The 121,896-nt window shown below is 34.7% G+C and overlaps 3 protein-coding genes across 7 annotated transcripts; 1 reads left to right on the top strand and 2 right to left on the bottom strand.

The window, feature by feature from the left end:
* Window positions 1–2,714: 2,714 nt before the first annotated feature.
* On the bottom strand, window positions 2,715–72,586 carry LOC123548644 (probable RNA-binding protein 18). Of its 4 annotated transcripts, none has more exons than XR_008367393.1 (8): window positions 72,526–72,586; window positions 61,960–62,103; window positions 16,702–16,805; window positions 13,439–13,565; window positions 11,271–11,354; window positions 10,628–10,692; window positions 7,448–7,777; window positions 2,715–3,735 (listed from the first exon to the last, which is right to left on the bottom strand). XR_008367393.1 is itself a non-coding variant. In XM_053524794.1 (7 exons), exons 2-7 carry the CDS (start codon window positions 62,008–62,010, stop codon window positions 7,522–7,524), a joined length of 687 nt encoding a protein of 228 aa, XP_053380769.1. In that variant the 5' UTR covers window positions 62,011–62,103; window positions 72,526–72,586; the 3' UTR covers window positions 5,761–7,521. The 4 variants fall into 4 exon arrangements, 1 of the variants encoding a protein (XP_053380769.1); XR_008367392.1 differs by having other exon boundaries at window positions 7,458–7,777; XR_008367394.1 differs by having other exon boundaries at window positions 2,715–3,504; window positions 7,458–7,777.
* Window positions 50,745–53,949, bottom strand: LOC123548661 (protein lethal(2)essential for life-like). Its single transcript, XM_045336136.2, has one exon. The coding sequence runs from the start codon at window positions 53,499–53,501 to the stop codon at window positions 52,848–52,850; it is 654 nt and encodes a 217-aa protein (XP_045192071.1). The 5' UTR covers window positions 53,502–53,949; the 3' UTR covers window positions 50,745–52,847.
* A 41-nt stretch (window positions 72,587–72,627) lies between the features above and the next one.
* On the top strand, window positions 72,628–93,928 carry LOC123548630 (ribosome-recycling factor, mitochondrial-like). 2 transcript variants are annotated; one of them, XM_045336076.2, is made up of 7 exons: window positions 72,628–72,677; window positions 81,910–82,180; window positions 83,218–83,373; window positions 87,392–87,510; window positions 88,274–88,368; window positions 89,869–90,019; window positions 92,291–93,928. In XM_045336076.2, exons 2-7 carry the CDS (start codon window positions 81,925–81,927, stop codon window positions 92,369–92,371), a joined length of 858 nt encoding a protein of 285 aa, XP_045192011.2. In that variant the 5' UTR covers window positions 72,628–72,677; window positions 81,910–81,924; the 3' UTR covers window positions 92,372–93,928. The 2 variants fall into 2 exon arrangements, with proteins under 2 accessions (XP_045192011.2, XP_045192020.2); XM_045336085.2 differs by lacking the exon at window positions 72,628–72,677 and adding an exon at window positions 72,684–72,831.
* Window positions 93,929–121,896: the final 27,968 nt, after the last annotated feature.

The following is a 121,896-nucleotide window of genomic DNA, read 5'->3' as shown; positions in this document are numbered from 1 at the left end:
TATGAGCTACATGCATCAAATGTCAAACTGATGCTAAAATGTTAAGAAAGTAGGTCAGTAGGTCACATTCATGATCACTGAAAGTCAGTTTTTAAGATCAGTATGCAAAACTGTACATATCACCAAAATTTCAAGGCTGTATCTTGAAAAACAAGAAAATAGGTCAGAATGGGGCCTCTTTTCACCCCAGGGGCATACTTCGAACAATCTTGTTAGAAATTCACTAAGCAACGATACATATCAAATATCAAAGGCCTAGGCCAAAGCAGATAAATTTTGCAATGATCTACAAAGAATGCATGTACCTGGGTAAAAAATAAGAACAAGAAGAACTGGACAAGAAGGCGATACGGAGAAGTGGTTGCCCAATGACATCGGATTGTTGGGTAAACAATTATATTAACAACGTTTTCTTACAACCGGTGACACAAAAATGAGAACTGGTTCATCCGAAAAATTCCATTTATTTATAGACAAGAAGAATACTGGGATGATTAAATGATTTGTTGGAACAACAAGGCTAATGAATTCCTATCATCAGGGCAGTGCAGAATGACTCATTGAACAAAAAAACAACTTGATAAGACAAAGTCGTTTTCGCACAAAACAATTCAAGAATTTTTTGGTGCATTGTATATTCTAGTATGAACAAAAGAAAACAAGAGGGTCATAATGACCCTGGAACGCTCACCTGAGTAATATGAGCTACATGTATCAAATGTCAAACTGATGCTAAAATGTTAAGAAAGTAGGTCAGTAGGTCACATTCATGATCATCGAAAGTCAGTTTTTAAGATCAGTATGCAAAACTGTACATGTCACCAAAATTTCAAGGCTGTATCTTGAAAAACAAGAAAATAGGTCAGAGTGGGGCCTCTTTTCACCCCAGGGGCATAATTCGAACAACCTTGTTAGAAATTCACTAAGCAACGATACATATCAAATATCAAAGGCCTAGGCCAAAGCAGATAAATTTTGCAATGATCTAAAAAGAATGCCTTTTACCGGGTAAAAAGAAAGAACAAAAAGAACTGGGCAAGAAGGTGATACGGAGTAGTGGTCCTCTAATGATATTTGATTGTTGGGTAACAATTATATTAACAACGTTTTCTTACAACCAGTTACACAAAAACGAGAACTGGTTCTTCCGAAAATTCCGTTTATTTACAGACAAGAAGAATACTCGGATGATTAAAGGATTTGTTGGAACAACAAGGCAAATGAATTCCTATCATCATGACAGTGGTGGATGACACACTGAACCAAAAACAAGATCTTGATCAAAGTTTTTTTTTCACAAAACAGTGCAGGATTTTTTTGGTGTATTGTATATTCTAGTGTCAACAAAAGAAAACAAGAGTGCCAGAATGTCATAATATACGCCCGTCACAGCAAATTTCTTTACTCTAGCACCTGTATTTGCAGATGTAATTTTAATTTTATGGTTGTTTAGTAATCATTGTAATTCTTTTGTTTTTCTAAGTCCACAAAAAAACTCCTTACCAGGTAGAGATACCTTAAAATACACCTAAAATTAGAAAGTAACAACTATGTTGTACCACAGAAAAGTGGTCTTGGTTTTTCCCTACGGTCAATTATAAAAAAGTTACAATATAAGTTATTTATAGTAACAGCTAAGGGAAGTTAATCTTTAAAAAAAAAAAAAAAAAATAAAATAAAAAAAAATTGTAAGTCCACACAAAAATCCTTACCAGGTAGAGATTGGTCAAAATACACCTCGAAATTGGATGTAACATGCATGTTGTACTACAGAAAAGTGGTCTCGATTTTTCCCTACGTCTAGTAATGAAAAAGTTAAAATATAAGCTATTTATAGTAACAACAAAGGGAAGTAATTCTAAAGAAAGGAACTGCGCATTACACTTCGTCTCATGATGGTGAACAACTGTGCCAAGTTTCATCAAAATCCCTCCATGCATGTAGAAGATATGCTCCGGACAAGGTCTGTGGACGCCGCCCGCCCGCCCTCCAGGGGGGTTCCCATAATACGTCCCGTTTTTCAAACGGGCGTATAAAAAAAGGTGATAAAATGTTCTAAAGAAATGCACTGTGTCTACATAACAGGATACTTCTCTAGAATTTGTCCTTGTAAATAATATATCTCTCATCTTACGTTTACTATAAGATCGCATAGTAATATAAGTAGTCAGCCAATTGTTATTTTTTTGTCACAAGTAACTGGTGGGCGGTGTAAAGCACTTGTGAATAATTATGAAAGTGTCTTACGGGAGAATAATTATAAAGTTAATTCATATTTCAAATTCTTGTTACATTGAGATTCCTTGCTAAAGATAGTTTCTATTCAGAAACAGCAACAGCAGGCCTTCACGGTGTTAGCAGGAGCTGTGTCTGCAATGCAGTCGAGACTGTTATCATGGCTATAAATGACAAATTAGACAATATCAGGTATTAACCCTTCTCATGGTAAATTTCTAAAATGGACTAATCCGTCTTTCAATTTGGACAATATCATTTATAGTTTATTCAGGATTTTTTTTGAGTGATTAAAGACTAAACAGCAAACAGTGCAGATCATGTTCAGACTGCACGGATGATTTTGTTGATCTACACTGGTTGCAAAGGCAGACACATTTGCCACAATTTCCGTTGTTGGTAACCACTTATAGACCCTGGGAAACAGAAAATTGTTAAATAACATCCGGGCTGCCATTATTTCTGGAGCAACAACTCGGTTACGTATAAATATAGTCTATTACTCTGACAGAACTACAACAATCTACTGTCCAGTTTATACATGCTTACATACATGTAGGCTATAAACAAATTTTCTGGAAATTTTTACAATACTTAATACGGAAAGGGACATGGATTTTGGTACTAAAGACAAAAACTGCAAGAGTTCTCAACTTGATACAGTGACTTCTTTTGCACATGTAAGACGACGACATTAAATCCGGTAAATTTCAAGCTTATCTTTAAATGTGCAACATTAGCGAAAAGAGAGGAGACAACTCTGACATCGTGCAGTGTATAACCCAGTTGTCTCTGTTCTGACGTCATAGTTTACAACATTTACAGCGCCCTTATGAATTTTTACTTGGATGAACAGGTTAGGAAAATTTTTGCTCTCAAAAACATTTACAATTTAAAGACTTTTACCCACCTCGTTAACTTTAAGTATGTATAATCACAACATAAACTTACTTCACATTGTCACTTAACAACAGATGATAAGATATTGGTGTTTTTAATTGTTATTTTATCAAAATTTCTAAAAGTCAGTGTAAAATTTTTAGAGTAAATGGCAAGCACGTGCTTTTGACAAAATTCTGTGCTTTGAATCTGCATTGTTATGTAGAACCTATCTGACGTTGAACATGTTTATTCTTTTTATTTCATAACCGTGATCATTATGCCGAGACGCCAAGCTCCAGGCGGTGGTGGCCGTCGGAACCCGCCAGAGTCCCATAAAGCTCAAAGAGACCGTGGTGCCGGTGGCCGTCAAACCCTCCACCAGATTCCCTGCAAGTTAAACGAGATGGTGGTTGTAGAAACCCTGCAGATTCTATTCAAAAACAGGTTCAGTCAAAACGGGCTTGGACAGCCACACAAACTGACACTAGCCTAAACAGGGTCATGGTGCGAACCCACATTCGACTTCTACATCTGTGCTGCTCTAGCTTTTGTTTTGAGTTTAACGCCGTTTTTCAACAGTATTTCAGTCATGTAACGGCGGGGCTGTTCTAGCGATGCCTGTGGAAGAGAGACAGGTAAAAATACCAAAATCACGGAAAGGACACCATATTTCAAACTGTGTGAAACCTGTGGACAGTCATTCACCACATCAAGTACCTTCTACAAACATAACAAGAAACATCCAAGGGCCACTACAGTCAGGTATACATGCTCATGATGCAATAAGCCCTACAATCAATTTAAAAAAACATGCGAAGAAAAATATACTTATTATGTAGCATTGTGACTGCTATAGATAACTTTTTATGATATTAAATACATCACTGCAACTGTGAAAGTACTTTATAACATTGTGTCTACTTTATATATGAATTATTATCTAGCACTGTGGCTGAAATGAATCTTTATCTACTATATACATGTACCACTGTAGATGCAACTATCCGTTCTGTTCCTAACACTATGGCCATTACATTTATGTATATAGGAACTTTTTAAACTAGTATTTGCTTCGGCCAAATGGCTGTCATGCCTACTTCTTTGTTATCACACATCTGGCACAATTCTGGCATTCCAATTCCAAAATTATTTGGAACAACAGATATATATGGCTTTGATTCATAGAAATACTATTTAGAATTAATTTATTCTTATACAGCTATGAAATATTTACAGTACAATTTCCCCCAGTATTTATGCCTGTTTGGGTTCAATGCATGCTTGGTTATTCTTCAGATGAAACGCAAAAGACCAGGCACAGATGTACATGCTACAGAAATAGGCACAGCCGTAAATGCTGCAGCAGCAGCAACAAAAAAAAAATGAAGGCAATCAAAAAGAGAAAAAACTGACACAAAATGTCATTCAGGAAGTAGAATAAGCAAGCCTGTTAAAGCCAAAAACAATAAAAATGGGCAAAGTTCAAGCATCACACTTGCTAATGTCATTCCCTCCAAAACAAAAATGAGCACAGTTACTGTTGATCGAGAAATGAACAATGTTCTCAGGGTACAAAAACATAGGAGACGAACCCACAAAAGGAGGAAAGATACACCAAGCCCAGCCTTTTCTAGGACATCCAATCAATCAAAGAGTGTCAATTCCCTGACAGACTCTGATGCACAGGAAGAAAAATCTTCCTCCAAGGATGACATGTCCGACCTTCGAAATCAACATAGTAGTTTCATTACAAGCAATACTTTAAGGGGTGCATACGGCGAACCAATGCTAGAAGTCCCCATGTCAACACCCATTTCGTCACAAATATCCCTTAAGAAAAAGATTTGGCAGAATGCCTATATCGATATGGCTGAGCCAGCAACTCCACACACAGGTCACATAAACAGTCAGTTTTCCTTGAAGCTTGACCATAACTCGTAGCTTAGTAAAACAACTTCTGCCAAGGCCAAAAAGATTACTTCCATAGAGGTTTGGTCTACAGCTTTCATTCATTTAGTGGCCATCTATGCAAAAAAATTCCCAACCCATACCCTGACTTGATGAAGTATTTTGAAATAGTTTCCAGAAAGGGTGGGCTTGCCTAACAAAAATTACAAATTGATAGAGCAGGGACATAAATTACAAATTCATAGAATGGAGACATAAATTACAAATTCATAGAGTAGAGACATAAATTACAAATTCATAGAGCGGAGACATAAATTACAAACTTGTAGAGTGGAGACATAAATTACAATTTTGTAGAGCAGAGACATAAATTACAATTTTGTAGAGCGGAGTATAAATTACAAATTCGTAGAGCGGAGACATAAATTACAAATTTGTAGAGCGGCGACATAAATTAATTATAACATATAAATTCACAGAGCAGAGACATTAATTTATTTTAATTAAGTATTGAGCCAAGACAAACACATTTTTTTTTTTTTTTTGTCATTTCTGGCACCATCTGGTCCCTGGAAGCCCGGGATTTTATGTCTCATGACTCTTCCTCTTCCTTAGGACAATTATTCACTATAATTGATGATCAAAGGAAGAAACTTTCATTTTCCTCATTGCGACCAAATTATGCCACACTTATTCATAGTATACTGTTACACTGTATCATAAAATATGTAGTGATTCAGTATTGAACGATGTATTTTGCGCAAACTTCACTGACTTACTTATTGCTTATTACATGTTGTTCAAGTTTTGTAGGAATGGCATTGACAGTTTTTGGCTTCAGTCTTGAAATAATTTAATATTGCTATACCTTAATCATTAGTAACTTTTAACAGAAATTATTTGTAAAAAACAAGTTTATGACTGACTGAACACTTAATCTCATCCAATCACATTTGTGGCAATGAAATGCCATATACATGACTGCTTACACAAGAAAAGGAAACATGCAGTTTCCCCAATTGCATCCTACCTATACAGTTTACACAGCTCAAGACACCTGGCAACCCAATATTCCAAATAAATAAAGAATAACAAAGAACCTAATACCTTATTTTGTGACAACCCACCCAGGTATTATTGTCTGCTAAACCCACAAGCCACATCTTTAGAGAAACCGAAAATGACATTGCAAAACAAATGGTTTTAAAATATTTTTTTAGAGCATCTGCTAAGTAACTCCACATAGAGTTCAATGCAGTTATCTAAAGAAAGGACTTGTTTGTTCATGATAAAAACACTGCAAATACAATCACATTTACCAACACATTTCACCGAGTATATGCCAGACAGTGTACTAACACAGAAAGGTTGGAGAAAGTATTATCAATATCGAGTGTATGCCAGACAGTGTACTAACACAGAATGGTTGGAGAAAGTATTATCAATATCGAGTGTATGCCTGACAGTGTACTAACACAGAATGGTTGGAGAAAGTATTATCAATATCGAGTGTATGCCAGACAGCGTACTAACACAGAATGGTTGGAGAAAGTATTATCAATATCGAGTGTATGCCAGACAGCGTACTAACACAGAATGGTTGGAGAAAGTATTATCAATATCGAGTGTAGACCAGACAGCGTACTAACACAGAATGGTTGGAGAAAGTATTATCATTATCGAGTGTATGCCAGACAGCGTACTAACACAGAATGGTTGGAGAAAGTATTATCAGTATCGAGTGTATGCCAGACAGTGTACTAACACAGAATGGTTGGAGAAAGTATTATCAGTATCGAGTGTATGCCAGACAGTGTACTAACACAGAATGGTTGGAGAAAGTATTATCAGTATCGAGTGTATGCCAGACAGTGTACTAACACAGAATGGTTGGAGAAAGTATTATCAGTATCGAGTGTATGCCAGACAGCGTACTAACACAGAATGATTGGAGAAAGTATTATCAATATCGAGTGTATGCCAGACAGCGTACTAACACAGAATGATTGGAGAAAGTATTATCAATATCGAGTGTATGCCAGACAGCGTACTAACACAGAATGATTGGAGAAAGTATTATCAATATCGAGTGTATGCCAGACAGCGTACTAACACAGAATGATTGGAGAAAGTATTATCAATATCGAGTGTATGCCAGACAGTGTACTAACACAGAATGGTTGGAGAAAGTATTATCAATATCATTCACAACTCAGACTCAGTAGTGTTACCCTTTCCATTCATACAAGTTTTCATACACACTGTTAAAACAAACTGCCTTACCTGTCACCTATTTGAAAATGAGGATCAGTTTTTAAAACTCCATACAAAAATGGAGGTGGTAATTTTCACAAAACTTTCAAAGTAACTGAACTTATCAGACAATAAGCTAGAACTATTTTAGTTTCTCCTCTGATCAAACCTCCTCATACCTGTATCTGTGTAATATTGCACAATAAAACATGGCTGCAAACTTTAGTGTCTTTAATCTGTGTGTCATCTTCTGCCATCCTTCCTGAAGTAAGGTTTACTATTGTCTCTATGACTGGAACCAGATACTTGTTTACTGTTCACTCTATGACTGGAACTGGAACCAGACATTTTCTGACTGGTCCCCTGCTGATTTTTATGTGCACTGCTGTATTTACTGGTACCTGGCAATGCAGCTGGTTTTGAACTAAAGTTGAAATCTGGCTCACATCGCTCCATGTTCTTCAGTTTCATCTCAATGGCTCGAATTTTAGATTCTGAACTGTAAATATAGAAAACTGAGAGTTTATTTCTTTACTTGCCTGCATTTCTGCATCCTAAACGAGAGCTCTGTCTAATATAGGCATAATACACCCATTTGCAAGCAAAATTAGACAGGGCAGTCACAATGGGCAGTAAAACCAATTGTCAGCAATTGCTCTTGGGGATCTGGGTATAGTAGGGTGGGATATTGAGGAAAACAAAAAACTTACATTTTTTTATTTTTCATTTTACCTTTTGAAGGTTTCAGGGAGGCAGAGCAGAAGGAGATATATGATACATAAGAAGCATGTCTGCTGGTTAAAAATAAAAATAAAAACAAGAAACTGTAACATAGTTACTATCATTCCCAACATACTGCGGGACAATGCAGAGTGCTCTATAGACAAAGGGAGCAACATATCACTAATCTTTTACCACTTAGTGTCACCGTGACTTCAAGTTAAGGGTATTGCATAAGATAAACTATTTTATCATTGTGACCATTTGTGCAAATTAACTTGAATAACTTGAAAAAGCAAACACATGGAACACTGTTCCTGTAATAACTACAAGCAGCTGTAGGTGTGGGTTATTGTCATAATAGAGGTAAAAGTGCTTAAATCTGTTGTGAATGTTCATAATAAGAAACATGATGGCCTTATATCGCTCACCTGAGTTACATTGCTCAAAATGATATGATCAAGTTTTGACATAGAGCACATAGGCATACACATTAAATATCATCAGGATAAATATTTTCTTGTAACAGTCCCTTTTGACCTAGTTAGGGCCAATTTTCATACCAAGTTTGAGGATTCTAGGCTCAAATGCTGCATTTTTGTACTAGCACGACTATTCCTTATCCTGGAAGACTTAAATAACATTTAAAACCAATCTCATTAGATGCTGCTGAGATATATTCATTTACATAAAATGAAGGGAGGTAATATGTCATAAATTCAGTCAAAAGTTATCTACCCTGATTGTCCTAGTCCATCTGATGGCATAACTGACATTTCAAATCAGTATCTTCATTGATTACTGAGATACACCCATTTTGATTTGAAACAAAGGGAGGTAATTTGACATAAAATCAGTCTATAGCCATCTACCCTGATTGCCTCAGTCTAGTCATCCCGCTAAGTGTCAACATTCTTGGCCTAGTGGTTCTCAAGTTACTGTTTAGGCTCCTTTGACCTTGACCTTTGATCAAGTGACCAAAAAATAAATTGGGGTCATCTACCCTGCATGTCCAATCATCCAATTAAGTTTCAATATTCTAGGTCAAGTGGTTTTCAAATTACTTTCTGGAAATGATTTTACATGACCAGGCCCCTGTGACCTTGACCTTTAATAGACTGACCCAAAAAATCAATAGGGGTCATCTACTTTGCATGTTCAATCATCCTATGAAGTTTCAACATTTCGGGTCAAGTGGTTCTCAAGTTATTGATCGGAAATGGTTTTCCATGTTCAGGCCCCTGTGACCTTGACCTTAAACAGAGTGACCCCAAAATCGATAGGGGTCATTTACTCTGCATGACCAATCATCCTATGAAGTTTCAACATTCTGGGTCAAGTGGTTCTCAAGTTATTGATCTGAAATGGTTTTCAGTGTTTAGGCCCTGTGACCTTGACCTTTAACAGAGTGACCCCAAAATCAATAAGGGTCATTTACTCTGCATGATCAATCACCCTATGAAGTTTCAACATTCTGGGTCAAGTGGTTCTCAAGTTACTGACCGGAAACGGTTTTCAATATTCAGGCCCCTGTGACCTTGTCCTTTAACAGAGTGACCCCAAAGTCAATAGGGGCCATCTACATTACATGTATAATCATCCTATGAAGTTTCAACATTCTGGGTCAAGTGGTTCTGAAGTTATTGATCGGAAATGGTTTTCAATGTTCAGGCCCCTGTGACCTTGACCTTTGATGCAGTGAACCAAAAAACAATAGGGGTTGTCTACTCCAGCAGCCCTACCACCCTAGGAAGTCTGAAGGTTCTAGGTCAAATGGTTCTCCAGTTATTGATGGGAAATGAAGTGTGACATACGGACAGGGCAAAAACAAAATGTCTTCCCCAGAGTGGGGTGGAGACATAATAACTGAGATATAGTGAAAGTGCAACAGAACTTTAACCTGAAGTTCTAAGTAAAAGTGGGTGGGGGGGTAATTCATTAAATATTGGTACCAGGGTTATGGGCCTTGCGTCATTTGATGTGGGAGATGATGTGGAACAACTACTTTCAGTCTGAATAAAATCCATTGAGGAATAACTGAGATATAGTGAAAGTGCAACAAAACTTTAACCTGAAGTTCTAAGTAAAAGGGGGGATAATTAATTAAATATTGGTACCAGAGTTATGGGCCTTGTGTCATTTGATGTGGGAGATTATGTTGAACTACTTTCAGTTTGAATCAAATCCATTGAGGAATAACTGAAATAGAGTGAAAGTGCATCAAAACTTTAACCTGAAATTCTAAGTAAAAAGGGGGATAATTCATGAAATATTGACATGAGAATTATGGCCCTTATGCAATATTATGTGGGTGATGATGAGGAATACCTATTTTAAGTTTAAAGCAAATCCATCAAGTAATTACAGAGATAAGGAGAAAAAAGAGAAAGTGTAAAAAAAACTTTAACCAAGGTGGGAACGCGGAAAGACGCCGACGCCAGGGTGAGTAGGACAGCTCTCATTATACTTCGTACAGTCGAGCTAAAAACTGTGACCTCCGGAGTGTTAAAAGAAAGTGCTGATGACCAATGACAACAGACACAGGATGATCACAACAGCATTATGTGCTCAAGAGATCTGTAAAAGACAATTCACTTCATCTTATTTAACCTCAGAGCTAAATCAGTACCTCAGATTGTTTGTAGATAATTCTGACTGTCTCCCTTTCTCACCAGGCCTCTCTTGATCTCTGTCCTAAAACAATTTCAAAATAAATTGCAATTAGTACAGGGTGGACATTCTAGTAATCATTTTCATATTCTTTTAACTTATTCTTTACAAAAAAAACCTGCCTTCAGGATGTTGTCTGAATGTTTGCTGGTGTCTATGTTTAATAAATTTTAGTCTTTATACAAATACTGTCTGATATACTCCCACACAGGAGATATTTTCCCTACCTCAAACAAACACTAACGCCCTTTGGAAAAGTTATGTACTAAAACTTGGATACAATTAATATCTCTTGTAAAGCCATGAGCAAAGCATATATCTGTCTACATGAAAAATATGACTTACAAAGGAAGTTGAGTAAAAATCTTACTTCATCAAAACCAGACGCACTGACAAACTTAGTCTGGCTACCGACTAGATAATCTTTTTTTTTAGAAAGAATAATTCTGTTATATATTCTGACTTCATCAATCTTAGCTCTGATTAGGCAAGGGACATAAATATACAAAATTTGAATAGCCTCAAGAGTTACCTCCTGTGAACATAACACAGGGTCTGAACACAGACACTGACAAACTAAAACCTATTTTGTACAGTCATACCTCTTCTTTTTGTGCCCATCTGACAACCATCCGTTTTGACAGGGCGAGTTTCTTGTCCAAACATTTCATTGCTTTTTCAGCTTCCTGTAATGCATTGTAGAAGTTTACATTAAACTAGAGCTGCTTTTGAGAAAAGCGCATGTCTCCCACAACTGCCTAATCATCTAAATAGTAAGTCAGTCTTTAAATACTGTTTACTTACTACAAATATACCTTTGAAGAGTAAAAAGGCTGATTTTGGGTAATTAAAGGGCCATAATTCCAAAGTGCCTGAGCAGATTTGGCTAGTTATCGAATTGGCTGAGGTCTTATGGTCAAACACATTTTGTTTAAGTTTGGTGAAGATCGGATGAGAAATGTTAGACTTAGAGTGCAGACAAGAGTAAAAAGGCCGATTTTCGGTAATTCAAGGGCCATAATTCCAAAGTGCCTAGGCCGATTTGGCTATTTATCGAACTTGGCCGAGGTCTTATGGTCAAACACATTTTGTTCAAGTTTGGTGAAGATCGGATGAGAAATGTTCGACTTAAAAGTGCGGACAAGATTTGTGACAGACAGACACACAGACAGGAGTAAATCGATATGTCTCCCACACCACTGTGTTGTGGGAGACATACTTATGCAGGTTGTCTGTTATTACTTTATATTATATGCCCCGCTGCTGAAACAAGCTCATCTGATTGGTTGACAGCACTGCATGCTGGTCCTCAACAACCAATAATGACTCTTTGTATTACTTTTAGAAATATCACTTTTTCATATAGCATTGTAGGTATATAATATATAACAAATATAATGTTCTAGTCAATATGTAGATTTGCTTACCTTCCTAGAAATAATATCTTAACATAAATTTGTAGTTGTACAGTAAACATGAATGACACCTCTGTTTAAAATACAGTGAAACACCGCTCGCTCGAGCATCGATGACTCGAGTACCCGGGCTCGCTCGAGCAATTCATGTGGTCCCGGCCGATTTCCTTCTATTTTCTATGCGAAATTACCACGGCTGGGTCCAGCATCGATAACTCGATCGCTCGAGCATGACATCTGGTCCCTGTGTATTAATTTACTCTTTGTTGCTTCTGGCAAACTCGAGCAGAGGTGTCAAAATTTTTCACACCTTCGGTGGTCAGAATTTATCGGTTGATTAAGATTTTCTACACACCGTGAGAATTGCGTGGTCTATTCCGCGACTATCCTAAATGTTTGTTTGTCGGTATATTTGATTTGATAATGAGATTAATTATTGATAAAAGGTTGAACAAAAGTTTTATTGATCAGATATAGATGAATAACTGATTACTTAAATCTTCTTTTCTGCGGGATCGAGAAGACTTTCATGAGATCTTAGTATTTTAATCAGCAGTTGTTTGCATGCAAGTGAAGGAAATATTATAGCCTTTTCATAAAATTGAGACGATAATTTTGATATGCACTTGTTGATAAATAAAAATAAAAAGTCCTAGTTGTTTCTTCACGTGTGCCATTTACAAATTACGTATTGAAACGTCTATCAAAGATAACGTTTGTAATACGTTTTTTTTTAAATGTCACCAGCATGTTATTATTACGCATCACCGTTTAATCTGCAAATGGTCGCGATGACAATTGATATTGGTAAAACAAACAATTTTCTTCTTATGTTGGTCAATGTTTGGGTCGCTCGAAGCCATGGATAACTCGAGCATTTTGCTCATCCCCTTGCGACCTCGAGCGAGCGGTGTTTCACTGTACGTGAAATTACAATACTGATGCACAAAATCAAAAGAACTACTGACAGAGTAAAGTTGAACTAATCATTTCAGTTTATGTCACTCATTTGCACAATCAAGCTTATCACATCTTCTCAGAGACATACGAACAGTTAAGAAATCAAAAAAGGAATATCTGAAAGCAGAAGTGTTGTTTTCTTTCTTCAAATGTAGTTTTCACGGAAGTTTCCAAAGATGAAATTTAATAAGTCTAGCTGACTACTTTCCCGAATTTCTGACCATTCACCATACTGAGGTATATTTTTTTTAGGTCAATCTCTACTGGATTTGTACCTGCAACTTCTGTGTTGGCAACCAGGCACTTAACCCCTAAATCACTGTGCCGCTCTAAATATTTCAGCTAAGGACTGTGTCCGGCCTAGAAGGATGGGGCGTCAAAATCTTTAGTCTTACCTCTCTGCAGGAGTATGAAACAAAACAGTAGCCTCGAGGTTTCCCTTGGTCTGGCCCTGTCTTGTGGTAGAGAAAATCAAATCTCTGTAAGCTGCCAAATTTTTGTAGAATCTTCAACAAGGCAAACCTGGAAAACACTTTAACATTAATTTTATACAACCAGCCACCATTTTAAAATAAACATGTCAATCAGCTTTGCATTAGATAAAAAGCAACATTTGTCTTTAGGCACCTGTGCAATATATTTTCAATCTACTTATTACTGGTTCAACTACAGAACAGTGTGCCTATGTCGGACGTCTATTCTACAGTATTTTCAATGGTCAGCTTATGTGTGATCATGTATTCCCATTAGGCTTCACGGCATTCTTTCAAGTTTACAACTCGTAAGTTAAAACAATAAAAGAACGTCAATTTCTCTATCCAATTCCTATTGTTTTAATCAACTGACACTTATTAGAGCCATTCACAATATTAATTGAAACTAGTCAAAACAGATCACTTATTTACACATATATATTGAGGATTCATCTAATAAGCACATATATTGGTAATAAAATTTCAATACCTATTGTGTATTTACAATTATGCCAAAATATCTCAAAATAGCTCATCTGTGATGTATCCTTAAGGTTCAGGCACTAAAGGAATCATTATTTCTAGACTGAAGTGCATTTCAAGTGATTCTTTAAGTACTTTGTACACTTCACTCAGAAACAAAGTTTTCTTTCTCAACTTTCATTGATCTAACAAAGGTATTATTGTATGTAATCTTTGGATTTTGGTATTTAACGCTGAACTGGTTCAGTTAATGTTAACAGGTCTTGGATTTCTATTCTGTAAATAAAAGGGCAATTTTTAAGTCTGTAAATTTACAGATTTGGTGTATGATATCTGTCGAAACTGCAGCAACATGAAATGCTTCACCTATTGTTTGTTTGTTTGTTATGGGTTTAACACCGTTTTAACCTAACCAGTGTTCCTGGATTCTGTACTAGTACAAACCTGTTCTCCGCAAGCAACTGCCAACTTCCCCACATGAATTATTGTATGCACAGATAAAACTGTTACAGGAGAATTTCAGACAGTTTCAATTACTTTAATTTTTTCACATTTGCAAACAATTCAAAGTCATCCATATTGGTTGAAAATCACAAATCACCTTTATTTGTGCATGCAATCTGTACATCATATGATTTTAGACTGCAGCTTTGAGTTAAATTGTAATTTCAACAGATTTCATATCATGTGAAACCATTAATATTCTTGGGGGTCTAACTTTCGTGCATTTTGTGGTTGAGTCAATCCATGAAATTTAATCCCAACAAACAAGTAAAATTCCCATTTATTTTTATGTTCAAAATTTGAAATCAATGAATTCATATCCCCATGAAATTGCAATTTGACCAAAATCAAGAAATTTCATGTCCACGAAATTAAATAATTTTACAGTATACAGTCTGTAAATCTATAGAATGAACTAGATGCCCACGGGCAACATGTCGAGTCTGCCAGCTGTCAAAAGGACTTGGAGTTGCACATGACACTCTGTCTCATTGAGGCAAACATTTATGCCAAATAAAAACTAAAAGCATCGCCTTGCGGGTGCTGACGCTCATCTGATTTTTGGTATAATAGAAATATTGTCCTACCCATGATTTTCTAAGGCTAAAAAGGGCCATCATTCTTGCAAAAAGCAAGATAGAGTTATGTTTCTTGATGTACAGCATCCGCTTATGATGGTGGAAAACTGTTCCAAGTTTTAAAGCAATAGCTTTGATAGTTTATGAGAAAAGCTGTCTTAAACATAATACTCAACCAAGAAAACTGATTTTCTAAGTCCAAAAGGGGCAATAATTATTGCAAAAAAAAGGATGGAGTTATGTTTCTTGCTGTACAGGGTCAGCTTATGATGGTGAGCAAGTGTTGCAAGTTTCAAAGCAATAGCTCTGATAGTTTAAGAGAAAAAGTTGACCTAAACAGAAAACTTAACCAAGAAATCTGATATTTTCTAAGTCCAAAAGGGGCCATAAATCTTGCAAAAAGCAGGATGGTGTTATGTTTCTTGCTGTACAGGGTCAGCTTATGATGGTTAACAAGTGTTCCAAGTTTCAAAGCAATAGCTTTGACAGTTTAGGAGAAAAGCTGACTTAAACATAAAACTTAACCAGGCAAAGCCGACTCCGACACTGACACCGATCAAATAATGACAATAACTCATCTTATTTTTTTTTTTCAAAAATCAGATGAGCTAAAAAGACTGCTAAAAGTAACAATATAAGCTATTTATAGTAACAACAAAGGGAAGTAAATCTTAAAACAAAAAAAGTCAACAAAAAAAATCATTACCAGTAAAGATAGGTCAAAATACACCTCAAAATTGGATGAAACATGCATGTTGTACTACAGAAAAGTGGTCTTGATTTTTCCCTACGACCAGTAACAAAAAAGTTACAATATAAGCTATTTATAGTAACAACAAAGGGAAGTAATTCTAGGTTCTTGTGCATGAAACTCGGTCTCATGTGCCATGTTAAATCAAAATCCCTCTATGCATGAAAAAGAAATGCTCCGGACAAAGTCATTCTTGTATCTGACCTTTGACCTCTATGTGTGACCTTGACCTTAGACCTAGGGACCTGGTTCTTGCCCATGACTCTCCGTCTCATAGTGGTGAACATTTGTGCCAAGTTAAATCAAAACTCCTCCATGCAGAAGAAGAAATGCTCCAGTCAAAGTTGTCATTCTTGTATCCTTTGACCTCTAAGCATGACCTTGACCTTAGACCTAGGGACCTGCTTCTTGCGCATGAAACTCTGTCTCATGATGGTGAACAACTGTGCCAAGTTACATCAAAATCCCTCTATGCATGAAGAAAAAATGCTCCAGCCAGTCATTATTGAATTTGACCTTTGACCTCTGTGACCTTGACCTTCGAGATAGGAACTAGGGTTTGCGCAGGATACTCTGTCTAACTGAGGTAAACATTCATGCCAAATATAAACAAGATTGCTCCATGCATGTCAAAGTAATGGTCTGAACAAACAAATCCGGATGGACGCACACACGCAGAGAGATGCATGCACATACACCCAACTGGACGACTTATGTCTTTGCTTCCACAAGCGGGCTTGACAAAAAAAAATCTTTATTTATAGACTGTCCATATATTTACAGAATGTCTGTAAAAACAACAAAATCCTAGACCTGGTTAAACTGTACATGGAGCATGCCTCTAATGCTAAATTATAAATACTGCTTACTCTGTGACCCGAGTGTCCAGGTTTCCAATCCAAAGACGTCTGTCATTCTCTTCTGAACAATCAACAGGGTCATCTGGTATGGGAATCACATCACTGGCACTACTCTGAAAGTATAGAAAATATCAAAGTATTGTATTAAGTATTGCAGGAGGATATTAATCCAGTTCTGCAGAATTCCACTGTTCAGATCCACTGAATGTTATTTATTTACTTATTTATTTGGGTTTTATGGCGCACCAACACAGTATAGGTTATATGGCGCCAAAGATCCACTGAATGATTCTAAAAGGACCAGAAAATATAACAACACTTAGTCCAAGCATTGGAATACCTTTTATGGCCACCACAGAGCACTAAAAAACTGTTATTTATAAGAAACAGGATTGTGATGAGTTGTAAGGGTGGGGGTCGGGATTTTTCCTAAATCCATTATGTCTGCTAGAGTGTCAGCCAGGTTTAGGGTGTGATGTTTCAGTAGGAACTGTTTGAAGTGAAACTGAACTAACCCTTATCCTGCTAAATTTTTATAATGAACTAATCCATCTTTCAATTTGGACAGTACCATTAACTGTTAAAAGGCGTGTTTACCAAAAAGATACTAACTGAATGGCGAACAGTACAGATCTTGATCAGACTGCATGGATGTGCAGGCTGATCATGATCTACACTGGTCGCAAAGGCAGAATCAGATAAGGGCTAATTATCAGGTAAAAGCCACAATATCAATTATTCTGGATATTTCCAAATTTCAACCAGATGCAGCTACAACTACTAAAAACACAAATAATACACGTGAAAAGGTAGGTAGATTTGTAAAAACAATAAAATTTCTCATTTTACGTTGCTGGTACTCTTTGAATTAATACAAATATAGAAAGTACAACTTCAAGTGACTGGTCATCTAAAAATGTTTTAAAAACAACATTCATGCACAAACAAAATATGACATCATTAAGGGCGTGTATTTATATATAAAACAACAACTCATCACCTAGAGTGTATGTCATCACAGACACCCTACCATCTTTCATGTACATAATAAATGACTGCCCTATGGTCAACAGAACATAACAAAAACACGGATAGGTGTAGAGAAGTATGTGGACAACTCACACAAACAAGAACACTAATTAGCATCATCTGTCAGTCTCCATGATATTCAAGCAACTAAGCAAGTTTTTGTATATACTAAAAACTTCTCAAAACAGTTTCAAGGGAATCTATTTTCTTTGTTGAATCTCCCTCCAGACAGGCTGCATTGTTTTCATTATTTCAAATTTGAAAAATGATACTGAGACACCAGTAAGTTAGAAATATAGACCCAATTTATCGTTGCTCTTAAATGTAAAAAAAAATATTTAATTCAGTCATATCTTTGCTATGTTCTTATTAAAGAACATCATTAAATAAATTTAATTTTACTTTTTTCTTATGCGTGTACACCATTTAATAATTATTAGACACAAATATGTTCATTAAAATGTTTAAAGGGAGGTAATTTGACAATATCTTATGTTTGAATATGAGTAATACATTATATATGAGCCATGCCATGAGAAAACCAACATAGTGGCTTTGCGACCAGCATGGATCCAGACCAGCCTGCGCACCCGCGCAGTCTGGTCAGGATCCATGCTGTTCGCTAACAGTTTTTCTAATTGCAATAGGTTTTGAAAGCGAACAGCATGGATCCGAAGCGAACAGCATGGATCCTGACCAGACTGCGCGGATGCGCAGGCTGGTCTGGATCCATGCTGGTCGCAAAGCCACTATGTTGGTTTTCTCATGGCGCGGCTCATATAATGCTGGGCAACTTTGTAAAAACAAATTGTTGATTTTTACTTCTTAGACTTAGACTTATTCATTTTACAAACTTTACATAGTAATGTTTACAAATTCCACTTTTACAGCTCTAAATAAAAGCATTCTTTTATCAAGTTGATTTAAATATTTAACTGGTATGTGTAAAAATCTAACAGTTTTCATATTCGACCGTGAGTCTTGAAAATTTAATAATATTTTAAAACAAAATGTTATAGATTTCAATTACCTATGTTCATGGAATTTTTTATTTAAATCAAATCTTAAAGGATTTTGTTTGTTTTTTTTTAAAAGAAAAATTAATGATCTCTATTTTGTCCAACAGTGACTTTTTATTTCAATTAATGCCCACTAATAACTTAAAAAGCAATTCATAGTCAATTCAAGACAACAAAATTGTGCAAAAGAATATTACTGCAAAATTATGGAATCCTAAATACACCTCACAGAATTTAAGAATTTCTGAATTCTTTTACTAACAAGAGCTGTCTGCCGACAGCGTGCTCGACTATTCGAAGCATTGTTAGAAGTATAGGGTCAAAATATTACCTGAGATTTTCAGATAAAAGAAAAGGAACAGATAAGACTAACAATGTATCTGCAGTTGTGGATTTGGATAAGTTTTGCACTATAATGCAATGTGTGACCATGTTGGTATGCAAGTCAATTTAGTGTTCAATTAGTGTGAAAGCCATATATCAAACAGTTGATAGACAAAATATCGAACGGTATGCGAAACCTAACTAATTTCTATGTCCAGAAAAGGGCCATAACTGAGCTCAAGTCCTTGTCCTAGCTAAGTAGATTATGAAGGTAAACAAGTGGTCAAAGTTTCAAAGCCATATGACAAACAGGTTAGGCATAATATAGACTGGTACGTAAAACTTCACCGATTTCCAAGTCCAAAAAGGGCCATAATTTAGCCAAATTAGTTGACAGAGATATGTACTCTTGCCTACAGATGGAAATCATGATGATAAACAAGTGTTAAAAGTTTCAAAGCCACCTGTCAAATAGTTTTGACAAAACCTGGACTTGTACGAAAACTGAACCAATTTCCAAGTCAAAAAAGGGCCATAATTCAGCCAAAATAGTTGACAGAGTTATGTACTCTTGCTTACAGATATAAATCATGATGATGAACAATTGTGCAAACTTTCAAAGCCACATGTCGAATAGGGCCATAATTCAGTCGAAATAGTTGACAGAGTTATGTACTCTTGCCTACAGATAGAGACTGTTATAATAAACAAGTGATAAAAGTTTCAAAGCCATATGTCAAACATTTTACATAAAATGTGAACTGGTACGAAAAACTTAACCAAGATTTCTAAGTTAAAAGGGGCCATAATTCAGCCAAAATCCTTGATAGAGTTATGTACTCCTGCCTACAACTGGACATGGGGATGGTAAACAAGTGTTGGAAGTTTCAAAGCTTTATCTCAAAAGACTTTGTCAAAAAGTGGACTGGTACGAAAAACTTAAGGATAGCTCTACTTATTCTTTGAATAGTCAAGCTAAAAATTACCAGGCATCTTCTATCATAACTGAGTTTTCTCTCTCTCCCAGATGCCAGCTGCATGATTCATTAATCTCAAATTTACCTGGTGTTAAAACTTTAAATTCTGTCTTAATACAGCACAATCACTGGCCAATGATGTAGCTAATGAAACTTCATGCTCAGTCTTCAAATAGAACCTCCAGTTCAACCTAATTCTAGGAAAACTGCAATGTGCCTTTTGTTCAGGTTGTTCTGTGACACAAGAGATTTATTTACCAAGAGTTTCATTTGATTAGGAAAACAAAATAATTATCTGTCTTTGTATGGCAGGTTGATGTTAAGAGATTTGTAAAATGATCTCTGTACAACATTTAGATGTGTGAAAATATCAAGATTCAATCCCCACCCCCTCCCATCAAAAGAAAATGAAAGTGATGTGAAACAAAAGCCCTGGATCCTTTTTTAGCTCAACTGAGCCAAAGGCTCATGGTGGGCTTTTGTGACCGCTCAATGCCCGTTGTGTGACGTGTGTCGTCCGTCAACAATTTCTAAAAAAATCTTCTTCTTGAAAATCACTGGGCAGAATTACACCAAACTTCACAGAAATGGTATTTGGGTGGTCCCCTTTCAAAATTGTTCAAAGAATTGAATTCCATGCAGAACTCTGGTTGCCATGGCAACCGAAAGGAAAATCTTTAGAAATATTCTTGTCTATTTTAAATCGCAAGGCGTAGAGCCTTGATATTTGGCATGTGACATCATCTTATGGTCCTCTATCAAGATTGTTCAAATTGTGCCCCTGGGGTGAAAAGAGGCCATGGCCCGGGGGTCACAAGTTTTACATAGACTTATATGGTAGGACTTTGACCTACTGACCTACTTTCTTGTTTTTTAAGATACAGCCTTGAAATTTGGATGACATGTACAGCTAGCTAGTTTTTCACACCGATATTAAAACTGACTTTCAGTTACCATGAATGTGACCTCCTGAGTACCTTCTTAATATTTTAGCATCAGTTTGCCATTTGAAACATGTGGCTTATATTTCTCAGGTGAGCGCTTTAGGGTCATCATGACCCTCTTGTTTATATGTAGAATCCATATGCTACTGGAAGAGATAACCTCATTTTACATGAAAAAGAATTTCATTTTGAGTAATCCTTTGATCTTAATGCTTCAAATCTAAATTTTCTCTACCACAAAGAGAAAACTGAGGTGTTATATAACCTAATTTTTCTTCTTTGAAGTACAAAAAATATTCAATAGGAAAGCTGTTAGAAATACCACATATATTTAGGAAGAAAAAAAATAGGAACAAAAAGATTTTGAAATAAAACAAGAGCTATCAGCTATGCTCGACTATTCAAAAGCCTTGTCACCAAAAAAAAGAGTCAAAATAATATAAACAGACAAACAAGTAGGTACATTGTATTTACAAACTCAGCAAAGACTCCTCCTTTCATAGTATTGGGAACGTATTGCGGCACGTTCTCAAAGTGCCAGACTCGAATGTATTGTAAACCTATGAAAAATTTAAACCCAAAGCAAGGTAGAATGTTTCTTCTGCTTTAATGAAATCAAAGGACTTATACGTGCTTAAAGTTCTACTTTTAAATTGTGATTTAACTAAGTGTACTTGTCAAGAGCCTGCATTAAAATGTAAAATATGAAAAGGGTTATTGACTTTGTATGGTTCACTGATGGATAATAACATGTCTGTCAAATCTAACTAGTGAAAAGCTTAATTCAGGATCCCAAAATGTTTATATACATGGATAAATATAGAATGATATGTTAATGTTTAAACAACAGTGATAAAAAACTTTAAATATTAAAACATAGGGCCTTTACCTCATAGAGCTTTATCACTGGTATCCTAAAAATCAGTTGTCTGCTTGAAATCAGAAGTATAACATGTGTACTCTTCCATGGCTCTGGTTCATATGATAAAGTATTTGAAGCCTTATTGATTTTGTCATTTAATGGTGCAATTTCATTGGTTGACAGAATATAAACATGTCTGACTACTGAAAAGCGGAATCCCAAAATATTTATTAGTACAGTATAGTTGTACATCTGAGGCAAAATAAATAAATCAAATGTATGATGGGTTAAGGTTTAAATGATGAAAAGGAGAAAATAAGTATTCCATGGACTAGTTCAATACTTCAGAAATAAAGTAACTTATAAACTGCTTGTGGGTTATCGATCTACCTGAGCAGTAGTTGTAGACTAGCTCCTAGACTATGATATATCTATTTTTTACATTTTTATGATTAAATGTAGTGAACTGAGCCAGTCTATATCCTATGTCCAATATCATAATAATTTCAACATCATTCCTCAGTGAAAATCTCTAAAACAGACTGGCTTTTGTCTCTATGAAATTAAATTCATCAAAAAAGGAAAAATTGAGAAATATATTATTATCAGTTTAGTGGCTAGTCTACAGTAATTGTTACTAGTCTGTTACACTGATCTGTCTTAGAGAATACAGTTAATATGTAGTATGAACGTGTGGAAGAGTCTATTAGTTGTTACTATAAATAACATTGGATTTCAAAGATGTTACTATGAATAACACGGGATTTCCAAAATAAAAATAATATAGCTATTTTAAGTTTAACCGAATATATGTCAAATGTTTAAGATAAGGGTTGGAATGTTGCGTATTGTAAAAATGAGTAAATAACATTTTTTAATTAATATAAATGCAATCGATAATGTCACATTCTACTTATAAATATTAATTCTTGACATGTAAACATATCGATTAAGTCACACCCAAATGAGCTTCAAAATTCCCTCCTCCGAGACCAAGATGGCGGCTTTATATAGAACATATAGGGAAAATGATGACGTCACACTCCATGGTTCATACAGAATATCAGATACAAAATTCAAGTACTTTTCAAGGACTTTTTACAATTTTTCAAGCACTATTTTTTTTCAAAACCACGACCTAATCTGAACAACTTTTATTATGTAATGCAAAAATAAAACAACCATCACTTGTCACACCTTTGAAAATGATGTAATTCGATTATTAGATTGATGTGATTCACTATTTTGCTGAGGTTTAACGCTTTTCTTGTGATTTTTTTAGCGCACTCCTACTAATACCTCAAAATTTTGTCACACAACGTGCAAATACACTTCGTTCTGTCTGCTCTATAGGGCTTCAGCCACTGTTTATATTCGTCTTTTGTCTCCCGCTTACTTGAGTAAACATGTTTATTTTTCTTACTCATTTTAATTCACTGGAAACACTCGCAAATAGCTAAAAATTGCGAGTTATTATTCCCCGTATTTTATTTAAACGGAAACGGAAACATGCAAACGGTGATATAGTAGAAATAGCACTCTGTAAATATCGATAAAGTGTGGCCGTAGACCACTATAATAGCATACGAGTGACCCGATCCTGCAATTTCACGAATTTATTTTCATTTTCTCCGATTTATTTTAAGCATTAATTTCTTTTTGCAAAGCAAAGTTACGGAAAGAATATTTTCAAGGAGTGAAAGGTCAAATTCAAGGAGTTTTTATCAAAATTCAAGTACTTTTCCAGGTTTTTTAGGGTTTTTGTCATTTTCAAGGAGTTTTCAAGGACTACCATCGAATTCAAGGACTTTTCAAGGCCTGTGCGAACCCTGCACTCCCTGAAGATAGGCACATGACTACTAGTGTGACTTTTTTCAGTGAATCCTTTTAAACCACATTACCATAGATCCGTAGCCTCATCAGATATCCCTCTCTCCCCCTACATTAAGTTGGTCTGTTAATAAAAACCAATGAACAAAATTAAATTATCAAAAGAAAAACACTAAACCCTACGGAAATGAAATACGTTTTATGCCACCACACATCCTACCTAGACTGAGGTCCACCTCTCCCACATAAAATGATAACAACAATTTAGAATTTTAGTCATTGTTGTAGAAGAGAAGAAAGAAGCTTAATTGTGCCATTTAAAATTTAGATTTTTTTTGCAAATATTCCAGAAGTATCAACAAATCAGATATAAAATGACATAAGATATCTTTTCATATTTTATTCATTTATCTTCAAGAAAAATTCAAAATTATTAGTTATAAATAGCACTGTCCCCCAGAATAACAAGAGCTGTCTCCATAGGATGACACATGCCCCCGATGGCACTTTGAATGAATAGTTATGGCCGATGTTAGAGTTTAGGACCTTTGAGCTATGGACCCGGGTCTTGCGCGCGACACGTCGTCTTACTGTGGTACACATTCATGCCCAATAATTTTAAAATCCATGCATGAATGACAAAGATATGGACCGGACACGCCCATCAATGCACTATCATGAAATATGTTTAACATCTAAGTGTGACCTTGACCTTTGAACTACGGACCTGGGTCTTGTGCGCGACACGTCGTCTTACTGTGGTACACATTCATGCCAAGTTATTTGAAAATCGTATTGCGGCACGTTCTCAAAGTGCCAGACTTCATAGATGTTCGCGATTAGATAGCCTTTTTCAATGGCTTTCTTTAGTTCATCTGTCACCCACGTTCCCACAAAAGATCATCGTTCATCTGTATGAGTACATGTATTTTCATTCTTAACTTCCGCGCACGATTTACGCAGATGAAATAACGCAGCGTCTCTTGGCTGCAAAAGTGTTATAATTTGACAGTTTTTGATGAATTCCCTCATTACAGGATCTCCGATTAACTGCTGGTCGAATTCTGACTCCCATTCTGATACATACGTATAGCCATGTTCTTCTAAGTATTTCTTCTTATCAAGAGTCCTCTGATAGAGTTCACCCATGGTTAGCTTTCTCACCGGATTTACTGTAGAACTGGAGTACTTTGTCAGATTTCCGTGCCAAAAATCCCCATGAAATTCTAATACAACCTTTTCGCCCTCAATAGTCTCGCAGTGACCATCAACCATGTATGGTCCTATGCATTTTTCACCGCCATTCCTGGCATGTTGAATCTGGTGACCTTGGGTAAGCGACATGTATTTAATCCACTGCAACGCTTTTACTGATTGAATTTGTTCCGGTTTATATCCGTGATATTGTGGAATAATGCCGACAGAATCTTGTTCTAAAAAGTTAGTTCTGAAAACGCAGAGGCAGATCTACAGTACTGCAACAATTCCGACTGAAAATTATATGCAATGAAGCGTATCCACCACCATCACCACCACCATCATCGACGCCGCTAAAGGTGAATGGATTTCTAACTACATCGGCAGAAGCTACGAGGCATTATGTATTAAGCCTATGGTTTACCAGCACCCCTTTACCATGATTACAGGTCCCACAGGCGACTATCATTGATTTTACTTGCAAACCATGTATTTCAAACACAAACTGACACGACATAGTTTCATTTGATACTTTCTCTCATAACCCGTGTATATTTCAGCGTGTGGGAAAACAATGAATCATTCTGTGGTTGGAGTCCAAACTGTTCACATCGACGAAAGCACAGACAGAGACACAATGAATGAAAAAGGACAAGCCTGTGACGATTGTGGTCTACTATTTGATTCAACCCATGATGTGCAAAGACACTTTAAGCGCGGCTGTTGTCCAGAAAATAGCAAACCCCCAGTGAAAAAAGCAAAAGTAGAAAATAGCTATTACGAGAATGAAGAAGATACAAACGAAAACGATGGATTTCTGCATCTTTGGCATGTTGCTCAAACACAATCAAAGGACAGATTCAACAAGTTTTATGATCAATATATTGAAGACGGCGAAAACAAAGTCGAAGCAGCAGACTTGGCTTAAGAGTGTACTCAGCCTTTCAAGGAAAAGATCTTTTTTGATATATATCAGTCACTTCCCAGACGAAATGTTGACCATGGTTGACCATGTCACCACGGTTTTTGATGGTTGACCATGAACTAATGTGTTCAACCATCAAATACCATGGTGAATACATTGTCAGGACCACGGCCGGCCATGGTCAACTATGGTGATATAAGATTGGCTATGGTCGACCATGGCTGGCCATGGTCAGAAAAGACAATCAACAGTTTGACCATGGTCTACCGTGGTCATGTTAGTAATTTTCACAATTATCAAGTTTTACAATGCACCAAAAATGCCTGACTGCATTTTGGCTCCAAAAGTTTTCCTACATTATGATAGAATAGTTTTCCTGCATTTATAGACAGATTCAAAGGTAAACTTTCATAGTCTGACTATAATTTGTTGTCATCTTAGCAATTTTATGACAAATAAATGACTGACTTGCAAAAATAGATATAGACTGAAATTGTCATGTATTTTCACGACCCTTTCAAATTTATATTTATACATTTAATTACTTATCTGTGTTAGTGAAATATTATGATATATTTTAAACAAACCTTATAATTTGTAAAGTGCAAAACATTGTTTCAAATATATTGATTTTAAGATATATCAAAATAGTGTATTTTGATTTCTCGTTACAAAGTAATTTTTTCACATAATATACTCAAATTTTCAGTATATTTACATAAGTTACTACTACCGAAGAAACAGTCTCTCAGAATTTTGAAATTTTCTCCAATATGATTTTATGGAACAGTCAGTTTCTTTTATCAAAATTTAGCCACCGACATTATGTTCCATTATAAATTATAATATCATCGAACAAGATATCAACAATCTGAGAGATGCTTCCTTCCATATTGCATACTTCTTTAAAATGTAAAAATAATTGCAAGTCAATACATCAATAAATGAAAAAGGAACTAAATTTTAGTAGTCAGATATACACTTGATTTTATTTCTGTCCATTTTTAACCTCATGTGAGGACTGGTTCTCACCATGAGCATTTGAGCTTTTGTCATGACCATGTTGACCACGTTTTGACCATGGTCGACCATGTTTTGTTAAATGGCACCACAGTTTTTTATAGTCAATAATCACCACGTTCGACCATGGTCGACTGTGGTCCCCAACCATGGTCAACCATGGTCCCCAACCATTGTCTACCATGGTGATTATTGACTATCAAAAACTGTGGTGCCATTTAACAAAACGTGGTCGACCATGGTCAAATGACCATGAACTACCACGGTAGACCATGGTCATATGACCTTAATTTTGCCTGGGTGATAGAACTGTACTGGCTCCCATTAATTACCAATCTGATCCATCGATCCATACTAGAACAAATCAATAAACTGTGCAATAAAGGAATTATAGTTTATCAACTGCGGTGAAGAGAGTTTTAAAGAAAAACGAAACAAACTTTGAGGAACTGTTTGAACTGGAAAATTCAGAGGAAGAAAGCGAGGGAGACGAATCTGACACTGAATAAATACTGTGACTTAAAAAACATTTATTCAGCTACATTTTGGACTTTGGATGGTGCAGACATGGCTCCATGGGAAAACTATTTAAAAAGGATTTATTATAATCCTAAACATCGGGGAAGTTTTGCAGGCCCTCAGAAACTATACAAAGTGGTGAAAAATGAAAACAAATACAGCATTGGTATGCACAGAATAAGAAACTTCTTGCACAATCAAGAAGCTTATAGTCTACATTAACCTGTGAGAAGACGATTCAAAAGAAATCATGTAATCAGTGCAGGAACAGAGATTCAAAAGAAATCATGTAATCAGTGCAGGAACAGATGACCTGTGGATGGCAAACTTAATTGATATGGTCAAGTTTGAGAAATAGAACAAAGGATAAAAATACATACTGCTAGTAATCGATACATTCAGCAAGTACATTTGGCTATGCCCTCTCAAACAGAAAACTGAAAATGATGTGACAGAGGCATTTAAAGACATATTCACAAAATCAGGCTGTTACTGTGCCGAAGAGATTAATCACCGATAAAGGTATGTAGGTAACCTTCTGTTTTCGATTTAAAATATACAGAATCACTATACCATTCAGAATAGTTTTCTGCATTATCAAGTACTGATTTAAATATATATCAAATTGTTAAATGCATTATATATTTTAACCCAAACTTATCGCTATTTCAGGTCAGGAATTTAGAGCTACACCGGTACAGACCCTAATGAAAAAGCACGACATAATATATTCACTAACGCAAAATGAAACCAAAGCGAGTACATATGAAGCAGCCATTAAGAATATCAAAATGAAAATATGCATTATCTCACTTACAAGAATAATTTCACATTTCTACCCATTTTATCAGCTGTTGCAGTGTCATACAATAACACATACCATAGAACAATTGGAAGGACACTGATCAGTGTTAACTCAAGTAATGAAGAAGAGGTCCGGCTAAATGCAACTTACTTTACACAGAATAAATCGCTAGAAAAACTGGTGAAAAAACCACTCAAAAGATTCAAATATAAAACTGGTGACTATGTAAGGATTACGTATTTGAGAAATGCGTTTACTCGTGCAAATTATGATCAAACGTACAGTGGAGAATTGTTCCGAGTTTCAAAACGTTAGTTACAGAGGAACTTTGCCTGTATATAGGCTGAACGATTTGCAAGATGAAGAAATTAAAGAAACATTTTATGAAAGTGAATTGCAGAAAGTGGACTATGATCCAGACCAGGCATTTAAAATAGAAAAAAATCTCAAAACTAGAGGCAAAGGACAAAATAAACAATACTTTGTGAAATGGAAAAACTATCCAAGGAAATTCAATAGCTGGATCAAAGCCAATGATTTTGTGTGAATAAATGTATGATTCTGTGGTTAACTTTGTTTTTCTAACATCTGTTGTAAATATGTAAATAAGATGGATACTTTAAGGTGTACATTTGTATCTGTTTTGTTTTTTCAGATACATTTTAATTTGCAAGTTTGACCTTTTTTCGATGACAACCTAATCTAACTGCGTGTATGTCACAGTTATAAATCATTTCATGCCATTCATTTTACAAATGTATCAACACAATAAAAATACTACTACAATCAATTGTATTATAAACCCACGAAAAATTTAAACCCAAAGCAAGGTAGAACGTTTCTTCTGCTTTAATGAAATCAAAGGACTTATACCTGCTTGAAGTGTGATTTAACTAAGTCTACTTGTCAAGAGCCTGCATTTAAATGTAAAATATGAAAAGGGTTATTGACTTTGTATGGGTTATTGACTTTGTATGGTTCATTGATGGATAATAACATGTCTGTCAAATCTAACTAGTGAAAAGCTTAATTCGGGATCCCAAAATGTTTATACATTCAGTTGTACACCAATAAATAAAGAATGATATGTTAATGTTTAAACAACAGTGATGAAAAACTTTAAATATTAAAACATAGGTCCTTTACCTCATAGAGCTTTATCACTGGTATCCTAGTATAACCATGTGTACTCTTCCATGGCTCTGGTTCATATGATAAGGTATTTGAAGCCTTATTGATTTTGTCATTTAATGGTGCAATTTCATTGGTTGACAGAATATAAACATGTCTGACTACTGAAAAGCGGAATCCCAAAATATTTATTAGTACAGTATAGTTGTATATCAGAGGCAAAATAAATAAATCAAATGTATGATGGGTTAAGGTTTAAATGATGAAAAGGAGAAAATAAGTATTCCATGGACTAGTTCAATACTTCAGAAATAAAGTAACTTATAAACTGCTTGTGGGTTATCGATCTACCTGAGAAATAGTTGTAGACTAGCTCCTAGACTATGATATATCTTTTTTTTACATTTTTATGATTAAATGTAGTGAACTGAGCCAGTCTATATTCTATGTCCAATATCATAATAATTTCAACATCATTCCTCAGTGAAAATCTCTAAAATAGACTGGCTTTTGTCTCTATGAAATTCAATTCATCAAAAAAGGAAAAATGTAGAAATATATTATTATCAGTCTACAGTAGTTGTTACTAGTCTGTTACACTGATCTATCTTAGAGAATACAGTTAATATGTAGTATCAACTGTGGAAGAGTTTATAGTTGTTACTATAAATAACATTGGATTTCAAAGATGTTACTATGAATAACACGGGATTTCCAAAATAAAAATAATATAGCTATTTTAAGTTTAACCGAATATATGTCAAATGTTTAAGATAAGGGTTGGAATGTTGCGTATTGTAAAAATGTTTAAATAACATTCTTAAATTAATATACATGCAATTGATAATGTCACAGACTGATTCTACTTATAAGTATTAATTCTTGACACGTAAACATATCGATTAAATCACACCCAAATGAGTTTCAAAATTCCCTCCTCCGAAACCAAGATGGCGGCTTTATATAGAACATATAGGGAAAATGGTGACGTCACACTCCCTGAAGATAGGCACATGACTACTAGTGTGACTTTTTTCGGTGAATCCTTTTAAACCACATTACCATAGATCCGTAGCCTCATCAGATATCACTCTCTCCCCCTACATTAAGTTGGTCTGTTAAAAAAAAACAATTAACAAAATTAAATTATCAAAAAAACTAAACTCTACGGAAATGAAATACGTTTTATACCACCACACATCCTACCCAGACTGAGGTCCACCTCTCCCACATAAAATGATTATAACAACAATTTAGAATTTTAGTCATTGTTGTAGAAGAGAAGAAAGAAGCTTAACTGTGCCATTTAAAACTTAGATTTTTTTTTGCAAATTTTCCAAAGTATCAACAATTCATATTTCATTCATTTATCTTCAAGAAATATTCAAAATATTTAGTTATAAATAGAACTGTCCCCCAGAATAAAAAAACTAGAATGTGTCTGTAGGACACAGGGTGTGCCCCCCACAGGTATATTTGTCACAAATAAGGGGCAATAATTCAAATGTTTGTAGTCTCAGTTTGAGGGTATAGCCTTAACAAACATTTTCTGAAAAGGATTCATTATTCTAGGCCATATACTTTTTGAGCTATGTGCATCACAAACAAAGAATCCACTATTTTGGCTATTTCAAGGGCCATAACTCTGTAATAAGAGCTAAGATTCTTAAGAAGAATGCCAAGTGTGCAAGGTCACATCACGATAAAGACTCCAGCAAGGTTTTCTGAATTTACATCAAATACTTTTTGAGCTAGGCACATAATTAGGTGAAAAAGTGCATTTTTTTGCTATTTCAGGGGCCATAACTTTAAAAATAGGGGGTGGAGTCAGCCAAAAAATTAGAGGTGTGCAAGTTTATATCATGATTAAGACTTATGCAAGTTTTCAACCATTTATATTAAATACTTTTTGAGCTAGGTGTGTCACAAAGTGAAAATGTACATTTTTGACTATTTCAGGGGCCATTACTCTAACAAGAGGGCCAAGATGGCCCTAGGTCGCTCACCTAAGAAACACACCATAACAGTGTAAAACATGTTTGACCTAGTGATTTCATGGAAACAAATATTCTGACCAATTTTCATTAAGATTGGACCAAAAAAATTGGTCTCTTGCGATAAAACAAGCATTTTCTTAGATATGACCTAGTTTTTGACCCTAGATGACCCATGTTCAAACTCGACCTAGATTTTATCAAGGCAATCATTCTGACAAAAATTCATGAAGATCAATTGAAAAATACAGCCTCTATCACACACACAAGTTTTATCTTTGATTTGACGAAGTGACCTAGTTTTTGACCTCAGATGACCCATATTCAAATTCGACCTAGATTTCATTAAGACAATCATCCTGACCAAATTTCATAAAAATCAATTGAAAAAAACAGTCTCTATCGCATACACAAGATTTTTCTTTAATTTGACCTAGTGACCTAGTTTTTGACCTCAGATAACCCATATTCAAACTGGACCTAGATTTCATCAAGGCAATCACTCTGACCAAATTTCATGAAGATCAACTGAAAACTACATCCTCTATTGCATACACAATGTTTTTCTTCGATTTGACCTAGTGACCTAGTTTTTGACCCCAGATGACCCATTTTCGAACTCGGCCTAGATTTTATCAAGGTAATCATTCTGGCTAAATTTCATGAAGATCAGTTGAAAAATACAGCCTCTATCGCATACACAAGGTTTTTCCTTAATTTGACCTAGTGACCTAGTTTTTGACCCGAGATGACCCATTTTCTAAAATGGCCTAGATTTCATCAAGGTAATCATTCTGACCAAAATTCATGAAGATCAATTGAAAAATACCGCCTATATTGCATACACAAGGTTTTTCTTTGATTTGACCTAGTGACCTAGTTTTTGACCCGAGATGACCCATTTTCGAATTCGGCTTAGATTTTATCAAGGCAATCATTCTCACCAATATTCATGAAGATCAATTGAAAAATACAGCCTCTATCGCATACACAAGGTTTTTCTTTGATTTGACCTAGTGACCTAGTTTTTGACCTGAGATGACCCATTTTCGAACTCGGCCTAGATTTCATCAAGGTTATCATTCTGACCAATATTCATGAAGAATAACTGAAAAATACAGCCTCTATCGCATACACAAGGTTTTTCTTTGATTTGACCTAGTGACCTAGTTTTTGACCTGAGATGACCCATTTTCGAACTCGGCCTAGATTTGATCAAGGCAATCATTCTCACCAATATTCATGAAGATCAATTGAAAAATACAGCCTCTATCGCATACACAAGGTTTTTCTTTGATTTGACCTAGTGACCTAGTTTTTGACCCGAGATGACCCATTTTCGAAAGCGGCCTAGATTTCATCAAGGTTATCATTCTGACCAATATTCATGAAGATTAGTTTAAAAATACAGCCTCTATTGCATACACAAGGTTTTTCTTTGATTTGACCTAGTGACCTAGTTTTTGACCCCAGATGACCCATTTTCGAACTCGGCCTAGATTTCATCAAGGCAATCATTCTGACCAATATTCATGAAGATCAATTGAAAAATACAGCCTCTATCGCATACACAAGGTTTTTCTTTGATTTGACCTAGTGACCTAGTTTTTGACCCGAGATGACCCATTTTCGAACTCGGCCTAGATTTCATCAAGGTTATCATTCTGACCAATATTCATGAAGATTAATTGAAAAATACAGCCTCTATCGCATACACAAGGTTTTTCTTTGATTTGACCTAGTGACCTAGTTTTTGACCCGAGATGACCCATTTTCGAACTCGGCCTAGATTTCATCAAGGTTATCATTCTGACCAATATTCATGAAGATTTGTTGAAAAATACAGCCTCTATCGCATACACAAGCTAAATGTTGACAGACGACAGACGACGGACGCCGGACGCCGGACATCGAGCGATCAGAAAAACTCACCTGAGCATTGCTCAGGTGAGCTAAAAATAGGGGGCGGACCCAATGAAAAATAGGAGGTGCGCAAATTCATATCATGATTAAGACTTATGCAAGGTTTCATGAATTTATATCAAATACTTTTTGAGCTAGGCATGTCACAAGGTGAAAATGTGCATTTTTGACTATTTCAGGGGCCATAACTCTGAAAATAGGGGGCGGAGCCAGACGAAAAATAGGAGGTGCCCAAGTTCATATCATGATTTAGACTCATGCAAGATTTCATGAATCTGTATCAAATACTTTTCGAGCTAGGCATGTCACAAGGTGAAAATGTGCATTTTTGACTATTTCAGGGGCCATAACTCTGAAAATAGGGGGCGGAGCCAAATGAAAAATAGGAGGTGCGCAAGTTCATATCATGATTAAGACTCATGCAAGGTTTCATGAATCTATATCAAATACTTTTTGAGCTAGGCGTGTCACAAGGTAAAAATGTGCATTTTTGACTATTTCAGGGGCCATAACTCTGAAAATAGGGGGCGGAGCCAGACGAAAAATAGGAGGTGCGCAAGTTCACATCATGATAAAGACTCATGCAAGGTTTCATCAATTTATGTCAAATACTTTTCGAGCTAGGCCCGTCACGAACTTCGGACGGACGGACGGACAAGACCAAATCTATATGCCCCCACCACTCATGGGGGGAGGGGGGGCACAAAAATTGCCTACCTACCTACCCAACTTCACAGAGTAGGCTCAGGAGACAGCAAAGACTTTTAAATGTCGCCTAATGAGAGAAACAGTCTAACCAAATTTCATAAATATCTTTTTAGCCCTTACCCTGCTAAATTTATATAATGTTTTTGTCCATCTTTCAATTTGGACAGTACCATTAATTGTTAAAAGGGATGCATACCAAAAACAAGAGTGCCAGAATGTCACAATATACGCCCGTCACAGCAAATTTCTTTACTCTAGCACCTGTATTTGCAAATGGAATCTTAATTTTGTGGTTGTTTAGTAATCATTGTAAGTCATTTGTTTTTCTAAGTCCACAAAAAAACTCCTTACCAGGTAGAGATACCTTAAAATACACCTAAAATTTGAAAGTAACATCTATGTTGTACCACAGAAAAGTGGTCTTGTTTTTTTCCTACGGTCAATTATAAAAAAAGTTACAATATAAGTTATTTATAGTAACAACTAAGGGAAGATAATCTTAAAAAAAAAAAAAAAAAAAAAAAAAAAAAAAAATCCAAAACAAGAGGGCCAAGATGGCCCTAGGTCGCTCACCTAAGAAACACACCATAACAGTGTAAAACATGTTTGACCTAGTGATTTCATGGAAACAAATATTCTGACCAATTTTCATTAAGATTGGACCAAAAAATTGGTCTCTTGCGATAAAACAAGCATTTTCTTAGATATGACCTAGTTTTTGACCCTAGATGACCCATGTTCAAACTCAACCTAGATTTTATCAAGGCAATCATTCTGACCAAAATTCATGAAGATCAATTGAAAAATACAGCCTCTATCACATACACAAGTTTTTCTTTGATTTGACCAAGTGACCTAGTTTTTGACCTCAGATGACCCATATTCAAATTCGACCTAGATTTCATTAAGGCAATCATCCTGACCAAATTTCATGAAAATCAAGTGAAAAAGAACAGTCTCTTATGGCATACACAAGATTTTTCTTTAATTTGACCTAGTGACCTAGTTTTTGACCTCAGATAACCCATATTCAAATTCGACCTAGATTTCATCAAGGCAATCACTCTGACCAAATTTCATGAAGATCAATTGAAAACTACATCCTCTATTGCATACACAAGGTTTTTCTTCGATTTGACCTAGTGACCTAGTTTTTGACCCCAGATGACCCATTTTCGAAATCGGCCTAGATTTTATCAAGGTAATCAGTCTGGCTAAATTTCATGAAGATCAGTTGAAAAATACAGCCTCTATCGCATACACAAGGTTTTTCCTTGATTTGACCTAGTGACCTAGTTTTTGACCCCAGATGACCCATTTTCGAACTCGGCCTAGATTTCATCAAGGTAATCATTCTGACCAAAATTCATGAAGATCAATTGAAAAATACCGCCTCTATCGCATACACAAGGTTTTTCTTCGATTTGACCTAGTGACCTAGTTTTTGACCTGAGATGACCCATTTTCGAACTCGGCCTAGATTTCATCAAGGTAATCATTCTGACCAATATTCATGAAGATCAATTGAAAAATACAGCCTCTATCGCATACACAAGGTTTTTCTTTGATTTGACCTAGTGACCTAGTTTTTGACCCGAGATGACCCATTTTCGAACTCGGCCTAGATTTCATCAAGGTTATCATTCTGACCAATATTCATGAAGAATAATTGAAAAATACAGCCTCTATCGCATACACAAGGTTTTTCTTTGATTTGACCTAGTGACCTAGTTTTTGACCCGAGATGACCCATTTTCGAACTCGGCCTAGATTTCATCAGGGCAATCATTCTGACCAATATTCATGAAGATCAATTGAAAAATACAGCCCCTATCGCATACACAAAGTTTTTCTTTGATTTGACCTAGTGACCTAGTTTTTGACCCGAGATGACCTATTTTCGAACTCGACCTAGATTTCATCAAGGTTATCATTCTGACCAATATTCATGAAAATTAATTGAAAAATACAGCCTCTATCGCATACACAAGGTTTTTCTTTGATTTGACCTAGTGACCTAGTTTTTGACCCGAGATGACCCATTTTCGAACTCGGCCTAGATTTCATCAAGGTTATCATTCTGACCAATATTCATGAAGATTAATTGAAAAATACAGCCTCTATCGCATACACAAGCTAAATGTTGACAGACGACAGACGACAGACGACAGACGACAGACGACGGACGACAGACGCCGGACATCGAGCGATCAGAAAAACTCACCTGAGCATTGCTCAGGTGAGCTAAAAAATTGTAAGTCCACACCAAAATCTTTACAAGGTAGAGATTGGTCAAAATACACCTCATAATTGGATGTAGCATGCATGTTGTACTACAGATAAGTGGTCTCGATTTTTCCCTACGACTAGTAATGAAAAAGTTACAATATAAGCTATTTATAGTAACAACAAAGGGAAGTAATTCTAAAGAAGGGAACTGCGCATGACACTTCGTCTCATGATGGTGTATAATTGTGCCAAGTTACATCAAAATCCCTCCATGCATGAAGAAGAAATGCTTCGGACAAAGTCATTCTTGTATCTGACCTTTGGCCTCTAAGTGTGACCTTGACCTTTGACCTAGGGACCTGGTTCTTGTGCATGACACTCCGCCTCGTGGTGGTGAACATTTGTGCAAAGTTATATCAAAATCCCTCTATGCATGAAGGAGAAATGCTCCGGACAAGGTTTTCATTCTTGTATCCGTTGACCTCTAAGTGTGACCTTGACCTTAGACCTTGGGACCTGGTTCTTGCGCATGACACTCTGCCTTGTGGTGGTGAACATTTGTGCCAAGTTATATCAAAATCCCTCTATGCATGAAGAAGATATGCTCCGGACAAAGTTTTCTTTCTTGTATCCTTTGACCTCTAAGTGTGAACTTGACCTTAGACCTAGGGACCTGGTTCTTGCGCATGACACTCCGTCTCATGATGATGAACAATTGTGCCAACTTTCATCATAATCCCTTCATGCATGAAGAAGAAATGCTCCGGACAAAGTCATTCTTGAATTTGACCTTTGACCTCTAAGTGTGACCTTGATCTTAGACCTAGGGACCAGGTTTTTGCGCATGACACTCCGTCTCATGATGGTGAACAACTGTGCCCAGTTTCATCAAAATCCCCCCATGCATGTAGAAGATATGCTCCGGACAAAGTCTGTGGACGCCGCCCACCCACCCGCCCGCCAGGGGCGTTCCCATAATACGTTCCGTTTTTCAAACGGGCGTATAATATACTGACTGAATGACAATCAGTACAGGCAGACAATGATCAGCCTGCAAGGACGAGCAGGCTGATCTTGGTCTGCAATGGTTGCAAAGGCAAAATCACTTGTTGCTGTTTGATGAAGATATTGACCAGTACAAAATCTAAGGCTTAAACCTTGACATTCAGCTATGAAATTGGGCTTGAATTGGGGCCACTGGGGGAAAAAGGTTCTGTATGTCATCTGTAAAGCTAAGCTGTTAGAAGTCACTTCACTTTTAATTAAAGGGATCTTGTGAGTTATTAGCCATCCTAAAAAAACAATATGTACACCTTTCGTCCATTGCTAGCTTGCCTCCTATCAAATTCATTTAATAAACAAGTTTAGTAAGAAGAAACTTCAGTAATTTCTGACTGTTTCAGTATACATTCAGTACTTGAAACAGCAATTATTATGCCAGACTGGTTATTAAACCATAGTTTTTAACTTCGCCAGACTGGTCACTTAAACCATAGTTTTTAACCTCTCCTTTTTTGCTGCTTCATATGCATAAAAGCTTCTAGACTTTGGTAAATTGTCTGGTAACGAATTTATCAAGAAGATTTCAATTATCTCTGTGATGTAACTATGATATTCAGCAAGTACTTTATATTAAAGGAGTGTCAATGACAGTGATTATTACTCTTTATTACAAGATAACTGTCATTAACAGGAAAATATTTCTTTGGATAAGTGCCTCATCACCACTCTCCAGCTGTTGATTCTTTCCAATTCCAAGAGGTATGTTACAATGCAAGTCAGGCCTCAATGGAAGTAAGATACGACATATCAACTGGTAATAAGATATGACATATCAACGACAGCTTGTTACAGTGCTGCTCTATGTAGTATCCTTGATTTAATAATTTTTAATAGCATTGACTATAGAATATTTAACTGACAGCTTGTCTCCTATTTAAAGTGAAAGTAGAATAACTGACATGCATAAGGTTAGTTAGACATACAAAGTTGTATTATCTAAATTTAGAGCAAAAAATGTCTTGGGCGGTTCCAATACTCCTCCTTTCATAACTCTGGGTATTGTTTAATCACCCTTGGATATGGTGCTGCTTTTTGTTAGTTTTTTCTGTTTGATTTTGTTGGGTTTAATGTCGCATCAACACCATTATAGGTCATATGGTGACTTTCCAGCTTTGATGTTGGAGGAAGACCCCTGAGGTGCCTCTCTGTGCTTTATTTCATCAAGGGCGGGCATCTTGGTAGAACCATCGAACTTCCGCAAGCCAGCTGAATAGCTTCCTCATATGAAGAATTCAACACGCCAAGTGAGGCCTGAACCCACATTGGTGCGGGGAAGTGATTCAAAGTCAGCGACCACTTGGCCATGGAGGCCCCTGGTCCTGGCCAGGCAGCTTTTTAATTCTGTCTTTTAGCAGTTTCTGTCATATGCATGCTCTGTAACCTCAGAACCAACTTCTAAATTCCAATTTCTTTAGTTCTGCCAATTGTTTTCTCATATAGGGCAAGGCCATTATTTCAACTGGGGACCTATTATACCACTTTTCATGGAATTGTACACTAATGTATCAGTGAAGGTTCCATGTGCACCACCGTATGAACACGTCTGCAGATATCCCTAAATTGTTTTTGGTACTTGTTCCATGTGCAAATGTTGGAGTTCTGCTTAACCCTGGCTAGAGGGCATGAATGGTAGCAAGCATTTCCACTACCCTCCATGAACAGGCTCAATCAACCATGCCTGCAATGTTTTCATTTCTGAACTGCTGATTGACCATAAAAAAGTTTTACTGCACATTAACAGAATGCTCTTTGGGACACCAAAGCATTTTTCTAAAGCAATTATCATAATAATATGACTATTTCCCCAAGATAATGGTTAGAAATGTCTTTGACACTATCATTTTATGACAAATTTGGTAAATTTTGCACACATTTGGGTGAACTTTAAGCAAAGACAAAACCTGACCTATTTTTTTCTGAATAATATATCCACAATTAATTATCCATCCCTCACTGTACCATTCCTTCGTATATTCATAAAAAAAACCCACAGAAATTTAGTCTAAAACTGTTGCCATGTAACAGTCTATAAAAGTCTCAATATTTTCACAGAGTAATATGATAATAAACTATAGGACTCACTAGAATGTATGCATTCTTTCTACAATTTTTTTTTCATTAATTCATAAATATTCACATATTAGCAAAACTTGTGACAAAAGTTTTTAGTTTGTCTCAGATCTGATTGAGAGTGAAATTTATTCCACCAAAGTTGAGGAAATCCAGCAATATCTATCAGTCATAACTCATCAAATATAGCAATACCAGTCAGGTGGTTCTCTACAAAAACCTTCAAGCATTATATTGATGCTGACTGATATAGTTTATCTTTTGCCAAATCTAATTGTTTGGCACATTTTTTCCCCTTTTCTTTGTATATAGGACAATGTATCTTGCACCATTTCTATGATATTGTAACATGTTCTTTCAGTTATATTTTCTCTTCTGTTACTACATTTAGTAACACTGGATATTGAATTAGTTACTGCTTAACATTTGTATTTTTTTTACTAATTTATCCAACCTACCTTTATACTGGTTAAGTGTAAACCCTTATACTAATGAACTCAGTGGAAGCTAAAATTGGCATTTGTAATTCTTCTGTTCTAGAAATGTAAGTATCTAGAAATGTAAATTAACTTTTTTCTTCACCCATTTTCCTCTTCCAAATGAAATTCTATGTCAATAAGTAAAGGTTATAGATCATTTATTGACAATTTAATAAAATTAAATCTTGTGGTAACTGGGGGCAATGAAGTGAAAGCAATATTCATTAGAAGATCAATAAGTGATCAATAATCTTTTTATAGTTAAACCCTTATCATGCTGGACATGATTGATTCTGCCTTAGCGACCAGTGTAGATCATGATCTGCACTGTTCGCTATTCAGTCATTATCTTTTTTGGAAGCACCCCTTTTAACACTAAATGGTACTGTCTAAATTGAAAGATGGACAAGTTCATTATAGAAACTAGAGATGCTTTTGAGAAAAGCGCATGTCTCCCACAACTGCCCTTCTGAAAAATGTTCGTTTCTCTAGATGTTTTAGACGAGTGGATCCAATTAGATGGTCTGGATGAGTGGATCCAATCAGTAATTCAAGGGCCATAAATCAAAAGTGCCTGGGCGGATTTGGCTAGTTATCGAACTTGGGTAAGGTCTTATGGCCAAACACATTTTGTTCAAGTTTGGTGAAGATCGGATGAGAAATGTTCGACTTAGAGAGCGGACAAGAGTAAACAGACGGATTTTTTTCGGTAATTCAAGGGCCGTAACTCCAAAATGCCTGGACCGATTTGGCTAGTTATCGAACTTGGCCGAGGTCTCATGGTCAAACACATTTTGTTCAAGTTTGGTGAAGATCGGATGAGAAATGTTCGACTTAGAGTGCGGACAAGAGTAAGAAGGCCGATTTTCCGATAATTCAAGGGCCGTAACTCCAAAATGCCTGGACCGATTTGGCTAGTTATCGAACTTGGCCGAGGTCTCATGGTCAAACACATTTTGTTCAAGTTTGGTGAAGATCGGATGAGAAATGTCTGATTAAGAGTGCGGACATGAGTAAAAAGGCCAATTTTTCGATAATTCAAGGACCGCAACTCCAAAATGCCTGGACCGATTTGGCTAGTTATCGAACTTGGCCGAGGTCTCATGGTCACACACATTTTGTTCAAGTTTGGTGAAGATTGGATGAGAAATATTCGAATCAGAGTGCGGACAAGAGTAAAAAGACCGAGTTTTGGTAATTCAAGGGCCATAACTCCAAGACGCCTGGACCAATTTGGCTAGTTATCGAACTTGGCCGAGGTCTTATGGTCAAACACATTTTGTTCAAGTGTGGTGAAAATCGGATGAGAAATGTTCGACTTAGAGTGCGGACAAGCTTTGTGACACACACGCACACACAGACTGGAGTAAATCAATATGTCTCCCACACCACTGTGTGGTGGGAGACATAATTAACAGGGTAAGGGTTAACAAGCAAAACTACTGTAACATTACTGTAGGTAATCAGCAGCAAGGATCCTTCTACTCTTCATATTTGAAACAAACATGTTTGTAAACATGGACGGTTCCAAACTGAAGGGGAAGAAGCAATGTTACACCCTCGATCCATGCTAAAAGATAATGACAAAATACAATACATATCGCATATTTATAAGTACAACAACACTCTTGACCCATTTAAACGAGGAGTACCTGGAATAATGATTGTTGACAAAATCAGATCCCTGCTACCTTTATTTCAAAAGCAGTCAATGTCACAGTCACAAATACAATACAAAACTTAAAACATCATCTATGTCAGAATTCATACAGGTAATATAAATTATATGTATTTGAAACAATGAATACAAAATTAATTTAGTCTAACATTAATTAAAATCAGTATCTTATTAAAGCAGCAAAATAATATTAATTAAGCTTGGACATTTACATACAACTGTAAGAAATTGTTATTAAAACTGCGCCATTTTAAATATTATGCAAAGAACAGTAAAAATGTTAAATTACATATGTGATTCAGTTTCCAGATGGCAAACATATAAGAAAATTAATTTTCAAGAGAAACAAAATATATTAATTATAAATTTAATTAAAATAAACAGCTGAGACAGAAATTTGAATTTTCTGTCTAAATTTTCCTTATAATGAGAAAGCCTTGGTTTACAAGTTTGAGCAGTGCATTAGGTTCACTATATAAAATCTTTTTCACTAAGTCTTGTTTATTTTCCACCAATCATATCATTATTTAAAACATTTTATCACATGGTTGAAACGGACTTCTTTCTTTAATCGGTGATGTGACATTTTCCAGAAAAAAGCTGAATTCCTCTACCTAACATTGAAATAAGAAACCTGCATTTCCAAATATGTATGTTAGGCATTTTAAATGTAAAGTATTCTATCCTTATTTTTACACAAAACAAATCAAACTAGAGCTGTCACAGGAGTGACAAATTATACCCCCACAAAATGGCCTTGTCACAGAAGTAAGCCAACGTCAAAAGTCGAACCTCAAAATCAATAGGGGTCATCTGCTGGTCATGATCAACCTCCCTATTAAGTTTCGTGATCCTAGGACCAAGCATTCTCAAGTTATCATCCGGAAACAATTTAATTGTTCCGGGTCACTGTGACCTTGACCCTTGACCTACTGCCCTCATAGTCGAACTTGACCTGTATTTTATCATGTTACACCTGTGTACCAAAATTTATGATCCATGGCCCAAGCATTCTCAAGTTATCATCCGGAAACCGTTTCACTGTTCCGGTCATTGTGACCTTAACTTTGACCTACTGACCTCAAAGTCGAACTTGACCTGTATTTTATAATGTTACACATGTGTGATCGTTGACCCAAGCGACTTCTCAAGTTATCATCCGGAAACCGTTAAACTGTTCCAGTTCGTTGTGACCTTGACCTTTGACCTACTGACCTCAAAGTCGAACTTGACCTGTTTTTTATGATACACCTGTGTACCAAAAATCATTAAAATCTGTCAAGCCTTTCACTAGTTATTGTCCGGAAACCATGAAAACCAATAGACCGACAGACCGACCAACAATTAAGCTCACTCCTATATACCACCCCAAACTTCGTTTTGTGGGGGTATAATAAATGGGGAATCATCGTAACTGAAGGGCTATTTCTAAATTACAAAAACATCAACTGCATGAGATCACAAGGGGATGAGCAATATGCTCGAGTTATCCAGGGTTTAGAACAACCCAAACATGGAAGTATAAGAAAACTGAAAAGAGACCAGTGTCATATACTGGTCGAGTGACCCAGGGTGCTCTTGAGCTAGGGGCAATTCACTGTAAATAAATCAACGGAATAAAGTCAATTAAATACACTTACATATAATCAATCCATATACCAAGTGAAAAATACCAAATATCTATCATTATAACATAAACAAGAGCTGTCACAGGAGACAGCGTGCTGGACTATTTCGAAGCTGGATAGTGAAACTGGGCACATGTGGGGAAGCTGAAGCTGGAGCTGTCACTGGAGTGTTTATCTACTCCAAAGTGGATGAAGATATCAGACAATAGCTTAAGTCCGTGTCAAATGTATTTAGTAATAACAGAGATAGAGAAGTGCATCGAAACATTAAATAAGTATAAAAGGGACATAATTCATGGAAAAGTAATGCACCATGTCTCTTATCATGTGGCTAATAATGTTGAACAACTATTTGAAGTTTGAATCAAATAAGTGAGTAGAGCATAACTGCATCACATCTTGAACCTGAAATTCTAGTAAAAAGGGGGCATAACTCATAGCATTTTGGTGCTAGCATCATGAACATTGTGTCATAATGATTTGGGTGACCATGTGGAACAACTGTTTTAAGTTTGAATAAGATCCATTTAGTGACAACAGAGATATAGTGAAAAAGCATCAAAATTAAACCGAAATTCTAGATATTATCTATCCTCGTTTACAACAATTCAGAAATACTCAGCTTTGAATTATGGGTAGATTTACATTCTTTCTGAACATAACTAAAAACATACAAAGTTTCGAAGATTTCAGAGTGAATATCTGATGCAATCTTTAACTGAAAAGATTAATAGCGAAATAAAATATCAAAAACTGTTTCCAAATTACAGTTTTAATTGCATTTATAGAGTATTTCAAAGATGAGGTGAAAACAGAATATTCCAAAATACTAAGAAATAGTCCTTTTCAACTTGAAGAAACTAATTCTTTTAAGTTAGTAACATAATTATTACCAACGTAAAAATGCTTTTTTATAATAATTATCTGATTATTTTAAAGCAATAAACAAAAGCAACTTTGTACATTTTTGAGATCTTTTTATATACAATTATAATCTTGTATATGATAATCAATGTTTCATAAAGGTAAATTTCAATTATTGATATTAATATTTAAAGAATTTCTTGTATTTTTCAAAATTAATAGACTTTTACATCTTCTTATAACTTAGTTAATTCCACATGAAATGTTTTGTTATTTAGATTTCAAGTGAAAAGGATTTTCTTATTTGTAAATATGAACTTTTTATGGAAAGATTTCTAGCAAATTGTCAAAAATATGTTTGAAACCCATGCATTAAATGTATAATATGTGCTGCAAAAAAACACCCTAAATACCCAACAGGCTTTACTAGAAGCTTATAAAATGAAAGTTAGACTACCAAGAACATAACAAAACATTTTGTTCTTTGCTATTTACCTGGCAAATTAAAAAGAAAGTTGCCTTTGTTTAAAATATATGCTCATTTCATTCCTTTTAATATGCTCGCCCATATGGTCTTAACCGGTGGCGAGGGTAAACAAACTCAACAAACACACATTCCTTTTAACCTTTAGCCTGCTAGAGGTATTGGCAAGTGATTTTGCCATTTCGGCCAGTGCTCTAGTGAGACAAAGATAAGGCTGATCATGGTCTGCACTGTTAGTTGTTCAGTCAGTAAATTTTCAGTGAACATCCCTTTGAATAATAAATGGTACTGACCAAACTGACTGATAGACCAGTCCACTACAGAAATTTAGTAGGGTAAAGGTTAATGCCACAGAAATAAGTGCTCCCTGAATATATTTTAGTATGTCTAAAAGGGCTTGAAATCTGAAAATTTTATAAAAGCATTAACATCATTATTACCTAAACACAGAAAAAACATTTATTTCTTAGAAATTGTTAAAGTGTTGTATAAAAGAATAACTGAAAAATAAATAAAAATTAAACACTTTGTAGTCAGTTTTTTGTTATGTTTTAACTTTCTTATGAATCACTCTTCAGTTTTCTGAAAGTTTAGTTGTATCTTTCAATGATAGTTTCTCTTGGTTCTTCCAAAGCTGATAGCGGCGCTTCAATTGTCAATATACCGTTGCTGAACTTGGATGTAAGATTTTCCGGAAGGATCTCTTTTGGCAATACATATGATCTGTTGTATTCATGGATGACAAATTTGTTTGGTTCTTCCTCAACATGCTTTGCACTAACTGTCAGATAGTTTCCTGTCATGCGAACCTCAATCTCCTCTGGTTTGAACTGACGCAGGTCAAATTGCAACAGGAATTTTCTTGTTCTGTCCTCAGACGTTTGGACCGGATTCTCCATACTGAAATTTTCTGTCAATTGCCTATTGTCTTCATTTAACTGAACTGGATCCGTATCTAAAAAGTTTTCTGGATTAACCATGACAGGCAACCCTCTAATTTGAGTTGATGAAATCAGCAACAGATTTAGGTGCAACAAATACGATAAAATCCTCAAATTATTTGCTGCCATTTCTTGATGTATACAGTAAAAGTTAAGCGAAGATTGTCCAATGATCCAGCTGGCTTTCTTCAACTGTTGTTAAAATTATAAGTATCAATTTATTTCACTATGTGATCTATTCCACTTCAGCATCCGACAGACAGTCTGCCTAAGTGAAAAAATGTCTCAAACTAGAGTTGGCAGTATATATAATTTCAATATTATAATGATCTACAGCAGCTCATATTTTGATAGGCTGCAGCTTTGCCATCAATGTCACTTGCCAGATATAATATGGCATATTGAACATATTCTTTATGCTGTACATCATATTCTAACACCATCCGCAGCAATTGCTATATAAACATATAGCGAAATCGCCTATACATTAATCTACGATAAAATATGGTTGGCTGTTACATTTCACCCCACTATGATTGTAACATAAGAGATTCTACTTCAGTTCCATTACCTACGAATTATTTCAGGGCCAAACGGTTGAAAACAGCATTTCAAAAATATAAATATAATAAAAAGTCATACTGACTTATGTGTAGGTCCGTAAAACACGTTCTGATCTCTACGACAATTCAGTTAGCTTAATAATGATTCAGCGGTGACGTCATAAATGTATGACATAAAGTATGACATCATAATGATGTGACGTCATATAAAAGTTAAGCTCGTCACTCGTAACATAGGGTCAACTTGCCTAATTTGATGATTCTGTTCATAATTAATTTGCGAGCTGTTGGATTGCTAATTTATGAATAATTCTCAAAATTCTGATTAAAAAGAAACAAATATCTATACGTTCACTGGCTATGCAACTCTTTCTAACCATAGGGAGTAAATTGTAACAGCATGTGACCCGAATGACGTATTATGCTGAAAATGTAGTACTGTAAAATGCGAATTATTTGCGTTGTTAGAATCGAAATAATAAATATGTTCCAATAATTTTATCAATTTATAAAACATGGGCAGTCGTTTGGATGCGAATAATTAAATCACTCGTGCTACGCACTCGTGATTTAATTATTACACATCCAAACTCCTGCCCATATTTTATTAACTGATAAAATATAGGAACAGATTTATTATTTCTTAAGTAATGACTGTCCACTTATAGAAATGTACACATCAAAGAAATGTCAAAGATATTTTATTTTGTGGTATCTGGGTGGTATTTGGGTGAGATTACACTGATACTCAATTTTGCAGATTTGTACATGTGGTGTTTGTATAAGATTATATGGATATCTAATGCCTTCGGTGACTTACTTTAAATCTTTGCAACTCTTGAAATAGTATAGATAATTATTTTAAATTTTCAGATTTAAAAGGTAAAGGAATGTTCTTCATTATTCTAATATGCTTGCCTCTGTTAAATCACTCTTATGCTAGAATGACGTCACATTAACGTGCGGTGACGTCAAAGTTTTTGTTGCGACCAAGAAAAAGCGCTTCTATATTTTATCTACTGTTTTAGTTTAAGGGCATATAAGAATCGAAATAATTTATAGCACAAGCGTGTTTTAACACTATTTATACACTCGGGTGGTGATACGTTGTTCAAATAATTTCACTCGGGCTGCGCCCTCGTGCAATTATTATGCCCGATATATAAACCTACCATCGGTCATAAATAGTGTTAAAGCCATACATGCCATAATTTTTTGGAACGTTTCCGGGATTCTGAGTTAAAATTTCCGGGATTTTTACCGTTTGTCTGGGACATACACCGTGACATTGGTATTCGTCTGTTTCATGCAAAAATATCGTAATATACATGTTGTTTCCTGAGATAAACATTGTTCACTCGCTTGTATTAATTTGCAGCAAATGTCGTCTAGCTTTCTAAGGGAGGTAAATATGTGTACGGGTAATACATTTATAGTTCGGCACGTGAATTTATTGCGTTCCCGAATTGAACAGAATTAGGAGACTTACTATATACGAAGAATCAACCTGGTCATTGTGATTTAGATTCTAGCTAATTTGGTATCATTCTAAAGCTTAAACATTTATCTAATAATTAACTGAAATACTGTGAAAACGGTTAACCAACAACACAAACTAAATTAAATGTCTAAGGATAAAATAAATCTTGTAGATAAAATTGACAATATAAAATATTTGGAGTCAGGTCAATTTTCATGGGTCGGTCGGCAAAGGCATTCAGCATTTTAATTTAGAATATGTGTGACAATTGATCTAGATCTTAAATAATTACAACCTTTTAAAATAATTATCGTTTAATTGACCGTTTTCAATAATCTCTTCCATAAAGGCTACATGTAGCTTTACCGCCAACGTGCTAAAAACAAAGAGATTTACGACTATTGTTCCTAATTTAACTATCATAAAACAGCTATTGATTGCATAATCCTGTCAGTTCTTAATCCGGGTCATCATAATAACTGACTGTAACTTAATCAGTGTCATCAAAAGTTTTTGGGGTTATTATTTTTATTTGTTCCTGTATTTTTATTTTTCCGGGACATTTTAATACTGTCCGGGACACCGGGAGGAGTATGTAATTTCCGGGACAATCCCGGACAATCTGGGACGTATCACATGTATGGTTAAAGCACTCTTTTGCTATAAATTATTTCTTAAATATTGTGTTTATTTTTGTCACTAAAACAGGTTTTCTCATGGAATTGCCCATATATATATAAAACAAATGAACTATTACTTTCAGTACTGTGTTCTGAATAACTGCAGTTTCAGAGTTCATAACTATAGCTAGTGCAATATTTTCAAATGATAAACTTACAACAATTAAGCCATTATAAATTAAATGCCAGATTTTCATTTATTTTTTCTGTTTCTTCTATTCTCAACATTGTCTGACACCATTTGAAAAATGATAACTCATACTGGAAGTGGATAATACACACTGAATTATTTTACTGGGATGACAGAAATTTAATGCTTAATATAAATACATGTGCTTCTAATAAATACTCAAACTGAGCTGCAAATTAGGCTTTTTTTACTTTCCTGAACCTTCTCCAAAAACAAGGTCAGTAACTCTTGTATAACTGGACAGGTTCTTGACTGCAAGGCACTGCCAGGGAATGATCACTGAAACTATCATGAATGCTGGATTTTTGGTGTTTTGTTGACAACCGACAGAGTAAAATGACCTGCAAGTTTGATAATTATACACACACTTAATTTTGAAAAGACAATGTGACATCGGGTGCAGCTGCCCCGTGTATGTAGTCAAAAATGTAATCAAGTTTGAATAATGAATGTTGCTTTGTGTAACCTTATTATAAAACAAGCGTATATCATAATATGTTTATAAAATTAAATGTGTTTGAAATGTTCTTTATACTTATTTCGTTACCCTTCAATGAATTTTGTTTCTGTAAGTATTTATCAAGAACTGGAAGGCCAAGTGACAAAAGTAATTTCCAAGGTTCAAGTCAATGAATATGCTCTGAATAATGAGAAGGGGCATACACTGTAGTGAAGAAAGACAGGGTAACTTTATTCAACAAAACTGTAACCAGATTACCCTGGGTATATTAAGGTAAACATTTCTAAGGGTACATCTTGGTCGGTTAAATTGGTAAAATGCCTGCTCAAAAAGGAATATTTGGCAACTGCTGCATGTGAAATTGTACCGTTCAGAATTTTCATTTATTAAAAAAAATTTATCAAAAGGCTGCGAATTTTGAGTTTATCATCATGCACAGATTTCAAGCAAAATATTTCAACATAGGCAAAAATTTATTATTCAGTTATCAATTAAAACAATAGCTTCATTAGTGGATATGGTAAATAAGCGCTGATACAGCAAGATCTTGCCACTGCACGGGGGTTGAAAAATGATGGAAGATCTGTTTGTCTGTTAATGATTTTTAGGGTGGAAAAGCTACCGATCAATAAATCTGAATCTTCCCTGATGACAAGGTATATACTACATCCTTAATTTACATAAATAAATAGAAACTAGTTAATATAATTTACCAACATCTGAATAAACTGCCAAATCTTGCAGGTGATGTAATATTGTATATCAAAATGTCTGGAAAGTGCCTGCTATTTTACAGCGTATATTTCTTCTGGCATGAATCCTTGATTATACCTTCTCAAACCTGTTTTAAAGCGCCTCATTCACACATTTCTCAAAAGTACTAAAATCATGTAAATTTTATTTATCATATATGATCTTTATAGTACTTTTTTTGTTTCTTGGTGTAAGTCAAGTGTGTTTGCAACACTAATATTAGTCTGATAATCTTCTTTAATTTTTTTCATTCATTATTCTTCTATATTCTGACTAACCTTTCTTGGCTCTAATTATCTGAAGGTTTTGAGAAGAAAAGGGACATAATTATACAAAATTTGGATAGGCTCAAGAGTGATCTCCTGTGAACCAAACAAATGAGGTCTGAACACAGACTACAGTGATATATGAATTATGACCTTTATGCAATTTTCAAAATATCTGATAAGAGGTTAGTTAAAATTTAACCACTTTCTGTATTTCATTTTATATTGTGAATTAATCATTATTCATGGGGACAAATTTTTGTTGATTCCAGGATTGTGAACTTTGATGAAGACATTAGTCAAATAATTCAATCCTTATTAAAATACACAAAATTTATGTATCTTATCTTCAAATTTTGGAATCTTTTATTTTGTGTCCTCACCAACTAGCACCAATTGAATTAACATTGTGCAAATGTCAATCTGTGTGTATAGGAACTTTTCACTCTTTCTTTGAATTAATTGCTTTAACTGATTCAGCATACAGTAATTATTCTAGGAAGTAGTACAGACAAAGACCTAATTTAAAATAAGATCAAAACACAATCAATTTCTTCTTTCCTATGCCAAATAAACTAGTGGAAAAGCACTATAATCATCAGTAAATAGGTGAAAACTCACAGAAAAACATGGCTTCTATTTGGCAAAAACTGACATGTAGTGGAATAAGACTTTTTGTAAGTCATGGGTTCAACGAATCCAAAAATGGGGCCCAAATTTGGTCTTCTGTGATTTGTACACTGGCTGGTATATGCAGGACTCTGCAGAGGTGTTAACATTTAGAAAATTTTAAGATAATTTCTCTGTATACAATGTCCTTGTAAAGTTTGAAACATGTAGATTTCAGAGAAGTGAGCAACAAATCAAAATTTTCAGATACAAATGTATGAATTTAACTAAAACAAAATTAATAGCTACGAACCTTGAAAGCTAGAGTTATGTTCCCTGGAGGGCATAAGTAAGCTCTGAGCATTTGGCACCAAAATTAGTTATGTTTTAACAAGGAAACAAAACACAATATGTTTATAATTTTATTTACAATAATCTTTTCTTATCAAGCAATAACATAGGAATCAACAGATAAGGCTAAAATAAGTATATCTAGTTTCCCAGGGTTGTCTAGCAGGGTTGGAAATATTTTTTCCATGTTTTCTTTTTGCTAAATTTCTTTAAAATCCCTGGTAGTGTACCATCAACATTATCAAACAGTTTTTATGGATAAATCATCCCCCAAAAAGTCCAGAAAATCTGTGAAAGGTTTAATGTCTATCCATATCTTTTCTTTGCAAAGAAAATGTATTTAAATTCCTTTTACATTCTAGCACTCAAGACATTAAATCTCATATGTAACAGTTTCTGAGAAACTAAAATATTTTATCAATGATCATTTTAAACATTAAAACAATACCGCAGCATTCATACTGAAAAAAAAATGTAAAAGAAAACATACCAAGAGAAAAAGAATCTTTTTGAAAAGTGACGTAATATTACCACATTATAATGACACTCGGCTTCTTAAATTTTTGTTCATGTGAAATTCCTTCTTCCCCCTATGAAAATGTAATTTCTTATAAAACAATATAAAATGAAGTTAAAAGAATTCAAAACTATAACAGACCTAATATTTACATCAATCTCAAAAAGGTCCTTTTTACCATGACGTTGTTCATAATTACCATTTTTACAGCTTAAGGGACAATCTTCCCTGGATTCTGTACAAAAAATCTCATTTCGGTAAAAAATAACAAATGTATTATAATTAATTGTAGAATAAATTATAAGTGATATATAAATGACACAAGAAGATATAAACCCACAAATGACCAGCCGAAATACATAAATAATAATACATCCCCGAGGCAATGAAGCATTATGTAATATATAAAACTTTTTTGTAAAATACTTATTTTTAAGATGATAATTTTGTACTTATAACATCATTGTTATCACAACACCATCATTAAGTTATAATGTGTGTTTTCCCCTTTTCCCAATGTAAACCACTAAAATTGCAACATTTTCAAACTTTTTTTCTATTTTATAAAATACTGACCTGTCCGATGCAATAAATATAACCATTTGCAAACAAATGTCATCCACAGGTCATATAACACCACCTTAACAATTTATTGCATCAATTACATTATTTGTGACACTTCTTTGCTTACTTACAATGTAGTCATAAATTTGCTGCCACTTTTCTGTTACAGAAGGATAATGCAATGTCAGAATTAATTGCTATAGTAACAAACTGCTAGTTATAATACTTTTTGCCTGTATAGACTTAAATTCTTATTTTAAGGTAGTTTTGCATGTTTGATTAACCAGAAAGTACAGCATACTGTCATTTATCCGGAAAACATAGAATAATGCCTGGTACCAATTATACAGGTGGCATAAATCTTGCTTGGAATCTATTATAACCGGTGTATGAAGCGTCAGCCCTACTGTCTTTCTTAAGGTTAACTTTGACAATAGATATTTGATGCTGAGGGATTCAAAATAATAACATAATATAAGCAGAAATGTAAGGACTCCAACTGACATTTAGGGAATTGCGAAAAATTAAGCACACAGACTGGAGCTATACATTTCTTTTCGGCCATAATGACTGAAAACGCACTAATGAAAAAAGCAAGCATATGACCCTGTTATTTCTAATAGCTGAATTTCCTTCAGACATAATGATGCATTGGGAAAAAATGGTTCAATAAAATATTATATTGTAGAAAAACATTTATTTCATTTTTTCATTTTTTTACGAATCCTACATAAATGTGGTATATAATGATAATATATCAAACATGCAGAACTTCCTTAAGAACAACTTTTTAACAGCAAATAAACCTATACCATATTTATTTTTATGACAAAAAACAGGAATTTCAAAAACTTAATTACTATATATTTACAAAAATATAAAAAGAAATGTAAGCTTACTTAATTAATAATGTTTGGTATTATAATTTGTATAAGAAATAAAAAGCCTGCAATTAACTTACAATATCAAATGCATTTATTTTTACATAATCCAATTATGTTCCTTTATGAAAGACACCTTAAGAAGTCCACCAAACTTTATGAACGATCACCAGTTTTCCTGAAAATTCGTCCTGAAAGTTTAATTATGTTTTATGGGGATTAGTTTTTCTCTGGGCCCTTCCAAAGCAGGCAGAGGTGCTTCGATTGTCAATACGCCGCCAGTGCTTAACTTAGATGTTAGTCGTTCCGGATGGATGTCTTTTGGCAACACGTATGATCTGTTGTACTCCCGGAAGATTGATTTGTTCGGATCTTTCTCGTCATGTTTAGCACTAACTGTCAGCGAATTTCCAGACGTTTTAACCTGAATCTCCTCTGGTTTGAACTGACGCATGTCAAACTGCAAATGGAATTTTCTCGTTCCGTCACCGAATGTTTGGATCGGATTCTCCATGCGGAAGTTTTCGGTCAGTCTCCAGTCATCAACATTTTGTACAGGAGCAGGTGCAGACCTCGGCATGCTCTCCATCATTCTGCTCATTTCGTCATTCATACGTCTCATTTCACGCTCGAAATCCATCTGCTGCTTTTCCCGAGATGGATAATGAACCAAACTTGACGAGAATTCTGGGGGTGGTGGTGGCGGCAGAGTGGTTGGGAATGGTGGAATGTGAGAGAACGATGGAGTGTGAGAGAACGATGGAGTGAGTTCCCATCTCGGCGATGTACGCCAAAAGTCTGTCTCATACCTCGTTGGAATGATTCGCGAAGATGTCTCCCATGAAGAATGCATTTTTACAGTTTAAAAGTTATCTGAATAATTGGCAATATAATTTATGCAACACAATTCAATCAGACTGAACAAAAATGTTCCTTTTTTAAATCCTTCAAATTTTAATTTCTTATGTGAGCTTTTATTATTTTACACAGTCCAGTTAGTTAAGCAATAATTCTCTCTTTCTACAGAACTTTTTCCTTTCTGTTGTATTTTAGTCTCGCCAAATTTTCAACACCTGTTCTCCTAAACATTTAACTCCTAACTGCAGTTAAACTATAGTCCTTGGTCACTTTTATGTCTTGTTTTTAAGGTAAGTTACCACCCAGTGGGTTCAACAATTGTCCACCCTAATAATTACAACCACTCAACAATGACAGTCCAAAAAAACGTTTTTCTCTTTACTGATCCAGTCAAAGACGATTTACCAACTACACTAGTATAACCTAAAGCTACAGAATACTGTACCTGTAATTACGGCCAGGTATATATACAGATTCTTTAGACAGGCTCATTATTTTAAAAGCAAGGCCTCCTCCTTATCTCTTTGTTGAGTCATTCAATATGAATGGGAGGAGAAAAAAACAAAAATAGGATGTTCAAGAAATACTAGAAAATATTTCTGTAGTAAATACAGTACATCACTAAATTGTCTACATGCCAGGAAAAAAGTCAAGAAGTAGTAAAGTCTATACTACTATACAAGCAAAACACATTTTTCAAAAGCAACAAGACACTACAGGTTATGTAGATACTTACATGTCAGGGAAAAAATACAATCTTTATAATGTTGAAGGTCTTGATAAAAATACATGAAATTATCTTGAAGCCCTCTAGTAGATAAAAATGTTTTAAATACTATATAATATACTATACATAAATATCATTTTGAATACAAACTGTTCTTGATTATATTCATTTTTGCTTATTTTCGCAGACACAAAACTAAAACAAGAGCTGTCCATAAGACAGCCAAGCTCGACTATTCGAAATATTGTCACAGAAGCTGGAAATTATTACCCAAAATGTTAAATATCAAAAGAGTTTTAAGTTCAAAAGGGGACATATCAGAGTTATGGGACTTGATGCTATCAACTAGTTTTATAACCCCGAAGAAACATGTTAAGTTTCAATTCAATATCTGCATTAGTTTTGGGGATAGTAACTTGCATGTAAAACTTTAACCAGAATTTTCTAAGTCCAAAAGGGGCATAATTTGCTCAAAATACATGTTAAGAGTTATGGAACTTGACCCAGTGAGGTAGGTAATTGATCTAGAAAAAGAATAAATAAGTTCCAAATCTATATGCCTTTTAGTAATAGCTGTATGTACTTGCACGCAAAACTTTAACCAGAATTTTCTAAGTCCAAAAGGGGGCATAATTTGGCCAAAATACATGCCAGAGTTATGGGACTTGACCCAGTGAGGTAGGTAATTGATCTAGAAAAAGAAAAAATAAGTTTCAAATCTATATGCCTTTTAGTAATAGCTGTATGTACTTGCACGCAAAACTTTAACCAGAATTTTCTAAGTCCAAAAGGGGGCATAATTTGGCCAAAATACATGCCAGAGTTATGGGACTTGACCCAGTGAGGTAGGTAATTGATCTAGAAAAAGAAAAAATAAGTTTCAAATCTATATGCCTTTTAGTAATAGCTGTATGTACTTGCACGCAAAACTTTAACCAGAATTTTCTAAGTCCAAAAGGGGGCATAATTTGGCCAAAATGAAGGTCAGAGTTATGGGACTTGGTGCTATCAACTAGTTTTATAACCCCGAAGACACATGTGAAGTTTCAATTCAATATCTGCATTAGTTTTGGAGATAGTAACTTGCATGTAAAACTTTAACCAGAATTTTCTAAGTCCAAAAGGGGGCATAATTTGCTCAAAATACATGTTAGAGTTATGGAACTTGACCCAGTGAGGTTGGTAATTGACCTAGAAAAAGAATAAATAAGTTTCAAAGCTATATGCCTTTAAATGATAGCTGTATGTACTTGCATGCAAAAACTTAACCAAGGTGTGACGCCGACGCCGACGCCGACGCCAGGGTGAGTAGAATAGCTAGACTATTCTTCGAATAGTCGAGCTAAAAATGTTGATAATCAATGGTAGTATCTTTTTTTCATTAAATTATTGTTTAGAAAAACTGAAAACTGAAAAGGCCCGCCTCCAGCTTAAACATCAAAATATGAAATCTTTTAGATCAGAAAGCAACCTATGTTCATACATCAAAATGCTCTAAGTATCTAAATTCCTTCATTTCAATATATTAGGGCCTGACTTTACTGACTACTTGTGTGTTTTCATAAATAAATACTGTCCTAAAAGAACAATTTTTAAATTTTTAAACAAATTTATTATTTTCTACTCAGATAGCGTTACTTTCATTTTTTTTCCCCAAATAAATCTTTCTGTTACATTTTTAACTCAATGAAAACAACAGGTTCTTGTCAAATACTGCATTTTTCAAAAACAAATTTTTAAGTGACAGATCATAGGCCAGAATCTAATAGAATGACCACACTTAGAAAAGTTGAGGCTTCTATAAATTTCAGAGTGTAAGCTTAGGACGATGTATACCTCAGGCAAAACTTTGTGTGTGTTAAGGACACTGGTGCTCCCCTTCCTGTCACTGCAGGTGAAATATTTTCAAGCTAGTATATGCGATATTAACCTTTAAGCACTTTATGTGTATGTTTAATTAAATCAAGGACCATAACTCCATTCTGGCTTAGTGAAATGTCAAACCGATCTCCAGGTGCACAACTATACATGCTGAATAATATTCTTATAATGTTTTATATTATTATTTATTCATATTTGTCAAAAACATTGTGAGCTACGTGCAAAACAAAGTTTTAGGCCCTTTTAATGCATATTTTTCACTAAGTCAAGGGCCATTACTCTGGTCTGGCTGTGTGAAATACCAATTTAAACTAGCTCATTTAAAACATTAGGTGCGCAACTTCACATGATGAATGACAATCCTGTGAGGATTGATCACTCTGTGTCAAATACTTTTTGAGATACATATACACAAAACAAATTCAGACTGATGGATGGAGGGTCAGACAAGGCAACTCTAAGGTGCTGCCCCTACCCATACCGAAATTTTAAGAGGCACAAAAAAGAAGAATTTTAAACAAGAGTGCCAGAATGTCACAATATATGCCCGTCACAGCAAATTTCTTTACATTAGCACCTGTATTTGCAAATGGAATTTTAATTTTGTGGTTGTTTACTATGTTTAATTTAGTAATTATTGTAATTCTTTGTTTTTCTAAGTCCACCAAAAAAATCCTTACCAGGTAGAGATACCTTAAAATACACCTAAAATTTGAAAGTAACATCTATGTTGTTCATCTATGTTGTACCACAGAAAAGTGGTCTTGGTTTTTCCCTACGGTCAATTATAAAAAAATTACAATGTAAGTTATTTATAGTAACAATTAAAGGAAGTTAATGTAAAAAAAAAAAATCCAAAAAAAAATTGTAAGTCCACACAAAAATACTTACCAGGTAGTGATAGGTAAAAATACACCTCAGAACTGGATGTAACATGCATGTTGTTCTACAGAAAAGTGGTCTTGATTTTTCCCTACGACTAGTAATGAAAAAGTTACAATATAAGCTATTTATAGTAACAACAAAGGGAAGTAATTCTAAAGAAGGAACCTGCGCATGACACTTCGTCTCATGATGGTGTACAATTGTGCGAAGTTAATATCAAAATCCCAAAATGCATGAAGAAGAAATGCTCCGTACAAAGTCATTCTTGTATCTGACCTTTGGCCTCTAAGTGTGACCTTGACCTTAGACCTAGGGACCTGGTTCTTGCACATGACACTCCGTCTTGTGGTGGTGAACATTTGTGCCTAGATATATCAAAATCCCTCCATGCATGAAGAAGATATGCTCCAGACAAAGTTTTCATTCTTGTATCCTTTGACCTCTAAGTGTGACCTTGACCTTAGACCTAGGACCTGCTTCTTGCGCAAGACACTCCATCTCATGATGGTGAACAATTGTGCCAAGTTTCATCAAAATCCCTCCATGCATGAAGAAGATATGCTCCGGACAAAGTCATTCTTGAATTTGACCTTTGACCTCAAAGTGTGACCTTGACCTTAGACCTAGGGACCTGGTTCTTGTGCATGACACTCCGTCTCATGATGGTGAACAACTGTGCCAAGTTTAATCAAAATCCCTCCATGTATGAAGAAGATATGCTCCGGACAAAGTCTGTGGACGCCGCCTGCCCGCCAGGGGCGTTCCCATAATAACGTCCCGTTTTTCAAACGGGCGTATAAAAACCTTACAAAACTGGTGAATCAAACTTTGAGTATTGTGAGTGCAGAATAAACTGCAAAGAAAGCATGTAACAGGTGAACAATTATTAAACCACTTCAGCCTTACATCATGCTGTTGAATTAATAGGTAAGCTATTTTTGGGATAGAGTCAAAGAGATTATTACACCAGGAAATAGTTCAAATTCTTTCTGATTCTTTGAGACCAAAAATATTTGCTTTCATTCAAGTTTAATTGCTAGTAGGTATGTAGCTAGAAAAGAAACTTGGCAAAAGTTTGCTTAGTATTTTCATGTAAAGGAAACACTTTCCAGACTGACTCTTTCAGTGTCATATCTTTCTTAAAATAAATTTTATAGATTCTAAATTTTCATTTTGTCCTTTGTCTGGCAATGATTTTATAACAAACAAGAGCTGCCCAAAAGCCAGTGCAGTTGACTGTTCCACAATTTCTATGTTGAACTAGGTGCATAACTTTCAATACATTCAATCAAAAGCGATCTTTAGTTATTTTAGTAGGCTTAGGATGACAAGAAAGCCTTGTGTGAAGTTTCAAATCAATTAAAGGTTACTGAGATATGACCTTACAAAACCATCACAGCATGTATGCCAATTCTTAGGTGGAACAGCTGTCACCACTGTTCTTCCAATAGTTGAGCTTAATATGATTCCAAATCCAAAAACATTATTCTCCTCTCCCTTCCCAGCACCTCACCCCAATCCTCTCTTACTCTTCCTCCAACCACACCTCTCAATTTTCATACAAAAAGAAACTTCCCAATCAAGATCCATTGTTAATTTAGTCACAGAAACTAAATAGCAAGCACTTATTTAATTTTTTGGCAAAATCTGATTTTATAAGTTTATTATCACATTCAAATAACATAGAAATATTTCCCAATTTGAGCAAAATTTCATTAAAAATCGTAAACTCAAAGTATGGGTCATGTTTAAACAAAAATCTTGTTCTGGAGGTAGTGTACATTGGATATCATTTCTCACTTTTTATATTTTTTAAGTAACATTATGTCTAAACACAGATAGTTGACATTTAAATATCTATCATCTTTTTAAGTCTATCAATGCAAATAAGACTACTGACCATTAAACTTTAGTGATGTCCTGGACTATAATTTTCATAATGATATATCAGGTGAGTAATATACACGATATATTGATTCACAGCTCTGTGTGAAAAGTCTTCAACCACATATTTTACAGAATATCTTGACATTACTAATTTTGTACTATACAAATGACTTTTGTTTTAAACATGACAGTGAGCTATGAAATCACAGATTCTTGGAATGCGAAATAACTAATTTAAAAGATAGAACAATTTTTAATAGTAAACATCGGTTTCAATATCCCAGTGAAAACATTTTTTTCAACTGCAGGTGAAGTGAGTAAGTGAGTTGGGTTTTACAACGAATCGACACAAAATGGTCATATATCGCTGAAGCACCGTTTCCTCAAAATTTTTAATATGATTAGGTGTTTTATATTTCAAAAAGGCAACTGATGTTAGATAGGATAAAATATTTTGCTGACATACAAGAGTATGTGGGATCCAATGGTATCCATATTAGAATGCAAATTAAAACTGATGACAAAAATATCCAATCTACAACATTACTGGGTTTGGTTATATCCTGTTTTCATTGCTGATGTCAACCAGCCTAATTTTTACTTTAAATAGGTAAACAGAAAAACAGATGAAATAAAGTAATGAGGAAAACATGCTACAGGGGATTCAGTTTACTAGAAAGCTGCTGGCTTCAACAACATCCTTAAGAGCTCAATTTTTATTCAAGGAAAAACAAAAATCTTGACAATTCTCCTGATACACATTTTTAGGTCCTTGTAAAGTTCATCTGTAACAAAATACAGTCAAACCTGTATTAAGTTTAGTTTATACTTATTTTAGGTGGATTGTGAAGCAAGTTCTACAACTTATATCAATCACTCTCGACACCTCATTCCTGATGGAATCTATCGCCATGAGGGTATGAGAAAAGAGAAGCCAGTTTCCCTTTTAATGCTGGGCGTCAAGCAAGGGAGATACTGGTACCATTTTTCATGTCTTTGGTATGACGTGGCCTGGGATCAAACCCACGACCTCCCACACTCACAGCGGATGCTCTATCATAAGGCTATCAGGGCAGTTACCTGTATCAAGTAGCCAGCAAAGGGCAACACAATTTTTGAAATTCGAACAAAAAGTCATTTTGAAAAGATAGCTGACTGACTGCTTAAGACAAGTGGTTGTTCAATACAAGTGATGGTTTAATACAAGTGATGTATTTTTTTTTTGTCTATTTCTTCTAAAAAATGCCCAACTTTGAGCTTGATATATAGTCAAACTGTAGACCAGATACCACTTTGCTTCTCCTTATTTGCATTTCAAATATTTGCAGTTAATAAAGACAACCTGCAAATAAAATCTCTTTTCTAAACTATTTAAAGAGCTGTACAGAGACCACTCAGGTTTTCAGGTTTAAACTAAGGGAAATTACTCTTACTAAATTTATTCTTAAACTAAGCTGGCTTAGTTAACCTTCCTACAACAAGTTATGTGAAATTTTATGAAAGGCTTTGGTGATCCAAATATTCTCTTCAAATATCTCTGTCTCGATTTGTAGATACAAAATCAACAAAATAGCTCTTACCTGTGACATTCTACATGTACACCTGCTAATCAAAAGTCAGCTCACTCAGCATTATAATTATGGGCATATAAAAATTTAAGGTGTACAAGTATGTCCAATTTTACAGACATTTTATATATAACAAGAGCTGTCACTAATGGTGACAAATGCCCCCGCAGCGCCTTGACCTTTGACCTGGTGACCTAAACCTGGTGACCCTAAAGTCAGTAGGGGTCGTGTACTCAATTAGTACTATCAGCATGTGAAGTTTGAAGGTCCTGGGTGCAGTGGTTCGCGAGTAAAGTGCCTTCATGCAAAAAGTTAACATTGGCCCCTGTGACCTTGACCTTTGACCTGGTGACCCCAAAGTCACTAGGGGTCATGTACTCAATAAGTACTATCAGCATGTGAAGATTGAAGGTCCTGGATGCAGTGGTTCGCGAGTTAAGTGCCTTCACGCAAAAAGATAACATTGGCCCCTGTGACCTAGGCCTTTGACCTGGTGACCCAAAAGTGAGTAGGTGTCATGTACTCAATAAGTACTATCAGCATGTGAAGTTTGAAGGTCCTGGGTGCAGTGGTTCCCAAGCAAAGTGCCTTCATGCAAAAAGTTAACATTGGCCTCTGTGACCTTGATTTTGACCTGGTGACCCCAAAGTCAGTAGGGATCATGTACTCAATAAGTACTATCAGCAAGTGAAGTTTGAACGTCCTGGGTGCAGTGGTTCGCGAGTAACGTGCCTTCATGCAAAAAGATAACATTGGCACCTGTGATCTTGACCTTTGACCTGGTAGGAGTCGTGTACTCAATAAGTACTATCAGCATGTGAAGATTGAAGGTCCTGGATGCAGTGGTTCACGAGTAAAGTGCCTTCATGCAAAAAGTTAACGTTGTGACGGACTAACGAACAAACGGATGGACAGTTGAAAACTAATATGCTTCCCTTCGGGGGCATAAAAAGAGAACAGTTTAACTAATTGTTTTCTGTTGTTTTGATACCTTTATATTACTTATATATATCATATGCCAGGCATACAATCTCCAAGGGGCATGCAGGGAGGTTGTTTGTTATAGTTGGGTTTAACATCAGACTGACATATTTATAGGTCATATGATGACTTTCCAGGTTTCTATGGTAGAAGAACCCAGATGCATCTGTGAGCATCATTCAGATAAGTGTGGGCACCTAGATGAAACCACCGATCTTCTGCAATCAAACTGGTTGGCTTCCTCACATGAAAGAATTCTACACCCTAAGTGAGGTTTCAAGCCGGAAGCAGTAACAGGCAAGTGATTCAAAATGGACTGGACTGGGCAATACCATTTATTATTTGAAGGGGTGTTCACTGAAAATTTACTGACTGAATAGCAAACACTGCAAACCATGATCAGCTTACAGTCTTATCTTCTCAAAGACAGAATCATTTGTAGCCAGCAGGCTATAGGTTAACTACTCAGCCATGGCAGAGTTGAGAATGTCAGTTGCTTAAACTCATAACAAAATGTTTCTTACCTCATGCTGCAGTTTTGGTCTAACAAATTTGTTAGCATCACCCTCTGCCATTGTCAACCAATCGGCTCCTTGTAAATCATCAAAACTCAGTAATATGCTGATGTCACATTTACAACTGCTTCAGCTGGAATGGCACTGTCATGTCTGAAAAACACAAAATCTGATATTTTCATTTTCAATAAGGTCTAACTTGTTTAACTAGAATGTGTCTGTAGGACACAGGGTGTGCCCCCCACTGGTACATTTGTCACAAATAAGGGGAAATCATTCAAATGTTTGCAGTCTTAATGGGGTATAGCCTCAAAAAAAAAAAAAAAAAAAAAAAAATGAAATGGATTCATTATTCTATACCATATACTTTTTGAGCTTTGAGCATCACAAACAAAAAATCCACTATTTTGGCTATTTCAAGGGCCATAACTCTGTAATAAACACTAAAATTCTCAAGAAGAATGCCAAGTGTGCAAGGTCACATTATGATAAAGACTCAAGCAAGGTTTCATGAATTTACATTAAATACTTTTTGAGTGAGGCACATAATTAGGTGAAAATGGGGGGGGGGGGACAAAAAAAATAGTAATTCTATATCAATTTAAAGATGGACAAGTTCTTTATAGAAATTTAGCAGGGTAAGGGTTAAGATGGCTCATGTCGTTTGACAACCACTGCATAGCCTCTTCTCTATTTGTTACTGCCTCCAACCCCCTCCCCCTGAACCACCTAACTGCTTTATAAAGTGTAAAAGTAAACAACAAATTAACCTGGCTGATACATGCTACTATTTTAGGTGCAAAATTTAAGGGTGAAATTATCCACTACTTTTGAAGATTTCCTGTCATGTGGAATGTATATGTCCAGCTACTGCAGCACTTTTTTGACGATTCTTATTCTAAATAAAGTAGGTTATTTTTGCAGGTCAAAATTTTTAAGTCAAATAAAAGATTGAAAACTGCCCAATCTTTTCTAGAAGTCAAATATCTCAGTCAAGCAGAAACATTTACATAAAACTGAGAAATATTCTTCTGAGAATACTAAAGACGGAGATAAGCATTCATGAAAAGATGTTGTTTAAAGATTTTTTCTGTTTCAGCTTTTGTGGCCCATAACTAGTAGACCCATTAAATGCAAGGATACCATGGAACAAGTTACCCATCCAGAGGAGCATTAGGAGAAGCTGTTTGAAGCCTGTTTCTACTTCTAGTTCTAGTGGCCCCTAAAAGGAGGCAAGCAGTACCATCAAAACAGACTTGAAACAGGTCGATGCAAAGTTGTTACAGACCAAGTTTGATGAAGATCCATCAAGCAGTTCATGAGAAGAAGTTGTTTGAAGGTTTTTTATATTTTTAACTCTAGGGAATCCCTAAATGTGCAAAGTGGAATCATTTGAGCAAATATGAGAGAAGTTAATACAAGGACACTACTTAAAAAGTTTGGTTGAAGATCCACCAAATGATTCTGACTATCATATGTTTATTTTTTTTCCATACTTAGCTCTGATGACTGCTAAAAGGAACAAGCAGAACCATGTGACCAAACTTTAGATAAAACCATACAAGAATCGTTTGCTACAGACCAAGTCTGGTGAAGCTGTTCATAAGAAGGAATATTTCAAACAGTTTCTTGTCTACTTTAATCTCTGGTGGCCCATTAAAGGAGCTAAACAGAATTTAATATTTGAACAAACTTCAGAGGGGTTCATGTCAGAATGCTACAGACCATTGTTAGTGAAGATTATGTAACATCAAGAGGTTTGTAAGAAGCTGCTAGAAGATTTTCAATTTTTAGCTCTGTGACTCCTATTTTTTCTATTTTTAGCTCAGTGGCCCCTATGAGAGGCTAAGCTAAACCATTAGAACAAACTTGAGTGGAGACTTTACAAGGATGTTACATACCAAGTTCCGTGAAACAACAATGGAAAAGTCAAAATTAAGATAGTGAAAAGTCAAAACAACAATGGTAAAAAAATGAAACTATGGTAAGAAGTCAAAACAACGCTACTTCAATAGTGAGAAGTTAAAACTACAATCATTATGGTGAAAAGTTGAAATAATTTCGACTTTTCACCACAGTTGCTTCATGGTTTCAACTTCTTACCTTAGTTTTGACTTTTCCCCATCACAGATTCAATTTTTTACCATTGCCATCATCATTTCAACTTAACTGAATAAATGGTGTCAACAGCATTACATGACAGGGCTTTTCCCCCATTCTGTGAAAGGACCCTAAGCTTTTTGTTTCATGAAAAGCAAGGATAAGTCCTATAAAAATTGTGAAGTTTAAGCAATGTTTTCCCTAAAATTGTGAAATATAAACCAAAATATTGACAGTCAACTGTGAGATATATTGTCGAAATATGACCTTGTTTCAACGTTGAAATAAGGTAATAACTGATCTATCAATGTTGAAATATGGTCGAATTCAAACATTGTTTCAACATCGAAAAATTGTTGATATCTGACCGATGAAGTATCAACTATAGTCTGGCTGGTTCTTTTCAGTTTGAAACCAAAAATAAATCAAATGGCATCTACAAATATAAAATGATAATTATGAATCTCAGAAGTAAAATAAATTACTTCAAATAGATTTATTGCATTTGAGACTGGCAAAATTCAAAATGACTAAAGTTATTTCTATAGAATGAGTTTAAATTTTCGTGCGCTCTAATATATTTTGTTCATTTATGGAAGTTATCTTTCTCATGCTTCTAAAATTTCCGTTTTCTGGCTAACAATTTCTAAAATTGGTTGTTACCTGTATGGTTGTCTGTATGAACAGTACAGGTAGAAAAAATCTATGGCGCGCATCTTATAAAGACTTATACAGTCAAACTTTGTTTGCTCGAATTCAGATTATCCAATTACTACTTTTGGCTCGCTCGAACTCGGTGTCAGGTCTGTATAATGTATACTTCACTACTGATATCTCGAACACATGTTGCTTGTCCTGTCAAGCTCTAGCAAAAATAGTTTGACTGTACTAACTGTTGACAGATCTAAAGATTCCTTCAGAGGCATAGAACTCCAGGACGTTTAAAAAGCAAACTCGGTTTTGTAGCAAACTCGGTTTGATTAAGTCTGTTTGTGAGATAAAATGAAATGTGAAAATTCTCTCTAGCATTATCTAAAACTGTCCATGCTGTCAATCAAAACTCTATTCCATTGGTTTACGCATGTGCTATATATAGCAATTTCATGAATGTGTGGGTGTTTAGAAATACTACCTATATAAGTAGCGCAAATATGTTTTTGTGTGTATGTGTTGTTCTTTTTTTCATTCCATCAGCATGAAAAATGGTACTTTTCATATTTTTGAATCAGCTAAAAAATTATTTCTTTGCACATTGACATTAGGCTATTTATATAATAAGAACTTGTAACCGCTCTTCAAGTGTTTCAATATCTACAATTTTGTATATTTGTTTATGTTGGTTCTTTAGATGTCTTAACTTCAAGAAGGCTTGATAACTGTCAGTGAATTCAACAGTATATCAAATGTTATTAGCATGGCTATGGAAATTTTGATAACTCAATCGGTCCGAAACGAAAATCCTGACATCGGCGCTACCCCACCCACCGCATTCCTAATATTACATATTTTGTAAAACGTGATAGGGTAAAGAAATAAGCATGTCATGCATTAAAACTGAGTTACCAGTCCCCGCGCGTTACCATACAATGAAGACAGTTATTCAGTGTTATGTGTGATCGTTACTTTGTTTAAATTTCGATGTTTTTCCGAGATAATACGAGGCATTGACACCGTGTGCGTAACTGTCTAAAAGCCAACGCATGTGACTTCGATACCGTATACACGGCAGATACTTTGTGATGTTTCCTCATTCTTTGACGGAATTCTATAAAATACAATGCGTCAAAGTGAGTTACACGACACATATTCTCTGCTAAACAGCCTCAGTATTTAAAGAATACTCTGCCGCGGACCGAATGTGTACGTTATTTGAACGCTGAGATCGAATTTCCCGCATGTATAGGTACCAAAACGTCACGCGGGTTGGCCACGGATATTTCATTTCACTTACGTTGTACTTCAATAAGCAACTACATTTTATAAAGTTATATGTTCTCTTCTGATGTAAACAAAAATTTCATTTTGAAACGTTTTTTAAAAGACCGATTTGATAAACAGTGCCACTCCGGTTTTCTTTATCATTCGTGGTTGCCCGTCCATTTTTTTCTTTTTTGTACAGTCGGGTTGCAAATACGATTTTCTGCATTTGTTTCAACTGGAGCCCCAACAAATGAATCATGTAATTTTTCAAATCAAGTAATTATAAAAATTATTTTTATCGGTTTTCCGTGTGATGTCTCATTAAATCAAAGATCTATAATGTACAATTATAGCTCTTTGATTAAATGCAGCGACCATTTGTTTGTTACCGTGATCAAACATAGCCTTTTGAAATAAACCATCCGTCAGATTCTAAATAAAAGAAGTGGATCCCCGTCGAAATGATTTGGATCCAGTCAGAAACGTTAGGAAACCAGTCAAAAATGTTTAATACACCGCAGTCGGCTGTCTGCAAACATTAAAGGATGTGCCGCGCGAGCACTGATTGTGTCACGCGCTAATTACGGACTGATTGACAAGTTTATTGATTATCTGAAGGTGCGACCAACAATTTCCTACTTGGCAGGTGATCGTGTATTGAGATATCAGACCAAAATTTATACTTTTCTCCATTTTTACGGGAACGATTTTTTTCATTTTTTCACTTCACGAATCGGTCTGAAAAGTCAAAAATCGGTTCAAAACCGACAAACCGGCAAATTTCCGAAGCCCTGGTTATTAGTATGATCTTTATGACTGTGAATATAGGGGCAAAGCATGTTTGTTTTCCTGTTACAATACCTTTAGATTTCCGAGTGGTTGGTTGGTGATAGAACCGTGTGGAGCAAACTTACCAATGTATCACGAAGGAATCTACTGATGTTATAAAATTAACAATTGTGAGCTAATGCTACTGTAGCCTTAAACGTGTAAAAATAAATATACTGTCAATTTAATTCAGTGCGGAATTTTAGAACGAACTACCCTTATATAGAATTAACTTCTTACCCTTATATAAAAAAAATGAATAAACTCCATAACACTTCACTAGCTATAGACAGGTTAGCCTGACATAATTTATCAATCGGCATTATCTGTTTATTATAAATCCATCATTTTGAATTTCAAATCGCTTCTTGATTGACACGCTCCTCTCATCCTGCTTGAAGTTATTTTTACGCATTTTATATCTCTTGGTAACTACCCAACCACCATATTTCATCATTTTGATTAGCTGAACCATCATATGTCAGTAATCATGAAAATATCGTAAGGTGTAACTTCAAAGTATCACTGAACGAGCCTGAATGTTACTATTATAAAAAATTCTAAAGCAACTTTCTCTTTAATTTTACATTTTTATTTGCAAAACATCTGAATGACTAATGTTTCAGTGTCAAGACACAAGCTTTGATTTCACAATGTTATCATTGACAAGGACATCCTGTCTGAAACCATGTGTCAGATCTGTAAATTGTTACGATCTGATTCGTTTTTCAACTTTGTTTTGAATAGGAAGTGAGAGTGTAGAAGCAAAGCCAAAGATAAACAAGAGGACCATGATGGTCCTGAATCGCTCACCTCTTCCCACATGATCCAGTTTTGAGTATGACGTCGTTTTTTCTATTATTTGACATAGTGACCTAGTTTTTGAGCTCATGTGACCCAGTTTTGAACTTGACCTAGATATTATCAAGATAAAAATTCTGACCAATTTTCATGAAGATCCATTGAAAAATATGGTCTCTAGAGAGGTCACAAGGTTTTTCTATTATTTGACCTATTGACCTAGTTTTTAAGGCACATGACCCAGTTTCAAACTCGACCTAGATATCATCAAGGTGAACATTCTGACCAATTTTCATGAAGATCCATTCAAGGGTATGGCCTCTAGAGAGGTCACAAGGTTTTTCTATTTCAAGACCTACTGACCTAGTTTTTGATGGCAGTTGACCCAGATTCAAATTTGACCTAGATATCATCAAGATAAACATTCAGACCAATTTTCATACAGATCCCATGAAAAATATGGCCTCTAGAGAGGTCACAAAGTTTTTTCATTATTTGACCTACTGACCTACTTTTTGATGGCACGTGACCCATTTTCGAACTTGACCTAGATATCATCAAGATGAACATTCTGACCAATTTTTATGGAGATCCATTCACAAGTATGGCCTCTAGAGAGGTCACAAGGTTTTTCTATTTTTAGACCTTCTGACCTAGCTTTTGACCGCACATGACCCTGTTTCGAACTTGACCTAGATATCATCAAGATGAACATTCAGACCATTGAAAATTATGGCCTTTAGAGAGGTCACAAGGTTTTTCTATTATTTGACCTACTGACCTAGTTTTTGACGGCACGTGACCCACTTTCGAACTTGACCTAGATATCATCAAGATGAACATTCTGACCAATCTTCATGAAGATTTCATGAAATATATGGCCTCTAGAGAGGTCACAAGGTTTTTCAATTTTTAGACCTACTGACCTAGTTTTTGACTGCACGTGACCCAGTTTCGAAACTGACCTAGATATCATCAAGATGAACATTCAGACCAACTTTCATACAGATCCCATGAAAAATATGGCCTTTAGAGAGGTCACAAAGTTTTTCTATTATTTGACCTACTGACCTAGTTTTTGAAGGCACGTGACCCAGTTTCGAACTTGACCTAGATATCATCAAAGTGAACATTCTGACCAATTTTCATGAAGATCTTGTGAAATGTATGGCCTTTAGAAAGGTCACAAGGTTTTTCTATTTTTAGACCTACTGACCTAGTTTTTGACCGCACGTGACCCAGTTTCGAACTTGACTTAGATATCATCAAGATGAATATTCAGACCAACTTTCATACAGATCCCATGAAAAATATGGCCTTTAGAGAGGTCACAAGGTTTTTCTATTATTTGACCTACTGACCTAGTTTTTGACAGCACGTGACCCAGTTTCGAACTTGACCTAGATATCATCAAAATGAACGTTCTGACCAACTTTCATTAAGATCTTGTGAAATATATGGCCTCTAGAGAGGTCATAAGGTTTTTCTATTTTTAGACCTACTGACCTAGTTTTTGAAGGCACGTGACCCAGTTTCGAACTTGACCTAGATATCATCAAGGTAAACATTCTGACCAATTTTCATGAAGATCCATTGAAAATTATGGCCTTTAGAGAGGTCACAAGGTTTTTCTATTTTTAGACCTACTGACCTAGTTTTTGATGGCATGTGACCCAGTTTCGAACTTGACCTAGAATTTACCAAGATGAACATTCTGACCCATTTTCATAAAGATTCCATGAAAAATGTGACCTCTAGAGATGTCACAAGGAAAAGTTTACGGACGCACGGACGACGGACACCGCGCGATCACAAAAGCTCACCTTGTCACTTTGTGACAGGTGAGCTAAAAAGATGGAAACAGAAATAGACTGGTGAATTTTTAGAATAAAATGATGCAAATATCGTATTAAGAGCTTCGGTGATAGAATCTAGTTCTTGAAATGTGCTACTTAATTGGAAATACCTAAAATATGATGATAAATGCCTGACTTATAGTAAAAAAAGGACTACAATATTACAGTAAATCAAGGGAATAGTGTATAGATTAACTAGTTGAAATCCTACAGATCTGTTCTGATTAGTTTATTACCGTACATGTACTGTGTAAACCTATGCTGTGACCAATATTTCAGTTATTCTTCTAAAATGGTCCTATTTAACCATCGTCACGTGGACAAATTAACATAAATATATATCATATAATGAATCATCACCAGATTTGAAATCATTTCTTTAGGGTTGGAGAAGGATTCCATACAATATTATAAATGTTACTTTCAACATTATTTCAGTCATGTAACGGCGGTCAATTAACTTAATCAGTGTTTCTGGAGTCTCTACAAGTAGTAGCCTTTTCCCTGCAAGTAACTGCCAACATCTCCAAATGATTCAGAAAGTGGAGGACGAAATCACTCCTGACAATGTCTATTATCAAATCGTCATGGAGAACATTCACCTCTCCCGGGGATCGAACTCACGACCCCGCGATCCATAGATCTGCGCTCTACTGATTGAGCTAAAAGTACTTGTTTGTATACATGACAGTAAAGTGATTTTAACTATTTACGTGAGAATTTTATACATTTATATGTAATTCATTTTCCGCTGTAGTCTTCTTCCTCAAAACTTATCATATTTTCTCTTTCGCACACATTTCTCAAAAGGTGTACAATATGTAAATATTTTTTTATAGTCAGTTCAAAGCTAAAATTCAAATTGTATTGCTGCCTGAAATGCATCTGCAGTGTCATTTTATAATCATTTGCTCAACAATTTTTCTAACTCTACACCTGACTTTTGTTTTTATCTCTGCCAAATTTTGACAGATTTGAATGAAAATTGGACACATTGTTTAATGACCAGTTCAATTGAATAAACATAACATCGATATCAATTGTGCGTACATTTGTTGTGCCATGACAGTTTAAATAAGGTATCTCCCCCGCCCTCTCCCAAAAAAATGTCACTGAATGAATGCAACTTGGTGCTGGTCTGTATGAAGAAAGTACAGTCATCTGCGGGATTAAACAATTTTGTCATTAATTTGGTGTCATTAATGACGTCACAAACCTGATAAAAAATTAATATGTACATACTGAAAATATTAACAGATGTTTCATTACAACTAAACAGAGCTGAACATTCAGAATATAATAATTTTAATATCATTGAATTAATAGGATCAAAGTGTACTTACTGTGATTCGGAATTTACTAATGTGACTTTTAATTTAAGGGTTACCTTACAGTTACTCTTACGGTTAAATGAACATAATTCAGGCTATGATCGTTTTTTTTTTGTTTTATTATAATAAAATAATTATTAAACATTGTGTAAAACATTCATTCAAATCCGTCAAAATTTGGCGATAAAGGGAAACAAGAGGGCCAAGATGGCCCTAGGTCGCTCACCTGAGAAACACACCATAACAGTGTAAACATGTATGACCTAGTGATTTCATGGAAATAAATATTCTGACCAATAATCATTAAAATTGGAGCAAAAATCTTGAGTATAAAGAAGTATTTTCTTTGTTTTGACGTCATATTTCAAATTAGAAAAAAATCCTGACGTTGTTTCAACATTGAAATTTCAATGTCATTTCACCTTCAAATCCAACTATACATTGTATTTAAACGTTGTTGCAACGTTGAAGTCTGACGTTGTTTCAACGTTGTTGTGCCTGCTGGGTTCCTGCGCCTTTTTAAAGTGATAATTTTAAGTGATCATCACTTTCGCACCTCTATGTGCATATTTAATTAAATAATTACTACATTACTTCTCTGCCAATTTGTTTATTAGTCAATAGTTTTGATTGGTTCTAACTGTTTGTTTGAACATATGAGGTCTTTATTCCAAGGCAGCGTATACTAAATGTGAAAGATAATTACATATCAAAAGACCTAAATTTAAAGGATCGCCGACAATTGACATCATGTATCAAAAATATTTCTCAATATATATATAACAAAACAAAAATTCATTAAAAACTTTATTTTAAGAATTTATAAACATGCTAACGATAACGACACTCTGATCATTTGTTGATAACATAACAAAATGTTGGCTGATATGATACGAGTGCGTAATACTAGGAAATAAACAGGTAAATCACAAATATATAAGTAAATAAATCACAAGAAATTATTACTTAACTAATTACTTAATTAATATAATGATCCTGACAGGGGTGGCAAATTCAATTGTCCGTACTGCTCAGGTTGTCCCAAAGCTTGTACGGACAAGTGAAATTTGACCAGAATTTACTATATAATTATCATACAGACAAGTACAAAATAGCAATTGACAAAAACGGACAAGAAAATCAAAATCAGATTTTGCCGCCCCTGGATCATCCTTTATACCTTGACTTACATGTTCATATACAATATATAGTCTAAATAATGATACCTCCGGTAGACTGATTTTTACATTCTGATATTTCATGTTGTCTACCTTATAATTTAACATGTAAAAAAAAATATAAAGATATTCAACTCCTGAATTATTTGGACTAATTAATACAATATAGTCAGCTATAGTCAGACCTTTTGTCGTCTAGGTAGCCGGAACTGACTACACAGACCTTTGGTCTGCCTAGCCACTGCCTTTCATGTTTTTAAAAGCATGACAAACATGTTTTCATCACAATTAAATTCAATCAATGATGTTGTATGTTAGTGATACTAACAATTATGGTGATAATTCAATCACCTTTGTTGCATTTCAACGATAATAACGAGATGATAGTTCAATAATGGATCTTTTTGCTAAAATGTCTCACCTAACCAGCTAACATGACATAATGAGCTATGCATAAATAATGAGCTAACCTAAACTTAAAATTTCGAATAATTGATACAATGAAGCTGTCCCTTTTAACTATTTATTATATAAAATTCTTTAAAGGAAGTTGTTTCTTACTTTCTTATGTTCAAATGGCTAACAGTATCAATTTATGTGTTTTTCATCAGGCATCTTTCTACCGGGTGTTACGTCGTTATGTTATCAACATGCACTATATACCCCTACACCGGTCACGTCCATTGTGCTTACTCGTATTCTGCGATATTGGGGTACGTACGGATACTCAAGTATTGTCATAATGAAGTTACATGCTTGCAACTTTGAAGTAATAATAAGAAATCAAACGGAAAGTGTTTCAGTTTGAATAGTCTGTCTATTTGGTGTTGACTTTATTTTTATTGTTTGACAGACAGAGGTCAAATGGTAATCATTTTTAGATTTCGCACCCGCACAGTTTCGTAACACCTATCTATCTATCTATAAATACTGCATGACACCCTTGCGAGTATTTTATGCAGGTGAGCACTATTGAACATAATGTACTGATTCAAGGATTCTTGTTAACCAGAAGCACGGTTAGCTAAGTTTGAATGCATTACATGCAAGCAGGGGGTCTTACAGTCCTATATACACAGCATAGATGTTTTTCTCACAAAAATACATTGGTAAAGATTAGCGCAAATTAACAAATTTTTGTCCGTTGGTTATCTGCGTGACGATTTATGAATTTAGGATCATTGCAGTGCAAATAACAAATGTAACTGTTGAGCGCAAATAATCAATCTGCGCTATTTACCAAACGCGCAGCGCATATAACAAATTTTTGTACGTTGGTTATATGCGCAACGATTTACCAATCGTTGCGCAGGATAAATTTAATCTGCGCGATTTACCAAATGCGCAGCGCAAATAACAAATGTAACTTTAAATATCAGAAATTTGCATATCATGCAGTTGGTCAATTTATTAATAAATATAGATGTCAAATGCTGAATATCTTGGTACTTAAATTATGTGTCATAAATTTGTTTCTACATCAGTAAGTTCACGGCAGTCGGTCACCAGGTTTCAATACCTCCGATCTTATACAAGATGCAATAAAACCCAAACATGCGTGAAGGTGTGATTTCCTCCAGCTTGCACACGTCGTCCTCTGGTATGTTTTAGGCTATTTTTATAATTTTCTACTTCACCCGAGCACACACTTAGCAAAATATCGTTTTTATTATATTGAAATATCTTGAAATTTCACAATAATATTCTTTTTACCAACGGGAGCATATCTCTCAACATGTCTAAGATAAAAGATGAAATAAAAAAGTCACAGAATTAAAAGAAAATTCTTACAGATCTTATCTATATTATTATTATTATTTTATAGTATAAAATCGATTGAATAAAGAGTAGGCCTAATTTTCATAAAAACGTAAACGAAATTATATATTTTGTAGCTGCACAAGATATGTGTTCGGTGCCCTGCGCTAAATGAAAATCTGGAAATTACTCTGATAATTTAAATATCTTTTATAAATCATATTAACTTTTACTTAGATTTACGATTACAGACTAAAACTATAGTTTTTTTTACAAATCTAAGTGGATCTATAATGTTACACCTGTAACTTGCGTGGGAGGTCGGTCCTGCGCTAATAGCAAAGTTTGAAATTACACTGTATTTCAAATATATTTCATTCATAAAACATACTATTTATGTAACTTTTAAATGAATACTGTAAAAGAATGATTAGAAAAAGAATGATTTCTGTCATAACGAGAACGAAATATTACATTTTTTATCCGCACAAGATGTGTGTCTGCGCTAATAATAAATCTGGAAATTACTCTGATAACTTGAATATCTTTTATAAATCATATGAACTTTTACTTTGATTTACGATTACAGACTAAAACTATAGTTTTTTTACAATTCTTAATGGATCTATAATGTTACACCTGTAACTTGCGTGGGAGGTCGGTTCTGCGCTAATAGCAAAGTTTGAAATTACACTGTATTTCAAATATATTTCATTCATATTTGATAACACACTAAAGAAATGCAATTCCTTACTTTATCTTTTACAACGAATAAAATGCTACCTAGATATTCCCCAGAGAAAACTTTTCTTTAATGCTTATATTTTACCCCACTTGGATTATTGCTGCACGATTTGGGGTAATTGCAACAGGGATTCAATGGAAAAAATTACAAAATTTCAAAAAAGAGCAGCTCGAATCATCCTTGATAAATGTTTTGATTTTCCATCTGAAGATTTGTTTAAAGAGCTGAACTGGATGAAATTCAATGAACGACTGCATTATAAGAAAGCAATTTTAGTCTTTAAATCAATTAACAATCTTAGTCCATCCTATCTTCAAAGTAAATTTAAATTTGTACATAATCCTTACATTAATTTAAGATCAGAATCAAATAAATGTCTTGAAGTACCTAAACCAAACTTAGAACTGTACAGAAAATCCCTTGAATACTCGGGACCAAAAATCTGGAACACATTACCTCTTGAAGTAAAAAATTCTAACAGTCTTGAGCAGTTCAAAAGATCCTATTTAACAAACTGGAAAATGAACAACATAACATATGCTTAGAATGTTGTAATCATGCTATTGTCAAATTTGTATTTGAAATCTATTTGTAAATATTGTACATAATTTTGAGGCCCACTTGGAAGATTGGGCATGCCTAATAGTGTTGCCTCAATAAATAAAGTCATTATTATTATTATTATTATTATTATTATTATTCATAAAACATACTATTTATGTAACTTTCAAATGAATACTGTAAAAAAATGATTAGAAAAAGAGTGATTTCTGTCATAACGAGAACGAAATATTACATTTTTTATCTGCGCAAGATGCGTGTCTGCGCTAATAATAAATCTGGAAATTACTCTGATAACTTGAATATCTTTTATAAATCATATGAACTTTTACTTAGATTTACGATTACAGACTAAAACTATAGTTTTTTTTTACAAATCTAAATGGATCTATAATGTTACACCTGTAACTTGCGTGGGAGGTCGGTCCTGCGCTAATAGCAAAGTTTGAAATTACACTGTATTTCAAATATATTTCATTCATAAAACATACTATTTATGTAACTTTTAAATGAATACTGTAAAAGAATGATTAGAAAAAGAATGATTTCTGTCATAACGAGAACGAAATATTACATTTTTTATCCGCGCAAGATGTGTGTCTGCGCTAATAATAAATCTGGAAATTACTCTGATAACTTGAATATCTTTTATAAATCATATGAATATTTACTTTGATTTACGATTACAGACTAAAACTATAGTTTTTTTTACAATTCTTAATGGATCTATAATGTTACACCTGTAACTTGCGTGGGAGGTCGGTTCTGCGCTAATAGCAAAGTTTGAAATTACACTGTATTTCAAATATATTTCATTCATAAAACATACTATTTATGTAACTTTCAAATGCATACTGTAAAAAAAATGAATAGAAAAAGAGTGATTTCTGTCATAACCGCGCAGGTTACAGAATTAAAATTACATTTGTCTTTGCAAAAGCTACAACTTTAGTCTGTAACCATAAAACAAAATTAAATTTAGCATGGTTTATGAAAGATATCCAAGTTATCAGGATTATTTCCAGATTTTTTATTAGCGCAGGGCCGATATCCCGCGCAGGATACAGATGTAACAAAATATTTATTTGGCAAAAGCTACAATTTCAGCCTGTAATCACAAAACAATGATAAAGTTAGCATGGTTTATAAAAGATATCCAAGTTATCAGAATTATTTCCAGATTTTTTATTAGCGCCGGGCAAACACATCTTGTGCAGATAACAAATGTAATATTTCGTTCTCGTTATGACGGAAATCACGCTTCTTTCTATTTTTTTCTACTCCCAAAACATTTTATGAAGTTACATAAATAGTATCTTTTAGAATTGAAATATGTTTGAAATATCGGCGTCAGTTCATAATTTGCTATTAGCGCAGGAACAACATCACGCGCAGGCTACGGATGAAACATTATATTCAGATTTTCAAAAGCTACATTTTTAGATTGTAATCGAAAAACGAAATAAAAGTTAAAATGGTTTATAAAAGATATTCAAGTTATTGGAGTAATTTTCAGAGTTCTATTAACGCAGGACACACATCTTGCGCACCTACAAAATGTAAAATTTCGTTCACATTTTGACGAAACTTATAAGTTATTCTACCTGTCTCACTATAAAACATTAAAAAATGATATAAGTATAAAAGATCTGTAAGAATCGTCTTTTAATTCTACTTATTTTTGTTTTGTTTTTAATCTTGGCCATGTCAAGAGATACGCTCACGTTGGTAAAAAAGAATTGCGCTTTTTCAATATGATAAAAAAGCGATATGGTGAATTGTGGTAAGTGTGTGGCAATTCAGTCTTTTATGTAAGTCTCCTTTATGTTCTATATCCGGTATAAAATGACTGCGTGTGATCGAATGAAATAAAAATACTTTAGTTATAAAAAGAATAGAGAGGACGATGTGGCTATCCGAAGGAAATCACACCTTCACGCATGTTTGAGCTTTATAGCATATTGTATCATACTGCAGATATTGAAACCTGGTGACCGACTCCCGTGGATTTACTGATGTTGAAATAAATTTATGACACATTTTTAAAACCTAGATTTGCAATATCAGTCTGTAATTGTTAAACAATGTAAAAGTTAGCATGGTTTATGGCAGTTATTCATATTATCAGAGTAATTTCCAGATTTTCTATTAGCGCAGGACACATCTTGCGCAGCAACAAAATTTCGTTCACGTTCTGGCGAAAATTACTCTTTTGTACTACAAAACATTAAAAAATATCAATACGATCTGTAAGAAATTATCAATATATATTTGAAATATCGGTGTCATTTCAGGATTTGATATTAGCGCTGGATCGACATCCCGCACAGGCTGCGGCGTTTAAAAGTTAAGAAAAATAAATAAAAAAATAAATGAAAAAACTTGTGTTATTAAATGTACTTTGGATATTTTGTATCATTTTAAAGTTTTTTAACACCTATGACAAATGGCTCTTAATACCGTCGTCAACAGAAATTTTTAGTCCATAAACTACCAGGGACGTGAGTATCTCATTGAAATTACCGCATAAATACGCTCATTTACTTTAAAAAAAATGTTTTTCTTGTTTTTATCAATTAAGCACAGTCAATTCACACATTTACGCGTGCCTGATCACCGTCAGTTTTAAAATTAAACTGTTTTATGTAGGCCTACAAGTCTAACCCTCTAATGGTATTCAATTTTATCGGGAGATATCAACCATATGTTAAAAGCGCAGACTCATTTACCAAACGCGCAAGACAGTTACCATGCGCATATAAGAAATATATAAGGTTGCCCGATTTACAAATCGTTGCGCAGATAACAAATTGGTTATTTGCGCTGCGCGATTTACCAAATGCGCAGATTGGCTATATGCGCGTAACATAACTATAAATATCAGTAATTTGCTTTTCATGTTTCCTAAATCATGCAGTTGGTAAATTGATTAATTAATAAATTTGAAATGCTTAATGTCTTGGTATATATGTGTAATGAATTTGTTTCTACATCAGTTCATTCACAGCAGTCAGTCACCAAGTTACTATATCTTCAGTCTAATACAACATGAAATAAAACCTGAACATTTGTGAAGGTGTGATTTCCTCTGTCCTGTGGTATGTTTTAGGCTTAGTCCAACTAATTTGATGCGATCCTAGGAAATATTGAGATATTTTTTCATATGGGCAATATCCCCACACGTGTCAACACTCGAAAGACCAAAATAGTTGAAGCAATTTCCGATGAAATTTTCATCGCTGCCAACGCTTTACATGCTACAGGTTTAAATGCCGATTATTTCACGAATTAGTCATAAATTCAAATAAAAGTTACATGTATCCAAAGGGGATCCTGTTCCTCATTGATTTATGTAAAAATTATCAAAAAATACCCAAAATTATGAATTTTCTGCTGATTTAAACCTATGTATGTACTGTACACGATTAACATTTACCGTGTATACAGGCCAATACGTGCAAGCGGTAAAACCAATAACTTAACATGACTGTGTACGGTGATTCATCCTCCATTAGTTTGGTCCTTCAAAGTTTTGAGACGTTTAGATTGCCAGTCACAAATATAAAACAATCTGAACGTCGAATTATTTTGACTAGTTATGTCTCCCCGAGGAGACTCATTGTTTTTGCCTTGTCCGTCCGTACGTCACACTTCATTTCCGGGCAATAACTGGAGAACCATTTGACCTAGAACCTTCAAACTTCATAGGGTTGTAGGGCTGCTGGAGTAAACGACCCCTATTGTTTTATTGTTTTTGAGGTCACTCCGTCAAAGGTCAAGGTCACAGGGGCCTGAACATTGAAAACCATTTCCGATCAATAACTAGAGAACCACTTCACCCAGGAATGTGAAACTTCATAGGATGATTGTCATGAAGGTAGATGACCTTACTTATTTGGGTCACTCCGCGAAGGTCAAGGTCACAGGGCCGAACATGGAAAACCATTCCGATCAATAACAGAGAACCACTTGACAGAATGTTGAAACTCTAGGTGATTGGTCTGAGAGTAGATGACCCCTATTGATTTGGGTCACTCCGTCAAGGTCAAGGTCACAGGGGCCTGAACATGGAAAACATTTCCGTCAATCTAAAACCACTTGACCAGAATGTTGAAACTTCATGATGATTGACATGCAAAGTAGATGACCCTATCGAATTTGGGTCTTCCATTAAAGTCAGGTCAAGGCCTGAACTGAAACCATTTCCGGTCAGTAATTGAGAACCACTTGACCAGATTTGAACTTAATAGGATGATTGGTCATGCAGAGTAGAGACCCTTACGATTTTGGGTCACTCTGTGAAGGTCAAGGTACAGGGGCCTAACATTGAAAATATTTCCGTCATAACTTGAGAACCACTTGATCCAGAATGATGAAACTTCATAGAGATTGGTCATGCAATAGATGACCCTAACGATAAGGGTCACTCTGTTAAAGGTCAAGGCACAGGGGCTGAACATGGAAAACATTTCCAATCAATAACTTGAAACCTCTCGACCAGATGTTGACTTCATAGGTGATTGTTCATGCAGAGTAAATGACCCATATGTTTTTGGGGTCACTCGTTAAAGGTCAAGGTCACAGGGCTGAACTTGATACCATTCCATCAAATTGGTGACCACTTGACCCAGAATGTTAAAACTTCATAGGATGATTGAACATGCAGAGTAGATGACCCCTATTGATTTTGGGGTCAGTCTATTAAAGGTCAAGGTCACAGTGGCCTGTTCATGTAAAATCATTTTTTGGAAATAACTTGAGAACCACTTGACCTACAATGTTGAAACTTAATAGGATGATTGGACATGCAGAGTAGATGACCCCTATTTATTTTGACTTCTATTGACTTCTTGCCTATAGGACTTCGCATTGGGGGAGACATGCGCTTTTTTACAAAAGCATTTTCTAGTTTTAGACTATTTCTATATTAAATTGTATTATTTCTACAAAAACACAAAAACTTTAGCACATTTCACTAAGTTATATTGAAATATCACATTTGTTTTTACCAACGTGAGCATATCTCTTGACATGGCTAAGATAAAAAATAAAATAAAAACAGAATGAAAAGAACAGCTCGTTCAAAACAATTCTTGACATAACAGTGAAGAAAGTTTCAGATAATCAAATGATGTATAGGTCTGTTTTTTTCCCAATAGGTTTTAATTGCAAGTCTATAACACTAAAGCATTCATGGAAGTGTGATGTCCTGTAGATGAAATAAAGGAGAACTTCATTAATGATGTTGAAGAAACAAACCTTGAATTATAAATATTTCTATGTTTTCATGAAAAACTTGTTAAAAAATTGACATTGTTAGATCTACATGTATGCAAATATAATATTTAACAAACTAAAGCAGTATTTTTCAAACAAACACGAAAAAAAAATAGTTCATCCTCTTAACAAAAATTTTTCCTGGAGATGAGTGTCCTGCACTTATATCAAATCCAGGATTTACGTTGATAATTTAGTTTTTAAAAACATATTTTTCCCCAAAATGAAATACATACATTAATACATGTCATACTTTGATCAAAGGAACACAGGAAAGGATAAGAATGGATAATTCAGGTATTTTTTTACTTTAAATTAAATTCAGTTAAATTCTATTTAGCCATAAAACATATGTATACATTTACAAGTATTATTTATGACTTTCATTAAATTGCGAATAAATTATTACATTTGTTATTTGAGCGGGATTGCCTGCTCTGCACTCATAGCAAAGCCTAACTTTACGCCGATGTTTTAAGTATTTTCTGAAAAAGGTACTAGAATAATAGTTTAATATTTACAAACTATATTATCTTTATCATTGTAAGATGTCTTTATTGTTGCAAACAATGTCAATGAATATTACTTTAGAAATCTGCACCACCAAGTAACAACTTACATAAATGATAATCGTATGTTTATTTATTTATTTATTTATTTATTTATTTATTTAATTGCTTTTTTTCATAGATAGCCTGGCCTGCCCTTATAGCAAATCGCGAAATTTTAAAGCAAATATTTTAGGTAATTCTCTTCAATATTTTTTAATTTCAACTTGGTTATGCCACCATATCGTCCAGCAATTAACAACTAAACAAAGCAAAAAGTCAAACTTGTAATTTTCAGCTAACATATTTTTTTACATTTACCTTTTTCAAGCACCACCATAATTTAATATAATATTAACCAAATGAAGTACAAATAAAATATTTAATTTTTTTGCGTTGCATAGTTTTATACTACCTTAGAAAAAAGAAACTTTAAACTTTATTGATTAATTTGGGGCAGAGACACAAACAAATCTGCTTGTGCAGAAAACCTCCGAAAATGTTTTGATTGCCTATCCTGTACTAATAGCATATCCCACCATTACAGGGATAAGTGAAGTATTTTACATACAAACATAACCAATTTCAGTTTTGTTGTTCAAACACAAAACATGAATATAATATTACTTTTAGCCCGCCCGCTTAGCTCAGTAGGTAGAGCGTTGGTGTACGGATCGCAGGGTCGTGAGTTCGATCCTCGGGCGGGGCATATGTTCTCCGTGACTAATAATAAACGCATTGTGTCTGAAATATTGTCCTCCACCTCTGATTCATGGGTGAAGTTGGCAGTTAACTTGTGGAGAACAGGTTTGTACTGGTACAGAATCCAGGAACACCGGTTAGGTTAACTGCTTGCTGTTACATGAGTGAAATACTGTTAAAGAACGGCGTTAAACCCCCCAAAAAAAACAAAAGATTTAATAATAAAAATCTGTTTGTTACAAAAATGTTTTAAAGCAATATATACAATCTTTCAAGTATAATTTATGATAAATTATTAAGACCTTTAATCATGTTTAATTGAAAATTGATAGTTTGGTATATTTTTCATTGCAGTTTCTGAAATAAAACATGGCGTTGCGGAATTCGTACATTTTGACAAATAGTCTTCGAAACCTGAATTCATTAAGCAGTATAGTGTGCCGTTCTTCTGTAGCCACGAGTAGACAGCTGTCTTGTCTTGTACGCCCAGAAGTACAAAAATGTGTAGATAGAGATTTGGGCCCTTTGAGAAGCAGAGACAATGAGAATGTACAGTACAGAATTAGCATACCATGGATCATTCAGATTAGACATTATGCCAAGTCAAAGAACAAGCCTAAAAGAGGTGAGAATTTGCAGTGTTTAAATGCTTTGGAGTGTCTGTATAAAGGTTGTGTAAAGTGGTTACTTTAATTGTTTATTTATCCTCTCAAACTGATAGTAGATACAAAGTAATTTGACAGCAATGTTCCTTGGGTGACGCTGTATCAAATTGTTGATTAAAAATAATATGGCTGCCATAGGGGTTGGGCTAGTTTTCTCTATATATGACAATATTGAAAACTTTTGCCATCTGGTAACTCTTATAAGCGATCTTATAAAACTTAGATTGAATATGTGTTAATACTGCATATCGTACTCCACAGAAAAAGCAGAACAACCATATATTTCCTTGTAATTAATGTAGTGGACCCATAATAATCAGCAATAACTATTTGAATACACAGTTTCTGTTGGCAATTTCATTTGGTACAGAAAGTCTTGTGCTCATAAATGAGCCGCACCATGAGAAAACCAACATAGTGGCTTTGTGACCAGCATGGATCCAGACCAACCTGCGCATCCGCGCAGTCTGGTCAGGATCCATGCTGTTCACTAACGGTTTCTCTAATTGAAATAGGCTTTGAAAGCGAACAGCATGGATCCTGACCAGACTGTGTAGATGCGCAGGCTGGTCTGGATCCATGCTGATCGCAAAGCCACTTTGTTGGTTTTCTCATGGTGCGGCTCAATTATGTGTATTCGCTACATTGACAGGCGAAGTGAAATAGCACAGGAGCGTACGCAATTCACAGAAATGGTACTACAATTAAAATTTCTAATGAATATGTTAACCTTCAGCCTGCTGGCATCATGTGACTTTGCCTTTGCAGCCAGTGCAGACCAAGATCAGCATGCACATCCATGCAAGCTGATCATGGTCTGCACTGTTCACTATTCAGTCAGTAAATTTTCAGTGAACTCCCCTTTGATTAATAGGTGGTACTGCCCAAATTGAATGATGGATCAGTCCATTTTAGAAAAATAGCAGGGTAAAGGTTAAAATCGAGTTATTTATAATGTTAATCATACGATTAAATGGAGTTTGTAATGCATTTTCAGGAGGAAACAAGCATAAACCGGAGCATGAAATAGATCTAGATGAGAGCACTATCAATGAAATTGTGGACATCAACAAGTATCATGAAGACCTGCATAAAGTATTAGAGGACCTTAAACAACAGTATATTCATAGCCTGTCACTTAGAACTAATGTAGGTCAGTATTAACACAAATTTAAGAACTTAATTTTAAATGTACACTCAGGGACTTCAATAATGCCCCAGCTATGCATTTTGAAAATCTGATCCAAATAGATGTTTATAAATTATGCCTAAATTTATGAAATATGCATAGTAAATTTGGACTAGTCATATCTGGATATGCAGAGATTCAATTGTGTGAACAGGAAAAGAATAATGGAATATCCCTATAAGTCGTTAAACTGTTGAAGGTAAATATATTGAGCAGTATTCCATATGATATAAGGTTAAGTAAAGTTGACTTTTCCATAGCAAAATGCCAGCCTAAGTTACATGTACATGATATAAAATGTTCATGCGGTGATGGGAAACCAGTCTAAGAATGAAATCTTAAGTCTAAGAATGGAACCTTCAGGGTTGCCACTTAGTTGAGAACATGAAATTCCCCGACTTTTCCCTGACTACACCAAAATGTGTTTGAAAATACTTATAAATACTGCTTGAAGACTGCCATAGCCATTGAACATTTTAAACATCAACCCAGAATTTCCTTTTTCCCTGACTTTTCCCTGACTTTTCTAAAATTTCTCACTGATCATTATCAAGATTTCCCTTACAATTCACTGACCTTGAAAAAAAATCCCTTTTCCCAGAGTTTTCAAGGTAAGTGGCAACCCTGACCTTAAGTCTAAGAATGGAAAATTCAGTCTAAGATTGAAATCTTCAGTCTAAGAATGGAACCTTCAGTCTAAGAATGGAACCTTAAGTCTGAGAATCGAACCTTAAGTCTAAGAATGGATCCTTAAGTCTGAGAATGGAACATTCAGTCTAAGAATTGAACCTTTAGTCTAAGAATCGAAGCTTATTTTTAAGAATGGATCCTTAAGTCTGAGAATGGAACATTCAGTCTGAGAATGGAACATTCAGTCTAAGAATTGAATCTTTGGTCTAAGAATAGAACCTTAAGCCTAAGAATAGAACCTTAAGTCTAAGAATGGAACCTTAAGTTTGAGAATCGAACCTTAAGTCTAAGAATGGATCCTTAAGTTTGAGAATCGAACCTTAAGCCTAAGAATAGAACCTTAAGCCTGAGAATCGAACCTTAAGCCTAAGAATGGAACCTTAAGTTTGAGAATCGAACCTTAAGTCTAAGAATGGATCCTTAAGTTTGAGAATCGAACCTTAAGTCTAAGAATGGAACCTTAAGTCTGAGAATCGAACCTTAAGTCTAAGAATGGAACCTTAAGTCTGAGAATCGAACCTTAAGTCTAAGAATGGAACCTTAAGTCTGAGAATCGAACCTTTAGTCTAAGAATGGAACCTTGAGAATCGAACCTTAAGTCTAAGAATGGATCCTTAAGTCTGAGAATCGAACCTTAAGTCTAAGAATGGAACCTTAAGTCTGAGAATCGAACCTTAAGTCTAAGAATGGATCCTTAAGTCTGAGAATCGAACCTTAAGTCTAAGAATGGATCCTTAAGTCTGAGAATCGAACCTTAAGTCTAAGAATGGAACCTTAAGTCTGAGAATCGAACCATAAGTCTAAGAATGGATCCTTAAGTCTGAGAATGGAACATTCAGTCTAAGAATTGAACCTTTAGTCTAAGAATCGAAGCTTATTAGCTCATCTGATTTTTTGAAAAAAAATGATGAGTTATTGTCATCACTTGAGCGGTTGTCGGCGTCGGCGTCGGCGTCTGCGTCGGCGCTTGGTTAAGTTTTATGTTTAGGTCAGCTTTTCTCCTAAACTATCAAAGCTATTGCTTTGAAACTTGGAATACTTGTTCACCATCATAAGCTGACCCTGTATAGCAAGAAACATTACTCCATCTTGCTTTTTGCAAGATTTATGGCCCCTTTTGTACTTAGAAAATATCAGATTTCTTGGTTGAGTTTTATGTTTAGGTCATCTTTTCTCCTAAACAATCAAAGCTATTGCTTTGAAACTTGGAATACTTGTTTACCATCATAAGCAGACCCTGTACATCAAGAAACATAACTCCATCTTGCTTTTTGCAAGAATTATTGCCCCTTTTGGACTTAGAAAAATCAGTTTTCTTGGTTAAGTTTTATGTTTAGGTCAGCTTTTATCCTAAACTATCAAAGCTATTGCTTTAAAACTTGCAACACTTGTTCACCATCATAAGCTGACCCTGTACAGCAAGAAACATAACTCCATCCTGCTTTTTGCAAGATTATGGCCCCTTTTGGACTTAGAAAATATCAGATTTCTTGGTTAAGTTTTATGTTTAGGTCAACTTTTTCTCTTAAACTATCAAAGCTATTGCTTTGAAACTTGCAACACTTGTTCACCATCATAAGCTGACCCTGTACAGCAAGCAACATAACTCCATCCTGCTTTTTGCAATAATTATTGCCCCTTTTGGACTTAGAAAATCATTTTCTTGGTTTGAGTATTATGTTTAAGTATACTTTTCTCATAAACTATCAAAGCTATTGCTTTAAAACTTGCAACAGTTTTTCACCATCATAAGTGGACACTGTACATCAAGAAACATAACTCTGTCCTGCTTTTTGCAAGAATGATGGCTCTTTTTAGACTTAGAAAATCATGGGTAGGACAATATTTCTATTATACAAAAAAAATCAGATGAGCGTCAGCACCCGCAAGGCGGTGCTCTTGTTTTTAAGAATGGATCCTTAAGTCTGAGAATGGAACATTCAGTCTGAGAATGGAACATTCAGTCTAAGAATTGAACCTTTAGTCTAAGAATAGAACCTTAAGTCTAAGAATCGAACCTTAAGTCTAAGAATGGATCCTTAAGTCTGAGAATCGAACCTTAAGTCTAAGAATGGATCCTTAAGTTTGAGAATCAAACCTTAAGTCTAAGAATGGATCCTTAAGTCTAAGAATCGAACCTTAAGTCTAAGAATGGAACCTTAAGTCTGAGAATCGAACCTTAAGTCTAAGAATGGATCCTTAAGTCTAAGAATTGAACCTTAAGTCTAAGAATGGAACCTTAAGTCTGAGAATCGAACCTTAAGTCTAAGAATGGATCCTTAAGTCTGAGAATGGAACATTCAGTCTAAGAATTGAACCTTTAGTCTAAGAATCGAAGCTTATTTTTAAGAATGGATCCTTAAGTCTGAGAATGGAACATTCAGTCTGAGAATGGAACATTCAGTCTAAGAATTGAACCTTTAGTCTAAGAATCGAACCTTAAGTCTAGGAATGGATCCTTAAGTCTGAGAATGGAGAATTCAGTCTAAGAATTGAACCTTTAGTCTAAGAATGGATCCTTAAGTCTGAGAATGGAGAATTCAGTCTAAGAATTGAACCTTTAGTCTAAGAATGGATCCTTAAGTCTGAGAATGGAGAATTCAGTCTAAGAATTGAACCTTTAGTCTAAGAATGGATCCTTAAGTCTGAGAATAGAGAATTCAGTCTAAGAATTGAACCTTTAGTCTAGGAATGGATCCTTAAGTCTGAGAATGGAGAATTCAGTCTAAGAATTGAACCTTTAGTCTAGGAATGGATCCTTAAGTCTGAGAATGGAGAATTCAACCTAAGAATTGAACCTTTAGTCTAAGAATGGATCCTTAAGTCTGAGAATGGAGAATTCAACCTAAGAATTGAACCTTTAGTCTAAGAATGGATCCTTAAGTCTGAGAATGGAGAATTCAACCTAAGAATTGAACCTTTAGTCTAAGAATGGATCCTTAAGTCTGAGAATGAAGAATTCAGTCTAAGAATTGAACCTTTAGTCTAAGAATGGATCCTTAAGTTTAAGATTGGAGCATTCAGTCTAAGAATGGATTCTTAAGTCTAAGAATGGATCCTCAAGTCTTAAAACGAAACAATAAAAAAAAAAACAGGAGTTCTGATATGTTAAATGAATGAAAATGAGATATTGTTGGTTAATCTTTTGATATGTAGTACTGCATTCATTAAATATCGTCACTTTATTGTAATTTACAACAGTGACATGTTATTTATTTTATGTAATACTACCAAATGAATAATGTGTAAATGACATTTTCAGAAACATTCTGATGCTTGTTATTGATTTCAGGAACTTTTGATAGACTTCAGGTGAAGAGTGAGGATGGAACGTTTCCACTAAATCAGATAGCATCTATAACTCAGAAAAATCCTACACTGATTGTCTTAAACCTTAGCCAGTCTATTAAGGTATGCTTTTAGGTCAGAAAAATCCTACACTGATTGTCTTAAACCTTAGCCAGTCTATTAAGATATGCTTTTAGGTCAGAAAAATCCTACACTGATTGTCTTAAACCTTAGCCAGTCTATTAAGGTATGCTTTTAGGTCAGAAAAATCCTACACTGATTGTCTTAAACCTTAGCCAGTCTATTAAGATATGCTTTTAGGTCAGAAAAATCCTACACTGATTGTCTTAAACCTTAGCCAGTCTATTAAGGTATGCTTTTAGGTCAGAAAAATCCTACCTGATTGTCTTAAACCTTAGCCAGTCTATTAAGATATGCTTTTTAGGTCAGAAAATCCTACACTGATTGTCTTAAACTTTAGCCAGTCTATTAAGGTATGCTTTTAGGTCAGAAAAATCCTACACTGATTGTCTTAAACCTTAGCCAGTCTATTAAGGTATGTTTTTAGGTCTTTTAATACATCTTTCTCAATGACTTAAACATTTCCATTAATTACTTTTAATACTAACCCTTACCCTGCTAAATTTCTATAATGAACTTATCCATCTTTCAATTTGGGCAGTACCATTAACTGTTAGAAGGGGTGTTTACCAAAATGATACCGACTGAATGGCAAACAGTGCAGATCATGATCAGACTGCATGGATGTGCAGGCTGATGTCGCAAAGGCAGACTCAGTCGTGTTCAGCATGATTAGGGCTAAATACTAACACAAGAAAGTGTTTATTAATTGATAATTAATGTAATTATACTTGACTGTTTTCAGTATGTACCAGATGTCATGGTAGCAATAAATAACTCAGGAATGAATCTCAATCCACAGCAGGAAGGACCGTCAACAATTTACGTAACTTTACCAAAGTAAGTCAAACTCTTCCATGCTATCAATGGGGGCCAAAACATGCAAGGGGTCTTGTTTTCTTCAATGCTGAAAATTGGGTCACAACACTAAAAGGCCTGCTTTCTTCAGCGCTTCAAACGGGGTCAAAATACACAGTGGCCTGCATTCTTCAATGCTATAAATACAAGAAGAGTCAAAACATACTGGGGCCTGCATTCTTCAATGCTATATATTGGATCAAAATTAAGACTGAAAATAAAGGTTCTTGTATTCTTCATTGCTATAGATAGGGGCAAGAAATCTTAAGGCAATAAATGATATCAAAAGTAACAGGAACCTGAATAAATGGGATCAGAAGGCATTGATGCCTGTATTCTTATGTGCTATACATGGGATCGAATGTTACAGGAGCCTGAATAAATGGGATCAGAGGTCACAGGTGCCTGTATTCTTATACATGGGATCAAATGTTACAGGAGCCTGCAATTTTGAGTGATATTAGTGGGGACAAAGTCACAGGGGCCTAAATCCTTGAGTACTATGAATGGGTTTGAAGTCACAGGGGCCTGTATTAGTGAGTGCTATGAATTAGATCAGTGTCACAGGGGCCAGTACTCTATAGATATTGCTGGGATCAAAAGTCACCAGAGCCTGAGTTCTTGAGTGCTATAGATGGGATCAAAAGTAACAGAGGTCTGTATTCTTCAGAAGTGTTTGTTTGTTTGTTTTGTGTTTAATGTCATTTTTCTATGTAATGGCGGGCAGTTAACATAACCAGTGTTCTTGAATTTTGTATCAGTACAAACCTGTACTCCTCAAGTAACAGCCAACTTCCCCACATGAATCAGAGGTGGAGGACGAAGGATTTCAGACACAATGTCTAATATCAAATCATCGCAGAGAACATAAGCCTTGCCCTGGGATCAAACTCACAATCACGTGATCTGTAGATCTGTGCTCTCCCTGTTGAGCTGAGCGGGCAGGCTCTTTTCAGAACTGTTAATGGGCTGAGAAGTCAAAAGGGAATGCATTCTTCAGTGTTATAAATGGGTCAAAACTCAAAGGGGTCAAGTCACAGTTGCCTGCTTTCTTTATTGCTATAAATTGGGTCAAAAGTCAGGCTTAACAAATGTTAACTTCCTTGACAGAATCATGAAATAAGGTTGTGGAAATAGATTATCTTAATATATGAAGAAACATTAATTTTTGTAAGTTTTTATTTTTTGCTTTATTGCTCCAAGCCAGAGCTTAAAATGTTACATCTTTATACACATGTACTTAGTGGTACCAGCATATACATGCAACTGAGAGTTTTCACGTCCAGTGGTTTAAATTGATAAATTTTTGTTCAGTTTCTTCGAAGAAAATGATATAAATTCTTTGCTTTAAATTTATATCCGTGTGTTTGGGCATGTTATCATCAAAGACAAAAAAAGCTTGCCATACATTTATGATTTATTTCCAGACTGTCTTGAGAAGGTAAATGAACAACTTGCCATATTTCTTTTTATAATTTTTAGAGTATCTAGAGAACATAGAGAAGAGTTAGCTAAGAATGCGAAAACATTGTACAATCAGTCTAAAGATCACATGAACCGTCTTTTTACTGAAAGTATGCGGAAGGTGAATAAAGAAAAATCAGTGGATATTCGGAAAAGTATAGAAAATCAGGTTGGTGAATAAATTTGTTCAGATTAAATTTACTATTTGCATTTTGTACACTTGCTCTGCATATTAGTCACTTCCGATGGGCTTGACACAGTCATCAAAATGGCTGTTTGGTGTATGTGTGTTTGTTCATGCATCGGTCAGATTTTGCCTGGACAATAGCTTTGACATTCATGGAGCAATCTTGTTTATTATACCCAGCATTTGGGGGCTATACTGGATTTCAGTTCGTCCGTCCATCCATCTGTAGACAGAATTCGTCTGGGCTATTTCTCAGCATTTATTATCAGTACCAATCCAAGTTGTGCATGTGTGAAGCAGGTTCCATTTGGATGATTTTACTTAGTTATGGCCCTTTATTAACTTTTTCTATACAGTCAACATTGTATTAAGAGACCACCCAAGGGACTGCTAAGAAGTGGTCTCTTAATGGAATGGTCTCTTAATGAATTTCAGTGAGATAAAAGAAAAGTTATTTTTAACTGTTAATGTAACTGTATTTATTATGAATATACATGTATGGTTTAAAAATCTGTTTTAACATCGTGAACACTTTTCCAAGTCTACAAACCGTGAAAATTATGGCTAGATTGTTTGTCAGTTCGACTGATACAAAGGTTAATTGCATTCAGTCACGTGCAAAGCGTACTCGCTAATTACACAGATGACGAAATGTCCGGTAGAATTTTGGTACCCGGTCGCTTAATAGATACTTTTGTCGAATATTTTACCTGTCGGGACTACATTAATGTGGTCGCTAGTCGTTTAATAACAAAGTCGTTTAATGGAATAGATTTATGTACCGAAAACTTTCGGGAGGGATTTTGACCGGTCGTTTAATACAAATATCGCTTAATAGAGGTGGTCGCAAGTACGATGTCGACTGTATATGTATATGGAAAATTTGTCTGTGCTATTTCTCAGCAATTATTTGCCAGATTTCCATCAAACCTTGTAATTATTACCAGTACCAAGCCTAGTTCTGCATATATGAAGCGGGTTCCATTTGGATGATATTTTACTTAGTTATGGCCCTTTGTTAATTTTTCATGCCCCCCAAAGGTGGGCATGTTAAAATCACACTGTCCATGTGTGTGTGCATCTGTGTAAATTTTTGTTCGGGCTGTAACTCTGCCATCCATGAGTGGATTTTGAAACAACTTGGCATAAATGTTCACCATGAGGAGAGGATGTGTCATGCACAAGACCTACACCCCTAGCTCCAAGGTCAAGGTCACACTAAGAGGTCAAAGGTTAACAGGGTCTGTTTCGTGTCCGGTCCATAACTCTGCCGTCCATGAAGGGACTTTGAAATAACTTGGCATAAATGTTTACCATAATGGGCTAATGTGTCTTGCGTAAGACCCAGACCCCTAGCTCCAAGGTCAATGTCACACTTAGAAGACAAAGGTTAACTAGGCCTGTTTCATGTTTGGTGCATAACTCTGCCATTCATCAAGGGATTTTGTAATTACCTCGTGTAAATGTTCCCCATAATGAGATGACTTGTCATGCACAAGATCCAGACCCCTAGCTCTTAGGTCAAGGTAACGCTTAGATGTTAAATGTTAAAATGGTCTGTTTCTTGTCCGATCCATAACTCTGCCATCCATGAAGGGATATAAAAATTACTTGACATAAATGTTCCCTACAATGAGATGAAGCATCATGCTCAAGACCCAGACCCCTAGTTCCAAGGTCAAGGTCACACTTAGAAGTCAAAGGTCTGTTTCTTGTCTGGTCCATAACTCTGCCATTTATCAAGGGATTTGTAAATAATTTGACACAAATGTTAACAATATTGAGGTGTGTCACGCTTATGACCCTGGTCTCTCAGGTCAAGGTCAGGGTCACAAAATGATTCATACCTTAACTATTCTGACATATTTTGTGCAGACAACGCGCATTTGTTACTAATAGTGACACCTCTTATTTCATAATATATCCCTGTGATGACAAACAAACATACAATAAAATGTTGTAACTTACAGAGTAAATGAAAAATAAATAGGGAAAGCAGTATCTAAATAAATGAATTTATAAATATTGTATTAGTGGAAAGGTTGTTTTGTTATCCAAAGTGATTCAACACGAATGTAGATCAGTAATGTAATTAGTAATTTAATCAGTAAACATTATCAGTAATGCAGTCAGTAATGTAATCAGAAACACAATCATTTACATAATCAGTAATGCATTCAGTAATGCAATCAGAATACAAACAACTCTCAGGTAAACTTGATGAAAATTTATGATTTTATTTTTTAATTTCAGTTGCTGCAAGATAAGAGAAGGATGCAAGAAGAAGGGGAAACATTAATGAAAGCAAAACAGAAAGAATTACTTGGGTCATGACATGCCGTTTTGATTTAGATTTTTAGATACAAAGACATGTAAAACTAGACAATATTTCTTGGAACAACAATCAAATATATACAGATTCCTGTTTGAAAGTCTGATTATTTTAACCTTTACCTGCTAAATTTCTAAAATGGGCTGGTCTATCATTCAATTTGAACAGTACCATTTATTATTCAAAGGGAGGTTCACTGAAAATTTACTGGATGAATAGTGAACTTTGCAGACCATAATCAGCCTTATCTTGGTCTGCACTGGCCGCAAAGGCAGAATCACTTGCCACCAGCTGGCTAAAGGTTAAAGTAGTCTTGTGTTATTTTCAAAGAAATTGGAATAAATTTACAGTCATTGAAAATTATTTTAAATAAATACGATTAATGAAGATTAATGAAAGGAAATCAGGTTGTTAAAAAAAAAATTATTTTTAAAGAGCTAAGAACTGAAAACTGTTTTGACCTCATTGTATAGTGCTGTTTATAGGAATACAGTTTTATCAATTTTCCTAATAAAACATTTATTCAATTTATATTTTAACAAAATTGAGGTTCAGACCAGATTGTTTAAATCATGTATTATACTTGAATCAAACAGGTCTGTTTTTAGCTCGACTATAGTCCAAGCTATTCTACTCATCCTGGCATCAGCATCGGTGTTGGCATCTGCATCACACCTTGGTTAAAGTTTTGCATGCAAGTACATATAGCTATCATTTAAAGGCATATAGCTTTGAAACTTATTTTTTCTTTATCTAGGTCAATTACCAATCTCACTTGCTCAAGTCCCATAATTCTGACATATATTTTGGCCAAATTATGCCCCCTTTTGGACATAGAAAATCCTGATTAAAGTTTTGCATGCAAGTTACTATCTCAAAAACTAATGCAAATATTGAATTGAAACTTAACATGTTTCTTCGGGTTTATAAATCTAGGTCATAGCATCAAGTCCCATAATGCTGACTTGTATTTTGCATAAGGCCTAAAAAAAAAATTCTTTGTTTCCGGTAACATGCTAAAAAAAATTAGGGTAGGTAGGTCGGAAATTTTTTTTTTTTGGAATTTTTTTTTATTAAGGGAGACTTTTCGGAAATTTTTTTTTTTGTCAAAAAATGATTACAAATAAGGGGGTTATGCCTTTAGAGCATCAGTAAGTGGATTTCTAACATCACTGGCCATGTTTAAAGCATAAAAAGTGCAGTTTTGCATTTTTTTGTTAAAAAGTTGAAAAAAATGTTCTCCAAGGCCATAAAAACATTTAGGGTCGGGCCAAAAATTTAGGGTAGGTCGGGATACCGGAAACAAACAATTTTTTTTTTACGCCTAATTATGTCTCCTTTTGAACTTAAAAACCTCTGGTTAATGTTTTGCATGCAAGTTACTGTCTTCAAAACTAATGCAGACTCTGTAGATGTTTTAACATTAAGGGTTATACTCGTGCTTTTGGGACAACAATTCAAATAGTCGAGCATTGTCTGTCTTACAGACAGCTCTTGTTATAAAACAAAATCAGCTGTGCTAATTAGAATGGAATATATTAAAGGTCTTGTATTGCAAAGTTGTTCTTGTTTTTATTGAAATCTTTATCCGTCTCTTTCAGTAAATCATACTATAAAATCTTTTCATTTTTATACGCCTGTTTGAAAAACGGGACGTATTATGGGAATGCCCCTGGCGGTCGGTCGGGCGGGCGGGCGGCGTCCACAGACTTTGTCCGGAGCATATCTTCTTCATGCATGGAGGGATTTTGATGAAACTTGGCACAATTGTTCACCATCATGAGACGGAGTGTCATGCACAAAAATCAGGTCCCTAAGTCTAAGGTCAAGGTCACAGAGGTCAAAGGTCAAATTCAAGAATGACTTTGTCCAGAGCATATCTTCATGCATAGAAGGATTTTGATGTAGCTTGGCACAATTGTTCACCATCATGAGGCAGAGTGTCATGCTCATGAACCAGGTCCCTAGTTCTAAGGTCAAGGTCACACTTAGAGGTCAAAGGATACAAGAATGGAAACTGTCAGGAGCATTTCTTCTTCATGCATGGAAGGATTTTGATATAACTTGGCACAATTGTTCACCACCCGAGCTTGAGTGTCATGCGCAAGAACCAGGTCCCTAGCTCTAAGGTCAAGGTCACACTTAGAGGTCAAAGGATACAAGAATGAAAACTTTGTCCGGAGCATTTCTTCTTCATGCATGAAGGGATTTGGATGTAACTTGGCACAAATGTTCACCACCACAAGACGGAGTGTCCTGTGCAAGAACCAGGACCCTAGGTCTAAGGTCAAGGTCACACTTTGAGGCCAAAGGTCAGATGCAAGAATGACTTTGTCCGGAGCATTTCTTCTTCATGCAGGGATTTTGATTTAACTTGGCACAATTGTACACCATCATGAGACAGAGTGTCATGTGCAGGTCCCTTCTTTAGAATTACTTCACTTTGTTGTTATCTGTAGTACAACATGCATGTTACATCCAGTTCTGAGGTGTATTTTGACCTATCTCTACCTGGTAAAATTTTTGTGTGGACTTATAATTTTTTGGGGGGGGGGGGGGGTTTTTTTTAGTGATCATCCTCCGTCCGTCGTCAGTCCGTGCATGCGTCAACAATTTCTTGTCTGCACGATAGTGGTTTCATTTATGATTTTATTTTAACCAAACTTGCACACAACTTGTATCACCATAAGATCTCGGTTCCTTTCTTGAACTGGCCAGATCCCATTACAAGTTCCAGAGTTATGGCCCCAGAAAGGGCCAAAATTAGCTATTTTGACCTTGTCTGCACAATAGCAGCTTTATTTATAATTTGATTTTTACCAAACTGGCACACAACTTGTATCACCATAAGATCTCGGATCCTTTCTTAAACTGGTCAGATTCCATTATGGGTTCCAGAGTTATGGCCCCTGTAAGGGCCAGAATTAGCTATTTTGACCTTGTCTGCACAATAGCAGCTTCATTTATGATTTTATTTTAATCAAACTTGCACACAACTTGTATCACCATATGATCTTGGTTCCTTTCTTGAACTGGCCAGATTCCATTATGGGTTCCAGAGTGATGGCCCCTGAAAGGGCCAGAATTAGCTATTTTGTCCTTGTCTGCACAATAGCAGCTTCGTTTATAATTTGAATTTAATCAAACTTGCACAAAACTTGTGTCACCATAAGATCTCAGTTCCTTTCTTGAAACGGCCAGATCCCATAATGGATTCCAGAGTTATGGCCCCTGAAAGGGCCAAAATTAGCTATTTTGACCTTGTCTGCACAATAACAGCTTCATTTATGATTTGATTTTAACCAAACTTGCACAAAACTTGTATCACCACAAGATCTTGGTTCCTTTCTTGAACTGGCCAGATTCCTTCATGGGTTCCAGAGTTATGGCCCCTTAAAGGTCCAAAGTTGGCTATTTTGGCTTTTGCAGCCATATAGAGACTTCATTTATGGTTTTATTTGATACAAACTTCCAAAATATCTTCAACAACAATAAATCTTGGATTCCATGACAAATCAGATCCATTCGTAGGTTCCAGAGTTATTTTATATCTGATTAACTCCCCTGATTGTAATCAAAATGGTAATTACTTACAGGACTTATTTGAAATTTCATTATTGTCATTAGTTGGACGGAGCCAATGAGGGTAGATAACTATGGACTGATTTTATGTCAAATTACCTCCCTTTATTTCAAATTAAAATGGGTATATCTCCGTAACTAATGAAGATACTGATCTGAAATTTCATTTATGTCAACAGATTTATTTGGCAGATCCTTCTTTTGTTAACTTACAATCATTTTTTTTAATTACTTCCCTTTTACGTTACTATAAATAGCTTGATTTTAGTAACTTTTTTATTATTGGCCGTAGGGAAAAACCGAGACCACTTTTCTGTGGTACAACATGGATGGTACCTCCAATTTTTAGGTGTATTTTGACATATCTGTACCTTGTAAGAATTTTTTTTCCATCTTGGTTTAATTTCTTCCCTTTGTTGTTCCTGTCCTTTGGACTTAGATATTTTTTCTGAGGACCTTCTTGTCCTCAAGTGCAATGATAACAGGTGAGCGATATAGGGCCATCATGGCCCTCTTGTTTAAAGATTAACTTCCCTTAGTTGTTACTATAAATAACTTACATTGTAACTTTTTTATAATTGACCATAGGGAAAATCCAAGACCACTTTTCTGTGGTACAACATAGATGTTACTTTCAAATTTTAGGTGTATTTTAAGGTATCTCTACCTGGTAAGGAGTTTCTTTGTGGATTAAGAAAAACAAAAGAGTTACAGTAATTACTAAAAAAACATTGTAAACAACCACAAAATTAAAATTCCATTTGCAAATACAGGTACTAGTGTAAAGAAATTTGCTGTGAAGGGCGTATATTGTGACATTCTGGCACTCTTGTTGGGGTGTAAAATTTTGTGGCTGTGCCCGAAAGTGCTATTTCTTTAGGATATATGAATTTGCAGATTTCTACTAATCAAGATATAAGAATGGGAATTTTCTTGTTTTTTAGCGCACCTGAGCATGAAGTGCTTGGCTCGAGCTTTTGTGATTGCTCCCTGTCTGTTTTATGTCCATCCACGCTTTTCTTCTGATGACATCTCCTCTGAAACTACTGCTCAAAATTGCACAAAACTGGGTCAGTAGTGTTCTGGCATGGTCCACTATCTAGGTTATTCAAATGATTTAGGTTTGCCCCTTTTAGAGCTAAAAATAGATCTTAAATGACTTTTTCTGAACTGTTCTGCTGATTTTCATTAAATTTGGTTTGATGCATCATTATATGGTTCTCTCCCAAGTTTGTTCAAAGGCAGTGGCTACGATTACGGTACCGTAATCCTAGCCTCCGGTTCTAGGATTACGGAAGTTCCGTATTCCTAGAAAACCCTATGAGGATAGGCTAGGATTACGGAAGTATTTAAGAGACATCAAAAATATGTTAGGACATGCATAAATGATGTTGTAAACTTCTTATTTCACTTTATTAAAATAGCGATTTTTGATGCCTGCCTTATTATTCCGTGTTACCTATCCGCCATTTTGGGTTAGTATAATCTTAAACGCTATATTAATGACGGCCCGCGGAAATATAGAAATATGAGGGTAAAAGTTAGGTTTAAAAAAATATTCTATACTTTGATTTTTTTTTATTTATAACCATATTGTATGTTATTAAAGACCATTTGTGTTGATTTGATGACAAAAATTGCAGGTATATATAAAACATAGATAATTCTATAATATTTCCGCGTGCCACCATTAAGATTATACTAACCCAAAACAGCGGATCGATAGCACGAAATAATAGTGAAATAAGTAATTTTACAACGTCATTTATGCATGTCCTAACATATATTTGATGCCTCTTAAATACTTCCGTAATCCTAGCCTATCCTCATAGGGTTGTCTAGGAATACGGAACTTCCGTAATACTAGAACCAGAGGCTAGGATTACGGTACCGTAATCGTAGCCACTGCCTTGTTCAAATCTAGAGTCTTGACCACTTTTGGGGCCACTACAGCAAAAAATAGAAATACAATGTACCTTTCAACAACTTTAACGGCTGGATGGATTCATCACAATTTGTCTTAGCATTATTTAAGTTCCGCTCCCAAATTTATTTGAATTGGGGCACCTGACCCCTATTAGGGGGCACCAGAGCTAAAAGTAGAAACACCTTTAAAATGACCTCCTTCATGAGGGATCGTCGTTTAACTATGTAGTATCATTTTAAGGTCTTCAAAGGGGTGGAGAGGGGGGCGGCGTCTGTCGTCAGTTGTTCACAATTATACATAAATATTTCATCCGAACCTACTGGTCAGAATAACACCGAACATTATCTCTAGTATCTTGGAAAGTTAAAAAAAAAACTTTGATGGATCTTCGTCAGACCTGGTCTGTATCATTTATAAGGTCCACACCCAAGTTTGTTCATATTGGGACACTTTAGGGGATGCTAGAGCTAAGAATAGAATTACATTTGAATTACTTCTTCAAATAAACCCCTTGATGGATCTTCATTGAACTTTTTCTATAGCATCATATTTTTTTTTCCAAGTTTATAGTTTACAGAACTGTGTAGTGTCACCATCCCCATTCTGTAAACTACTGCTGTCTTTGACGCTTAGACCCGTGTCTTTTCATAACATGAAAATGGCTTGCTTTCTTGAATCTTGGCATGATGTCTGCAATGGCATGATGTCTGCAATATAATTGTAATAGGAGTGGAAATATGTGCAGCCCGATACAGGACTCGAACCTGCGACCTTCTGCTTGCAAGTCAGATGCTCAACCAACTGAGCTAATCGGACAATCGATATCATAGACTAATTATATATGTTACGCGCATATAGCCAATCTGCGCATTTGGTAAATCGCGCAGCGCAAATAACCAATTTGTTATCTGCGCAACGATTTGTAAATCGGGCAACCTTATATATTTCTTATATGCGCAGGGCAACTGTCTTGCGCGTTTGGTAAATGAGTCTGCGCTTTTAACATATGGATGATATCTCCCGATAAAATTGAATATCATTAGAGTGTTAGACTTGTAGGCCTACATAAAATTGTAAAACTGACGGTGATCAGGCACGCGTAAAGGTGTGAATTTGTAAAGAAAACGAAAAACATTTTTTAAAGTAAATGAATGTATTTATGCGGTAATTTCAATGAGATTCTCACGTCCCTGGTAGTTTATGGCCTATAAATTTCTCTTGACGACGGTATTAAGAGTCATTTGTCATAGGTGTTAAAAAACGTTAAAATGATACAAAATATCCCAAGTATATTTAATAACACAAGTATTTTTTTGTTTAGTTTTATACTTTTTTTAACTTTTAAACGCCGTAGCCTGTGCGGGATGTCGATCCTGCGCTAATAGAAAATCTGGAAATTACTCTGATAATATGCATATCTGCCATAAACCATGCTAACTTTTACATTGTTTAACAATTACAGACTGATATTGCAATCATTAAATTCATGGGAGTCGGTCACCTGGTTTCAATACCTGCAATATGATACAATATGCAACAAGAGCCATGTCAGACATGGCTAATCCCCCCACCGGGCAGCTGTATTTGCAAATGGAATGTTAATTTTGTGGTTGTTTAGTAATCATTGTAAGTCTTTTGTTTTTTAAAGTCCACAAAAAAACTCCTTACTAGGTAGAGATACCTTATATATAATAAAATTAATAAAATACACCTAAAACTGGAGAGTAACATCTATGCTGTACCACAGAAAAGTGGTCTTGTTTTTTCCCTAGGGTCAATTATAAAAATGTTACAATATAAGTTATTTATAGTAACAACTAAGGGAAGTTAATCTTTAAAAAAAAAAAAAAAAAAAAAATTGCAAGTCCACACAAAAATCTTTATCAGGAAGAGACTGGTCAAAATACACCTCAAAATTGGATTTAGCATGTTTGTTGTACTACAGAAAAGTGGTCTCGATTTTTCCCTACGACTAGTAATGAAAAAGTTACAATAAAAGCTATTTAAAGTAACAACAAAGGGAAGTAATTCTAAAGAAGGGAACTGCGCATGACACTTCATCTCATGATGGTGTATAATTGTGCCAAGTTACATCAAAATCCCTCTATGCATGAAGAAGAAATGCTTCGGACAAAGTCATTCTTGTATCTGACCTTTGGCCTCTAAGTGTGACCTTGACCTTAGGCCTAGTGACCTGGATCTTGCGCATGACACTCCGTCTCGTGGTGGTGAACATTTGTGCCAAGTTATATCAAAATCCCTCAATGCATGAAGAAGAAATGCTCCGGACAAGGTTTTTATTCTTGTATCCTTTGACCTCTAAGTGTGACCTTGACCTTAGACCTAGGGACCTGGTTCCTGCGTATGACACTCCGCCTCGTGGTGGTAAACATTTGTGCCAAGATATATCAAAATCCCTCCATGCATGAAGAAGATATGCTCCGGACAATTTTTTTTAAGAAAATATGATAAAGGGGAATAACTCAAAAAATAGGCAAGGTAGAGTTATTGTTCTTGCACACTGCACTTCCTCCCAATGTGTTCTATCAGTGTATGAAGTTTGAAGAAAATCCCTCCAGTACTTTTGGGGTTATGCTCCGGACAAAATGTTTTAAGAAAATATGATAAAGGGGAATAACTCAAAAAATAGGCAAGGTAGAGTTATTGTTCTTGCACACTGCACTTCCTCCCAATGTGTTCTATCAGTGTATGAAGTTTGAAGAAAATCCCTCCAGTACTTTTGGAGTTATGCTCCGGACAAAATTTTTTAAGAAAATAAGATAAAGGGGAATAACTCAAAAAATAGGCAAGGTAGAGTTATTGTTCTTGCACACTGCACTTCCTCCCAATGTGTTCTATCAGTGTATGAAGTTTGAAGAAAATCCCTCAAGTACTTTTGGAGTTATGGTCCGGACAAAGATCGTTGCGGACGCACGGACGGACGGACGGACGGACGCACGGACGGAGAGCATTTCTAATATCCCCTTCACCTTTGGTGGGGGGGATAAATAAAACTCAAACATGCGTGAAGGTGTGATTTCCTTCGGATAGCCACATCGTCCTCTCTATTCTTTTTACAACTAAAGTATTTTACTTCATTCGACCACACGCAGTCATTTTATACCGAATATAGAACATAAAGGAGACTTACATAACAGACTGAATTGCCACACACTTACCACATTTCACCATATCGCTTTTCTTTTCATCATATTGAAAAAGCGCAATTCTTTTTACCGACGTGAGCATATCTCTTGACATGGCCAAGATTAAAAATAAAACAAAAATAAGCAGAATTAAAAGACGAACTTACAGATCTTTTATACTTATATAATTGTTTAATGTTTTATAGTGAGATAAATAGAATGAATAATTAATAAAATTCCTCAAAATGTGAACGAAATTTTACATTTTGTAGGTGTGCAAGATGTGTGTCCTGCGCTAATAAAGTCTGAAAATTACTCCAATAACTTGAATATCTTTATATAAACCATTTTAACCTTTATTTCGTTTTTCGATTACAATAAAAAATGTAGCTTTTGAAAATCTGAATATAATGTTTCATCCGTAGCCTGCGCGGGATGTTGTTCCTGTGCTAATAGCAATTTCTGAACTGACGTTGATATTTCAAACATATTTCAATTCTAAAAGATACTATTTATGTAACTTCATAAAAATGTTTTTGGAGTAGAAAAAAAAAAGAAGCGTGATTTCCGTCATAACGAAAACGAAATATTACATTTGTTATCTGTGCAAGATGTGTTTGACCTGCGCTAATAAAAAAATCTGGAAATAATCCTGATAACTATGATATCTTTCATAAACCATGCTAATTTTATCATTGTTTTATGATTACAGGCTGAAATTGTAGCTTTTGCCAAATGAATATTTTGTTACATCTGTATCCTGCGCGGGATGTCGGTCCTGCGCTAATAGCAAATCCTGAATGACGTATTTCAAACATATTTCAATTCTAAAAGATACCATTTATGTAACTTCTTAAAAAATGTTTTCAGAGTAGAAAATAATTAGAAAGAAAAGGGATTTTCGTCATAACGAGAACGAAATATTACATTTGTTATCTGCGCAAGAGTTTAAGTTAACATGGTTTATGAGAAACATTCAACGGTTATCAGAGTAATTTCCAGATTTATTATTAGCGCAGACACACATCTTGCGCAGATAAAAAATGTAATATTTCGTTCTCGTTATGACAGAAATCACTCTTTTTCTATTCATTTTTCTACAGTATTCATTTGAAAGTTACATAAATAGTATGTTTTATGAATGAAATATGTCTGAAATACAGTGTAATTTCAAACTTTGCTATTAGCGCAGGACCGACCTGCAAGCAAGTTACAGGTGTAACATTATAGATCCATTTTGATTTGTAAAAAACCCTATAGTTTTAGTCTGTAATCGTAAATCAAAGTAAAAGTTAATATGATTTATAAAAGATATTCAAGTTATCAGAATAATTTCCAGATTTATTATTAGCGCAGACACACATCTTGCGCAGATAAAAAATGTAATATTTCGTTCTCGTTATGACAGAAATCACTCTTCTTCTATTCATTTTTCTACAGTATTCATTTGAAAGTTACATAAATAGTATGTTTTATGAATGAAATATATCTGAAATACAGTGTAATTTCAAACTTTGCTATTAGTGCAGGACCGACCTGCCACACAAGTTACAGGTGTAACATTATAGATCCATTTTGATTTGTAAAAAAAACCTATAGTTTTAGTCTGTAATCGTAAATCAAAGTAAAAGTTAATATGATTTATAAAAGATATTCAAGTTATCAGAGTAATTTCCAGATTTATTATTAGCGCAGACACACATCTTGCGCAGATGAAAAATGTAATATTTCGTTCTCGTTATGACAGAATTCACTCTTTTTCTGTTTATTTTTCTACAGTATTCATTTGAAAGTTACATAAATAGTATGTTTTATGAATGAAATATATCTGAAATACAGTGTAATTTCAAACTGCTATTAGCGCAGGACCGACCTGCCACGCAAGTTAAGGTGTAACATTATAGATCCATTTTGATTTGTAAAAAAAACCTATAGTTTTAGTCTGTAATCGTAAATCAAAGTAAAAGTTAATATGATTTATAAAAGATACTCAAGTTATCAGAGTAATTTCCAGATTTATTATTAGCGCAGACAAACATCTTGCGCGGATAAAAAATGTAATATTTCGTTCTCGTCATGACAGAAATCACTCTTTTTCTATTAATTTTTCTACAGTATTCATTTGAAAGTTACATAAATAGTATGTTTTATGAATGAAATATATCTGAAATACAGTGTAATTTCAAACTTTGCTATTCGCGCAGGACCGATCTGCAAGCAAGTTACAGGTGTAACATTATAGATCCATTTTGATTTGTAAAAAAACCCTATAGTTTTAGTCTGTAATCGTTAATTAAAGTAAAAGTTAATATGATTTATAAAAGATATTCAAGTTATCAGAGTAATTTCCAGATTTATTATTAGCGCAGACACACATCTTGCGCGGATTAAAACAATGTAATATTTCGTTCTCGTTATGACAGAAATCACTCTTTTTCTATTCATTTTTCTACAGTATTCATTTGAAAGTTACATAAATAGTATGTTTTATGAATGAAATATATCTGAAATACAGTGTAATTTCAAACTTTGCTATTAGCGCAGGACCGACCTCCCACGTAAGTTACAGGTGTAACATTATAGATCCATTTAGATTTGTAAAAAAACTTTATAGTTTTAGTCTGTAATCAAAGGCCTACTCTTTATTCAATCGATTTTGTAGTATAAAATAATAATAATAATAAAAATAATAATATAGATAAGATCTGTAAGAATTTTCTTTTAATTCTGTGACTTTTTTATTTCATCTTTTATCTTAGACATGTTGAGAGATATGCTCCCGTTGGTAGAAAGAATATTCTTGGGAAATTTCAAGATATTTCAATATAATAAAAACGATATTTTGCTAAGTGTGTGCTCGGGTGAAGTAGAAAATTATAAAAATAGCCTAAAACATACCAGGGGACGACGCGTGCAAGCTGGACGAAAACACACCTTCACGCATGTTTGGGTTTTATTGCATCTTGTATAAGATTGGAGGTATTGAAACCTGGTGACCGACTGCCGTGAACTTACTGATGTAGAAACAAATTTATGACACATAATTTAAGTACCGAGATATTCAGCATTTGACAACTATATTTATTAATAAATTGACCAAATGCATGATTTATCAAACACAAAATGCAAATTTCTGATACATAAAGTTACATTTGTTATTTGCGCTGCGCATTTGGTAAATCGGGCAGGTTAAATTTGTTATATGCGCTGCGCGTTTGGTAAATAGCGCAGATTGGTTATTTGCGCTCAACATATACATTATATACACACTGCTACAAAATATATCACACATACATGCCCTTTGGATTGTATTGTCCGTAAGTATTGACCTGGCACTCATTATTCTTCGCCAATATTTCGGGCGTTCTCGTTAATTTACGCAATATTTTGTATCCTGAAAGTATCTGTATTACTAAAGTAGCATATAAAGTAAACCGATGATACGGTGGCGTAGAGGTAAGGTGTCTGACTTCCACGCACGTTACCACGGGTTCGAAATCACTTAGGTCATTTTTTTTTAATTTACTATGTTGTAATGTTATCGATACCTGTTTTATATTTACATTATTTTATGTATAATATTTCATGATTTTTTTTTTCTGGTAGTATTTATTTTCTGGAGCGCTGGTGACAGGTAATTTGTCTTTTTATCTAAGATACTTTTAAAACAATTTTATTCCACTTTTTTACAACGGGTAAATATGATTACTGTTAATAAATGAACCATAAATATCACGATATTTTTGATCAAATAAGTAGTAAGTCTACATATAAAATTTGAGGACAAAAAGAGATATGGTCAGACGTAGGACTCGAAACCACAACCCTGACATTGGCAGCTAAACGCTTTGTCCGCACAGCTACCTGCACATGTGGCAGTATATCAATTAAGAATTATATATGTAATATTAGTTATATTGCTATTTGTGTTCGGACACCGAAAATTAATTTACGGAAATATACGGAATATTCATGAGTGCCAGGTCAATACTTACGGACAATATGTACCTTAAATGGATACAAAAGACAGGAATGTTTCAAAACATGTCCCAATTAGCTAATTTGAGGCGGGGTTAAAACGTTTTCTTATGATGCTCAAGTAAAGTTTAACTGGAAAAGGGTCAAGTCTGTATTTAGAGCAAAATTACAACATAAAAAGATTTAAAAGATGAAAATGTATATTATATGGGAGTCACAGTATGTTGTTGTCAAATGGTCTCTTTCAAAAGAGCTCACCAATACACAAAGTACCTGGAATTAGCTCTGCTAAATCCAAACTGGCTGCAGACAAATTGAAATCTGGACAGTAATTGCAGTGTGGTATTTTTCATATTTATCAATATTTTGAAGTTGTGCTATTTGGTCAACAGCAAAGCCTGCCTCTAATAAATATACCGGTATACATTATAAATCATTTTTATGAGATTTTCTTACTTTTGAATCAGCTTACACTTTTCAATGATACCCAAACTCATTCCCGCCAGACCTGAATCCAGGACTTTCCCGACAAGGTTTACCCACAACAAAAAATTGTCATAAAATCATCCCCACGACTACATAACATGCATAAAGTGAAACAAATCGGCGATAAATGTATTTATGAGCGTGAAAGTTGGGTGAATTTCTTAATTAGTAAGTGATTAATCATAGTTAACAACATAAAGACCTGAGTAGGGTTTAGATACGTTAAAATAGAGATAAAAAGGGAAGGTCATTCAAAATATTACCCCAATCAGCCAACTGGTGCCTTCAATAACATTTTTATTCTTAAATCTATTTAGCCAACGACTGATACCGATTAAAGCCAAAACATAGCTCTCTGGACTGGTCATATTGAAATTAAGAGAAAACTGCAAACAAAGTTTTCAGAAAATTCTCGACAAAAAAAAACAACAACGTCATTTTCAGCCATTTTGACTCCCACAACAACAATTCCTCACATAAAGACTCCCACAACAACTCTTTACGTTCGACCCCCTGTGTTATCCTCTTATTGCGCTGAGTTGACAATATTTGACACAAATGGGGAAAATATAAACTTCTGTTTACAACCTAACGCAAAATAAGTCAATTGGATCATCGAATCACACTTGTGCGTTTCTTCGTTACAATATGCCGCTGCGCAACCAATTGTTTTATAACAAATAAAGCCACATTGCCGGATTGTCGTACTTGTCGCCGAAGTGTGAACAGATGGTTCAATGCCAGTCCAGTTTTGGTTGTCTTCAAAGTCTGCAAAAGAATAGAACATAATATAAGCCCTAACAATCCAAACACAGACGAGGACTTGAAAAATTAAATTGATTTTAACCTGGCCCAGTTTGATGTTCAAGGCATTGCATTATCTGTGTGTCAACGTCATTTGTCAGCATTATTTTCAGGCAGGTCAACAAAATTACATAATAATCTCAACGTCAGTCTATAATTGAATAAAGAAATGGCTTGAAAAATATAATGAAAAATAAAAACCAACAACAACATTGTTTATTGAATAGATATTTTTAAACCTTTGACTTTCACTCGGCAGCTTTGATTGCAAAACTTGAACTTCACAAGGAGTCGAGCAAAGACGGAATTCGTGTTACCTGAGCCCGCAGCCCAATAACTGACTGCAAGTTTGAACGTATGCACAGATCTAATATTTCCTTTGCGATACCCGTAACGCAAGAAATATTGTTTCCCAATCGGCCAATCTATCGCTCAATGTCTCTCAACCTATCAACTGGAATTCGGAAATTAAATGATTATCTTTCTAAATCAAGAACACTTATTCCCAAAAATGTTAAATAATAAGTACATGATGAATCGAACTACCTACATTTTGAATAAATGAGTATTCTGTTTAGAAGGAGAAACAGATCGCATTAAGTCCATAAGTGAAACTTTAGCGCCAATATTTGTTTACAAATGCAACCATTGCCGGGTTTGAACATTTTTAAGGATTACAATCCAGATTCTGCCTAAAAGTAATCTTTCTTTAAAATTGAAATTTGGTCATATTATGAAAATTAGAACATGAATTTTTGTTTCTAATTAAATTATTTTTAAAATAAGCCAATCAAGATAAAATATATTTGAGTCGGGAATCGTGCAATAAAATAGTCTCTCTCAGTTCGACCTATTCACCAGGGAGGAATTTGTACATACCGATGGTATCTATAAAACTTTATCATTAAGCCACTTAACCATCGGTACTCCGTGGTAAACTCGGTTAGAGATCCTCAGGACACACTTACTCTCTCGTGAACAAAATATGCAGGACGTTTCTTAGTAGTAGCCTCTATGTTGAATATATAGATATGACCCAGTTTGATCAGATAGTAAATGATTGTTCTATGGATAAAAACAAACCAACCCCACCATTTAATAAAGTCATCGTTAATGAAAATTTGAAAACAAACTGCGTTACCTATTAGTATTTCAACGACATGAAAAAATTGACATACTTAAAATTCATAGTGCGAGCAGAAATAAAAAAACAACATTGAAACGATTTATAACCAGAAACATATATAAATGTTCTTTAGATGTTTTGAAATATTCATGACAGAGTTATCAATTTTGCTTGCTGTTCTGGAATGCATTTTATTATTCTAGAAAGTTGAAAGAAATCACAGCTTCGTGTTGTAACGGTACGCTGGTAAGTATTACAATCATTAAACTTAAATGAAATTGATTGAGCGCAAATGCGCAGTCTAAAGATCATAGACTTAATATGTTTTGTGTTGTTAGGCAAATAACATAAAAGAAATTGATATAAATTTCTAGTGATATAAATTTCTAGTATATATATTTAACGTTACCTTGTATGTATTAACAGCAAATATATTAAGAATTCCTAGCAAAGATTGCGCTTTTCGTCATTAAGAATGTAGCTGATCACTTGTTTTGTTACGTGTGTATTACTTATCTTTGCATGCTCCATACCTAGTACCTAGTGTTCCTTCTAACTGGAAATTTATAATTGGCATATGTGTGGTCTATATTAGAAACAAGTAAAAATGAACAACACACATAGTGCACAATGATACCAAAGGACCGAAAATATAACAACACTGCGTCCAAGCACGGGGGTATTTTATACAGCCAGCATGTGGCGCTTAAAGACTGCTGCTGTGATAGTTAATAGAGATCACAAACCCTTGATAAAGTAAAAAGACAAAACACAAATCTTAACACAAACAAAAGACAGAACATAGTGAGACACACCTAAGAGCAGTCAGTGTCAAGCACACCACTTGGAAGGTTATACTGATAAATTATCCAAACCAAAATCCATCTACGCCATCATATTGAAAGTTACACAATAGTGTTAACAAAAGTTGTCCCCGATATACATGTAGAAAAACATATTTCAAAATAGGATATAAATGTTGTTTAATAAGAGTGAGACTGCTTTAAACGGCGAATTAAGAAGTGAAACTATGCCACCTTTTACAGATAAGATAATTACTGCATCAAAACTTTATTATAGCTTAATAATCTTTTGATGCAGAACAAGATATTTTCATATTGACAAATCAACCGTAACGAAATCGGAAAATTATTACAACAGGTACTGTTATGTCTTAAAACATGTTTCTAGGACAATTAGAATAAAACGTGTTTCCGTCAAAGGAGCACTGATACAGCACAATGCATGTTCTCATTTAATGCTGAAATCCATTCAGCTGTCCATCCATGAACTTCAAGCCTACTTGCTGAGATTATTTTAGTACTGGCATCTTTACTTTTAAATGCTTTCCGTATTAAAGCGGTACTTTACTGGCAAGACAATTTCAACAACTAACTAAAAGAAGGGATGAAACAATTACTTTTGATTTATCCTCTCATATACCGTCTCTGGAGAAAAAAAACTGCCTCATTAATATTATTATCATTTTTTTTATCTTTGTCTCCTTATTTCGGTAAAGTTTCAAATTTGTCTCAACACATGTCAGCTTGGAGGAATGAGCATTGTTCCATATATATATAATACACCGTATGTAACTTCAAAAATTGCCTCGTCAAAAACAGCAGTACCTCTCCCTTACTTTGAAACTATTTGACAGAAATATTCTTTTAATAACCAGTTATTTAGATCGCTCAATTATTTTTCGTTAAAGTACACAGCCGCTGGTGACCAGAGTGCGTTGGCACTTTTTTCCGTCAGGAAAGTGTTAAGCTATTAGTAACTGTTAACCTAATTATAATATAACTTGACACAAATGTTCATTGGATGATCCTTTACCGGGATTGCGAAAAATTATTCTGATTCTCTTATAATGGTTGCCAGCGGGCTCTGTAACATTTTCATGTATGTATATATAGTGGAAACTTTTAAAAATCTTCTTATCAGAAAATTTTGTACTGGTATGATTGTAAGACAATTTTACACAATTGTTCCTGGGTGGTGATTGACAAAAACGTCATTTTGATTTTTTTTGCGTCCGTAACAAGGCCATAAACAGAATTTTGATTTGTACGTTTCTTCCAGGTGCAAAATTATTCCCTAATCAATGATTGGCCGTGTTTTGGGCAAGTGAATAATCTTTCAGAAAAAAATATACTTCAAGGCCAAGTTGCAAACCTTTTACGCACAACAAGCCAGCAACGGCGTATGAAGCAGTAGTTTTCTCCTTGCCTAAATAAATCTTACACAATTTTCGCACCAAAGGGTTTCCCTTAAACCATAGAGTACACCATGCCAGTTAAAAATAAAGTTACAAGCGGTCAGAACAGGCTAAAGACTAAAAATTAGGTTCAATCCTTCTTAGTTACTTCCAGGTTGCTATGTAATTTTGCTTTCGTAAATTATCTTCGCCTGTCATAGCTGCTTGTTTATATTCGGGTACGATTCAGATTTTATCGCTATGTATGAATTCGTAAATTTCTTGCAAACCAGACTGGCATTTCTGGTGATTTTACCGGTGCTGAAAAACTTCATCTTACCGGGGTGTAAGATAACTCTCGTGCTCGAAATGACATATAACGAACTACATCTTTGTAGATGAATCGTATAGTAATTATAATGATCTTACATAAAACCGGATTAAAATCAAATTCCTTGATAGTTCCCTTTCGTTCTTTACAATATATTCCCCGTTTCATGGTTTTCATGGTTTCCGGAAAACAAATCGTGAAAGGCTTCATAGATCTAAATTATTTTTGGTACACAGGTGTAACATCATAAAATACAGGTTAAGTTTGACTTTGGCTACAAACCGCGAATTTTATGACGTAGTTATGACCCAGTTCCAACTTAAAATTTGCCAAACTCATGGTTTCCCAACAATAGCTCACGAAAGGCTTGGCATATTAAAAAAAATCAACAATTAGTACATAGGTTTAACATCATAAAATATAGGTCAAGTTCGACCTTGCCTACAAACCACCATTTTTTTGGCCGTAGTTAACTTAAAATTTGCCAATTATGATACTTGGCTCTTCCATAAACACTCGAATTAGTTGTTTCACCTTCAAGTTAAACAACTTAAATTGCACCTTCTTGTGGCCATTTCTTTCTTATGGTTGCCATACTTCTTTTACAAGACCGTATTGTGGGGGTATTATTCGTCACTCCTGTGACAGTTCTAGTTCGGTTTTGAAACTTTAGGAAAGAGATTTGTCCAAGGAAGCAATTAATCTGAGGTACGCGATATATGGCCATCATGGCCCACTTTTATTACTTCTTATTGAAGTAACCGAAATATCACTTTCAAAGTTTGTAACATTTACATAAACCTAAAGGCATGTCAATGTAACGACAAGCAGGACAAGTTAGCTTTCCAATTGTGAAAACCAATGTCTTAATACAGTTATATTGAGTCATTACTCCGGTTGTTGGTTGTGCAGTTGAAAGCCCTTCTTTTAATCACCATCGTGGAACACACAATACAACACATGTATACGTTTATCAAAGATAGAGTTTAAGATACTTAAATGTGTCCTAACATATAGGAACTTGTAAACGCAAACATTTACTATGATGTGGGGAAAAAAGTGCTGTCTTTGTGTTGTCTATACGCGTGTGGATCAATTCTTTAATCCCGTGACACCTTTAATGTGGGGGTTGAAATATCTAGCCTGCTTATTCTAGATGTTCGTTTAGGAATAGTTTGCTTGGAAGCATTGATCTGGCAGTTTACTAGTAGTAAAATGTTATGTCAAAATTATCGACTTGTTAGGATGATATCACCCTGTACTTAGAAAATGAAAAATAGAAACACAAATACTGAATAAATTTGAAAACCAACCAATTATTTTTTACTTAACTTTCTAAATTAACATTTTACAGAATGGTGTTAGACATGAAGTTAGAAAATGTAAAAAAAAACCCTGATAAAGATGACAAATCAGCTTAATGAACGAAGTTTCAAGTTCTTCCAAAAAGTAAATAATAAGAATGTAATTTAGTGTATTTTCTGACTCTGCGCATTAACAGAAATATTTATTAATTACCAATAATTACTGAAGTATATAACCATGAAAATCTAAAGTAATTGCTGTTAAAACCATAGAATTAAAGTTACCTAATTAAAGAAAATTACTTATAATTTAGAGGAAATTTACAACGAATTAAGTAAAACCCTTAGGTTAAATATGTAGCCAACAATAAGAACAAAATTAATTGATTATTAATAAGTAAACCTCAAGAGAGGTTTGTCCAAAAGTTCCTTACAGAGTGAAGAAATGGCTCAAAAATTATACTGAGGTAAACTCTCCTAAAACTCATTCAACCATAGAAGTACAGTCTAATAGATCAGCCTTTTTCTGATTAGCCATTCAAAATCTTACCTATCAGCTATGACCTTGCCGACGTTTATGTAACCTCTTTGTCAATAATTTAAAAAATAGCTCATAGGTCATAATGAGAATATCTGATGAAAACAAAATGAAAAAAATGCAATGATATAAAATGCAGTTTACAACAGTAACGATGAACAGAAAGTACTGATGACTGTTAAGTATATATTAATATACTGAACTGTGTTTATGCAAAGAATGATCTATGTATATACATCAGCAGTTTTTAATAGACTAGCTGTATCCTCTTAATAGGCTAGCTAAAAGTCTATGCCTTCTAAACTTAAATACCATACTATAGGAAAATACAATAGGGTTATTATAACAGTAGCTTGATCTGGGATGCAGTATTCGGCTCGAGTGGATTTTGCCAGATCGGATCTCACGAGGCGCGCAAGCGCCGAGTGTGATCCGACCTTGCAAAATCCACGAGAGCCGAATACAAAGTCCCAGATCTAGCTACTGTTATAATGACCCTTTTATTATATACCTTTACGATTTTGATTCTTGTTTTGTTCTTGAACGAAATCTCCAATATTTATCGACATTAAATGAAACTTAGTGAAGTTTTTATGTGCGCTATTTATAGAAATATGTCGGGTCATGCATATTAATGAAAATAGTCCGGCAGCATACAATACGGAAGGTACAATACGGAATTTAAAAGGTATAATACGGAATTTTTGTCTGTCTGTTCATATTTAATTGTGAAATACATGCCGATTTTTTTACAGAATTTATATAGGTATATAATAAAAACATTTATGATAAAATATTAGACAATTAGATTATATTATGCAATATTAAAACTGTGTATTATGTAACTTTATGTTGTAAAATCCAACTTTACAACACCTACATTTATGCCTTACATTTTCACATGAGTGTTAAATCTGATTCAATTCAGGACAAACATTGTTCCAACAACAGCCTCCTGCGTATTATTGGACTCCAACTGATCGCACATATGCGTATCTTCATGATAGCTTGCAGCGTAACATCCGTTTGTTCTGTGACATATATATGCGCAGTGCTGGGTTGATGTCGTCCCGGTCGAAGCTTGTATAAATGTCTCAGTACCTGGTAAGGAGTGTTCTGTTATAAAGACTGAAATAAAATAGATAGTAAAATTAATAAAATAAGATGCAAACGTTAATTATTGATTATCAATTAATATGCAGTTTATTAAAGTTGTACTTACACTGAGCAGCACTGAATGCAAACACCTGAACCTCGCAAAGTGTCAAGTAGTCAACTACAGACGGAATTCGTGTTATCCGAACCCACTGACCAATGACGGATTCTGCTAGCTGGAACGTATACACTAAACCAACAGTGCCCTTGTGATAACCATAGCGTTGATAATTGCTTCTCCTTAGGCCAATATATAGCTCTACATCTCTCAACCTATCACCTAGAATTCGGACAGCACTATGTTAACATCAACATGTTACAATAAAAACACAGTACTTAATTTGATCGTCATATCACATTCAAAAGTTTGATACGGCAGTGTACTACCGAAATAATCAAATAAAAACTCTTCTGAAAATGTGTCTTAAAAATCATATTGAGAAGTTACACGATAAGGTATACATGTATTCATTATATCAAGATTGTTTTAATGCACTTTTTAACTCTTAGTTAAATTTCTTTAATGGACTGGCCCATCACTCAATTTGGGCAGTGCCACTTATTATTCAAAGGGGTGTTCACTGAAAATTTACTGACTGAATAGCGAACAGTGCAGACCAAGATCAAGATGCTTTCTATGTCTGATAATTTAATAATTTAAAGTCGTATGTCAATGGGTTTGAGAAGAAAATGCATGAATTTCGTATTAGTACGACAAAATGAAATATGAGACGAAAATGCATGAATTTTACTATATTATTACTAAAAAAGAATGACAATGTGCAAAATTTAAAAGAATTCCATGACTGTATGTATAATGATGAGATACTTAAGTTCAATAATATGAGCCGTGCCATGGGAAAACCAACATAGTGGCTTTGCGACCAGCATGGATCCAGACCAGCCTGCGCATCCGCGCAGTCTGGTCAGGATCCATGCTGTTCGCTTTCAAAGCCTATTGCTATTAGAGAAACTGTTAGCGAACAGCAAAGATCCTGACCAGACTGCGCGGATGCGCAGGCTGGTCTGGATCCATGCTGGTCGCAAAGCCACCATGTTGGTTTTCCCATGGCACGGCTCATATGTGTATTTCAAATATTAAACTTTTCTTTGTATTTCAAATATTAAACTCAAGTTTTAATTAAGTAAATATATGTATGGATGATTTCTATATATCTATTAATTTTATTACCCTTAAGTGGTATGTCGGAAAGCGTCTGGGCCGAAAATGCATAAATTTCGTATCGGTACGACAAAATAAATTATGTACAGTTGACACTTTATGAAAAAGTTTCCGAGTCGCTTGATGAAAATTGTCGGAAGATTGTGTGTACGTTATGGTCATTAGATTTAGAGAGGACGTTTACACGATACATGGACAAACAAAAACTAAGAGGGAGTTTCAGTTAAAATTTTCCATTAGACATTATGAATGCCATTTTATATTAGAATGCCCATTATTTTCAGATTTAAGAAAACAATGTATACCTATATATTATTTGAGATGTCCATTTATGGCAAAATTATTTGAAGTAATAAACTCATGCAATGAAAATATTGAACGTAAGCTTGGAAAATTTGTTTTTAATGCCTTTCAAATCAGAAGAGAACATATGTTAAGAACCTAATGTATATCTACATTATACAATGTTTACTTAAAAAGTTACATACAGTCATAGAATTTGAAACTGTGCTCTATATATTGTAATATCACTATGCGAAACTGGCTTTTAAGTTAACCCGCTTTTGTGCTGTACTTTAACCTTTATTATAGAGTTTGGTTAATGCTGGTTTTTCGGCGACGCCGTCTAAATTCGTTTTCGATACCTATGCCACGTGATTTCAGTTTGCAAATCAAACTACTTGATAACGCATTATAGATAATTTATCAAAATGGAAGATTTATGCAACACTCTGCCTGATTGGACGAGAGTGTCAAATTCTTTCACTCTGTTGATTGTGCTACGCTGAGTGAAATGTAGACAAAGCTAGCGTTTATCCTAAACGACGCTGTTCACAGTTTTAAAGCTAACTTTGGCTCTGATATTTAGCAAGAATATTGATATATCTCAAAATGATAAGTAAGTTTAATAAATAAGATAAAAACCTGTTCAAATACTAACATATATCAAATTAAAGGAAGAGCTGAATACGGTCTGCGTATCACATGAATAAGGGTGTGATAAGAGTCTTTTATGTAGAGAAGTGCTTTTTAAAAGATTTTCCTTGTTATAATTGTCGTCTGTATATGAAAAGGTTTCTTGCTTTTGTGACTTATTCAGATTGCATATTAAAATGAGTACTTGTTTGCATTGATATATTTGTTATAAATTATTTAACTGATTTATTATATATGAATATTTTTCTTTAGTATGGTATGCAAATATTGAACTCAGATGAAATCTGTTTCATTATATATATGCTATATAATGACTGAATCTCGTTACACAGAAATGAAGGTACGCTGCATACAGTTTATCTATGTGATATGACTACGGTCAAACTTTGCTTATGAAACAGAAATATTGAAATAATTACAGTTGTATGTTTTGCTTGACCTTCACTTTTTTATAGGTGTGACGTCATTGTCCAAAGATTCATGAATAGCGAATATGCATTTGTTAAAGCGGGATCAGTTGGCATATTTTAGAAATAAATAAAAATAATAAATAAAAAAAAAATAAAAAAAAAATCCTTAAATTAATTTTTTCTTTATCTTTAGCATCTTTATTAAGCCCGCAGCCAACTTTGTTCAGCTGGGACATTTGACCCCTTTTAGGGGCTGCTAGAGCTAAAACTAGAAATGCATTTATACAGCGTCTCATGAACAGCTTGGTGGATCTTTGTCATACTTGGTCTGGAGCATCATTATAAGGTCCTCTTCCAAATTTATTTATATAGGAACGTGGGCCCTATAAAGGACCACTATAGCTAAAAGTAGATATGCCTTTCTTCGCATTAACCACTAAAATGTAATGGATTTTTATCAAACTCGATGTGTAACAATATCGTAAGGTCTCCTGCTATTTTGTTACAAATGGGGATAAGGACCAATATAGCTAAAAATATAAACACGTTTAATGACCTCTTCACATGAACCGCTTCATGAATCTTCATCAAACTACTGCTGTAATTATTCGTCTAAGGATAAACGAAACAAAATTGCAACCTTAGAAACCTTTGCGAAAAATTAAAAGAGAACCATTTAAATCGTTAAAGTGCGGTGTTTAGTTTTGCAATTTGAAAAATGTTAGATGAAAGATGAATGTTAGATGAAAAATTCATAAACTTCTTTCCTTATTACAATTCGCCGACCATCATTTTTAAAGATATTTCTTGTTTCCAATAAATATGCACTTATTAAATTTTACAATTATGTTAAGATAATTGAGTCTTAACGTTTATTATGACTTTTTTTTATGTCTGTCAATGTTTCTGGCTGTTTATTTATCACATATCGGTTTCTGACCGTTTATTTGTCAGGTTATCAGTTATACAAAATTGATATAGTCTATAACGATATGATTGTTATCATGTCATGGCATATTTATAATTTTATGTCTTGTCAGTAGAATAATATTTCATTAAAATTATACTGTTGTACTGTTATTTGTAACATATTACATGCAATGATACATAGCATACTCTTTTATTAAATTAGTTAAACAGTTGTATTGAAAACGTATATTACACGGGCCTATATGCCTGAGATCCAAACGTTGTTCTTGTGTTTCAATTCGATAAACGTTTGTTATATGGATCAAGATCGAAATAGTCCTGATCGTTGTCGTTTGTAATAATTATTTGAATTAGTTGAATAAGCATTTGGCAATGGTTTCATGTAAACACGGTATGTTATGTAACACTAGTTGCCAATTAAGCTAATATGCCGTTTCTGTTATTAAGTAAATGTTGACAAGACAAAATTTAATACATAAATGTATATATAGAGATTTAGTACCTTACAACCTTCTCCGTTTAAATGTTTGTATCTATTATTTATTTGTCTCGCCATTATATTAATTGTAAATTCTCATGGGCCTTTTAGCTTAATAGAATATTTGAAATAAACTTATCAAACCTACCATTACTAATGAAAGGGAATTTTTCGTTCAATTAGTGTTCGCGTCAATCTATAAAATTATTATTGTTAAGTGAAATATCTAACTGTATCATAAACATCAATCACTTAAGAATTGGTGTCTCTAGAATTGTTATCCCAACAAGAAAGCCGTTTTGGCCGAATCCACGACTATTGAATGGTATTAAAGTAAGTAAATTGAAACGTTATGTACCTACTGTTTAACTAAGGTGTTATGATATTTCATTTCTGACAATGAGTCAAAATGAGTTTTTTAGTATAAAGAATAGTAAATCAAATACCGTAGCACAATTTTTGTCTCGTGTAAGTAAGCCAACGTGCTGTTAACTTGTATTATTAGAGATAAACAAGATTTGTCATGTACATTTAGACATATTGAGAAAAGGTAACGTACGATTTATTTAGTGTAGCACAATTTCTGGTCCCTCCCCTGTAAGTAGGCAAACGTGCCATTACTGCTAGCGTTTATTATAATAGATAAACAAGACTTGTCATGTACAAAATAATACAAAATAAAATTACTAGTATAATCGTCACGTTTGTAGATGGTCACGTGGTCAATGAAATAATTTCTACCCAAATCAACCTCCCAGAAGGCATCCGTAGTATTATACGTGTGAGCGCATGAACCATCGGCGTTTGAAAATGATGATCCACCGTCCACAGCTCTGTTGGCATCTAAACCGGCATAAATGTCTGTCTGGTAGGCTTTCTGTCGAAGTGCAACATTCTCTGACACAAGAATATATATGACGATAAAACAACCAATATATCAGAGCCACAGAAAATGCTATACATTATAACAGAACAGAACAGAAGTTTAATATTGACTTAAGCATAATAACTTAACATTACATGACAGTTTCAATTTTGCAAAACATACAGTGTCATATTATATATATATATATATATATATATATATATATATATATATATATATATATATATATATATATATATATATATATATATATATATATATATATATATATAGTATTCATTTTACATTTAGCAATTTAGAGATTTGAGAGTGATCAACTTTTAAAGTCGTATAACTAATTCATATTTGATGTAAAATTAAAAACATATATATTGCTAAAATTAAGAAATAATAAGTTCCCAAACGCTGTTTATCGTAGAATAACCCGAGTTTTGAGTTCTTATGCGTAAGAATATATCACGAAGGCCGTAGGCCTGAGTGATATATTGTTTCGCATAAGAACGAAAAACTCGGGTTATTCTATGATAAATCACACTTGGGAACTTATTATTTCGATTCTAACACGACATACTAGTATCAACAGTGTTAGAAAAAAAATAGTAACTACTTTTTACGACCGCACTACGCACCTGGATCGGATGACGTCATTGCACGCGAGTGGTATATTGCAGAATAACCCGAGATAGATTTTGCTCTACATGTATGTAGGTTATTTGCTGGTCGTGTTAGAATATTCAATATAATGTTACCTAATACTGCTAACTCAACTGCTCCAAAAATAAATGTATGTATTATAACAATCAAAGCCTTTGAAAAGAGCATTATGTCCACGATATGCACTATGTCTAAAAGGCTATCACAAACTTTAATCAATGTGAATAATATCAAATATACGATGAACGCTTGACCACCTCATTGATGTACTCAGTATCCGAATGATTACAAAATCATTCATCCGGTATGAAAAGCCTCGGATGAAACATAAATATTTAGTTGAATTATTGATGTAGACGAATTAAATTTCACTTCAGAAACTATGCATAAATTAATTCTTGATTGTTTTGGCATCACTTTTCAGGTGGAAGTACATAAACGCTTGTAGGAATGCACTAAAAATATAGTAGCACTAAGACGTTATTTTTATAAATTGCAAGATTAATCTATATCGATATTTAACTCATGCATAATGTCTTGCATCATAGAAATGATGTAAACTATCAATTCAAACAGAAACGAATACTTATTAATACACCATGTAAATAAATATCAAGAGCCTCGGATGAACCATGATAATTTAGTTAAATTACTGGAGTAGACCAATTCAGTTTCACTTAAGACACTATGCATTAATGAATTCTTGAAGAAAAAAAATAGACTTGATTGTTTTGGCAACACTTTTCAGATGGAAGTACAAAAAGTGAATAAAGGTACCTTTTAATGAAAAGGAACCCTGATTTATAAGGTATTTTACGAAAGTTCTGCTTTTTATGACACTAGAGGGATAAATGATGTCTACTGAGAAAACGTAGAAAAAAACATGAATCCGGCAGACGGAAACTTTGGCTAAACAAAATTGAACTCCTTATGCTAAATGCTTAATCTTACAACTTGCTGTATTCCTGCAGATTTAATATTATACACATGTAACAGTGATTGTCTGCATATGAAATGATTCTCTGCAAAGTCAGTATAGGCTAAGAATGTGTTTCTGTGTGCTCAAATGCAACTCCATAGTAAATAGATCCTATTTTCCTATTTGTTTTCGCCATTTCGTGATAAACGTGTGCTTAAATCACACCTTTTCACTACTAGAATGCATTAAAGACCCACCATGACCTAGTGACCTACTTTTTCACCCACAAAAGCTTCATGAAAATCATTCTTATAATACAGGTAATATACAGCTACACTACAAGGTTTCAGGTGGACAGTTAAACACATTGTCTTCGCCTAATATATGTCACTGTCAATTTGAAACTAAATTTTTGTATATCTCGTATTCTTCATGCAAATCATGTATAAGTACCATCATGGAAATACAAAAGACGCGTCCTTTTTGGGAAGCGGACATCCAAAGACTTGTATAACCATAGGAGCAACTCAATCCCCTATTTTTCTATTTGTTCGCCATTTGATAACATAAATTCCATGAAAATTAAGTGTAGAAAAAAAGTTATATTCCATAAAGGTACGTAAATAAGATCTGAAATGTGTGTTTTTTTTATATGAAACAAAGAAGGATTTGAATTATTGACCTGCAACCTACATTCATAACATTTGTTCAATCTATGAAATATTACTTTTATACTTCTATTTTTTGTGTTAAGTACCGCTTAAAAATAATCATATCAAATGAAAAGTCTGTGTCATTTAAATTTTGTCATACAATATCATTCAGTATAAAAGTACAGCACTAGTTTCACCACTCTATTTGTTTAAATTATGTAACATGTGAAAAAGAGTTTCTATGATAAACAGAAAGAATTAATTTTTTCTCCCACAAATAGGCATGAACCTACTTGGAAACGACTGCACAATAAAGTAAGCTAGTCAAGAACGAGTTTTACGAAACTAACAGACGGAAGTGAAATCAATACCCGTCCAGGTGACGAGTAATTTTCTGGTAATAACATTTTCTATCACGACGTAAACTGTCAAAATTGATCCCTGCCCCTACCCCAACACAGCCATTTCAATCTAGCCTCCGGTCTCCTAAATTATTAGAAATACTTGCGTATTCAATCCGAATAAAATGGAGTCATTTAATTGTATACCAATAAAAAGTGTTTTTGTTTCATACAAAATGCTGTCACTTCAGATCCTTATTGGTATACTGTCTAGATTATCACCCAATGAGAGACGTATTTTCTACAATGCATCCATATGCATTTACTTCGAAGAAATGAAACAAAGAGGGGGCGATGAATTGTAAACAGTGAAATGCAACTCATCTGTAGTCAGGTAGCCTTATATGCCGCATTTGAGAAACTGGTCCGCATAATTAGCATCCTACTTTCCTTTTTAAACAAACAATTTAAAACATGCGAATATAAGCATGAAAAGGTTGATTGTTTCGAGTTTTCCGCTGTATTTCAGTTTTGCAACGATGGACATTTAACCTAACCAATGTTCCTTCATCGTGCAAATCTGTTTCCGCAAGTAACTGCCAACTTCCCCACATTTATCACACGTGAAGGACAAATGATTTCAGACAGAACTATGAACATGGCCTTTCGGAATTTTTGTTGAATAAGAGGAAAACACATTTCACTCTTGGCATCTTACTCGACCGTTACGATTTTAAATTTCCTCCTTGAAACTGTTGTTACATTGTCCGTTTCTTGAATGCAAATAGGTAGATAAGAATATTAAGTGATTCTAAGTCGGAAACATTAAAAACCAAACATAGAAGATCACAATTACGACTCTTGCACGCGGCACATCGTCATGTTAAACTGGTCTTATTGAAATCATCCATGAATTACAAAGTTACAGACCGGACATGAAATCGGGCCAACGAACTAACGAAACGACGGGCGGACACTGCAGTTACTATATCAAAGATATAAACGAAGGCTTAAATAGGTATGCAATAAGCAAATTGAAAAGTAAAATATGTAAAAATGAAATCAAGAAATAGCCTGCGGAAAGAAATAGCGACAATATGATATTTTTAGAAAAGTTGAAACCCACATTATTTCACAAAGCGGAATATGTTGGTAATACTAGTGATCTAAAGAGAACTAATTGTACTATCTATATATATTCGTTGAAGTTTGGGAAAATATCTAGAAATATGATAATATTAAAGAAAATGACTTGAGGACTGTCAGATGTGTGATTGTGTTATCCTGTATTTGCAGGTAACATAGATGACTTTTCCGTTACTGCACTGAAAAAAAAAACATGAAAGGAATTAAAACAGACAAACATATTTACTAGGCTAGAGCTATCAGTGTCACTAAAATTGTTAGATTACCTCGCAGTTCTACTTTCTGTCTAAACTTAAGGTTGAATAACTCTCCCATGCCTCAAGTAATATTTAATAGTATTTCTTAAAATACCTAGACTTCATGCTAATCATGCATATAATTTATTTGAATCTGTTGAAGATGTACTCAATAAAAATG

The sequence above is a fragment of the Mercenaria mercenaria genome, chromosome 15 (genome assembly GCF_021730395.1).
Source record: "Mercenaria mercenaria strain notata chromosome 15, MADL_Memer_1, whole genome shotgun sequence".
Taxonomy (NCBI): Eukaryota; Metazoa; Mollusca; class Bivalvia; order Venerida; family Veneridae; genus Mercenaria; species Mercenaria mercenaria.
Note: the sequence above shows the minus strand (reverse complement) of the source record. Positions and strands in the feature narration are given on the sequence as shown.

What these genes read in the sequence shown, in the direction of transcription:
- LOC123548661 (XM_045336136.2), bottom strand. Translation starts at nt 53,501, where the DNA reads ATGCATTCTTCATGGGAGACATCTTCGCGAATCATTCCAACGAGGTAT.
- LOC123548644 (XM_053524794.1), bottom strand. Translation starts at nt 62,010, where the DNA reads ATGGCAGAGGGTGATGCTAACAAATTTGTTAGACCAAAACTGCAGCAT. An exon ending in GACCAAAACTGCAGCATGAG is followed by an intron (nt 16,806 to 61,959) that starts GTAAGAAACATT and finishes CTATACTTTCAG; the next exon opens with AGTAGTGCCAGTGATGTGAT. An exon ending in TTATCTACAAACAATCTGAG is followed by an intron (nt 7,778 to 10,627) that starts GTACTGATTTAG and finishes CTATATTTACAG; the next exon opens with TTCAGAATCTAAAATTCGAG.
- LOC123548630 (XM_045336076.2), top strand. Translation starts at nt 81,925, where the DNA reads ATGGCGTTGCGGAATTCGTACATTTTGACAAATAGTCTTCGAAACCTG. An exon ending in ATTTACGTAACTTTACCAAA is followed by an intron (nt 88,369 to 89,868) that starts GTAAGTCAAACT and finishes TATAATTTTTAG; the next exon opens with AGTATCTAGAGAACATAGAG. An exon ending in GGAAAAGTATAGAAAATCAG is followed by an intron (nt 90,020 to 92,290) that starts GTTGGTGAATAA and finishes TTTTAATTTCAG; the next exon opens with TTGCTGCAAGATAAGAGAAG.